The 144,179-nt window shown below is 36.5% G+C and overlaps 3 protein-coding genes across 3 annotated transcripts; 1 reads left to right on the top strand and 2 right to left on the bottom strand.

The window, feature by feature from the left end:
• Positions 1-38,533: 38,533 nt before the first annotated feature.
• Positions 38,534-58,128, bottom strand: LOC149778349 (prefoldin subunit 6-like). The gene is made up of 4 exons (XM_089939170.1): positions 58,021-58,128; positions 49,980-50,050; positions 44,776-44,900; positions 38,534-39,443 (listed from the first exon to the last, which is right to left on the bottom strand). The coding sequence occupies exons 1-4, from the start codon at positions 58,106-58,108 to the stop codon at positions 39,317-39,319; spliced, it is 411 nt and encodes a 136-aa protein (XP_089795296.1). The 5' UTR covers positions 58,109-58,128; the 3' UTR covers positions 38,534-39,316.
• A 3,274-nt stretch (positions 58,129-61,402) lies between these two features.
• On the top strand, positions 61,403-92,516 carry LOC149778348 (surfeit locus protein 1-like). Its single transcript, XM_089939169.1, has 9 exons — positions 61,403-61,490; positions 65,732-65,890; positions 68,004-68,125; positions 68,824-69,006; positions 71,946-72,018; positions 73,943-73,990; positions 75,093-75,213; positions 82,144-82,225; positions 92,335-92,516. The coding sequence occupies exons 3-9, from the start codon at positions 68,082-68,084 to the stop codon at positions 92,429-92,431; spliced, it is 648 nt and encodes a 215-aa protein (XP_089795295.1). The 5' UTR covers positions 61,403-61,490; positions 65,732-65,890; positions 68,004-68,081; the 3' UTR covers positions 92,432-92,516.
• A 1,033-nt stretch (positions 92,517-93,549) lies between these two features.
• Positions 93,550-132,386, bottom strand: LOC149778347 (uridine-cytidine kinase 2-B-like). Its single transcript, XM_089939168.1, has 7 exons — positions 132,045-132,386; positions 120,352-120,511; positions 119,051-119,147; positions 115,201-115,343; positions 108,207-108,304; positions 105,121-105,169; positions 93,550-100,071 (listed from the first exon to the last, which is right to left on the bottom strand). Exons 1-7 carry the CDS (start codon positions 132,231-132,233, stop codon positions 99,959-99,961), a joined length of 849 nt encoding a protein of 282 aa, XP_089795294.1. The 5' UTR covers positions 132,234-132,386; the 3' UTR covers positions 93,550-99,958.
• Between the last annotated feature and the right edge of the window lie 11,793 nt (positions 132,387-144,179).

Raw genomic sequence — 144,179 nt, 5'->3', positions numbered from 1 at the left:
CTGTCTTATCTAGAACTTTGACTTTCAGGTACAAGTAAATGCTATTCAGATCGATGTAATCTTCGGGCTGTCCTTTGATTTCAAACTCGATAGGAGCGGAATCGGTCAATGAGGAGACGGGGTGAAATTCCACCCACTGGGATTCTTGCATGGTCATCATGGTGAGTGGCATGGCAAACAGATCCAGTTCCGACTTGGAACAAGCGCAAGACTCTCGGTGCATCATTTTTTTTTCTCTGTGTCTCAATAATCGAAAACGTCTAAGTCTCGAACGGTTCTTCTTTTCTTTGTCTTTCTAGCTTTAGACGTGTGAAGTCTGGTGAAAGGGTGTTTTCTTCGTCGTCTCTTTCTGCCTTGTCCTTGCTGAATGCCTGACTCGGTAGCGTGCATGACATTTATAGGTGTTTCTCGTCGACCCAAAAGGTCTTTGCCCGTTTGCAGCAAGACATTTTTGCGTGCCCTCATGAAGGCTTCTTTGGGATTTTGTTTGTCGATGATGACATTTTGGAGAAATTCTTTGCCTTGCGTCAGTGCCGCATCTTTCAAGGCGTGCAATCCGCGTGTCACCATCGGTTTCAAGACTGGGGCCACCGAACGAAAGGCCGATTTTAACATATCTCCTAAACCGTGTCCTCGCTGCCGAGCAACCCCTCGGTACACTGGATACATGACTTACGAATCGTGAGAGAACCGTTTTCGAAAATGGAGTTTCACCGTGACTTTTCCTTTGGTGAATGGAATATTTTGTCCCAGATCTTCTTTTATAGCAATGTTGACCGTGTCCAAATAAGACTTACTGACGGGCAAATAGTGAGGATGTACAAATTCGCGGTGGACGTGATAAGTGTTCCCACCTTCCTGGTCACTGGTCGTGGCACTATCCACTTTGAAAGGAATGACACGCAGTAACGGCACAGAGGTGTGTCCCACCACGTTGTACTCCACCACATCGGAATACACAAAGATCAAATTCAGTCCTTGGTTCAGTTCTACAGGGAATCGAAAAAACTTGTAAAATTCCGTATTGCTGTTGATCTTCGGTTTAAAATTTGGAGCCATGTTTGTGTCTCCACCTAAAATATCAAACAAGTCATAATTAAAACTGATGGACAACGTTTGGGTATTCTGAAATTTCATCAGTAAGCGACGAGCCACTTTATGGTACTCCAGGGTGACACTTTTTTTGATTCTGTTCATGGCTTTGCCAAAGGCTAACTCGAACCTGGAAGCAATGGTGTCCACCAAATGTTGACAACTAAAATAAAACCCTGACGAAATTTTCAAGGTGTAGATATTGAAGGGTGAATTGTTGGATGGTCTTATGTCCCCTGAAAACCCGATTTCATTCATGGTTTCTTGCAATTGTTGGTTCAGGATTTCGACCTCAAAAGTGTTTTGCTTTTCAGTGATGTTTTGGATTTGTGTAGGGTGAATCATTTCTACCAAAGCCACTTCCCAATGGGCTTCGTGATCTAATGGGATGGCCTGAGGTAATTTGGCCGTGTAACAGCACAACGTGTTGTGGGAAAACACCTCCATGGAACTGTCGCTAGGTAAGGTTAAGTAAAATTGGTTTTGGTGACTCATAATTCCAGAGTTCTGTGACTGTCCGAGGGGTTACTGGAAGTCAGAGGCGTGTCTCCGCCCAAAATGGAGTTGTTGTTGTTGTTTTTGGAGTGGTGACTGACACTGGCACTGGACACAAGGTTCCCGTGGTTCCCGTTCGAGGTGAATTTCAGGGAGGGATTAGGAAGCAGGTAACCGATGCAACTGCTCAATAAAATGGTCCACAATTGTTTGTCTCCTTGTTGCAAACTCAAATTGGCAATGGCTGCCCCGATGACACAATACACCACGAAGATTTGGCAGAAAAAGACGATTTGCGTTTTAGGCACACGTTCTCCGCACCACACCCACAAAGGTTGTTTTTGTAAATCTTGCAGAGAAGAACTGGGTGAAGGAGTGGTCGACGTAGCTGCGTCTGTGTGAAAGGGCATGATGGTCACTTCTTTTTATAGTCGATGACTTGCGAAGCGTCGATCCAAGAATCAAAATTGGGTGGATATCCTTTCCAACGTACTTTGACTTCTTTGACACGTCGTTTGCCTACTTTACGGGTTCTGCGTTCGAGAATACGTTCGATGTCGTACACGTCGTCTTCTTTTTTGGTGACACGTTGTAACTCGGGCAAATAAAACGTTCCTTTGAGCACTTCTCCGTTCATGTCTTCCAATTTATAGACGGCAGGATGACGGCCATGCACTCGTCCAGTGACACGAAACAATTCGGTCGTCCAGTTAGGTAAGTAACCTTTGTCGAAAGTGCGTTTGGTTTTGCCAATGCGTACCCAATCTCCTACGGCCAACACTCCACTTTTCTTGGGGACAGCCCTCGTCGGGGACGTACCAAACAGGCGCTCAAATACCAGCACTTCGTTCTCGGGAGTCACTTCTTGCGGGGCACGTCCGATGCTTCGATGGTAAGATTGGTTGTACGCTTGCACCAGGTGCGGTAAGATGTCGATGTACTTCAGAGTGTGGTGATGCGTAAAATATTTCCACATGCGTTCTTTCAAAGTGCGTTGAAAACGTTCCACGATGCTGGCTTTGGTTTCAGGATTCTCGGTGGTAAAAAAATGAATGTCACGTTTCTTTAATTCTTTTTGGAAAGCTTGGTTCAGAAATTCGGTGCCTTTGTCCGTTTGCCATCAAAGAGGGTGACGACCGCTTTGTTTCAACACTCGTTGCAGGGCTCGCACTAACTCGCTGCTCGATTTGGAAGTCAAGGGTACGACCCAGGCAAATTTGGAAAAGACGTCGATGACACAAAACAAATATTTGTAGCTGTGATTGTAGGTGGCCAAATGAGAGACATCGGCTAAATCGGCTTGCCATTGATGATCGATGCCTTCCACTCGGGTGCGACTTCTGGAAAACTTGCGTCGAATGGGTTTGTGTAAAGTGTAGGTAGCTTGTTCTTGTAACCATCGTTGCACTTGAGGTAAACGGAGACTTTTCAGTCGAGTTTTGGCAGCACGATACAATTTTTGAACTCCTGCGTAACCTGCAGGATGCGAGGGATCGTAGTAAATGCTGGCTAACACTTTTCCATTTTTTATGTGTTAATAAGTCACCCACTCTTCGGTGATGCTACTTTGGGTGGGACAAAAGGGTGGTTTGGAAACAGATTTACGTGTCCGATGGGCTACGGGAGTAGAAGTCGAAGGTAGTGGTGGAGGTGGCAATGGAATGGCTTTGGTATTCTTTTCTTTTTTCACTTCTGGTTTCCCTTCTTTTTTTTCGCTTCTGTCGAAGGAGGAGTGGACATCATCTTTTTAACCCAAGCTCTCATTTCTTCTCGTTATGGTGTGGGGGACGGGGTCAACAAGGATGCTGCGATCTTACTTGAAATGGGAGCTGCTGACGGTGTTTGAAACACTTCTCGCATCTCTTCTTCCTCAGGTATTCGTGGGGTAGCATCTCTGATGACCCCTGGGGAAGGTAGTAGTGGTGGTGGTAGTGATGATGGTGCTGGACTTTTCATCAAGGTCTTAAAATCTTTCAGAGTGGGTAGAGCTGTTTCGTCTAAAGCTTTCTGGTGAAAGAGTTGCAGTCGTTGCAAGAGTTGACCGTACTTTTGTGATTTTTCTGTTTCGGACAAATCTTGGCGATCCATCAAGGACTGCAATTCGTGTTGTAACTGGGACATCTCGCTCAAATTGGGATTGGGAGGTAAATGCGGGGTGCGTTGTTCTTGCCAACGATGGTATTCCATCCATCGTTTGTAAGGTACTAAAGCTAGTTTTCGTCCTTCCATGGGGTTGTCAGGGGTCGATTCTGAGATCTTGGCACTTCAGAGGGCCTTTTTATCTTGCTCCCACCAGTCCTCCCAACATGGTTCCCAAGACTCCTTTCAGCAATGGACCTAACAAGAGGGGTAAAATACCTCCACGTTGGACCAACATCTTCTTTTGACGAATGGGAATTTTCTTTTGAACCATTTGGCGAAGAACGTGACGATGTTTGCCTAAGCATTGTTTCTGGTGTTTGGACAAAGGGATCGTGCCTTTCAAGACGTTCAAACAACATTCGCACACGGTATCGATGACTTCTTTGGAGACCGATTGAATGAGCTTTTTTCGTAGGGGTGGAGAAGCTTTGGACAGGACAGATAACATGTCCCCATGTTTGACTAAACGAGAAGGCAGTCCTTTCCTTTTCTTCCCTTGGGGTTGTTTAGAAGAGGGATGTTTTCTGGAGGGTGACATCTTTGAGTCTTCAGCACCAAAAACACTGATACCCCATACTTGGTCACAGGTCTTTTTTATACTGGAACGCGTCGTCACTGGTTGTCTTTACGGCGTATCAACTTCAGGACATGCATGACACGTCGTGCAGGGGTACGTAACGGACTAAATCGAGCCAGTTCTTGCTTGGACAAATCCAGTAAACTTTGTAACATGCCCGATCTCTCTTGAACTTTGATTTTGGGAGACGGTACTTTGTGATCAGCGGCCACTGCCGCTAAATTGGAGGGACCTGCCACTGGGGAAGTTCTTGGGATCATCAACGGAGATGTTCTTGGTGTGATCAACGTCTCCAAGTACTCTTCAGTTCTTGGTGTCATCAACGGAGAAGTGGATGAACGTGAGGCTGTCGGAGACGCAGTCACCGCCGTGGCAGGTCGTGGTTTGCGAGTGTAAGGCTGCGTCCTGGCCGAAGTGCCTCTCTTGCGACTAGTTTTTTTGTGGACGTTTCTTTTTCTGGGGACTTTTTCTCTGTTTCTTTTTCTGGGGGATTCTTTTCTTTTTCCGGGGTGGTGTCTGGTAAGAGGAGGGTCCCGCCACTGGAGAAGTTCTCCTTGGGGACCTGGTCTTTTTCTTCTTCTTGGAGCTTCGTTTGACTTTTTTCTTGGGGAGAAGTTTGGGGGCATTAGGATCCCATCTTAAGAGAGAGTGAATGATGACCCCTCCAAGAGTACCGCTCCCTCCAGGTTTCAAAATGATTTGTTTTTTGGTTTGAGTGTCGATGCGGGGATCGGCCAGTTGGGTCAAAGCGACTTTGTTTCGATCAAGAAAACGTTTGGTTTGATGAGGAATCTGAATGATCCCTTGTAGTAATTGACGTGCTGTCACCGTGAACCATCGTAAAACTTCTCTGAGACTAGCTTCTAAGACACGAGCTCGTGTTTGTGGATTTTTTTCTCGACTGATGCCATACAAGGCACGAATCAATTTGACGGGAAGATGCGACTGAAGGGACGTCATGTTCAAAATGTGTGTGAGACAGACGAAAAGGGTCTGAGGTTTTTATAGATTTTTTGTGAAGTGAAGTTAAGTCGAGGACGGAGACGTGTACAGGACAGGCCCTCCGTCTTGGCACCAGTGGTGAAACAAGTGGGTACGAAATCGCAAATCATCGGGGGTCGTAGGTTTCAAATCGACGAGTAAATAGGCGTGTGGAGTTTGAGTGGCATCGTCGTACGCCTGAGTCAGCCAAGGCGTTCCTAACTGTTTGGCTAAGACTTGCACTTGCGATTTATCTCGAGGGCTTTTAAACAAGACCACGTAATGCGCATTGAGACTGATGGTGCGATGGGCTTTACTTTGTTGAAACAAATTTTGGGTGATGTAAACGACACTGGCATTACGGTGATGCCCTTTGCGCGTGATACAACAGTTTAATTTCTTCTTCGTCTTCTCCTAACATGTCGTCGAAAATGACCAAATGGGTTTGACGGGAGTCAGAGACGATGCCGTCGTCTTCTTTAGGAATGCCTTCCACAAACACGATGGAATCGCCTTCACTTTCTCGCAAGAGGCTGTACACCGATTGCCACTCTTTGTAACACCACACGATCCGCTGAGGTGGTCGATCTATCAAATGATGTTTATGTTCGATCAAACGTTTGACGAATTCGGTTTTGCCTGAACCGCTAGGTCCAGCATTGAGCATGTTAAAGGGATGGCGAAGATACAAAGCCTCCCAACTGGCACGATCTAAGTGTTCGTCGATGACTTTGACAGTGGAGGAAGAGGGAGCAGAGACAGCAGAGGTAGCCATAGTGTCAGGAATGTCACTTGTGACACGAAAACAGACAAGACGAGAGGTTATATACTTTTTTCAGGACACGTTTATTGAATGTTTTAAACATGAACACGAAAGACAAAAATACATAAAAGCCAAAGGCTTAAGTACAACGATAAAAGGCACATGATAACCATCAACGTGGAATAAAAACAAGTGTCTGTACAACATGTTTTGGGTAATGTTCTGACCAGTTCTATAGGGGGTAAGGTTACACAAGTGTCCTCCCGAAAGGGTCTTTCAGGCCTGTCCACGACAGTCCTGTCATGGGTGACGTGTTTTTCTGGCACCGTCACTAACACAGGTTGAAAAGTAACTTTTTTCTTTGGACATTGAAAGGAAGGATCACAACTCTCGAGCATACTGGGCCACTTCTTGGGTCCAAGCCTCAAAATCTCATTTTTTCCAGTCACGGACATCTGTCCAGTGGGGGTGTAAGTCACAAGCTACACACACATCGTCATACACGTCTTCGGTAGCTAAAAGTTGACGAATCTTTTTTTCTCGTAGAGGTCGAGAAGTATCCAGATGAAAACGTAAGGCTTTGAGCAAAAGGAGTCTCTCGTGAACATTTAAAGGCACCACTTTCATGTTGAATGGGGTGGTAAGTACTGTTCGTAAAGAGTCCACAAAGAATCGGCTGGTAAACGAAATCCCAGAAAACAAGTCACTAAGACACACACTATGCGTCGTCCCAAATTGAATGGATACAGTTCTTGTAATAATTGATGGTAATGATCCACGGTTTGAATATGGTCATTGAGTTCCTTCCACGCAATCTGTTCAATTACATGTGACATAAGTCGTGGCATGGCAGCCTGTTTTTATATTCTCTTTTTTTCGGATGCAATACACGTACTTTCTAGCCAGAGATCTTCGTTCTCCAGTAGGGAATCTAAATCTTGCATACTGTAACCTAAACGTCAGAGTTTGTTTAGAAGTTTCCTCTTCCGCTAAGTAGATTCCACGTAAAATATGTTGGTAATCCTTTAACTTGTCTTCCTCAATGCGTTGCTCTAGGTGAATCTCGAAGTAACCAAAATTATGAACATGTCGATCATTGGCGACCTCAAAATTTTCAACAATGTCTGACCACTGAAACAATTTCTGACGAATCAGTTCTCTTATACCATTCAGGTACCAGTGGTTAAAGATCTGGTGACGTAACGGATGCAATTGTTCTTTACGTTTGACTTGTATTTTGACCAGCTTTCGGTAAATGCGTTCTCTCAACTCCACAGGCAAAGCACGAATGTTCTCTTGTAAAGTATCCATGAATAGGTCAGTCCGTACAATTCACAATCTTCTTCTAGAGCAAAAGTAATCCACATAGTAAGTAATTTCTGACCACTGCCATTCATGGTAACGTCCAAGAATCTCACTGAACTCTTTTGATGTAAACGGTCTAGAGTGATATAATAGGACGAATAGGACTTGACCCAGAGAAATCTAACACACTGGTTGACTTTTTTCACTTTCCTCTTGTGAATTTCTCGGCACAAAAGTTCTACAGAGACCCATTGAGATGTCACTCTGGCAAACCCCTGCCAAACTTCCTTGTAAATCTTCTCTTGCAGTTCTTTAGGTAATGATTCAATATCGTTTTTGAAATGAAGTTTAAATACCGGTCTCGGTGATGTCCAACATTTCACTCCTAGCCAATCTGGTTTCTTCTTCGTCAACGACATGGTAAGTTACTTCAATGTCTCGGTCACACTAAGGGTAAGTAATGACAATTCGGTGACCATCGAGCATGTTCTACGTAGGCCGAATCTTGCGGTTCCCAGTGGTGAAGTGACACACCGCAACTGAAGCACTTGACTTTATCTCCTTCGCCCAAGTAGAACAATCCGGCTCTGGCTAATTCTTCGGGGGTCGGTCCTCCCAGATACTTAGGCCATTTTCCTTTGAACGATTGAAGACGATTTTCAAAGTCGCAGTATTCCGACAAACGCACAGGAAACGAATATTCGTCTTTCACGGTTCGTTTCGATGAGGGTTGGGTGACATGGACAGGAGTTTGCTCAGGGCTGGATGACATCCGTAGGGAGGTAGACGTGAAGGTGAACATCCACCTTTAAAACGAAACCCAGTAAAATGTCCAAGAGGATGAGCGGCATCGCTTTCGCATCCCTCAGGTTTGACACGCACAGCATCACTTTCCATGATAGGGGTAGTGAGAACAAAGTTCCCATGATGCTTTACGGCATCGCTAAGGTCACATCGTACAGCATCGTTCCCATCGCAAGGCTCACAATCGCATTCCACTTCAGAAGCCCCACACTTGAAGTGTACCTGTCTGAACCTGTTTTGTGTTTCTCTGAAAGTATTCATCTTGTTCGCTTGGTCTTGGTAGTCACAATGAACTATCGATCTTGACCATAGCCCCTTTTTATACTAGTCGCAATGCAGTCTCAAGCTTGTACAGCGTTCCTTTTTTATGTTTTTTATGTCTTGTTTTGGAAGGTACCGTTTCTAAGGTACCGTCATTATTGTTCCGTAATGTCATGGGTGGAAAGGCTATAGAAAGGTAAGGGCAGTGCGGAGATCATCGAGTATGTTCCAGAATAGCTGAATCTTTATAGATACATAGATCCATTCGTAACTTCAGTCCGCAAGCGAAGCGAAACACTGTACTTCGTATCCCAATCCTGACTCAGGTCCCAAGTAGACAAATCCTGTTCTAGCTAAAACATGCGAAGAAGGTAATCCTTTCCTATCCGTAGGCCATGCTTGAAACGTGTCCAATCGACGGGCACAATCACAATAGTCAGGCAAGAAAACCGGAAAATGGTAGGGTTTGAACTTGGAGTTCTCATCGGGTTTCTCACTCGATTCTTGCTGTGGCGAAGTCATCCTTCTGGTGGGTGGCTGTCCTCTTACAACCAATGTTTTATACCAACATGTCCATACGGCAAAGTAAAGTGGTTGGGCAGTCGCACTCGCTTCTGGTACACGATTTGATAGACTTTTTCCAAGGGTCGACTGACAATGTGGTGAGTGGGTAAACGTACAATCTTGTTGGGTTGATAGGTGGTCACTTTAAAGTGTTCATCCTTTCCAGATTGCAAGGCTTCTTTCAATACCCCAAAGTTGACCACACGACTGGTACGATAATTCAGAGTCAATCCTTTCACTTTACACGTCGTGTGCACTTCTCCTTCTGGGTCCCGGTATTCGTAGCCGTAATTTTTTGGACCGCCACTGACGAAACTTAGAATCTTGTCGTCGGGATGCTCGTCTGTCCAGGCTCCTAAACGGTCTCCTTCGATGTCAGGGTGCTGTTGACTCGGGTAATGGATGTAAATGCAACTGTCCGTGTCAAAGTACAGGACACGTTCCCCTAACAGTTCTAAAGCTTCGTACAATTTTAAGCGAGCATGGGCTGTCACGTAAGCCGCAATGATGACATTTCCAAAAGGGTCGTCTTGTACAAAGTCCAGATCTTCTTCGTAATTGACCAAGATCAAATCCTCACGAACGACGTCCACGTGTTTCATGAATTTGGTTTTGTCGTGAATCATCTGGAAGTAGCGGGAAGGTTCTGTCAAATACCCCGTCTTGGGTAAAGACGGACGTTATGCCATTTTACCCCACAAGCAATTTAACATCACTTTGGCAAACGATCGCCTGCCTTCGTTATTCTCGATTTGATCTAAAGAGATGACTTCTTGTTCCCGGTATTTCTCTTTGAATGTCTTTTGGTCTTCGGGAGTGTGATACCAGGAAGGATAGCCGCTGACTTCTCGCTTCAGTTTCAAAAAGGCATCCACGTAGTCGGCGAAAATGCCTTTCTGAGTGGGGTCACCCTTGTGGTATTGTTGTGTCTTGGGAAAGTGACAAATTTCGTACACTTCTAACAGTTGGTATCCCATGTCCAGAGCTTTGAACAATTCCACGCTGACCCAAGTCCCCGTCAAGGCCCGTTCTTCGTGGGTGTGCTGAAAAGGTTGGTCTTGGTTGCACGTTTCGGCACAAGTACGGCACAAAGGAAACATCAGTTTGCCTTGGCAATGGTGAGGTAAGACGGGATGGTACAAGTCCTTGGGAGGTAAAACTTTGCACTTGATCAAGCCTTCGTATTGTCGAATGTTTTTCAGGTCGATGTGTTCCGTGAACAATTGCGGGTGCCCTGCAGGAAAGCGACAAAATTTGCATACGTAGGGATACAGCGAACACACGTCCAAGTATTTGATTTCTTCTCCTTTCTCTTCGTCGGCTTGGTACAGCAAACAGGTGGCATTGGTCCTTCCTCCGTACAAACTATCCCTTGGGTTCAGGGGGTCCATGAACTGGTAACTTTCCACGAGGCGTTTAAATTCGGGATCGGTTTTCAAACGGTGATCGTATTCGTGTTCCCACATTTCCACCACTTGGTATCCTTCCTGTTCTAACTTTAGGCGTCGCTGACAAGTGGCCTGGTACAAGTCTTCCATGGTTCGTTGTAAAAACTGATTTTTAGTGCCACGGTCAGGGTAACAGACGGGACAACCGTGAAATAAGCAACCGTTAAACTCGTACACGATCTTGGGGTTTTCTAAGTCCCAGCCATCGACCGAATGCGTTCCAATGGTCTTTTCGCCTCCTCCGTTGCGGGCATGCTGAATCCATTTGTCTTCCTTGTCGCACACGTAATGTAACCAGCGTAGGGCTTTGACCGAATATTGACGTTTGACATAGTTGGTCGTTTGAGGACTGATGACAGCCACGGTGTTTTCAGGCATGAATCGTTGCCGGTACACTAAGGAACACGCTTTGGCAATGGTGCAAGCTTCTTTCAAAGGATCGACCCCTCCGTGTTCCATGAACAGTTCTCGAAATTTTCCACAGCAACGCCGTAAAATGTCCACGTCGGAACGACAATACTTTAGCATTTCTTCCTGAAAGTCGAAAGGGTCTGAGGCGTGAGCCTGGTACCAAGCGTAGAAAGCTTCTCGTTGTTCGGTACGCATGTTGTCGGGGTCGTAATAGTGAGCCTCAGGTAAATGGGGTAGAACGGCGAGTTGATTGGCTTCCGTATTGAAAAAGTGTGGAAAGTACCCTTTAGCCATTTCTGTCATTCCAAACGTTTTAGGCATTCGACTCAAAGGCATGGCCAAAAAGCTCATCGAATCTTTAAACTGCACTTGTCCCACTTGCATGAAAATGATTTTGGCTCCGTTCAAAGTGACTTTAGGACGTTCGGTGCCTTGTTCCGTATAGTATCTCAAAAGAAACTGTCTATCGTATCCGGAGAAATTGTGAGCCATCACCGTGGCATGACGATGACAATCTCCGTAACGTTCGATGTCCTCTTGGTTCCACGTCTTGTCGATGGGGTCTAAGACCCATTGTGCAAAATCGGCTAGCGTGTTCGGTCCCCGAAAGATTTTTTTCACGCCCTCCGGGAATCTTGCTGCAGTGAGGGCAATGACTGAAGATAGATTCCTGAATGCACTTCTCGCACGCTTGATGAGCCACGCAGAAATTAGGAATGTGAATGCCGGTCTCTTGCATGCATTCGAAATCGAAAAAGATGAAATTGCCTTTCTTCTTGTGACCGTCCTTTTTCTCTGGTGGGGGTTGGTGTTTTTGCACGTAGCATTGATGTTCCAAGTCCACGATGTGGTGACAAATGTGACATTTTTTTCTTTCCTGATCATACGTGTGTCTTGGTATTATTGGTACGTATGCCTTGTCCACACGTAGGGCACAATCTCAGGAGCTGACAAGCACATTTCTTCTGTGAACCTTGCGTCTTCAGATGTTGTTGGTAACAGGCAGGGCTGACAAACGTGCGCAGACAAGCTGGACAATGCACTGGTTTTTGCCCTTCGTTCAGACAGGGTGGAGAGGCCAAACATCCTGAGCATTTCGATCCGCAATGTTTGTGTTGCTCTCGATTGTTATAGCCATAGTCACATTTCTCTCAGTAATACCCGTATCCCAGGAATGCAGTGATACTGGTAATGGTATCGAAATGGTCATCGTGATAATAGAAATGAATGTATTTTCCGTCCTTAAAGTCTTGGCCTCGAAACAACAGAGGTCCGAGCACTTCTTGAGGGTGCACTTTCAAGGTGTATCGTGGAGCTAGGGCATCTTGCAATTTTTGCATCTCAGGAATGCCTCAGGGTGTGTCTTTGGATAGGCCAGCTTGTTGTAACAGGAGTTCTGCTTCACTTCGTTGTTTGGCTCGATCCGATTGTCGAATGTTCTCCCAGGCTTTTTTCCATTCTGTCGTGTCGTTCTTGTTGGCATAGGTTCGTCCCACCACGATGGCTCGGGCTAAACACATCTGGTCTTGAGAATTGTGAATTTGGTCGGACTCTTTTTGGTGCTGCGAAGGTCGTTCACCAGTAACACCTTATTGCGTTGTCCGGTCCCTTGAAGAGGAGAGACGTGGGTCATGTCCAGTGTGGCTTTTCCATCGGTGATGTCAAACTGGTCATTAGATTATTGCACGTGTTGAATTTTGTCCATGACTTTGGAAGCAGTCAGTTCTGCGGATCTGCTAAACTCGATCCAAACAGGGGATTTCAAACCGTCGTGTTGTATGGAGAGTCTCAAGCGATCGTCTTCTTTGGGTTGACATTGTCGCTTGAGTGTGGTGAGCAAAGAATCCCACACCCCGGTGATAAACCCTTCTGCTTTCTCTAACGGTACGTCGGACTTGAAATCTTTTAACTTCACCGTGTATTTGTAAGCCGTGGTTCTAAATTTTCTAGAGGTGCGCTTTTCGGTCTCTCGAATGGAATAGTATTTTTCGGGGTTAACTAAGGGTGGTGAACTTTGTTTAGAGGGTTTGAATTCTGGTTCACTCATGTCCTCTTCAAAATCACTGGCATGAATTTGTGCCAAGACTTCAGCTCTGGTACGAGGCGATATATCACGTTTCTGCCTCTTACTTTCTTCTTCTTTCTTCTCAAATGAATTGGATCGTTTCATCTTGAGTGCAAAACGTCAAATGACTCAAGTTTAAACACCATAGACTAATTTATAGTCATGGCAGACCAGCGTATATAAAAGGGTGTGTGTCTTGTCCTTTCACTATTCATTTCACTCTCTAACCGAGCACAACGATGGAAGAGACTAGCCAAATCGAACGTTTCATCAAAGCTTTGCGAGGGATCATTAGAAAATTCTCTTCAGACCAGCCGACGGACTACTCTCCTTCCTTTCGAGATAAAAGTCAAGATACTTGCTATATCTGTCAAAAGAAAGGGCATTGGTCTTCGGAGTGTCCAGACCGTCAAAAAAGAAAAACAGGGGCTAGAAAAGACAAAAGTCAAGATACTTGTTATTATTGTCAAGAAAAAGGACATTGGTCTCCAGATTGCCCAAAAAAGAAACAAGAGGAGTCAGAAGAAGAGAGGAATTCTTCAGAGGAAGAAGAGGAGGAAGATAGCAGACAGGTGAAGAAAAAGAAACAGAAGAAAAGAAGAAGGGAAGAAAGTGAGGAGGAAGAGGAGGAGGAAAAGACTGTGACGGTGAAGAAATTCAAAAAACAGAGAGAGTAAACAAAGAAACAGAAGAAGTGAATGTACTTTTTAAAGTGCTCTGTTGTGAATTGTGAATTGGATTGTAACTATTGATAAAAGAATAAATTAATTATATAAGGTAAGTGTCTTTGAGTTCTGATTTTAAATAAGAAGCTAGACTCACGCACTCATATACACGTATTATAGGGGTAAAATGGTTTGTTTTGTTTTTTTGAATTATTGGCAATTGAAAGTTTATCTCTTTTCGAGGAATGTGGGTGGCCCTGAAAAGGGCCTTTTTTGGTGTAAGGGTGAGTTTAAGCAATCAACTTTAACTGCCTTAAGCCTTTGCCACGGCCAAGGCCTACTTCTGGACTGCGTACTGTTGATGATGATGATTTGGTTGAAATCACTAAGGGTGGTACGGTAGGCTTAGTCACAGGGTTGACGTGTTTAGCTCGGGAAGGTCGTATTCTCTTCGGTCGTAATAAAGAAGTCTGATACATTTGTTTCAGACTTCTTAACTCCGCTAAAATGTCCAACAGTACGGTGATCGTTTGATTTTCACCCTCTTGTTTCTTTGCTGCTACTTCTTCTTGTTGTTGTTTTTTTCTTACCTCTTCTTGCTGTTGCTGTAGGAGAAAAGCTTGTTCCGCTTCCTTTTGTCGTTGTATAAATTTCTCCAATTCTTCTTTCTGTCTCTGTCTAAAATTCTCCACTTGCGGTAATGAAGAAGGAGACGAAGGTTCCGGAACAAATTCTTGCGAGGTAAGAAAATCCACAAAATCCCAATTTACCTCTTCTGAAAGTAAGTCCGGGTTCCCTTGGGCAGTCTCCACTGCTGGTGCACCCCAATGGATCGTTTTCTGACTTTCCGTCATGTTGAATCACTGTCACATAGATTGACTGCACACAGGCGCTAGCGAATCTATATAGACCACGTGACGTCACAGACTGCTCTCTTCGGATTGGATGCGGGCTGACTGAATTTTGTAACGCGTGTTTGGATTGGTCAACAAACTCAATCCGTTTCAATCCTACCTCTACCTATAAATAAGTGCAGTTCACTGAATTGATTCACCTGTTCTCGGCGCCGCAAGATGTGGACCGATGTGCAATCTTTTACGCTTGTTCTTCAATGATGTTCCGGACGGACATACCCATGTATGTCCGATCCAAGTGGACAGTTGTCCACAGGACAGACACCAGTCTGTGGATACGTAGGATCTACGTAGAAAGATAAGGATGCCTCAAAAGAGTCCTGATTTACGGTCCTACAGTGAGACGCAGTCTAAGGACAAGAAGAAGACCAATGCGGTGCCCTTTATGTTAATGGATACATTAACATAAACCCAAAGGCCCTTTTCAGGGCCACTCATAGGTCTCGAAAAGAGATAGACTTTCAATTGCCTACCCTTTTTTAATTTATTTTTTTTATTTTTTAAAAAATAGAGACCCCTCCCTGTTTCAATTTTACATAGACCCTATACAGTCCCAGGGGTTTTTGTCCATGTTAAATTTACATAGACCCTATACAGACCCAGGGGTGTTAATGTTAAATTTACATAGACCCTATACAGTCCCAGGAAAGATCTGTAATGCTAATTCCTCTAGACCCTATACAGTCCCAGGGGTTTTCTCCATGTTAAATTTACATAGACCCCATATCGTCCCAGGGGGGGTCTGTAATGCTAATTCCCATAGACCCTATATCGTCCCCTTTCACTACTTCTGTATCTCAAATCACTGATTCATTTTGACACATTGATTAGATTTATGTAGCTATCAACGGAACAATGCATACAGAGAACGAAAATGCACTCTGCTGCAGGGTAAATGCTAGGTTTATCGGTAGTTGTTGAACGAATTATTTATTTCTTTTAAACATATAACACATTTTGGAAGTTAATATTTTCCTTTTCGTAGAGCGATATTTTGACTTTGGGATAGATATTACTCGATGTAAAGTAATATAAACAGTTTTATGCGGAAAATATTGTTCTTGCACACAGGGCACCAATTTGCAAAACATACCAATACAGTAACACTGCACTTTCCTCGTTGTGCAAAATTATAAACTATTGCCGAGTAAGTTGCAACATACATGCATCAACTGAAGTAACTAAGCATGCACGGACCTAAGGTACAATGTTTAAAGAATTGTCCTTGTTTTAACGTTCTATTTATAACTTCAAATGTATATTACCTTAAAATGTGATGATACAAGAGTATTTCACAACACAAATACTCGTGCAGCTCTGAGAACTGGATATGTTAATAATAATAATAGTCATCCTTGATGACGACAAGTGCCGTTTATATAGTTTCTACCTGGCTGCTATGAAATCCAATTCACTACTATAGAAGCCACCCTAACAAATCTATGGGGTACAAAAATCTGATAGAAGATATCGTAAGAATTGTTTGTGCTAAGTTTAATAAATTTTGCTCAACCTCTCTAAAGAAGCTGTTCAATCAGACTTTCTTCATGGTTGCTATGGAATCTACATACTTGCAAACATAGTCAGTCTGATCATAAATATGATGCCGGATGTCCTACAAATCAATTCTACACAGCCTAATAGAAGTGGCTCACTGAGACAAATTTGAAGAAAAAAATCTCCATATGCTGACAATCATAGATACAACATAGCTAGAGAAGCCAGCTTGGGAACACTTTTATAGAATATGGCACAAAAAGAACCGTTCCTACCCATCATGATTAAAATTGGTAGCCGTGATAATGAAACAGTAAAACAAATTTTACATCTGGCTTTTAAACAAGCTACACTTGTACTGGAGAGGCTATCCCTGACAAAATTTGATCAAACATGTCCTGGAAAGTTCCTACTAGGTTTGGTCAAAAATTTGCTTGGCGGTTTTAAGGGATTCTAAACTACCAATTTGCTGATGAAGCCACGCGATTGCTAGGGAGCCAATATTTAACATATTTTTAATAAAGCATTTCCTAACCCCAAACGATATTTGGTAAAGTATGTCTAATCATGTTTAAGGTTATCAAAACTTGCTTATTAGCTCTAGAAAAATAGCTGAATATAATTTTTCCATTATGTTACTACCGGAGCTACCACAGACAAATATTTATTTGAGGAAATAATTTTAAACGTTCCTGCCAGATTTATTTCAAGACTGGCTCAGTAATTCCATAGAACAAGTCAAAACTATGTTTTCCACCTGACTGCTCTTGACGACACACAGTTGGTAATTATGCCATCCCAGTCATGACTGATAAAACATAAATTTACCCAGCGCTTTTTCAATTAGTTTAAACAAGCTACGTTGCCGGATAACGCACTACAAACGACGCACACCGAAACAGAGACGTACATTTACCTAAAGTCTGGTGAGTTACAACCTTGTCACTTTCAAGTCAGGTCTAAACTGAAAGTAGATCAGTATTTAGTAACTGAAGTTGTAGATATTAGGTAAATGCATTTTATTGCTAGAACCGGAAAATTTATCAGAATATCGACTGGAACATTTGTATCTTAGTTTAAAAGCATAATTACATTTGAGGATGTGTGTATAGTTGTTAAACAAGTATTTAATAAACCTTGTATTGTAGCGCAGAATATCATTTACTGACATTTTAATGATCTGAAATGAAACACAGTATCAAACAAGGTTCTATTTTCAGCAGTCTAAGAAAAGTGTTAAAGGCAAAACTGAAATACCTGAAAGCAATGTACAAGGTGAATAAACTTCGGGAGGTTGAAGCTCTGAACCAGGGGTAAAAACCAACGTCTTAAACAAGAAAAATATCTTTGATGCAATTGATGTAAATTTATGTAATGATGCATGAAATAAAAAAAAAAATACAAAATGTATGATTTTTGAAGGGTTCTTCGGAGGCGACGTTTACCAAACTAGCTCTTCCAAAGACATCGGTAAATGAACAGGTATAATAAATTATTGTTCACAAATTGACATGGTAAGATAGATGCCACTCGAATGTCCATCCAAAATTTCCAATACAAATACGTTGTTGTAAAACACGCTACCGATTTGTTTAAACCAGAATGTTAAAGATTTATGATTGTAACATTATTAAAAATATTTTTTTTCTGCAAATCCAGAATTTTTGTTGCATTCTGTATGGCTAATAACAGGATGGTATACTTGTTCTGGGAGGTTGGCAGAACCACATTTTGTATGAGGGGGGATTCTATTTAGTTTTCAGTTGAAGATGACTCGTCTGAAAGAGAATACTTGAAATTTATCAAGTTAATAACGCTATAATCACACGCTGAATATAAGGATGGATGGTGACTGACTCGGCTTTAAAATGATATCTAGCAATGACGAAGTATGGACAAAATCTGAGTAAGCAACGTAGAAAAGTAAATTTTTTTCGTGAAATTAAAAATAATTTACAATGACACTAATTATTACAGGAGCTGATAGAGCTTGCATTTTGAAATAGTTTATGAACGTCTAATTCTACGTGCTGCTTTATTTACACCTGTTTCAAAAATGTAGGAAACCCACGTATGCCAAAATAAGTAAAATAACATGTTTAGCAATGAAGGAACCATCCCGTCCAGATGTATTAAAAAAAAAACAACTAATCACAATGACAGTAAGTCCAAGCAATGATGCTGCAACTATTTTTATTTCAATATTTCACTGATCGGCAATATTTCTCTAACCTCTTAACGTTTTCCAATGGGTTCTTTTGTGGAAAATTCTCAAACTGTTTTAATGTCCAACTATTTGGGCGTTTTCACTCACAACACTTTCCTACTACTCTTACGGCTTTTTAGCTTGCTCTTTGTCTCTACAGATGTTATAGCTTTACTCTTCAGTCTGTTATGCTTTTCAAGTCTATTTCATAGATTATATTATCAAATTGATTTTAGCCCTCAAGTCTTGTGTTGTAAAAAGTATTTTCAATACAGACGGAAATTTTCCACTTTGTATTCTTCTCAGAGGATCATGTATCTATTACCCATGTTGAACTGAAGGTTCAAATGTATTTATTGTTTCACCTGTTTCCTCTGGCAGATTTGCTGTTTGTATTTCTACAAGCTAAGTTTCTAACGGATATTGATACCTAGTCTCCTCAGTATCCTCAAACACCTATTTGTCACCTTGTTTTATGCAGTCAATTGTGACCAACAACACCTTTACAGTATCACAAGCAATAATGTTTGGTACAAAGATTGTTTTCATGCAGCCCATCCTTGAAATTTTAATGCTCTTTGTCTCTAAATTATCTTTCAAGTCATTTACGTCAACAACATCATTCATGTCCTTCTTGTACATGCCAATAACACTGCGCGAGAATTTCCAATTCATATGATGTTATTAACATTCCCAATGCTACGCTCTGAAAAAAATCACCTAGGCAAGATTGACTGTAGCATCGATTCGCAGGTTCAGAGACTACAATACAATCATCAAATTCAAATAAAGGATTCTCAGCTAAATAATCAAAATCATCTCCACCGCCTCCAGCGATATGGCCAGAGATAAAGATTATGCCTAAAAAGTTTATTTTTGACGTTTCTCGATTTTGTTCCTGGCTGTAGCATATTTAAAAACTAAATTATGAAGCACAAGAAGTCCGATCATCAAAAGCCTGTTTATTTTCCCGAAAACTGAATGAGAATAACAGGCCCACTCTGTATGGGCTGTTACCGAAACCACGCGTCAGAGGAGGAAGCCCGCTTCACACTATTTTCAGTGACGCAATATTTAATAGTGCGTAAGGCATTTGCCTAGTGTTTAAACCAAACTGACCTTAAAAAATAACTTCCTTTATTCGTAGCGTCTTGTTTTTGGTACCAGTTAATTAAATCTAGAAAAAATGAGATGACCAATTAAATTAAATATTTCAATGATGCCAACCCTTCCTTAAGTTATTTTCATTAGAACCCCTCTTTGACAGCTTCTAGTTATGTATTTGCTCCAACGGAAGGAAATGTTACAACCACATTTATCGAGCCGATTGCGATATAACTATATAAATATGCATCTCATGTCCACACATGGAACATCTCCTCCTTAAATGATGCTGACACGGACCCATCTTTGAGATTGGATCTCTAAGACCCACAGAGTACTCACACAAAAAAGATGGACCTCAGAGGCGTAGGAATGCATAAAAGGTGCACAGTGAACCGATTCTTTAATAAATTTTAGTCATGGATCCGCTTCAGATAAAGTGAGCTAAATACATGGAACCATAACAATACAAGTAGCATGATACAGTCCTAAGTAAACGATTGGACCCAGACAGCCCATCTTAAAATAGGTTTGACATGAATCTTCCTTCAAGCGTTTCTATCAAGGGATAAATTCGACTCAAAGAAAGAAGTACTGATGACGTTTGTGAAGTAACGTTTGAGAAAAATAAAGCTGGTTCTACTGGATATAGGCAATATACAAACGACACAATGAGGACAGAAAATATCCAAATTGTGATACGTGAACCACTACTCAAAGATTAATTTCAATCCATGCTTGGCAGTTTCTATCTAGGTAGCTGTTCCAACAGCAAGCTGAAGTTGAAGGAAAATGTGTGGAGCCGATTTTGAGATGTAGAGAGAAAATATGGACGATGAACTATAACACGTCTGGAGGGGAGGATAATATTATTATACATTTCAGCTGTAACATCCCTCCTTTAAGTAATTCGACAAGGACAGAGTTTATATACATTTAATCTGTAACGATAGTGTCGACCCCAAAGAGAAGTATGACGAATCTGGTCTAGAGGAATCAGTGGCACAAGGGGTAACGTACCAGATATGAAATGCGGGTCCAATGTGAATCGACTCGAATAACTGTTCGTACTGACTGATCCCTACTTGCAGGACTTTGATTTTAACACATCGCTGACAGTTTCTTGGTAGATGCATGCTACAACAGCAAGAAAAGTTATTTTAAAAGATAGACTAGCTGATTTCTAGGAATAGGAAGCTATGATATATGTAACAAAGCCCACAAGGAGATTACAACTAAAGTCAATATATTGACCCTACGGTGCACCCATAAAAAAGGGTTGGACACGGATCGTTCCTTGATATGTTGTACCCAGGGATATACTTGACGCCCCCCTCCTCCACCCCCCCACCCCCCCCCCCACCCCCATGAATTATTGAGTAGTTGGTCTGGAATAATCAAAGAAATAAGAGGGTCGTTACGAATAAAGGCAATATTACGCAATTAGAGTCTGGACTGATAAGGTCAAAAATTTGCAATGCGTGAACTCCTTCCCAGAGAATCGTGACAGGGCCTAGTTAGTGATCTGCCCCAAGCGTAATAAACGTTAGAACAAAATTTGTCCAACGAATTTCCAGAAATAGTTGCATGCTACATCAGTAGGAAAAGTTATTAAAAAAGAATATTTTGATATAAGACATGGTGGTATAAGACAGGCCTCAAAGGGATTGCATCTTACGTATTTGTACGACCCCAAACATACCCTCCTTAAAGAACTTTATATTGTACTATCTTCAAGAGTTTACCTCAGTGGATATATTTGACCTGTAAAAGAAGTCTTAATCCCTAGAATTCAATCCTAAAAAATGATTTTCACGTGGATGGCTCTTTGATGTTTTTGTACCTAGGGATATGTTTCACCCCCAAAATAATTATTGAGGAGTTAGTCAAAAGCAATCAGCAACATGGCAGGGCCATTGTTGATACAGGCAATATCAAACTGGGAGGGTCATTGTTGATACCGGCAATATCAAACTGGGAGGGTCATTGTTGATACAGGCAATATCAAACTGGGAGGGTCATTGTTGTTTCTGGCAATATCAAACTGGGAGGGTCATTGTTGATACCGGCAATATCAAACTGGGAGGGTCATTGTTGTTACTGGCAATATCAAACTGGGAGGGTCATTGTTGATACCGGCAATATCAAGCTGGGATAGCGCGCACCGTTTATATTGCAATTTTGTAATATTTGAACCCATATTAGAGAATTCAACCCATATTTGACATTTTGGAGTACAACCCATATTTGACATTATGGAGTTCAACCCATATTTGACATTTTGTAGCCATTGATCTGATCGAACAGAATCCAAAGTTTTAAAATAATATTCGTTCAGCCGTTTTTGATAAATAGGAACCTACATACATGGAAGGTATATCACTGGCAGTAAGGAATCACATGCATACACGGCTCCTCCTTAGATACGTTTGACATGGAACCTTCTTTCGAAGTTTGCCTCCAGGGGATTTTGTCTACCCCCTAAAGAAGTCTTGATGAATATGGTACAGAGGAAGCGACGAAATAAGGGGCAACTTAAGTGGATTGATTCTACGTACTAACTGAAAACCTATTTAGATGAATTTTGTTTCATGTCCTCTTTGCGAGCTTTTGGCTATGGATTTGTTTCGCAGTATGAAAAGTGCAAAGTAAATTCTTCGAGCCAATTTCGAGCAATGTTACTGGTGTGACAAAGCCCACAAGGATATTATCCCTTAAGTCCATATCTACAGTTCATCCTTAAAAGGACTATACCATGGCTCATTAGTTGATATTTTGTACCTAGTAATATGTTTAACTTCCAAATAAAGTAGTGCGAACTTCGTCAAGAGGAATCAGAGAAATATGAAGGCAACTATGGTTATAGGCAATAATAAACTAATTATATCTAAATTTTGCAATACGTGAAACCATACACATGGAATTTTAATTTCATCCTGTGTTTGACATTCCCTTCTTTGGGATCCGTTCCAACTGTAGCAATAGTCTAGGGAAGATTCGTTGAGCCGATTTCGAGAAATAGATGGCTAAATATGTAGGTGGTGGGGGTATACCACAGGTCATAATGATTAGATTCTACAGTATGTACATATGGGCTGTATTGTCCCTTCCTATACGATTATGACATGGGTCCTTCTTTGATGATTTATACCAAAGGCTATGTTTGATCCTCAGAAGAAACATTCACAAAAGGTGCCGAGGGGAATGAGAGAAAAAGAAAGTGAAGTACCCAGTTATTGTACTCTCTCCAGATTATTACTTGTTCTGCTGCTTATTCGTGATTCCATAAGGAAAAAACAATGTTACACATTCTCTGCTTGATCGTGATTCCATAAGGAAAAAGCAATGTTACACGTTCTCTGCTTATTCGTGATTCCATAAGGAAAAAGCAATGTTACACATTCTCGATTAAAAAATAAAACTGGTTGCTGTTTTCTTTGTTGAAAGCGGAAACCTCAGACGTGTAAGTAGTGAACATCACCCTGCTTCTGTCTTATTTGCTTTTAAATATATAACTAGGTACCTACTGCTGAGTTGGAAAATACGACGGGTCGATAATTGCTGTCATAGATAGGAGTACCTAGAACGCAATAGATAACATCAACTACGACTACGCCAACAACGCTAATTATTCAGGTTTCAAATTTAATTCACGCATACTCGCTATTCCTTATATCTTATTCCCGATTCAATAATTAAAAGGTAAACAGTTGCTTATTCATGATTTTATTGCATTGGTTTTTGTTGTTAAATTTAGGGGTAACTGGGATATAGTAGAAGTAACTATCATCGTCAGTCGCATCAAATCTACTACAACCAAAGTTACTACGACAAAACAAAGAATGTTATTCAGGGATTGAATTTAATGCTGACATACTCGTAAACTGAGAGTAGAAAACACAAGTTGATATTTCAAGATCCTACTACTTTTTGCTATTGTAAACCTTTCCAGTGAGTGACTTAACAGTAAATAATTAGTAAAACGTACGAAATTACATAATTCATCTAAATACACATGCGTAATTCCAAAACGTGAAACCAATCTTGGTGTGGCATTGCCCGATAGACAATCCTCAAAACTTGTATTGGTATGGGAGTTCATTTATCGAAATAGCTTTGTCATTGATCCCTGTACCTTGCGATAAACTGTTTAGGCGATGCCTTATGCTGTCACTGTACATGTACCTACTGATAAATGTTATTCAGCAAAGAAAAGATAACACAACATAGGATTTATTTATCGTCGGCATGATTTAAACCAACAACTGAACAAACATTCTAACGAACTTTTACCGACATGACAAAAAACAAAAAACAATACACAATATCAAATATGATTTTGAAAGACTTACAAACACAAAAATAATGCCAGTCGGATTAAAATTAGATTTGCAGTCATATAAGGAGAGCTGACAGACACCAGTAAAAGTCCATGTTTTGTGGCTTTTGGCATTCTCGGTCTGCTTATTTTTTAGCAGCCTATCAGATATAGCATTACAAATTGTGTTAGGGAGAGTTATCGCATGCGGAGATAAGTTCTGGATAACTTATGTCACTTTCAAAGCCTTAAAAGTGGTAATTTGATTATTGACCTATGACGTCAGCTGAGCATGACCTCTTCTTGGTGTCCATCAGATCTCCAAGAAGGGCTGTGAAGATCTGATTTTAACCATACTGAACAAAGTACATAGGTACAACTGCACAAAACACAACTTAAAATATAAGCCAGCCAAGTCGTTTGTAAAGGCAGAAATTAAAAGTATATTTAGCTTGTTGGTAATAAAGCAAGATAAGTTATGGTGGTCTAAGGATGCAAAAAGCTAGGTAACTTAGCATTAAACATTAAAATCGAAATTTAGATTCAAAGTAAGTGTACGAATCTAGGTCTAAAAGCATACTGAGATGCATGCTGTGCCATATTTAGAAAAGAAAGGTGCATAAGAAAATGACATTGGAATAAAACGGTAAAAAAAACATTAGTTGTCATCATTGCGGAAGAATTGGGGGGGGGGGGGGTATTAATTGCACATATAACATTTACAGTCTTTACCATTCCAGATTAAATTAATGATCTAAAGGCGTTAAAATTTGACACGTGTCTAAAATAATTAAGTAACTCACTCCGTAGAATGGCAGCTGCTTATCTAAAAGATTTGCTGTCATAGGTTGGCGTTTTATTTCTTGAGACATCTAGAGCATTTGATCATTTAAATTGTATTTACTGGCTTTTTAAACGTAACGTATCAAATCATCTGAATATCTGCGAGCAGGCTTATTCAAAACCATGGCCTAGGTCTACGCACTTTCTGGGTTGGCATTTTTGCCTTCGGGAAGAGTTGATGATAACTGCTTGTGTAATCTCTGAGCACGCTCTTGTATTTTTATTTAATTTTTGTTGTGTTCATGTCGCTGCAGAAATATCAAACTAAGGAGCAAAGTTAAAACTGAAAAGGACCAATGTCTGTAATATTGTCGGTTTGTTGAGTCTAGCTAACTTCTGACCAATACTTTTCAAGACAGATAATTGTCTTGCTCACCGGGAAAAGCCTTCAGGTAGATGCAACCGCATATATTTATGCCAGGATCAATCAACGCTGGGGGAACCCTTAATAGGGAGATTAACAGCTACGGCGGCTTGATGTTTAGCCATGGCGGCCCATATCGAGAAAGTCACACCAGGTCAGCAGGACGCCGTCCACATCACAGACAACTTTCGTAGACCCACCAAGACATTCGTGACGCTCGATAAGGTCAAGTTGTTGGTTTCCCAAGCTAAGCCGTGATCCAAGAAAATTAAATGCACGAGAATACCGGCTAGCAATTCGTGAGGTGTACGGAATTAAAACTCCAGATATCATCTATATGAAAACACTGACAACCGATGTTTCGAGTGGGCTATCCAGTCAGTCCTAAAGCCCACGGACGACCATGGGCGAGTTTAATTTTGACGGGATCGTCTTTGCAGACAAAGCCAACGCTGCAATCCAAGAGTGTTCCGCCCGCCACTCCACATTTCGAAGTACCGCCTGTTACGGAGGTGGGGATACATAAGTGTATTCTGTCGCGATCTATAATGAATAGGAAAATATTGACAACTAATGTTTAGAGTAGGCTATCCTGTTAGTCCTATACATCACGGACGTCTATGTCGGCCGACAGGGCAAACAGTCAGCACCTGGGAGAATATTAAGCTCGATGAGTTCGCCTTTCCAGTTAAATGAAAAAGGTCGGCAATTAGGAGCTACTCAATCCGCGAATCTCCGTCGGTGTTTTTGCCTGGGAGGAACACCCTCTACCAAATAAGCATTAACGAGAAAGTGGGGATATATGCTGTTGACCTGCTCCTATTGTGCAAAGTTACCACGTCTGGATCCAGTATCTGTGCCAGATGGTGCACAAATCCAACAGTACCAAGGCGAGAAGCACGTCTGCAAACGGTGTCTGCACGTTTCTGCAGGGCCGACCTGCTGAAGGGCAACGCAAAAGACTGCGCCGGCATAGGCGAGAAACCGAAGAGAACATTCATGCCGAACCAGAGCAAAAAAATAAATATGATTACCACTCCAACCATATGCGCGTCTTGTACGTTGTTTATCCAAATTTCGAGGCACTGAAAGTGCCTGTTGTAGCTCACACCTGCAGTCCAAGCAAAAGTAACACACCTATAAAAGCCGACTAGCTTCTGTTATGTAGTCGTTCTCTGTGATGGGGTCGACAAGGATCCTCTGTTGAAGTGAGGAAAATATGGGCGGTCGCCACCTTCATCCTAAGCCTTGAGATGGAGATGAGCGGGTGTTCCAGAACCCAGTTAAGCTGGTTATGGATGCGGCCACCACGATGTCTTTCAAGAAGGCAACGGACGCCACATCGGCAGTAAAACTTAAGGAAAGCACCTGTAGCCGGGCCTCTGCCATGGCCACATCGCATGCAATCTTCAGAAACGCATCAGCACCGAAAATACCAAGATGACGGTCGTGATCCACAAGCGGACTAATACTGGCACCTGATCATGGAAACCATTTGGACGGCCTCTGCATAAGCATCACAGCCATCATCATGGATAAGTAACTGACGTTTTCCCTTGACCAACTTTAGCTTGTTGACAGGCTCTGGTCCCTTAACAATTGATTTGCGAAAGAGCTGCATCTACGAGTACTATCTCAAGTACCCAGACGAGCTCTACGACGGGAATAGCGACCATCCACTGGCCTCCGAAGTCATGGCCATCCCAGAAGAGTAACTAGACGGCTATCAGTGAGGCCTTGCAGATCAGACAAATGGCAAATTTATCGGCTGTAAAAGCTCGTTCTGATTGTGCAGAAAGGAGTGATACGTTGTCCACTATCGAAACCTTCAGCTCAAAACCATCCTCAGGATTAAAATCAGCAAAAGTCCACTGGGCGCTTGAATTTGATCACAGCGAGTAACTGGTGCCGTATATTCAGTTCTACATGAGCCTACGGGCCAGGGCCAAGGACTCACTTGAGAAGGATTTCTTTAAACTCCGTCTTTGATAAAATCATGCAGAACCTCCTGAAGCGGATCCGTGAAGACCTTGTTCAGTCCGAAGAAGAGGACAAACGCAGGAGCCCGGTATCAGACCCGTGCTTCTAACCCGGAAATTATTTGACAACAACAATGTCGCGGTTCATTCTACGATGTCTTAATGGTCTGATCTACACAGGGTAGACTATCCTCGAAACCTCAAAGCTGCTCATGTATGACTTTGATTATAACCAGAAGAAGGCGCTCTACGGGGAATCGGCCAGACGCCTGTTTATCGACAACCTATTATTCCTGGAAGCTGAGGACCACCCACAGCACAAAAATGCGCAAGATTCCCCTTAAAAGATACTCTTTAATCCTCACCCCAGGCATAAGGAAAATCTCGACGAGGCCTAGCAGGCTAGCCGTTCTGCCAAAGTGAGGCTCCAATATGATGACCTTTACAAGCGCCACCCAGTCATTGCAACAGGTGCCCAGGCTAAGCGCTTACGTTCCTGATGGCTATGCATAAAACATACATCTTTCACCTGCTAGCCCTCAACCCCTCTCTATCCCGGCTCTTGCAACCATCATCAAAGCCGCATCCCTGAAAATACCTGGTTGGCGGCAAGGGCTGATGTCCTAGTTTATGGCATTTACTTCATGCGAGTGATCGAGTAGAGCCTGGCGTCAGAAACTGCATTCTTCCGTTAGCAATGCTTTTAAAATTTCAATTACGCGCCATAATAGTGCAAGAGACGATGTTGGCATCATCATGCTCGCCCAGAACATGTCAGATGCGCTGGTTAAGGCAAATGACGAGTTACCTTTTATATATCGTGACTATTAATTCCCCAAACTTGGGTACCATCTAGAAACTGACAAAAGCACGTAAAAATTAATTATATCTCTGCTTATCGAAATACTGACCAAGGTGATTAAGAGCCTCCCTACTACAACGCCTGAAAAAAAGATCACCCATATCAAAGGACACAGTATGCCTGTAGACATCTCTGGGCGCTAACAAAAAGCAAGTCCTCGGCCAGGCTATTTATCTCAGCGATCAACCAAGGCCGACTTAGCGACTTTTGCACCTTTGAGAGCGTCAGGCACTACGAGTTGTTTGCTTTACAGAAAATGCTGTGTATACATCAAGACCCATCCTAACTTTGATTGATCTCCACTATCTCCGTCAATAGTTATTTTGTGCGTCAAACATTTTCGGGGGTATAAAATATCATAGAAAGATCCATGTTAAGATCTTTTAAGCGGTGAACCGTAGGCTCCAAATATGTAATCCAATTTCGGGCCTTGTCATAACTTGTGTAAATTTGGTCCCTATTTCTGGGAATCGTCTGGGCTAATTTTTTCTGAACTTTCCTACTGTTGTAATTTGTCCCAACCTAGAAACAAATGTTTGAAATCTTGTGCTAAGTAGGGGTTCAATTGGTGCACATTTCTGATAGAAAGCGAATTTCCTCAAGACTTCTTTTGTGTATTGAAAATACTGCTAGAAATAATACCTGAATGATGGGTCCATGTCAAATTCCTTTAATAAATAGTTGTTGGGAATATTATTGAACTTGTAACAGGTTACTTATTCATAATAAGGAATAAGTAGCCAACTTGGTGTCAATCCAACAGCTTCCGTTACATTAATGGGACCCCGATCGGCAAAGTGGTCTAAGGTGCTGTCCTTTACAGATCACTCATACATATAATAGTAATAATAATGAGGACTTTGTATAGCGCCTAATCTTTAGAAGTTCTAAGCGCTTTACAACATTAGACAACATCTATAAGATAAAAAACATAAATAATGATATGATTACAAAAACAAACACTATGAAATTAGATGAGAAAAAAACAACATGCTGAGAATATTTAAGGTAGGGAACATTATTAGGTCTTTAAGTTTGTTCTTGCAGTCGAAATAAGTGAGTTTTGAAAGCACTCTTGAATGGGATCAATGTCTTTGTGTCCAAGTTCAGTGGCAATTTATTCCATGTTGCTGGGCCCTGGTATGCAAAGGAACGCTGTCCATATGACTTTGTTTTCATAGTGGGAATAATGAGTATACGACTGTCAAAAGAGGAGCGTAAGTATCTTGCTGGTGTGTACACATGGGTGAGGTCGGATAGGTATGTTGGACTAGAGTCCGTCAGTGAAACGTAGCACAGAGAACAAATTTTGTGTTTGATTCTGGATCGAATGGATAGCCAGTGTGGGGTACAGAGCAGCGGGTAGGTGTGCTCTGATCGTGCTACTCTAATTATAATCCCATCAGCTGTGTTTTGAACTTTTTGAGGTTTCTGGAGTAGATATTGAGATGAACCAGACAGAATTGAGTAACAATAGTCCAGTCTTGAAAGTACTAATGAACACACAAGTGTTTTAGTGGCATCAATTGAAAGATATTTGTGAATGAAGCTGATGCATCTCAGCTCAAGATATGCAGCCTTGCATATGTTCATGACATGCTGGTGCAATGTGAGAGTACTGTCCAGAGTAACACCTAGGTTTCGTAATGACTGTGTGAATTTAATGTTGGTGTTACTGATATTTATTGTTTGAGGTAAAGGATGTGACTGAGAAAGTCTTTGTGTTGTGATCAGAATGACCTCAGTTTTATTATCATTCATCTGCAGCTTGTTACATGTCATCCATGATTTCACATCAGAAATGCGCCTCTCTACACCTTGGATGGTAGCATTAACTTCAGTTGGGTGGCTGGATTTGTATATTTGGGTGTCATCAGCATACAATTGGTGAGACACTGGATGATGATCTATGACACTTGAGAAAGGCTGAGTGTATAGAATAAAGAGAACAGGTCCAAGAACACACCCCCTGTGGAGCACCACAACATAGATCAACTGGGCTGGAGTGTATTCCATTTGCAGACACAATTTGTGTCCTGTTGACCAGGTAGGACTTGAACCACAGTAAGGCTGTATCATGAGTGCCAAATACATGCTTGAGACAGTGAAGTAATATATCATGGTCTATTGTGTCAAATGCTGCAGACAAATCAAGGTGGGTGAGGACTGTAATCTTTCCGCTATCCAACGCAGAGAGAATGTCATTAACTACTTTTAGAAGAGTAGTTTCAGTACTGTGGCAAGGGCGATATGCAGATTGTAGATTGCTAAAAAGACTGTTTGAATTCAGATGAGAAACAAACTGGGATAGAACAACCTTTTCTAAGATTTTTTATATGAATGAGAGATTAGAAACTGGCGATAGTTCTTTAAATTGTTATGGTCTAGTGTTGGTTTCTTCAGCAGAGGCTTTACAATGGCAGTTTTGAAAAATGATGGGATTTCCCCTGATGAGAGAGAGGTATTAATAACATCAGTTAGTGAAGGCAATACTGGATCTAAGCACTCAAAGCAGCAGTGATGTTGGAATTTGATCAAGTTCACATGACTTTGGTGCACTCTTCATCAGGATTGTATGTATGAAATCCATAGAGACGGGTTCAAATGCTGCTAATCACATCTATCCGCACAAGAATACTTCTCAGTAGCTTCCCATGAGTCAATGGTTCTTTCCATGATCTTCCCAAGTTATTCCTACACCAAAAATATTGGCCGACATGTATAACCAATCATGTGCAGAAAAATGAAGTCCAAGTTCACAGAAAAAAAAAAAAATTATTATATTGATTTTACATCTTACGGAAATTAATATTTTAGCTTGGTTAGACACCCACCCACCCCACACGTTACTGACTGCACTAGGGCACAGGGAACCAAAATTTCTAAGTTTAAACAAACTCATTGTAAAGGTGATCTACTGACTCTGAGATAAGAAAGTACTTTCTGATTTTCCAGTGAGAATTAGAGATTTGATCCAAAACCTGAAGGTCTACCTAAAGACACTAATGCATGGTAATGAAGAGTAATGGAGATACAGTAATGTAAAATAAAGTAATGAAACAAGAAAGTATAAATTAAACACACTTTTGTTCCGTTTGTTGTTATTTAGCAATAGACATTGGAAGGAAAATTGATGCCACGGGTATAAAGTAATGGCACACTTCTTAAATACTATGGTAACAAATATAAAAAATAATGAATAGTCATGGAAACAAAGCAAAATTATATTACCGTCTCATTTGGAGACTTTTTTTTCATCGTTTTATTTTTCTCAGTTTGATCTAAAGTAATAAAGAGTAAATAGAGTAATGGATCCAAAATTACAGCAAGTGACAATAGACACTATGCACGAACTATTTAGATTTTATTATTTTCTTCTTACCAAGTTGTTGTAAAAAAATAAGATTGAGTCGACTAGGATATATATTGTTTGTTGGCTTTTTTAAAAAATGACCATATGTCAAATATATCTGTATTTTGTACCTGATTTTGTCCAAAATCAAGTTAATGGTGTACCTGACCAGTGACAATTACATTGTAAAAAACATAAAATAAACTTAATATTCTCTACGATTATACATTAAATATTCAGATCTATATCAACAGAAGTAAACAGATTTACTTCTGATGTAGAATATTAGTTTTTCAATTAGAAATTCCTAAACTAGTTGAAACTGAATGTTTTAGGAAGGAAACTGACCTACATCCTGGCACCATTATATTGTCTTAGCTTTTTACTTAATGATACTTTGAAAAATTACTCATTCTCGCCTTAACTTCTGAAGAAGGATCGTTTTTAGTATCGTGTTCAATTTTTAATTTGGGTGGATTTATTTATTCAAATTGTTATTCACTGGAATTACAAAGTGCTCAATTTTCTTTTATGAAAACATTAATTTGGAAATATAGTAAATTCAGTCAAGGACATTTCAGATTATATTACTGTGATACATGAAAAGACTTAGCAGATAACCACACTCCAGACCATTGGCACAATAACACATTTGAAACAGGCACATCAACACATTTAATATAGGAATTTATTTGGAATACCACTGGAATTCACTTGGATAGAACTTAAGGACTATTTGGGATTTAAATCACAATATGACAAGTCCTTTTGAAATTTTCACTTTGTATTCTAGAGAAATTAGTTGTTGAGTTTTACAGAACTTGTTGGTTATTGCTCTTTTCTGTTACACAGTTTACGACCACAGAGTTGTAACACTTTACGTACATTGTCATTATTATGGTTGTTTTATTCTCCCTGTGATTTATCTGAGCTCACAGTATGACCTTTCATTTCAATGTGCAAGCATCCATTCATGTTATTTTGTTAAAAATTGTAGACACAAAATTCGTATTTTCTTATAAAAGTTATCATTTACAGACATTTATAATAAATAAATTTAACAAATGAAGATTAACATTTAAAAACAAAAGAAAAATAAACATATTTCTTTCAAATGATACTTAGATACTTGATATACTTATCAATGTGAAATGGAAAGATTAAAAATTCAGATGATCACATGTTTAAATGTACATAAACAACATCGGGGCCCCGAGTGGCCGAGTGGTCTAAAGCGCTCTCCGTTACAGATCACTGCCATCTCACCTCTGTCTGCGTGGGTTCGAGTCTTGGATTCAGCCAATGTGGGTATGTGAGAAAGCTTGCCAGTAGCTTCTCGTGGGTCAGTGGTTCTTTCTGGGGTTTTCCCGGGTTTTTCCTCCACCATTAATACTGGCCGCCATGTATAGCCTATCGTGTGCTGAAAAATGGCATTAAACCCTACAACAACAACAACATAAACAACATCAAACATTTAATAAATTTCCCAATTTCAATTTGGGACTCTGAAATTTTTCATCTCCTGAGAACTAGATCAATGTTGACTTTGTATAGTTTTTGCTTTACCTATGTGAATCTTGGTTCCATCCTAAATGTGAAGATATATAAAGTAAAGACTCTAAGACCTTATCTTCAATTGACGAGGGATACTTCTGTCACCATTGTCGTTAATTAGGAGACAAATCTGATTACTAGATGGGTACCACATGACTTCAACTGGTATTGTATTAATTTATAATCTTTCAGTTTGTTACATTTTAATTGCTGGTTGATAATAAATGAGTATTTTTAACTGCATATTTATTCTTACACCTCAAAGTTAATTTGTTGCAACTTTTACAGAGAAACAAATTTTTCTTGTAATGAATTTTGATTTGAGAAATGTGAGACGTGCTACGTTTCTTTTTGTTTTACTAGTATAGAATGTTTTCACTCATGAATTCCAATAATAGTTCATTTACATTACATGTATCATGTGCTGTATATGCAAAATTATCACTTTTATTTTACAAATCTGCTCAAAACTTCACGTTGTGTGACCTACTAAGAACCATTACAATTTGGATTTAAAAATTAGTTTTGTACTGTTGGAGTTTCAAAGTTCCTTGTAATCATGCTTTGTCAAATAAATATGTTAAACAATGCTGAATATATTGTTACATATCAGGTGGATATTAAACATTTTTTATTTAACGGGACATTTACTGAATTTTATTTTCATTTGATCATGATATAAAAAGTATCCCCTGCAAATGAATTTTGTGGAAGAAAATTAATGCTTGAAGAATATATTCTATAAAAGCATAAATGTTTATGGCATGTGTTGGTCATCCACTCATTTCAACAGGCTGCCAAGACTGGGCTTAAAATACTAAATGCTACCTTTAAGCATGGGACTTACTTGACTGACGGGAATATGCACTCTTGTTCCTAATCAGAGTATTCAAAAACAATTATCAAGCATATAATTCCAATTCTAAGCTCCAAAAACCTGGGACACCTGAAAGAAGAGTCCTCACTCCCTAAAGTCCCTGGTGCACTTAGTGGAGTGAATGCTTTTGCAATTTACCCTAACTCATCATCATTAAATATCATCATCAAAATGTGTTTCAAAACTGGTCCAATGAAGAAGGATTTACAATATACACCCTGTTCCACACCATCATGTATTTTCCATATAGAGAATGTCACCATTCAAATAAAACAATGACGACAACAATAAAATGAATCATCCCAATTTGTTTTTTATTTTCATATTTAAGTCCATACACTAACATTCTAATATTCACCAGTCCATTAACTACTGTATATATTTTTGACATTATTGTGTTTCTTAACATTCAAAAGTAACTTAGAAAAATAAAGACATTACTCCTAATCAGATAAATAAATGTTTGCATTTGTTACCAATGGTATAATCAATGGTATAATCAACTATTTAAGTGGAGTTCCATTACTGTATCATATCAGTGCCAACATAAATCATATTAACGTTAATGGATGAACAACTGTACAAAAATTTATAATTATTTTTAAAAATCCATAATCAATACTGCATGTGCAAAATGTTGAATATTTTGGTGATGTGATGTGATTTGGATTTTTAACATAGCTTTAACAATTTTCCAGTCATATCGCCACGATGTCTGCAATGTGGCAGTTTATAGTGATGTCTAGCAATGGGGCATTATGCCGCAGACATGTAGCATGATGTCCCACCCAGTCACATTATCCCGACACCAGGCCGACCAGTCCTAACACTAACCTCTTAATGCTGAGTGCCAAGCGAAGCAGCTGTTAGTACCATTTTTGTAAGTCTTTGGTATGACTCGGCCGGGGATCGAACCCACGACCTCCCACATCCGAGGCGGATGCTCTAACCACTAGGCCACCGGAGCGGTTTGAATATTTTGGTCCATTACAATAATTTTCTTTACATATATTGCATCTACATTGCTGTCCATTACTGTGTTTAGACAGACCCAAAATTAAAGCTCTCAGCACCAAAAAGGATAAGTTTCAATTATTATCTACTTTTGTCCGACATAGTTTAAACCAATGGCTGTATATATGAAAAATAATGATGGTCCAACTACATAATTACTTGGTTTATTTAACACAGACTCCACAGCATTGAAGAAACATCAGTAGTCTGTATTTTGTTTTTGTTTACACAGTAAAACCTGTCTTGAAAGACCACTGTTATGTGAGACCACCTGTCTTGAGACCATATTCTCAATACACAAGTTTAATGATTATATAGTACTATGACCTGTTACGAGAGACCACCTGTCTTGACAGACCATAATTTTATGGCAGAAGGGGTGGTCTTTCAAGACAGGTTACACTGTAAAGCTTTTCTTGTTCTTAACCATTCAGGTAAATTTATGTACAAGGTTATTGTTGTTGTAGTGTTTAATGCCATTTTTCAGCACAAGATAGGCTATACATGGCAGCCAGTATAAATGGCAAGGAAGAACCTGTGAAAACCCCAGAAGGAACCAACGACCCACAAGAAGCTACTGGCAAGCTTTCTCACATACTCACAATTGCTGAACCCGAAACTCGAATCCATGCAGAGGTGAGATGGCAGTGATCCATAATGGCGAGCACTTTAGACCACTCGGGGCCCCTATGTATGAGGTTCTATGTAACAGTTGACACCTATCTACATGCACTGTTAAATATAAGTTTTGTACCTTTGTTTATAACTGTCCAAATCTGGAATATTAAATGTAAAGATCATCTTCAGTGACATTAATGATTTCACCTCTGATCAGTATATTTAGAAATTGAGTTCCCTAGCAAAATATATACTTATTTACTTTAAACAGTGGTTGTTTCCCAAAGTCTGACCTGACATTAGGTTTCAAAGTCTTCTTAAAACAAATCATACAGATTCAGAGAACATGTTTTTATTGACATTTCTTTTAAAGAGACCTCTGAGTCTTTGTGTCAATTCTGTTTAATTCCTATCTATTGGAACATCTTAAATATGAAATTTCTTTTTTACCTGTGATTTCCCAGTAAGTGTATTGCATTCACCATGTCATGCAGTTTTTGCATGCAAATCACACTATGTCAATTTATCGCCTTTTCTTTCGGGGGTGGGGGGTCTGCATCATGCATCTTTTTTATTTTCTTTTTTTGGAGGGTTACTGCAACATTATCTTTTGTATCTTCTCCTTTTTATGGGGGGGGTGTTAGTTCATCATACATCTTTTGTATTTTCTTCTTTCGGGAGGAGGGTTACTGCATCATGCATTTTTGTGCATAACACACATAATGCAAATTTGTCCATTTTATGTCAATCTTAAAATTATTTCTTTCTGGTTTTTATGTGCAACTTCCTCATGCATGTAGTATATACACATGGTGACCATGTTACGTACTCTTGTAATTAAGCCACACAATGCAATTTGTCACATTCTGCATACTTTTTAACTTGTTTGGACAGTTTTAAGCCTTCCTGATTGCACAGCTTATAATCATTTTAATTATATTTATTTTAGTATTGTGAAGTGCATCTGATATACTGTAAAGATGTAGTGACCATTACAGATGAGTTTGTCCTTGTATCCATCAAAGAAAAAAAAAATCACATCTGGAATGAACCAAACAGCAGACTTTTCAATATGCAATAATGCACTATAAGCATAGACCAATTATTCAAGCTGTCATGTATATTAAGATTCAAACTGGATGATAGGTTCTTGTTCACATCCACTGACATTTTGGGAATCGTTTCATAATCATTTCTAAAAGTCAAAGCAAAATTCTCTGTAATGAATTCAGAAAATTAAGACCTAAAGCTGTTAACGCTCTAATACTTGTTTACAACAATTCAAATTATATCTGCCCTAATAAAGATACTGGTGTTCCAAAATAACTAGCACTATGTGGCAGTAAAGAGCCGGATGGTGTGTTATGCTGGCAACAGTAGTTGTGCCTTCTGTCCAGTGTGTTGAGTAGTGGACTCCAACTTCTTGAAATTTTCTCCATGTATTACTTAAGAGCATACTACTGTTCCGTAATTTTTTTAGTTTTGATTTTAATTTTGAGAAAAACAAATTATAACTGAAACAAAATTGTTAATCATCTTCAAAACATTCCCAAGTCTGCTGGTTTATTAATTTTGATCGTGATGTTTAATGTACACATATCCATAATGCAGGAATCAAAAACAAAACTACCAGAGGTATTTGAAAAGTACAAAGTAATTCTATAATGTTTTTTTCTGTTCAGTAAATTTAATTCGACTAATAATGCCCTATAAGATAATGCTCTGTAACTGCATGATGTATACATTTACACATAAATGATAATGGCATAAAAATGTCAGTAAAATTCTGCTACTGTGCAAACAACATATTGTACAATTCAGCCATGTACAGACTTTCTCCAGGTCATTCTTAATATCAGTGGAAGGCACTGATATTAAGAATGACCTGGAGAAAGTCTGCAGATGCAATTCTCTGTCATATCCTGCAATTCTGAGGTGGTTTCATCATTTTAAAGTTGGTCAATAATACAATGAAAATGACCAACATGCAGGGGAAAAATAATAAAGATGCCCAATATACACTGGAAGATATTTCTATTTTCACAGGGATTTTATCATCAGCTGTTTTCTTAACAAAGTAAAAAATCAATTAAAAAACAAAAAAAATTTGCACAAGGTAAGTTTTGTTGACAGCTGATGAAAAACACTTGGGTTAAAATCACCAAACAATTCACCAAATATGAAAAGAGTGACCAGAGAAGTTTAAACGATACTATCATAGTGTAATGAAATGTGGACTTTTTCAAACCCAAAACTAGTGAAACTCTTTGTCAGAGAAAATGAGCACAGACCACAAAACACTTGATGAAGTTGGACTGTCAAGACAGTTTTATCCTGCCAGTATCTGTATCAGCAATTATTTTTTATTGAATCTATTTCTGTCTGACTAGTTACTAAATGAAAACTTTATTACCCTTTTATATTGGACCAGCTGCCAACTTGTACTGATTTATACTGGACCAGCTGCCAACTTGTACTGATTTGTATTGGACCAGCTGCCAACTTGTACTGATTTATATTGGACCAGCTGCCAACTTGTACAGATTTATACTGGACCAGCTGCCAACTTGTACTGATTTATACTGGACCAGCTGCCAACTTGTACTGACTTATACTTGACCAGCAGCCAACTTGTACTGATTTATACTGGACCAGCTGCCAACTTGTACTGATTTGTACTGGACCAGCTGCCAACTTGTACTGATTTAAACTGGACCAGCTGCCAACCTGTACTGATTTATACTGGACCAGCTGCCAACTTGTACTGATTTATACTGGACCAGCTGCCAACTTGTACTGATTTATACAGGACCAGCTGCCAACTAGTACTTCATACAGATATAAATCCATAACTGAGACTCAACAATGGCGACTATGTTGGAGGACTTGATAGCACCATTTTCAGATAGGGATAACTATGTATCATAATAAATCTTTAGTGAAAACCCCATGCTGATATGACCATTCATTCAGAAGTAGTGACAGACATATTCAAGATGGCTGCCATTACAGCAATAGCAAATGTCAGAATAGCAAGACTTTCATACTAAAGATTACAACTAGAGATTACTACTAGAGATTACAACTAGAGATTACTACTAGAGATTACAACTCCACGTCAATATGACAATTTTCAAAGGAGAGATAATGATAGCAAGATTTTTAACACTGTCACAGCATCAGACCTATTAGATGTCTCAGGGGCAAATGTTTTTATTTAGGACCTGCTAGATGAGTGTGTGTGTGTGAAGTTTCATGCCAATTCTCCCAATATTTTAGGAAAAGTCAAGATAACTATCCTAACGGATGGACAGATGTATGGACAAATGGGTGGTGGATGATAGGCCATCTCTTGAGTGGTGGTATTATAAGCAAAGGTCTTTAAAAGTATTAAAAAACTGACTTAAAACTAAAACAAAAGTACCTGGAAAAGTTGAAAGAAAGAAAACCAACAAATATTTAAAGTTCAAAGTTATGATATATTTCCTACATTTCCTAACTTGACACAATTTTCCATTCGTCTCACTTACTTGCTGTAAATCTGAAAATAAATATTCACAATAATAGTCATGATATTGCCCATAGCTAATGAAGTACTGGGGATGACTATTGAAACTTGTACCCACAAGCCTAGCAAGAATGATTAAGAGAAAAACAATCATAAAATTTAAATGTTTGCTCATTTTAACCTTTACTAAAGTCCACTTCCCTCAAAAGGGTTTCTAATTGTCTAGGCAGGTTAGCCCATGGAACCCAGGCTAGTTGGGCTACAGAACCGTTATCCAATGACTATCAGGTACAAAGGCTGACTGACATAGCAGAACAGATCATTTCAGTCTACAGACAGAACAAAAACAGTCAAAAAAATAGATAAGTATTTGAATGAAAAATATGAATTTTTTAAGCTGCTAGTACCTGGACTGTTAATGTCTACCATTTAAGTACATAGAGAAACCAGTGTAGCCTCTTCGTCAAATATGAAAAAAGAGGGTAATATTTCCTTTATTTTATATATTCTTTATCATTCACCAGCAATATTTTTGCAAATATACTTCCAATTTTGAATAACAAACAGATTACACAAATGTTAATATTTTAAAATTTACTTTGTGAAGGTAAAGGGCTATAAAATTACTGATGTGCAAGGGAAAAATAATTATCTCAAAAAGAACTTGAGGCAAACTCATTCTCTCTCCCTCATAAGCACAAACACATATATGCACAGAATAAACAGATTGTATCTATCTTGAATTGACTTTAGCTTGGGCCTGTTGTGCTTGCTGGTAATGTTTCTGAAGATTAGCTAAAGTTTCTCTGTGTTCATCTTGTTTTTTCTCCAGATTTTGTAACAAGCCATCGTGACGCTTTCTGAAAAAATAACAAATATTATCTTGAGTAACAATACAATCAGCACCAAGAAACACAAAAGTACTGTAAATGGTATATAGTAGAACCTGTCTTGAAAGACCACCCCTTCTGCCAAAAAATAATGGTCTCTCAAGCCAGGTGATCTCTCACAACAGGTCATGACATTATATAAGCAATAAATCTGTGCACGGAGATTGTGGTCTCTCAAAACAGGTGGTCTCTCAAGACAGGTTTTACTATATTATATACTAAACATATGTTAAATATTATTACATGTAAAGTATTTCTTTTATGTAAACCACTTTTTTCACTGGTTGGATACTTGCTTGTGTGAGTGTGTGTAATTGGATTTTTGACATAGCTTTAATAGTTTTCATCATATTGTTATGGTATCTAGAGTGTGGCAGTTTAGGGGCTGCCCATTTAATATAAAAGCAAGGAGGGGGGTTAACCCAAATGCATGCTGATAATCTACATAAGCATAGGAAATGGGGGTGGGTGGGGTGAAACCTCAATAATAATTTGTCTAATACATAACATGTTCAACTGGGTTCATTCAGTAGGCATTTGAATTTTAGCGGATACTAGACAAACTTTTTAAAGTTATGTAGCTTATTTCTTTGATACTGCCAGACATTCAATGTCTGTGGACTATCTGTTTTATTAAACAAGTTGATATTATTAATCCTTGATTGTTTCTGCATGGATTAAATATAGGCCATTCTATATAGTTTGGGAGGGGGGTCAAGCATACGTACGCAGGTGGGGGCTTGTAAAAAAAATATGCACGTGTTCAGGGAGGAGACAGGGGTCGAGTTTTGCCAGATTTTTGCATACATACTAAATGGATGGCCCCTTATAGTGATATCTAGCACTGGGGCATCATGCCTAAGGCATGTAACATCATGTCCCACCCAGTCACATAATCCCGACACCAGGCAGAAGTCTTAATGCTGAGACCTAGCAAGCATGTTGTTAGTACCATGTTTCATAAGTCTTTGGTATGACTCTGCCAGGGTTTCAACCCATGCTTTACCACATCCGAGGTGGATGCTCTAACAACAAAGACCAGCAATGCAGTCCTTTTTCAATTCAAAATCAATAGATTTCTTCCTTTCTTCTTTCTCTTAAATGCAAGTCATCCATAAAATTTTATCAAAAGGACAACAACAAAAAACCTGCCAGGTAAGTCATTTTCAGGAAGGAACTTTTCTTCTTTTAGTCTCGGCAGAGTGTATTCCAGAAATGGAAAAAGTTGCCTAACTGTATCAAAGAGTGGGGTTATTTAGAAGAAAGAAGAAAAAAATAGGTTGCAAATATCCACACCTGTTTCTTGTTTAATACGATTTTTAAAACAAAAATTATCATAATACTAATTTCATAAATTTATTAATTTTCAGAATCATATGTTTTGAATCAGCTGTTATCAAGTAAGATTAAAGCACAATATTCTCAGCTGTTCATCTCCTCTAAAATAACCCTGCCCACTTTTCAGGTCAAGGTTTTTTTGTAGACTTGGAAATATCAGCCAATCATCCCATAGTCTTGCTCAACAACTGCTTGATTTATGATCTAGAGTATGTAATGCTGGAAAAATGATTTTTACTGCAAAATCATAACATGTGACTACTAAAGTTACCATGCCCACTGTTCAGGACCTTGCTATTTTAGTAGATAAGTAGATAATAAAACTATGCAAAAATATGACTTAACGACTGGTTCAGAGTATACAATGCTGAATACATGAATATTTAAGTAAATTATGTTTCTCAATCACATTAAGATTAGGACACTAACCTGTTTCCTCCAAAATCCAGCCCTACTGAAACAATGAAATCATCTTTTCACGTCTTTATCAAACAAAGGGCAATAACAATTGCTCATTACCTTTCATTGCCACTGCCAAATATCACTAGTTTTTTTCAGACTAAGCAATATGTGAACACGGATGTGTGCATGGTGGGGTATCTGGGAGGATTAAGTATTCTCAGGGAAACAATATACTTAAAATTTTCTTTCTCCTTCAAATATCCTTAATTATATTACATTTAGGTAATAGGAGCAGGGCATGCTGAGCATTTGACCTCTATTTCAGGTATCCTTCTTGGAAAATATGGCTGGATTCATAAAGAGAACAATAACCCTTTCTCCTAATTGATAAGCAACACAGCCAATGGTCACATGATTGTTACATCTGTTCAGTTAAGAAGATAGTATCAAAATCTTCTTATCTCAAAATATTTCACTTGTGAATCCAGCAAAGCTAATAGGCTATTAAATTGGGTCTAGTAGCCATCTGGGCCACTGACACAGAGTTTGTCTCTGCGATACTAAATCTCTGAGAGAAAAAAACCTAGAGAAGGGAGGCTCTGCCTCTGAGCCAAATACTTCTACTCTCTTGGATCAAAACATTGCATTTGAATGTGAGGCTAGCCAAGATCGTCTAATGTCATGGGCTGAAATCTTCATGAAATGACTGATCTTGTGACATTTCAGATTACACCAAGTGTATAACCCACTTCAGCCATGAAGACGGCGCTTGATGGGTGGTATCCTGCTTTCCAGCTTTCACTGGAAGAAAGAGTAGTTGGCATGTGCAACGGCTTGCCTCCATGTGTTTCAAATAGTGTTTGAGAGCACAAACATGGCCTTGCATGGCTGCTGCTCTGGATTAGTCTATGGAGAAGAGTTTGTGTCAATTATTTGATTGCGGATCGATGGTAATCTACTGTTCGATACAAATCCTGGACCACAAAGTCATCTGATCTGAACTGAAGATAGTTTGGATCAAATACAAAGGCATGTAATTAGCTTATGATGCATGCTAATACTAAGGCTATCAGGAAACATGTCTTGAATGATAATAGATTCAGTGATATGCAAGCAAAATGCTTGAACATATTTGAATTGAGCCAATTAGAACACAGGGCAGACTCCATTTGAGAAACAGAGTGATTCTGTTTGCTCCAAATTAAAACTGGCTAACAAATCCTAAAGGTTTTTATCATAACCGATATCATATTTGCCATGTTTCAAATTATCAAAAAGATTATTGACCAACAGCCGTTGATATTAACTGTAGCAATCCTTTCCTCCTTAAAAAATCCAGAGAAAAAACCCAATGAGTTGGGCAAATGAAGCACTAAAAGGGACAATGCTATTAATTTGGCACCATTCCTTGAACACCTTCATAAGCCTCCAGAATGGAGGGCCTTTTTGCTCATGAGATTCTCAAAACAACAGAAGGTTTGTACTGTCTGTTCCACACGGCAGTCTGTACAAGAGCCATGTATGAAGAATAAGACATTACAGGCAGGGGTGGAAGACTTGTGACCATGGTTGCTTGAGAACATTCAGTTAAAAATGGGAATCTTACAGTATATATCTATGGCTAGATTAAATAAATCTACGACCCAGAACTTGTATCATCTGAGAGAATAAATCAGAATTTTTTTCAAAATCTGACCCATAATTTCTGGATTATTTTCAGTACCAAAACCTTGGGAAGATAGGCAATGGTCCATAACCCTTCTCCACTTACTGACAATCAATCCATTGTGTCTGATATGGGAGACGAAGGTGGGCAACTTATGGTTCGACCTTGTAGAGAACAGGTTTATCGCTGGTGGTCACTGAGCGATCAGTGTCATCAGTAATGGGTGCATAACATGAGAGCTGAGTGGAACCTGCCATAATGAATAATCTGAGAAGTTGCAAAACTTTTCGTGCCAAAATACAAGTCTTGTTGGAAACAGTCTCAGCCAGTTCTGCAATCTGGATTAAGTAACTGCATGGAAGCCATACCAGACTGAGGTTTGTGAGAAATTCCATGCCTAGGTTGACAAAACACTGGATGGATGAAGGTTAGATTTGTCTAAGTTTACAAGAAAGCCAAGTTGATATAAAAGTGAAAATAGATAGCTATTGCAATGAAGTCAAATTTACCATGCTTCTGGAGAATGCCATCCAAATATGCTGCAATCATTATAGATGAAGTCAATCAAACAGGCTGACACGATCCATAACCTTGGTAAAACCCCAAGGTCAAATGGTAGAATTATTTACTGATAAACCATGTCATGGTAAGCAAACCAAAGGAATTCCCATGATGCAGAGGGACATGAAAATATGCATCTGTCAGATCACGATCGTCTTTCCTTATGGAGAGAACTGGATTGATCTTGAAGTCTCCATCTTGAATTTTGGTGGTAGAATGTACTGATAAGGGGACTCGGGTCAATAATCAGTACCCTTGCAATGAAGAAAAGCCTTGAATAAAACCCAAAAGGGTGCATGGAGAAAAAGGTGGGGCTGGAAACATTAAATCTGAAGCCCTTCCGAAATGACTTGAATCACCCAATCTTCCTGATGGAAATGGTGCTCGAGCGAGAGCTAAAATTTTGGAGACAGCTACCCACCAGTAGGCTGGATATATGAGGTGGGGTTAATGGGAAGGTTTTTTGCCTAGTCTGATTTGACTGTTGTCTTCTAGTATTCCTCCCAGTAGTTTACCAAAATCTGTACTAAAAGTCTGACACACAACAGATGACAAGCCATCACATAAATCACTTCTGGTCTATAACCAGTAATGCTAAAAACAGTGGCAGAAATAGTGTTGTTTCATTAACTGAGAGAAAGAAAGTCAATATATTCTGTGCTTGTTTGTTATGCTACAATATGGCCTGTAGGAAACAATTTTCCTATCAGCTATTCATACACTTATAAAACATGGTAGTCATTGATTAGTCCTTTGTTATTATTATTCTTTTTCACAGGGAGGAAAAAAAAAAACACTCTTCAATTTTCGGGGATACATGTACCAACATTTAAATATACGTTAATTTCTTTCAGACGTCTCAAAAATAAGAAATTCTGTAAACACCTACCACCACAAGAATTTTAAATAAAATCCGATGAGAAAACTATATCCGCATAAACTGCATCTTTCTGTGTATATATATTCATGTCAGCATGTATGGTGTAATGTTTTACAGTGATAGGAGTGGCTCAATGCAAACAGCATAAGAATATTGGCATGTATCGTTGAGGGGTCAGATTTCAAATCACAATTTAGTTTGCTGGTGTTTATTGGAAGAAGAGGAGTAGGCATTATTAATAGTTTTCCCTTCTTTTCAACAAAATCGAGTGCTTGTGGTGGATGTCTGATGATTGCATAGCTTCCTAGCCATCACAGCTTATTTTCAAATATAAGATACCAAACAATATATAAGATACCAAACAATAACAACTTGAAGTGGGGAGAGAATATTTTTTGCAGGACTGGAATGTTACGGACTGACTGACTGAATGAATAAATGAAGGAATAGCTTACAATTCTCCATTAATATAATCAATTCTCTTCTGGACATTTTGTTTTGCTTCATCCAAGTCCTGTTTCACAAGAACAGGCCCAATCATCTTGTACACGTTAGCCGCAGCCTCCAGGCGATCCAACTCCTGAAAAATGAAGCAATTTGTCAGACTCATGTTAAAGCTGAGAGTAGGTGCATAAAATATAGAAGGGCTCAAAGTTCCATTTAAGTCTTCACACCTTTGGGGTACAGCTGGTAAAATTTAGTTCAGGGGGGTTGAAAGTTTACCAATGAACAGAAAATCATAAAATACATTAATTCATATCATATCAATAACTTTTCCTAAAGAATACATGAAAATCTTATTTAGTGATATTTTGGTTTCACTTTAATTTTCAGGTATCTTCTTTCCATTTATAATCTTTTATGATAACATGGCCCTTCCTTCTAAAGATGCTGGAGAACATGTGTCTGTATATGATTAACAAAAGCAGATACATAGCTTTTGTTGTAACTGCAGACCACACACAATCTGAACCTAACAACCCCAATCATCATTCTACAGATCACCATATCCAATCATGAAATGCAAAAATAATCCATCCAAGAATATATCCTTATTTGAATATCACTATAAATCCAAGTTTCTATGTTCAAGAATACTACTTTTGAGCACCTTGTATTTCCTGAGAAAAGTAGTTTTAAATTAATAATTTCACCCAAATCAAACAAGAACACAATTTGATTCTGATCATATGTTATCACATGAATGACTAATTTCCCAGTAAACAAGATTTATGTATAAGATAAAATGAGAAGAAGAAAAAACCAGAATGAGGGTCAAAACTTTATTGTTCTAGAAGAATCCAGTGAAAATTAAAAGATCTCTTACCAAAACCAAGACAAAGCATGTGACAATCATCATGTAGACCAGGTCTAGCTATGTTAGAATATTAAAAAAAACAAACTAACAATGCCAATTAAAAACACAGTATACCAGAACCTTGCATGTGTAGCGGACAGGACAGGACAATCTAACCCATATGACATGGGGCAAGACTCAGTCAGGGACAAGACTCGCCAAGTCCCTAGTTCAAATTTAACTCTGACAAGAAAGAATTGCCCATCCTGCTGATACAGATGAATGTGGAGCAAAACATTGAACAGAGAAAGAACATTCAATGAAAACAAAACACAACAATCCCTCACTATACAACTGCTCATGGAAGCTGTACACGTGGACCAACTATTAAAGAATGAAATGGAATCAATTAGCATACCTGCCTTATAAAAAGGACTGCCTTATACTAATGTACCTTATACAGGGTTCATACAGATCAGTACAGTTAAAATTCAGTCACTTTTTAATGATGAGTTTTTAGTTTTCAAGGACAACTTTGTGTATCAAAGTATCTCCAGTTACTAATTCATACCAGAAACAAAAAGCAATAAAGAATTAACAAAATAAAATTCAAAATACGAAAGGTAAATGATACAAATGTCATTTTAACTGGACTCAAATATTAAAAACTGCTCTTCAGCTGATTTACTTGCTTCTTCACTTCCAGTGCTTTAAGTTGTCCTTTATCTTTTTCATTCTTCATTTACTCTTCTGCTTCTTTTTGTCCACTGATTGGAAAAAGGCTGCTGACATCCATAATAGTTTAACCCTTCTAAAATAAATTGCTCTTTCACACAAAACCTGCTGCCAAAACTACACCAACATTGTCAGTCGCTAAATTTGTCTTAGAACCCACAAAGTATAAACATACTTTAATGATGCAGACAGTAGCAATGACATGATTAAATAATGTTTGCACTGACCCTGTGAACCATGACACAAGGCAGGCTCATCCCTGATCCATTTTCATTAGTTCCATGTGCTTCTTTCCTTCTGTGTGGCTACTTAAGTCAGCAGTGCCAACTACTGCAATATCAATGTTTTTTTCGAGACAAAGCTCTGTGTTTTGAGCTTGCACATTTTCTCAGCCACTTAATGAAGCCTTTGTCTTGCATCCAACAATCACTTAACATGAAATTCCAGGCATTTAGTGACTATGTGATTTGGATTTTTAATACAGTTTAAGACAATTTTTAGTCACATCACTACAATGTCTGCGGTGTGGTAGGTTATAATGTTTAGCACTAGATCATACCACAGATATGTAGCACCAGGTTGCCCAGTCCTAACACTAACAACTTAATGCAGAGCGCCAAGCAAGGCAGCTGCTAGTACCATCTTTGGTATAACTTGGCCTGGGCTCAAACCTGCTACATCCTTAATTTCAGACCTCCAGAGCTGTCGGTGTTTAGTAATAATTGGTCATAAAAATGACTGTTCCTAATGAACCATCCATGCTTTGTGAAAAACAGTGTGAGGTGAAAGGGTGTGCATGCATTATGGACATCATGTAAAAGAGATGCTATGCACAGTATATGATTACTTTCAATGTATTCTGATAATGGGAAATATTAGCTAATTTACTATTATGTTGTTTACAAAATAAAGGTCACTGGTCATGTAGATTATGAACTTGATTTTGGACAAAGGTCAATTACAAAATACAGATATATAGAGCATAATCATTGGGAAAAGCAACAAATAAACCAAATTAAAAATACATAACAACAGGAGTACCTAGATTACACATTACATTATTGTAATTACAAAAGGGTGCAAATAATTAATCAACTACCACTAGCAGAGATCTCGGAAACGCTTAATTACATGTATTTGGATGCCAATTTTTGATCTGGGACGCAGAAAATCACTGAGGCGGGAGTCCTCCATACGCATGTAATAGGTGTGCAGCAAAATTTAAAGACTTGCCAGTCCTGCTTTAGCCACCTGCTTTGTGGGAAAATGTGTTGATCAATTAGCTGTGCTGATATTTACAATGAAAGAATTCAGTGACTGAAAGACCCCTTGATGTACATACATGTTGCCATTATAAGAGCACATCAAGGGGCCCAGAGTGGCCGAGTGGTCAATAGCGCTCACTGTTCCGGATCACTGCCCTCTCACCTCTGTCTTTGTGGGTTCAAGTCCAAGGCTTGGCTAGCATGGGTATGTGGGAAGGCCTGCAAGTAGCTTCTCGTGGGTCGGTGGTTCTTCCCTGGGTTTTCCTGGGTTCTTCCTCCACCAGTTATACTGGCCGCCACATATAGCCTATCTTGTGCTGAAAAATGGCGTTAAACCCTAGAGCAACAACAACATAAGAGTACATCAAAAAGAACATGATGCAATAGCTGGGTGGCAAGTTCAAAGGTTTTGACTGGCAGCTGGATGGGAAAATGTACTTATATTTACAGTGATTGAATTCAGAGTCAGAAAGACCCAGAGATGTACATGCAGTCATTTATAAAAGTACATCAAATAAACAACTTTAGCTTTCGTTATTGTGTTCATTTCCGAATGTATCGGAATAAGTAGTGCACATGACCTCAGAATCAAAACATGTTGAGACTTAGACAAAATGCCATTAGTAAATTTGGATAAGTATTTTGGGGTTAAACAGCAAACTTACGAAGATTGTAACGAGATTCAGAATAGTGCTAAAGCTGCTAGAACTGATGGTTCGGATAGGACAGTAGCTAAATGTAAGAAAGTGTGTTATGCCTAGCTAAGCATTTGGAATAAGTCCTTGCTTGGATTGACAAAATTCAGTATCACTCTGATGGACAAACATGAGCTATTTAAGAGGTACATTGACTGACCATACTTTTTTTAAATGCCCCTCGCCTTAGCCCGGTTAGTTCTAATGTTGTAGTGAAATGTATTCATCAAGACATCAGTAGTTAGGCCTAGTTTTGATATCAATTATGTTGACAAACAAACTCTTGCCCATTCACAAGCATTATGTTTTTATAGCTGATTGACCATTAACCCTTTTCCGAGTAAGGTAGCAACTATCATTTTCCTGCATGATATCCTTTGATGATAAAACATACAAACATGTGTTTTAAGATCAGAATCGGTGATCTGGATATATATTAACTGCCTCTTGTACACTGTTTCATCATAAAATTAGTTTGAAACTGTAAGTGAATGAGTATGCCTAACAGGAAATAATGGCAGACTTCACTAAGTCTGGGATGTACCTGTTTATTAGAATGTCTGTTTTCGTAAATCATCTGACAAATATTTTCAGAAAAATATACAAATCATTGAAAGCAAAGCCAAGGTATTATTTTATTAAAGATTTAACTTTAAAATGCAAATTATGTAGGTCAGAAACGTATGGGACAATGCTATATTGTGGAATTCACGAGATGCACTTTAAGGTCTAAACTGTTTTCCGACTTGACACGTATTTGAGAAAATACGGGAAAAAAACAGCAAATCAGATACTATTTAACCACTACCTAAAATTACTACAAGAATGTAGACAAATAAATAAACCATAAATTTGCAATCAAGTCAATGGACTGTTGTAATGAAGCTATATTAAAGTGAGTGATTACATTATGAAAACCTCTCCATCTAAATACAGATGCACTCACGTCTGTGTTGATTCTGTAGGAAAGGGACTGCAACTATTGATGGTGGGACTACTATTTTTACCAAAATGAGAGTCCTGGACTCCTAGTTTTAAAATCCTAGCAAGACCTCTGACTAGATCCAGCAATTTAATTTGAGAGGGGGGGTCAAAACTTTGCCAAAGAGTGACCAATCCAAAAGATTTACATATAGTCATATAGTTCAAATTAACCAGCTAAACATGTAACTGTAAAAGTTCAGGTTACTTATCTGAGATATTAGTGACCAATGAATGTTTGTATAAACGTTATGGTTTGGTGGCATCTGTGCATTGTGCACTCATGCACACTAAACTGGGGCATTTTAAACTAGTTTGGAAATGCTTTCAACTTTGTCATTTTCTGGCAAAGTTTTTGAACCCATAAAAGAATTAAGTTGCTTGCTTAATGCCAGCTGATTATATACTTTCACCTATTTGTAAATTTGTAGTTATAATATAATATATGGAAATATGTGAAAATGACTTAAATGCTTATTTTATATATAATCATAAATCTGTTTTCCACCCAGTCCTCAATGTATGAGTCTCTCCATCCAAAATTTGTACGCTTCAAATATGCTGCATATGAATATGTTAGTCATACATTTAGGGACTAACCATTTATTTTGGAATGGGAAGGGTTGGCCTGGGATTTTCTTTTGAGCAAGAATGTTAGTTTCCCAGTAATGTGGGTTTTAACTTACTTCCTTTACTAGTGTGTTCTCATTCAGCTGGGCATCCAACTGTTGACGACCATTTATGTACTTCTGATAGTCTGAAACACAAAGACTCAATTCAATTCAAAATGTCGGTACAAAGTAAGAAGCCTATTTAATCCATTCGAAACATATATTCAGCTCAAATTATCATATTTTCTTTAAACATCAAAATGTCGATAACAGACAATTCCTAGAATCAGTATTCCAGATCCTGGATCAGTAAATGAACCCAAATTAGTTTCTAAGCTACAAACATTCACAATCAGTACCATACATACAGTGTGACCCTGCTATAGCATGTTCTGCTATAACCCAAATTCAGATACAACATGGTTGTGGCTTGGCCCCCAAAATTTCATATAGATGTATTTTTCTTGAATATGACCAAATATTTTTTCCTCTTATAAGTAAAAAAAAGGAAATATTTTACTATCATTTTTGGGAAGAAATCACATGAATTTTAATATAAGACAATTGCGGCCTGGCTCCTGAAATTTCATATACATGTATTTTTCTCACCCAAAGAAAATTCTTAAAAGCACAGAATCTACTATGTAAAATAAATTCAGGATTACCCTGGGCTTCATTCAGCCCCAATCCTGCCTGTAGGTGTGATGAGGCTGTACCCTATTTTCAAGCTCTGCAGCATCAAGGTCATTTAAGATATACCAAGTGAGTGGTATTACAAAAAAGCAGACAGCTCAACAATGATAACAAATAATCTGGAAGTTCTGGTTGCACTACAAAATACAGAGGGAAAAACCTAATTTTTTGGACCCGTTTTCTGTCCATCCAAAATTTGCTCATTGTTGGAATGCGATTGTGTCCGGATTTTAGACCTTTTGGCCTCAGACCGGTCTGAACTGCACACAGGTGAACCTATGCAAAAACTAGGATTAGGTAGGCATTTGGAATAAAGAGTGGTCTCCATATGAAAATGATCGGTCCATTAGGAAATGAAGAAAAAAGCGGGGAGAAAAAATCCAACTTTTACTCTTCTGCTCCTGTGCAAGCAAAATAACCAATGGAAAACAATGTTTCTAATACAACTAGGCATTAGTCTCATGGAAAATCTGTTCAAAGCCAATTATTATGATGCATTCAGAAATAGCCCCCAAAATGTCTTTCTACTCGCATTTCAAGCGAAAACGACAAAAACCTCAAGGGCCAAATGAGTTAGTGTCGCAAATTGCTATTATTTTCTCTTACTGGTGACAAAATATACCCTCCTGTAGTTTTTTGGGTGACAATATTGTTGGTTGTTTAATGTATAATCTTGGGTTTGAAGTGGAGAAATTCAAAGCCACCACAAAACAAAGCCACAAACTTGAATATAAAGTGCACTGAAATCTATCTTTATGTAAACAAACCCTTTGATCATATTGACAAACCAATCTTAACAGTGCATTGTTATATCATCAATGGCATCATAAGGTGCTGGGGTCCAGGGATTTACATTGGCCAATAGCTCACACTTATATTATGTAAATCATTAAACATTTTTGAAGTAAATAAAATTAGTGTAAAGCATATTCCTCAAATGAGTTTGTTTATTACCATAAATAATACTAAATTCCATTTTACAAAGCTATTTCCATGTCATTTCCTTGTTAATATGTACATTGTTATCAAGGTCACGTGTGTCCTGTGTGTCAGATTAACCTGAATCTCTAAGAAAATGCTTGCAGATGAACAATTAATATCAACATGCACCTGAATGATTTGATTAAATCTGGAAGCTAATGACATTTTTTATCTCAAAATTGAAAAATGCAAAACAAATATGCCTCCAAAACATAAATTTCAAGATGATCCAAGTCAGAAGAATTTGAATTTTCTCCTTCCCAATTAGCAAGTATATGAAACATTAACACTTTTGCTTACAATAAATCTTTGACATGTTCTTAGTGTGTCTAACAGACCCACTCCTGTTGTTTTTCTGAAAAAGATTTATGGTGGTGCATGAAGATATTAAGAAACCTTTAATAATTAGTATTTTTTAAAATTACACAGGAAAAAATGTCACGACATTACATGTTCAAGTTCAAAAATTAGACTCTATAGTCAATGTGTTATTTTTGAAAATTGAAAAAATTCATAATTGTTACAATTGTTACTTTGGAATTATTTAGATTTAAAACTATTACAAAAGGCTTCCCAATAATGGTTACTTAATTTTAGGAAACACTGATTGTACCCCACCCCCAATATTCTCTAAAAACCCATGTACTTGTAACCTTACTGAACAGTGATCATAATCCACTTAATCTGACATCTGGTCTGAGTACTGTATGCTGTGATACACTCAAATAGCCATGCTACTGGACTAGCCAACTGACCTACCTCTAAATGCAGGATCAAAAATGGCTACAATTGACAAAGCAACAGCTATTACTTTTTTATTTTTGAATGTACCCAGAATAAATAAGTTTAATGAAACTTCAGAAAAACTAATTACCTCTGAAACACCAATCGTTCTGTATAAAAGTAAGCAAATGAAACAACAATTTCATTCTAAATCAATGTTCAACAATTATTTGATGTTGCAGCAGCAGTAAGAAATAGACCTCTAACGTTGACCTTTAGCATTGACTTCAATAACACATACACCCTTCATCAAAGCAAGCCGACTACAATTTTCAATAAAAACAAAGCAACTTTCATGAAAGGAAGTCAGCAACAAACGTGAATAAAAGCAATAAAATTTGATGGATTGTTGCGTATTCCAAAGTGACTGGAATGCATTTATTGTGGCATGGAAGTTTCCGTTTTGCAGGAACAAATTTGATGCTTATGATTGCTATCAACAGTGGCATAAAACAAAAATTAAAAGTTCCAAGCTTTTGATACCATAGACATGTGACCATCAAGTTAACTGAAGCTTAGGCATCTTGCAAAGATGTTCAACTTTTCAATTTGTTCACATTTTCATTTCCCTATGAATAGCCTCATCCCCTGGGTAGCATTGGCAAGATGAGAGCTGTCTCCATCAGACCAAAATCTAGACCAATTTAAGTACATGTACAAGTAGCATGTAAACAACCATAGGCACAAGCTACTGTAGGCAATATTATCTTAGTGAATTGTTATGGGGAACCTTTTTGTTGACTTATCAAACAGAGACTACAGTTTTTATATATGTGTTATCTGTTTGAATGGGATGTGACTGATACATGAATTTTATAATGTGATCTTTACTCAAATTCATGGATTTTTCATGTAAATGTACTGTACTTAATGGACTGTACTAAACAAATGTAAGTTCTCAATATACAAGTGTATTTTGAACTAGTTATGTCTTCACTTAATCAAAAGCATGTATTTTTGCACCCGCTTTTATTTTCCCCCAGCTACTTTTTGTGTATATGCATCATTTTGTTCATCTAACTTCACAGATTATAACACAGTTTAGTGCATAACACGGTATGAACCTAAACTACTGTGTTATAGCAGAGGTCACACCGTACATTAATTTTTTGTACTTTGAAAAAAAACATAATTATTTCTTCAAGGAAAAACAAATATACAAATTTTTGGGAGCCATACCACATTAGTGTTATATCTGAATTCATGCTGTAATGAAGCATGCTTTACCAGGGGTTTCACCTTGCACAATCTTTGATGTTTCCAACTTTCATTATTTGATTGGACAATGCTATCCTGATACCCAAATTGTTTATTATCAGTGTTTTAGGCCAATACACCAGGCTTTTTCCATGTGCATAAATAATGGTTGGATAATAATTGCCCTAATTTACATTACACCACTCCCCAAAGCCTTAATCCAGCTTTGGGCCTCTAACATTTATGAAATAAAATTTTAAAGACCTTCTTAGTAAATTATCTGCACATTTTACCAGCCAAAATCTGGAGTCTTCTATATATATATTAGTTAAAGTAGAAGATAAGAAAAATATCATAATCCATGCTCTATTCTTTCAAGCATTTTCGCATCATCTTTTTGGATACTCTCCAGGTGAATACATCATTCCTTTACAATATTAAAATATTAATTATGTTACATTAACTAAGTTTTCTGTACATTATCCAGCACATGGCAATATATATGGACTGACATTGGATAATTTCATGAATAGCGGGAATATTTTATGTCATAACTTGTACAAAGGAAACCATTTCGCTTTTCATGGCTCAGAGAAAACTTTGATGAAAACTCAAAAAAACATGTGGCTCATGGAGGGTTTCATGTGGGAGATGCTTTATTTATTTATCTAAATACAGAATATGCCAAGAATATTTTGGTACTTGTCTTCATTTTGTGGGAATAGAGTTGTATTATAACATACCCTCCATATCATCTCTAACCAGAAATATGAGTCAGTTCTCTCCCTTGAACACCAGTCAGAGGTGGCAACAACTGAGTCTGATGCTTTATCAATAAAGTACAACGAAATCAGTAACAACACAAAATCACCTTATATGTATAATAAATATACATATATTTATAGTACATCAAGGTGATTTTTCGTAAGGTACTTCGGTAGCATCTATATACTTAATGAATATTAATATCATTGCTACCGCTACCCGTAACCAGCAGTTTGTTTTTATTATTACTGCTACAAAACAGTATAAAACCTGCTTGATACCTTTGGATATGATATTAATGTAGTAGTAAAAAAGATTAATACAAATTCATACTTGCATCTTCACAGATGAGATGTGTTTGTTTTCTGTTTGAAAAATAAGATCCACCACCCTGTAATAACTGAAAAGAAACTTTCGAAGTTTTTAAGGTTACTCACAGCTCAGGCTGTTGTAGTATCCATATCCAATGCATAAACATCTTCATTTGTCTGTGATAATATCGTTATTTTACAATGGTTAAAAAATAAGTTAACATTGTTATGACAACAAATGCCAGCACAATCCAACTATGCAATAAAGTAACTGCAAATAAATAAATAAATACCACCATGTCAGCCAATTATGCACGTCAGTTAATTCTAAGCAACGTTACGTCATTTCTGTAAACACTGGATCACGTGTTATTTTGGTTCAAAAATCCATTTTGTATCAAGAAAGAATGATCATACTTTAATTAAGAAAAGTGATATTGATCAAGTGTACAAAAATATCCCACATTTAGACTCAAAATGTACATGAAAATGTGATTTCTAAATGGCAATATGTAGACCCACTCCATGACCTTCTTGCACCTGTAACCCAGGAAATCTGATTTTCTATGCATCTTTTAGAATCATACAAGTAAATACATTATATAAAAGATGGAAATGTGTACCATAAAACAATACTGCATTTTAATCCAAGTTTCCAATTTTGCAAGAAGTTATCACACACATACAAATTCATCTGCTACCCAACGTGTCAACTTGCTGCTAGAACATAAATGCTCAAGAAATTCCCCGGCATGTTGTCTGTTTCTAAATTCTGTAGTAATTTTCCCCCATCAACAATACGTCGTAAACACACTGCATCCTATTCATTGTTGTTTTTCTTCCGCATAATAGCTTATTTTTTTTTAAATGTTGAACTTTGCTAACTTTTTTTACAAGATTGATTTAGTTTTCTTAACCCTTTACCTCATAAAGCATAGTGACAAAGTGCAGCGCGCTATAAATAGAACACCTGTTACCTAGTCGACAGCATACACATAGGCCTGCCTGTGATCTGTTAAGCAATGTAGTGTATGTTACATTTAACAGCAGTTTTAACCATTTTACATTTTTGGTACACATCTATTATATGTGGAATAATTTAAGAGTAAAGTCCGATTGTCATAGCTGTGTAATTATTTTTCAGGGAAGAATTTTTTATGTGCTTTAAAATCGAGAGAGAACTCGTCCACCGTCATGTCAGTGAGGCCGCGTGACCAACCGTTGCTGCCATTTCCCAAACTCGAAATTTACATGTTTTTCGTCTGTGTCTACATCACTAAGTCATCTGAATTTGATAATCTTTCATAGTTGTGATTCTAATTGTGAAAACTTCGTACGTACTGAATGAAATCCTGCCTGTGAACTGTTAAGCAATGTAGTGTATGTTACGTTTAACAGCAATTTTAACCATTTTACATTTTTGGTACACATCTATTATATGTGGAAAAATTAAAGAGTAAAGTTTGATTGTTATAGCTGTGTAATTATTTTTGACAGAAGAATTTTTTATGTGCTTTAAAATCGAGAGAGAACTCGTTCACTGTCTTGTCAGTGAGGCCGCATGACGTAGTTGCCATTTCCAAATACTCGAAATTTACAAGGTCTTCATCTGTGTCTACATCACTAAGTCACTGAATTTGATAATTTATAAAAACTAATTGCTGCCTACATCATTATCAGATCCTTTACCTAAGTTATTGAATCTTTCATGGTTGTGATTCTAATTGTGAAAACTTCGTACGTACTGAATGAAATTTGCGACCGTAATTTTGGAGAGTGGAGTTTACGACCCAGTTACTTTAAATAGCATATATCGACCAGTGCATAAATAGCGACCACATGATCTGACGTAATTGTCATTTGCAGAAATGAATGTAGTATCTAATAGGGGGGTTTTCCCTGAAGGTGGCGCTGTGAGAACCAGCTCAAAATGGCTGATGTTTACAGCAGGCGCCAAAAGACACTTCCATGCGAATGGAGTAGAGGCATGAAATGGCGCTTCCATGCAAATGGAGTAGAGGCATCCAAAGACTTTGCATGAGGTAAAAGGTTAATATCTCTTGCCATTTATTTGCATTTTTACCTTGAATTCTATAAAACAAACTGCCATAATTACTCGACTAAAATGCTGAAAGAAACAGTCGAGAGTAATGTATTTCATTTCTATAGCCCGATTAATAAACATTACATCTTTTCAAAGCTGTACGCAGAATAGGCCGACATATCGCGAGTCAGCAAAACACGGGGGTGGTATTACCTGTATCCAAAATTAATAATATTTTGAACAGAATATTTTGATGACAATTGCCTCTTTTCAAATGGTAAGCAATGCTATATTTTATTTTTGTCGATTGGTCGAATTCGGTATGCATTTTGCTTCAATAATGGAGACGGAAACCTTAGGTGTGCAGAAATGCCCGACAGCAGTGTAAATAAATAAAAAAGTATATACAGTACTGTATTTAACTTTTCATAGGAAATATTAGAGAAAAATATTTTATGTTGTTGTTGTTGTGGGGTTTAATGCCATATTTCAGCACACGATATGCTATACATGGCAGCCAGTATTAATGGTGGAGGAAGAACCTGGAAAAACCCCAGAAAGAACCACCAACCCACGAGAAGTTACTGGCAAGCTTTCTCACATACCCACATTGGCTGAATCCGAGACTCGAACCACCGCAGGCAGCGGTGAGATGGCAGTGATCCGTAACGGAGAGCGCTTTAGACCACTCAGGCACTTGGGGCCCCATATTTTATGTAAACAGTCCTTTGTGTTTTTCACTTTCACGTGAGTAAGACATGAAGAAAAACAAGCATTACACATAATTTGGCTTTTGGATTGGGCATACACTGAGAATTTTAAATTCTAAGTAATTAAAGCTGCAAATTCTGGATTGGCCAAGGCACATTTCCCCAAAATATCCTTTTATATACCACATACATTTGTAAATTATGCCTCAATAAGTCTGGTTATATTCTCTAGTGACTGTTTCATTAACTAACCACAGAAAACCTTCCATTACTGGATTTGTTTTCAATATATATATATACACTGTACATAAAATGCTCTCTTTTTGGAGAATTCTTTTTTCTTGCAGGCAATAAAACAAGTTGTTTGCACTTGCTATGAGCAGAAACCATGAAAAGAAGTTACAATTTATTTGCTAATTTGTTATTTCTGATCTTTGACTTTCTCAAAAATAACATATTTATTAACCCGAGATGAAATTTTACATTTGGACTGTTATCCCTATGCTACGTCGAAAATAGGTTATTGTGTCAATTATCAACATGTTCCGAGTTCTTAACCTATTTATTTTAAACATAAAGTTAGTCTCAATGAACAACAATAATAAAAAAAATCGTGGTAATCATATTATAACCTTTTTGTGTTTTCTGGTACAGTTCTAATTCGTGCTGAAGGCGTTTTTGGAGATTTTCTTTCTGCTGCATGGACTGAATGGACGACATTTTTGATGCATTTATAGCTTGGCTCTATTTCATTGGTTAATTTGGGGAAATGCATCCAATTAAAAATGGTTTGACATACGAGACACATTGAAAAGCTGTTATCGTATTTGATTATAGGTTCAGAACCTCTAGGGTGTAAAGAAACCTTTTTTAAGTAACACTGTTTACAATTTATTTAAATTTAATCAAAATTTATATGGAAATCACCTTTAAAACATTATTTCTTTAATGGTTGCAATTTTATTAAAATGTTTCAGAGTTCGCAGTAGATCGTAAGAGCATACAAATGTACATAGTGAAATGTATATATCCCTCAACAGTACATACACACATTTAGAAAAAGGCAAACCTTTATAGAGATCAGTACTTCGTATCCTTTTAGATTTTTAACACTATCTTTTCTTTTATAAATACAGTATGTTCATACTTCACTCATTTAATGTGGTTAACAGTATTACATCATTCCGGATCTGGTGGCAGACCTTGAAAATAAACCAATGGAGTGCGCCTAACTTTGTGTAAACCAGAAGTTGCAAGAAGAAAATTTCATAATGTCGTTGTCCTCGTGCAGATCTGCGCTGTATCAACATCTATTAACTGTACATACAAATAATTAAGTATATTGTATGCATTGATATCAGAAATGATACTGTAGACTCGCACATTGTGCCACCGATTGGGGTTAGAATGTAGCTTCGTTCAGTGTGGCACCGAGATGATGCGATGGCGATGCTTACTTGACATTTTCAGCAACGTCACTAGTCGGAGTTAATGCCTGAAAATAGTCAGAGGAAAAGTCAATATCTACTGTTTAGAACTCGTGCATAAAGATTAAGGAAATATATGTGTTATCCAATCTCCATGCATGGTGAAATTATGCCAGCTGATCTAACATCTCTCTATAGTCTGACAATACATCCCCGTTTGTTTGTACCCACCCCCCTACCGATTTCAAAAACGAGAACGTTTAATGTGATAAAAAGTGCACAGAACTAAGTCAATTGATTCACTGATTTATAATTTCTAACTTGACTGTGACCAGAATGGCACTAATGCTGGCATCCCCTGCACCATTTCATGCTTAACGGACTTTCCATACTAACACGGCGCCATATTACGTACACTATAGGGACTTATAGACAATTCGGCCCAACTCGAAAGACAATTCGGCCCAACTTTGTGATAGTTGTATAAAGATATTTTTCTTCAAACAGCAAGTAAATACTATGTAAGATGTGTGTGTGTGTGTGTGTGAGAGAGAGAGAGAACACAAACTAACATATATTGCGCTTTCTAATTAAAATACTTAACTACATTTATTTTTTATATGCTAAAAAATTATATGCATCTGTACAACGACATTCTCAATTTAAATTAAATAGTCTGGTCAAATTAACTATAATTGATTTATCAAATAATAATACTTAGCAGATAATATTCTACAGAATACTTTTACATTTTTCTAAGAGTAGCGACACCGTACATGAGATATTATACTAATATATTTGATTTTAGGCTTCAGATTGTAACACTGCTTCATATATGAATGCCATATTTTTATGACCGAAAGGGAACCAAGAAAGCTGAGTGAAAACGATTACAGATTTTATGAACAGTCTTTTGTTTATGTATCTGATACATACGTTATATTTTTGGAGTGACTAAAAAGCCATACACATTGTAAACTTTTGTGCTTATATTTTGAATCGGAAACTGTTATGATTAGAATGGTATTAATTTAACAACTTAAAATGTTTTTGATGTTTTGAATATTCATTATTATCAGTTTAAATGAAATTTAAAATACGAGTCTTTTTCGTAATTCATAATAGCAGAACACAATAATGTTCTGAATTAAATTGATGTGGAATTATCCCAAAATACCTAATTATGCAATTTTCAACCATTTTCCCAGTATCATTAATAAAATTCTCAAGCAAAATACATACGTTACAAGAGATCTTCTCGTATTTGAACGTATTTGTTATGATTTACAAATAATGTAAATCATAACAAATACGTTCAAATACAAGAAGGTGCCTAACTAAATCGACCTTCTTCCACAGGAGATATGATGCATCTCATTATTGTCTACGTAACTCCCAAAGCATTACGTCCATCTCTACTATACTTCTTTTTATCAGACGTCCTTTCTCCACAGTAACATTTGTATTTGGTACGGTTTTCCTAAAGATATCAGAAAGCTCCTAACCATTATAACTTCAGAAAACATTTATCTAGTTCACTAAATGTTTCAAATTTTATTCTCAACCTATTCTATTTTACAAACTAATTAAAATGAGAATGAATAATTAAGTTACCTAATGCAAGGATTTTGAACTATACGGCAAAAACACATTATATAAGAATTGTCAAAATATATGTTAAAAATAAATACTTGTTAAAACTATTGTCAGTTGTATTATAAAATTGGGCCGAATTGTCTTTCGAGTTGGGCCGAATTGTCTTTTAAGTTGGGCCAAATTGTCTTATTTTCGGTCCAAGTTGGGCCGAATTGTCTTGGGCCGAATTGTCCAATAGCCCACTATAGGCTAGTTTATTTCCATCAGACAACATAATGATGTAGTTCATCCTGTTCGGCAGTGCTGAATAATTGCATAAATTGCATAACTTTGAGAGTTTGGAATTACATCCCTCTGCATACATAAACAGAGAAATTAAACCGTTTGTTAAATCCACATGAAAAGTGTAGTTGTCATTTTCCTTTGCTTGATTCGACATTGTAAATATCGGAAGCAGACAACTTATGTATGTACATATGTAGTCGTGATACACCCCTTTGCTGAAAATAGACTTGTCCAGAAACTGGAAATGGATCCGTGCATGTCCGTCTATTGCACTGAAAACTTCCGTTAAGCATGAAATGCGCATAAGATGACGGTGTTAGGACCACTCTACTCAGAGTCAGGTTAGAAACTATAAATCAATAAATGAATTGACTAAGTTCCTTACACTTTTTATAACATTAAAGGTTTCCATTATTTAAATCGGTAGGGAGGTACGAACAAACAGGTTTGTATTATCAGACTATAGTCCTACATGTAAGACCTCGACGCTGATATATATGTTGTGGGTGTCAAGGTCTTACAGCCTAATTAACGGCACTGTGTAGCTTGTTTTGATGTCGACTAACATCACAACAAAAGTCAAATTTTCAGAAATACTTAACACAACTGGCAACTAAAATAACGATGCTTTTCTACAAAGTAAAGTCGTAATGTTTTAGTCAGACTTTACTTATACTGATGTCTTTTCTCTAATAAATTCAGATTCTGACAAAAGAAATGGACCTGTTTTAAGGTTCGTGGGCCTACATTTCAGTTGGCTGGAAAGCGATGAAAGCCGGGAATGCCAAAATCAGGTTAAGTTGAAATATTATTCTTTAAAGAAACAAAGATATATTATGCATATTGGAACTGTAAGCAACGTTTTGTTTTGTTCAGCATGAACCTACTTGAACTTATTTCAGCATACCTCAACTACCGTCACATTCAACAAATTCGAATGTATGTCAACGGAACATGAAAATGCGTCCATTTGCTAGTGTCAGATTTTGATTCCACCAGGATAAAAACAGCACAGTAAGTATATTAATTACATATCAATTTGTGGAAGAGTGTTGATATGGGCTGCCAGGTGTGTGAGATATTCCTGAAACTTTGACTACTCATTCCGATGTCAACCAACATCAGAACACGCTATAAAAGCCCTTTATTTGGATAGTAAGACATAGCACTAAAAAATAATGTACTATGTCTTACATTGTAGGACTAACATCTCTGTAGATAAAAGAACATTTTACACAATCTAAGCCAACCCTAGTCCTACAGGGAGCAACTGATCACCATGGGAACAGGCTGATTCGGACATAGGCCAATAAATCAGCCCCACCTATAATGATATGGCTGGCAGTTTAGGGGCTAATATCTCCTATTCATTAAAACCTGCAAAAATTGTTAGATATTCTTGTCTGCATACACCGGTGCATATTTTACACACTGTCGGTACTTCTCAAAGCTGGTGAACTACTGGCTGCTGAAGGGTTCTATTGGCAATATGTACCTACTATTTCCAAATCAAATCCTATGTTTAGCAACTTGTAAATTCATGTGGAATAACATGACCCTCTATCCCTGTGGCTTTTTTTTTAGTTTTTGGCTAAATACTGGTGTCTAAACTGTATGCAGATATGTTCCAGAAAGATTTACATGCAACAAAATTGCAAATTTAAAAAAACCGGCAACATCAGACCCACATATAATCAATCAGTATCAGCACAGATTTGGGTGGGTGTGGTTATCTTATTTGGACCAGGATTATTCAACCAAATATCAATCTGATTCATAGCAGGCAAAATATAATTAAGTTTTGTCCAGGATTTAATGTGACATTGACATGTTGCAAATATTATATTTCTCATTATTTCCCAGGTTCTTTGAGCATTCAGATATGCATTTATGACACAAAACCCCAATTGTATGCGTGCTAATGGGGTTATACATAATGAAATGAAATAACATAAGATTGTTTATCTTGCAATGGCAGTTTACTGAAATATTTTTGAGGCAATTCATTTGCCTTTGGGCAAAATGTAAATAGTTTATTTTATCGAGAAATAATAAAATTACTAACACTGACAAAAATCATGAAATCAAGGCTTATAAAGTAAATTTATGTTGTCAATACATATTGGTCTGAGGATGTTAATGCTTCTGTTTTATTTATTTAGAATTAATATTTGTCCTCTACATTGTACTATATACTGTTAGTGCTGAATTACACATATACACTAAAAAAATTAAACTAGCATCCTATCTATTTAAAATTTTAATTAAATACAATATTATATATCAGTTCTGATAATCTCGTGGACCTGGTGATACTTAAAATGTAGAAAATGATAATGTAACAAAAACTGGTGTTGTTTCTGTTGAGAGATGAAGTACAAAAAGACCATGATTTTCATTAGTTTATAATGTATTATTTAAATGTTTTAGTTTTGAAAGTGGATAATTTACAAGAGCAAAGATATAAAAAAATAGCCCCAGTGCTAGACATCACTATAAACTGTCACACTGCAGACATGTGGTGATATGACTGAAAAGATGTTAAAGCTACATTAAGAATCCAAATCACACACACACACACACACACACACACACTTAGAATTATTTCAGTCTCATTAGACCACATGGCCACACATGATCACTCAATGAAATTCTAAACCATATTTACTTCATTTAGAAAATGGGGATTATTAATATTTGTTCTCATTATTTTCTAATGTTAATAGTGATTAATAAGTGGAAATTCATCACTTATCTAGAAGCAATAACCTACTGTTGAAACTATGTCACTTCCACAAACTATTTAAAAGTGTTGTTAAGGCTAAATAGTACCATCTGAGTTATGATTTTAAACATAAATTCTACAAGTCTTATGAAGCTCAGGTTCAGCAAAATATTAGATCTGGGATAAATTGTAAATGGTGCAAAATTTTCATTGCTGACCTTTTGTTTTAATTGGAGTCCCTTTGTTCCGACTATTACCACCTTACTAGCATTCTATCTGGATGCAGATTAGAAAGTAGCAATGTTCAACCATGTTTTCAACCTGTTATTTACTATTTCATTGTGTTGTTGTTGTATGGCTTAATGCCATTTTTCAGCACAAGATAGGCTATAAATGGTGGAGGAAGAACCTGGAAAGAAACATTGTGTTGTCTATTTATATATCCACAAGCAAACATTATGTCACTTGCATAATAATTATATCTTTGTGATCTGGTTGTTTTGTTTTTACAGTTGTCTTTATGGCTTTGTGTCATAAACTAAAATTGGTGCCAAAGGAATTGGCTATATGGATGCATACATGTATATGTACGGACGGGGGGGGGGGGTTGCTATTGTGTGGGAATCTCATGAATAGTTAATTAAGTTATAATCCATGGGCTAATTCGCTGTGGTTGGGGATAAATCTCATTGTCAATGTTAGTTGAAAGAATAAATTTGTCTTATATTTATATGTTATTAAATCATGAAAATTTCACTTTTTTCTAAGCTATGAACCAAGGGCAGTATCTATGTTGAAGGAACTGACCTAGAATTAATGTCATTTGCATATTTAACTTTGTCTTTTTATGCCCAGTAAGTGTATACATCTATGTTTCTGGCTGTAGAGTGTGAAATTCAATAGTTTCTATGTTATATTCCTGGGGTAGGGAAAGAGCCTGGGATTACGTGTCTGACATATCTATCACATGCCACTTGTCAGATGTCTGAGACCTAGAACTCTGGTGTTATTTGAAATTTATGTAAAATTATCCCAAATCCCTTTGCCTCACCTCCAGGGGCATGATCCAAATTCCAAGTCTCAGCACAGTCTGTACATGTAGAACTATCATTGACCTATGTTTACTTGTAAAGTTTTCATGTTATTAGATGAGTTAAGTAGATTATTTGTGTAAGATATACATATGTAGAGATGGCTGGACTGTATACCCAGATAACATCCTGCTGCTTTCAAAGAAGCACATTGAAAATAATATTTCATTTTTTTTACAAGGTTCTCTGGGGTTTTTCTTCTTCACTTTTTCTTTCTGGGTTCAAAATAGCAAAATCTGGTATTGTCTCTCCAAAGGATGCCTGAGATATGTGGTCTTAGATAAAGCTATGAGAGGGGCTTTAAAGTTATTTGAAACGAAGTTCTGGTATTTTATGAAGACCTAAGTCTCAAGCTTCCCTTGTACAGTCTCATGTTCAATCCTGCAGTGCATTGCATGCAGGAATACATTGTCACCTGTCCAAGACTGGTGGTGCCCTCTGGTATAATGTGATGCAATTCATGCAGGACTTGTTCAAGACTGGTGGTGCCCTCAGGTATAATGTGATGCAGTGCATGCAGGAATACCATGTTACCTGTCCAAGACTGGTGGTGCCCTTTGGTATAATGTGATGCAATGCATGCAGGAATACATTGTCACTTGGCCAAGACTGGTGGTGCCCTCTGGTATAATGTGATGATGTGCATGCAGGCCTAAGTCCAAGATTGGTGGAGCCTTCTGTGATAATGTGTTACATTACATGCACGAATACACTGTCACCAATACTGGTGGTCTTCTGTGATAATTATTTGGTTTCCCATAAGACCTCTTCAGCATAGGAAGGGTTGACAGTACTGTTTCTTTTAGGAATTATCAGGAAAAGTTGTACACGCCAAATAAAATAGAACTTATGTAAATGCATTTGGTCATAATGAGTGCTTTTTAAACTTCAACTTGTACATAGCATTTTGAAATAGAAAATTAGTTCTACTGATCTTACTGGTTTGTCCTCTGAAAGTTAGGCCTTGTAGTTGTTATTATTAATCATTATTATAAAACTTATTTTGATAGCCCACTGTTTCTGCCAACAAAAAGTAGTTCTCAAGTCTGGTGGTCTTTCAGTAGAGTTGTAACACTAAATATAAATTATATTGTGGCATTAAGAATCTAGTTTAAATTGACAAGTGGTCGTCCGAAACAGTTGTCTCTCAAGACTGGTTGTATTAGTATATTTATGTGTAATTTGTTTAATTTAATGTTGGTTTTGAAAACTTTTTTAGAGGACCAAGAAATTAAGCACCTTGCTGAGCTTGTTCAGAAAGGGTCAGACAGATGCTGGCAACAAAACATTTCAATCAACAGAAGGCAGCCACACACTACAGACTCCACGGCTGAAGCCAGTTTTTCGTCGAAAGTCAGAAACTGCATATATTCTTTTGGTAAGCCATGTCACTGTTTCAAATTAAAAAAGTCAATATTTTTTTTAAACCAAGAATGACTTAGTTTATTGACTGTTTAGTATTTAATGCAATATCAATACATGGTAGGTTATGCTGTGCTGAGACAATTTGAGTAAAGTGCCCTACCCAGATATAGTTCTTGGCATCCAATTCAGCTTGGTCTGCAACCACACCATTTTGGTCACAAATCTAGCAAGCTAATCACTCAGCAATTCCTGCTTTTGAAGAAAACTTTAGCAGTAAAGTTAGTGCTGTGTTTTCAGGTTAAACCTCTGCACCAAACAAATGGCTCACTTTTTTGTGGCACAAGAAAGTTTCCTCTGTTGCGCCCATATTGTGCATAAAAAATACCCCAAATACTAATAATAAAAGATGAACCCAATGGAACGAACCAAGTGCATTCCAAGCTTACTGAAAAGAGTGTACCCATTTCATTGGTCAACAGAAATGTTTTACTGATATAGCATGGGAACAAACTGAGAGCACATGATCAGTGGTCATTGACAGAAAATGTGAGGAAGAAAAGATGAAGGCCTCTGCAAAAACACTGCTGTGTTTATTTCCAAGATATCAAACAGAGAAAATAATATACATTTAAAGTGCCTGAAATCAAGTCTAGAGGCATATGGTCACTTTAGCGTGAAAAGTTTATAATCCCATTAAGGATGGTTTGCAATAGGAAATAAAAATATGAATTAGTTTTGAAGGACAATTTGTAGTGACTACCTGCAGCAAACAGCATAGACACTGACCTGTTTGTTGCATGATGTGCTGGCACATCATGGTCTCTTGTTTGTTTTCTAGATTACTTCTAAGAAACTCTTTAGATCATGTAGTAGATCTGGGTCTGCCCAGTTTTCGGTTGGATTCAACTTATAAGTGAGTTATATATGGTACATTGGAAATTTTAGGGACAACCTAGAAGTTGCAAGAATTTATTGGTTTTATCAAACTCTGGTCTTTAAACAATAAATGTGTATATTCATGGTGTAGTTACGAATTTGACTCCTTGAGAAGCAATTTTCATTTTGAAGTAAATATTTTTAAGTTTATGTGGCATGTTCAGATTCTGAAAACTTGTTCAAAGTTGTCTGAACTGCAGTGTTACACATTAAGTTAGTTCAGGGGACATTTGCCCTTTAAAATGTTCCCAGTAACCTTCAAAATTTGACACATTACCAATATCCTAATCATTATTGGAAGTTCAAGGTAAACAAATTCTCCTCCTTATGGCTCAACCCAGGTAAATTGTTTTGGCAGCCTAAATGTTTGCACGCAGCTGATCTTTTCTAAGATGGATGATTGTTGAATTCAAGCAAATTTCTATTTTTTAAAAATAGTGACAAAAATCAAATATGATGCATACGAATCATGCATACAATAAACCAGTTGTTTACTTAAGTAAATTCATATCCTGCTGTATGTTTAGAAAATTCTTCAAATTCTATGCTTTTGGGGGAGGGGGGCCTCCAAATCTCCTGTTCTATAATAGACCCAGATTAGGTTGCCAGTTTGGTGGAGGAAACAAGAACACAAAGAAAACTGGTTAATTTGGACCAGCAACCACTGACCATGGGTATGTGTGTTAAGTGTGGATTAAAACCATGTATTACCAATGTGTAAACCATGTGTGTTTTACCACCCCCTTACCAAATCCCCCTTTTCACTTAACCTCTTTCTCAAACTGAGATTTTATAATAGTTGTTTTGCTTGAGTAGTAAAAATTAAATTCTGACTGAATATTCAGCAGATATTAAGAATTATAATGAGGCCACTTTATTGACAGAGAGTTTTATCTCTGATAAAACTTTATGGATATCTGCGAATTTGAGGAACTCATCAAATGTTCTTTACAAAAATGATTCTGAGGTGATTGTGTACAGTTTTAAGAATAGCAATCTGTTTTCATCATTTCCTCTATCAGTGCCTATGACAAAAATGTCAATATTGTAAGATCTATCAATTGTAAGATAAAGCAAACTTTCAGTTTGAGGAGACATTCTGAGAAATGTAGTGAAAGTGAGGCCAGGCTCCTACCAATTAGATGCCAAAGGTTCCATCAGTTATACGTGTATACTACTAAACATTTCAGGTTATACCGATTACATCTGCAGCTCTTGGTGTCTGGCAGATATACCGATGGGTATGGAAGCAAGGTCTTATCAAAGAAATGGAAGATAAAATGAAAAGGGAACCAATCCCATTACCGTCCAGGTGAGATCTTGTGTTTCTGGAAGTTTTCTGGATTTATGGATTTCTATATCCAGTGTGTACTGTATATGTTAGCAACTTTGAGTCAAGTTTTAGAAACTCAAAGTTATTGTAAAAGTTTGAAGACTGACAAGAAAATACATACAAATCCAAAAAGTGAGACTTCAGAATGTATATCACCTGTGGAACTAATGACATACTTAGGTCTTGTTTCATTCACTATTGATATTAGTTGAATTCCAGTAACAGGTAGCTATCGGATGCATGGTATGAAATAATCTTTACATACTAATTTTTATGAAGATACTGGATGCAAATACAGTAAACATTAGTAATATTAAAACTGTTTCCAATTATATTATTTGTATTGCTTATGAAACTAAATTAATTGTTATGAAAATACTAGATGTAAATATAGTTAAACATTAGTAATATCAAAATTGTTACCAATTATACTATTTGTGTTGCTTATGAAACTTAATTAATTTTTATGAAAATACTAGATGCAAACACAGTAAGCATTAATAATATTAAAATTGTAGTTCCAAGTATATTATTTGTATTGCTTATAAAACTAATCGAAGATTAATTTGCTAAATATTTGTTTACTGCTTTTGTTGATGTTGGATTGGCTTTGATGTGTAATGGCTGTAATGCATTTTTGTTGCTCCTAGTTTATTTACTGTACAATCGTTTTACAGTGTAGAAGAAATAAATAATATGGAATACGTGAGTGTGGGAGTTCGAGGTACATTTGACCACCTGAAGGAAATGTATGTAGTACCTAGGTCAAATGTTCATCCACCCAACACATCAAATCCACTAGAAATGAATAGACAGACAGGGGCTTATGTTGTTACTCCATTCAAGCTATCAGACAGAAAGTAAGTATCTTTGTGTTTAACAACCATAGATTTTTTAATTAAATAAGAACTTTAAAAAAAAAATGTTTACTGTTATGCAAATGATGGACCCCAAGGAAACAACTAATATCTTGTATCGCTAGCCAGTGGCTTGTTCCCATTCAAGTGCTGTCAGCACAAGAGATTCCAGAGATGCAACAATGGTGCATGACTGTTTCCCTATGCAGGCAATTAGTATAGGCTCAGTAGGCATAGACAACTTCACCATCTTGCATTACAGACATTTCTGATCACTACTGACTTTAATCTTAACCAATTCCAAGAATTGGTTTAAAGTATTTGAAAAAGTCAAAATCACTAATGAAGTTGTGTTCAGGGGCTCAGGTACTCCCCCCAGATTGACTATAACCCTTGTACATACACCTTTAATACAATTTCCCTTTGATTGGGCACTCAGATAATTGAACATTAAGATTGACAGGTACCTGGTAGATTTTTCCTAAATTTTCACAAATCTAGTCAGGAAGACAAGATAACCTGCGAAGCTAAACAGCTTCTACTTGATTGTCTTTGGTACATTATCTTCAGTTTTAAAAAAGTGATTTTGGTTATAGCAAAGTTATAGGAAAAAGCTTTCCTTGTAGTTCACCGGCAGTGCTGAAGTAGTAGCTATTGATATTGGCTGGGTATTTAGTCTGTGTAGCTCTATTTTCTTCAAATATTTTGACCAGTTGTTACAGCTGACCGACATGCAAAGTTGCTGTATGACAGATCCAATTATTACACACACTTATGACATAGGATGGTGAGATTGATGTAGTAGGTTTAATATAAGTTGGGTCAGTTTAAATGTACTAGACTAGACATAGTAAAATATAGATATGTCCTACAGAAAAAAAGCATAGGAAATATATTTAATAGGTGTTTTAAAAAAAACATTGCTATGGAACAAACTTAGACGTACTAGTACATGTGATAATGCACACATCCATTGGTGGCTTTCCCATCACAACTTTAGACCGCTCTGGTGGTCTAGTGGTTAGAGCATCCGTCTCGGATGCAGCAGGTCCCGGTTCGAACCCCGGCCAAGTCATACCAAAGACTTACAATAAATTATACTAACAGCTGCCTCACTTGGTGCTCAGCATTAAGAGGTTAGTGTTAGGACTGGTTAGCTTGTTGTCAGGATAATGTGACTGGGTGAGACATCATGTTACATGTCTGCGGCATGATGCCTCAGTGCTATATATCACTATAAACTGTCACACTGCAGACATCATTGCGATATGACTGAAAAATTGTTAAAGCTACGTTAAAAATCTAAATCACATACACACCCATCACAACTTCAGCACTAATGTGACTGGTTTTAGTCAATATCATACATTTATATAGCAGTGATCTAGATAAAGGGCTAATCACATAAATTGGCATGTGACAATATTGGGGGGGTACGTGTCTAATACTCTTACTAAATATACATTAGACCGTGTCATTTCTTAATAGCAGTAACCCGCTGCTAAATGTACCTTGTACATTTTTGGTTGCAATGGATGCTAGCCAGTCAAATGCTGGGATTTACATTTAGAAAGACTGTTACATGCTTGGAAAATTATACTCCCATTTGTTAAGCATTAGAGGTTGAATGTAATGGATAAAACACCAGTTACAGTCTTCTTTTTTATGCCAAGCTGCTGTGTTTTTGAGCTGAAATTGGTGACTATAATGAGGCTAATTATTGATAAGATAGTCAATAAATGTATTGTAAGTTCTAAAAACCAAATGGCCCATATTTAGCAGAAAGGTACTTAGCTACTTGGCTGTATGTAGTTATTCTTAGCCACTTGGCTGTATGTAGTTATTCTTAGCCACTTGGCTGTATGTAGTTATTCTTAGCCACTTGGCTGTATGTAGTTATTCTTAGCCACTTGGCTGTATGTAGTTATTCTTAGCCACTTGGCTGTATGTAGTTATTCTTAGCTACTTAGTGGGGCCCCGAGTGGCCGAGTGGTCTGCAGTGCTCTCCGTTACGGATCACTGCCATCTCACCTCTGTCTGCATGGGTTCGAGTCTAAGATTCGGCCAATGTGGATATGTGAGAAAGCTTGCCAGTAGCTTCTCGTGGGTCGGTGGTTCTTCCCAGGTTTTCCTGGGTTCTTCCTCCGCCATTAATACTGGCTACCATGCATAGCCTATTGTGTGCTGAAAAATGGTGATAAAACCCACAACAACAACATTAGCTACTTAGCTATACATAATTAATGTTAGTTATCAGTTTTCTTTGGTCTTAGCAGAGGTCATAATGTCATTAACAATATTAAGATTCATGTTTAAGTTATTTTACTAAAATCCATGCACATCCAAAACTGCATAGCTTAAAGATTACACTATATTTCTTGATATTTTTTAGATAATTCGTGAGTAGAATCAGAATCAGAACATGTTTATCATATTTATTAAATAATAAAGCCTTATCCAGTGATAAATCCATCCTCACTTTTAAAACAGTTTTGATGGATATTTATTAGATAATAAACCCAAACTTTTTAACAAATTTATCAGACTGCTATCATGATTGCCTTATCATGGGAGAAATCTGTATTCTGGTGTTAACACAATTGTGGGTTCAAAGATGGAAGTTATATATCTGAGATTTAAAACAATCAATGAACCCAAAATTAACTGTAATCATTCCAAGTTAATTAAATTTATTTATCATTCAGATTGGGTCATGATGGATTGTGTTATAAAATAGACCATACTTTGAGCTATTTTCACATTATTTGCTTCTTTATTATATTTGGCTCTATTAAATATTTTTCATATTCTCATATAAATATTGCTACATACATAAAGATGCAGGACAGTATATTTATCAGTTAAATTTTCTTCAGAAATTTCTGCAAAGAGGGCAGGTATTAAAAAGTGGTTAGATAAAACATGAGACACCCTTCTTTCAGTTGGACAATTCTGGTAAACAGAGGCTGGGTGCCACCCTCTAGGAGAAATCCTGTAACCAGACTTAAGGGACAAGTAAGTTGAATCAAAAGCTGTGTTTCATTTGAGAACTTGGGGTTGAACTGACTTCATTTAATGTATACAGGTGTGTGCACATGCAAAATGTACCCAGTTTAGACTTTTTTGTGCACCCAAAATTTTCTCAAGGTTTGCACTGTGTGACTGTAGGAAAATTATAGACAAGGAAGAGATGTGAAAATTGTAGATTTGAACTGTTGTTATTGATTTAGGTTGTAACACTGCCAATGTGTGCTTCACACAATAAGCATATAAGTGACAGTGATCATTTGACTGGTTTTCAGGTAATATTCAAGAATGGCTCCATGCATCATATTTACATGTGTAAAATATGCACAAAAGACCAGTCTTTGACATTAAACATGTTTGCTAATTTAACCCTAACATAACTGACAGCTGATGATCCTTAGTTAGTGAACAGTTTTACTTTAAAGTTACCTTTGGATTTGTTTGTTTGGTGTTTTTTTTTTTACTTTTAACTTTCCAGGTTTTAAAATGTGGGCATTGTGAAACAACATCCTATGTTGTTGACTTCAGAAAATGACCTTGTACAAACTTCTCAATATTTCCTCACATAAATTCACTTCTAATACAAAATCATAAAATGGCTTCTTCTCAAACAATATTTGGCCCGTTTAGATCAAAATTTGGCACAGGGCATTCCGCCATTTATACATTTTAATTTGGAAATGCTGTCAAAAGTGGTTATTATGTTTATCCTCACTTTTTAAAACAATATAGGGATGCTGCAATATTCTCTATCTGTCCATCCATTCATCCGTCCATACATTCACCTGTATATCCATCCAGTGGGATTTAATGAAACTTTGTTATATCACCCCTGTTGTATCTATTTGCAAATGGGTGTGTCATCCATATCTCCCACCCTGGGGTCTGAGGTAGGAGGTCAAGGGGCAAATGGACACAAATTAAAATTACACCTGCATCTCTTAATAGTTTCTAGGCCAGCTTCATAATATGAAGTCATAGCTGGAAGACTTGTCATATAAGTGATGGATTTTGCATTATGGCATGTGGCTAAATTGTTTGGATGAGGTCAGTACAGTGAGGCAGGTATGCAGTAAAAGAATGACAGTCCATTACAACTACTCTGATTTAAAAATTTAACAACTTTGCCACAACATTTAAAACATTTTCTTAACTAACTAGACAAAATTTCAGAAAAAGCATCCCATCATAGATGTCAGCACAATTGTTGGGCTAACTACACCAAAATTCATATAGTTTATCCATATATAAATATCTCAACCATTTGTTGGATTAACTAAACCAAATTTCAAGGGATAATCCAGGCACTGATGTCCCCCAACCCTAGTTAGGATTTTGACCTGTTCAGGCTAGCAGTTTAATCTTGGGCCAACTTGTTCTCTTGATTTCTAGGCTTGGTAGGATATATTCAGTTTTCCCATAGTTTATTATGCACTATTCCAAGCAAATCTGGAAAAAATAATGTGTATTGCAGCATCCTTTTTGTGAAAAGGACAGGTGTCATAGAATTCACATTCTGTCTGTTCCATCATACATCAGTTAGTTTGTAAATCACAGCTTCTCATCCAGACTGTAATTTTATGCTATTCGAGTTAAGTTGGTAGCACCCACTGTGTTTACTTGTCATTGCTAGAGAGTGTGTTGTATATCTAATTTGGGGTCCTTTCTTGAAGGTCAAGGTCAAAGATCATGTTTTCAGAAAAGGCCTTTTAACACCTCAGCTGTAGAAGAAATAACTTGGCATGCTATAGGCATCTCTACTGGAAGATATGTCAGGTATCACAGTTTTAGTTATATCTTCAAGGTTACGGTCACATATCAAGCACTAACACCTTTGTGCTTCTCAGCATGCTAGACAGGGAATAATAAATTTACCAAATTTACTTAATCATTGTTTACTTATTCATTTCAGGTGAAAGGAGAAGTTGAACTTGTTGGTGTGATCAGGAAGAATGAAAAGGTATGACACCATTTGCGTGATATGTGTACAGTAAATAGTATTGGTACTTTAGGTACAGCTGTACCGACGTCTTTTTAGTTATTAGAGTTTTCAAGTAGCATAACCCCTAAGAATTACATATAGTTTAAAGATAAGGTGATTATTAAATTTCAGGCATTTATCTTAATCCTCACATTAAACAAGTAAATTTAATTTTAAGATGTTCCATATTACAATTAAAAAATATAAGTTCTGTTTAGTTTTTATCCAGACTATATAAACAACATTGATTTAAAATGTACTTGTCAGATATTATACAAGTATGCTAGAATGTTGCATACAATATAGTTCTCAATGTAAAAATTATTTCAGCAATAAAACTAGTCAGTTACACTTTCTATAGTGAGAAATGACACCAGATTTGATCAGCTGAGGTACAGTATTGTATTTCTGAACCAAAAATATTTTGTATTTATGAAAACAGTCATAGAAGTGTTCTTTTCTGGCATGTGGGTTTCAGTTTTCAAAGTGATTCTGTTACTCAGTGTTATAGTATTCAAAGTTATTCTGGTACTCAGGGTTATAGTATTTTAATTGATTCAGGTGCTCTTTGTTCATTCTGGGATACAGAATAGCAAAATTCATACTAATTTCTCATTACACCAAAAAATTATAAGAAGGGGCAAAAATTTTACAAAATATTTTCATACCCAGCCATCATTTCTTCATAGAATCAGTAATATATTTAGAACATTTCCCTCTTGTTTCAAATGAAAAGTGATCCCCCCTCCAAACATTTTATTTTTACAATAGATCCTGAGCCCATCCATATTCTGTGGAGTGGGGTAAATACAGTATAACCCATGGATATATGCATGACAAATTTTGTTCCATTTTGTATTTCATAAATGGCCAGGACATTTAACTGAGATTCCAGACTTGTATAACCATGCAATCTAGACTTTTCAATGAGATTATTTGCTGATTTCCTCTATTGTGATGGGGAAAAAAAGTATATTTTAATTTGGTGTTTTAATCAAGATAAGTCTAAGAGTGCATTGTCTTTGCAGTTTTTGTAATCATCCTCAGTAAAAAAACTAAAAGTTCTGTTCTTTATTTCTAGAGAGCTCTCTTTTTTTCTGAAGTAAGGGACAAGAGTTTTCCAGATTCATATAGATATCGGGACATTGATACATTGGCCGCCTCAGCAGGAACAGAACTTGTCTTTATTGATGCAGATTTTGGTGAGTGCTATGGTGCATTTAGTTGCTGCAGTGCTTATGCGTTCTATTCGTTTCAGCTGTTCGTTTATAACTAAAAGACTGAATGTACTCAGATCATTTATATCTAAAAGACTGGATGTACTCAGATCATTTATATCTAAAATACTGGATGTACTCAGATCAGTTCAATAATAGCTAATTTGATTTTCAGATTGCTGCCATATCTAAAACAGTTCTTGGAGCCACATCATACATGCCAAGCATTATGCTTTTTGAGTAGTCATTACAGTTTTTTCACCAAATTACATCTCATGCTTGACTATATGGATTACGCTTTTTTCATACATATAAAATGTTTTTTTGTCATTTTTATTATCATCTCTTTAATTCCACTCATATAAATTGAAGAGAATGTTTTTAAAAAAGTGACTGCTGCATAACAATAGCGTAAAAAGACTTTCCTTATTTGCTATATATAGCAACTGTATATGACCCATTTTTAAGAAAACAGTTGGGTTTCTTGATATGTGAACTTTGCCTCACAGATTCATTTTATTGATAAGGTAGTTAATTAGTGAACCAGTCTTTACTTTTAAAGAAAATGGTGCCAGATGTTAAGTGAAAAGCTTTACTGTATGAGTTGTGAATGTTATCTGACGGAAAATGTTAGAGCAGATGGATCTTTTCAAACTTCAAAACTTGTCAGATCTGAGAAAAGGACAAATTAACACCGCTTTACAAACCTTAAAATAAGAATATGATTCTAATGTATTACAAAACTCTGAGCACTTGGCTATGATCATTACAGTATTCCAGATCACGATCATTCAGCAAAAGTTAAACATGTACACTAGTTAAAGTGAGTGTTGAACATAAATAATTTTTCATTTTATTTTGTTTTATTCTGTTTCTCCCAGCTGCATTAATTTACCAGGTTAGTCGTAACAATATATCTTATTCATACCTGCTGTAAATAGTAATTCTGGCATGTAATATATTGATTACACTTTTTACGCCTAAATTACACTTTTTTTGCCATTTATAATAGCAATAATTATGCTTATGCCTCTCAGTGGGCATTCATTTATGCCTCATTGGCTGAATGGTTCGCATGCCAGACTTGAAACCAAAAGGGACTGGGTTTGACTCCTTCCATCAGACCAAACTGGGTCGGCAATGAGGTTGTGTACATGGGGAAGGCACTTTAATTGTCCTGGAACTAAATAACCTAAAAGCAAAACAAAACAGTTGTTTCCACTTTTGATGTATGGCTTTTCCACTAAGAAAAACATTTTCCATATTTATTCCATTTTTAGATGGAAATGGCACATTGTGGTTTACATTTTTCCATGATGTGCCAGTGTTTGATACAGAGTACAATATTTGGGGCAAATTTTTATTATGCACCCTCCCTCTTTATATCCAGAGAAGCTTGTTAACATTTTTACATATATGTGGATGACAATGTTAGATTTTAAGGTAGTAGCAACAAATTTCATGATTTTACACATTTGTAATTGTGCGCCTTAAGGTGGAGTATATTATGCTATGATATTTCCCCATCCACATCTGCCTGTTACCAATTTGATCTCTGCATAATAATTCGAGTTGTCGAACTTCTACAGTTACCAAACTTTTTGGAAGGCCTGCACTTTTGGGGTAAGGAAGAAGCATTGATTTAGGGGTAAGAAGGTCAAAGGTGAAGTACTCTGTGACTGAAAGAAGAAAAATATTTGATGCACAATAACATTGTTGATCTGCATCATACTTTGTGGACGACTTTTACTTGTGTTAAGATAAATGGCAATTAGGTTGGGAGTCAAAATACTGAAAGAAGAGAAGCGGTTTCTGTGCACAGATTTAAGTTACACAGAGGACTATTAAAGATGGGTCAGGTATATAATGTGCTGTTCATGGTACTTGTCTTAACTTTATGGACTTTTTTAAGGAATGCCAGGCCATTGTCTGATGCTACAGCTCATCATAACTATGATCACGCATGCTTAATATGAAAGTGCATTGTGTTGAATGGACTACAGCCTTCTCATTTGCCAACTGAAAATAAGTTATAAATGGGTGCAGTACATCATTTTCCTTTGGCCAATGAGAGGACAGCATTCTACTCAGTGAGTTGCACCTGCATATTAAGTGGGTGCCATGTTGAACAGTAGCATGGGAAAATGGTCTGACATACCGTAAAGGTATGATAGTAAGCCAAGCTTTGGAGAGGCATACCAAGTCGAATGCCTGAGTTAAAAATCTCTACCAAATTTATTACACTATGAGAAATCTGGCTTGAAATATTAGTGTTGATAGTTAAATAGGTGGCATGAGAAAGGAGAGGTGTCCTCCCTTGTATTATTATATAGTACATATATGACAAGTAAATTGTAAGCAATGATATGAGTACACATATGACAAGTAAATTGTAAGCAATGCTGTGAGCCCCAATGATGATGAATAATTGTGCAGAATAGTCACATGACTTAATCTTCAAACTGTAATCATTATTCTGTGTCTGAACCGCTATTGATGACTTGGATCTGAACTTGGAAACAATTTTCATTTTAATAGGCACTCAGTAACCCATTTTATTACCTGGGTTAATATCAACAGGCAGGTACCCATTAGCAGCTTTACTTATGACAGAATTTGTCTTTCTATAAGGGGATTACACATTTGTCAGCAATTATAACATATAAAGTATGAAAAGCTTAACTAATTGTTTTAAAAATTTAATAAATTTAAAATTTACAGAAATGCCATCAAGTTCTAGAATTAATCTGTTAATGTGATAATTGTTTACAAATTGTTTAATTGCTTAATTGTTTAAAAATTAAGAATAATTATCATTTGTGGTTGTCAGTACATCTGGCTGTAATTATCCCTGTTATCCCACTCACTGCATTTGAATGTATCTTGACGATGTTTATTTGAATCTTTCTGACATCAAATTTCTCAGTAATGATCAATCCCTCTTTTCATTTAGTCAAATTGCTTTCACTGTCCATTCTAACCTGAGAATGCCTGATGACATTTTGCACTTTTTGCAACCACTTACTCCATCATTAGCAATTCATAGTTATCACATGAGTTTCACAATTTTTACAAAGGAAGTGAGTCTGTCATGTGGTAAACTTTTTTTTCTTTCAGTCTAGTATGTTTAAATACAATTTTTAATCTACAAGAAGTCATTTTGTCATCTTGATAATTATCAGTGATAATAACAGTAATTATCAAAGTGACAAAATATATCATCTTAGGAACACAAAGCTGTGAATACATATGGGTTACTTACTTCATTGTATAGACAAAATTTACTTTTTTGGCATGTTGGAAAAAATGTTGTGTTGAATTTAGAAATAAACAAATATTAGTGATAGTCATGTCTGTAAACAGCCTTTATGTGCCTGCTCACAAGATGCAAATTTGACAGTTTTTGCACTTATATTTTGACCATGTTGGAGGTGGACATCCTTGAAGGGTAATTTTGAACATAAACTTGTCGGTGACATGGAACTTTGACCATGTAAAGCGGATAACCACTGGTCAAGGGAACTGTTCAAGAGTTGGACCACTATATCATAAAACACTTCATCCATTGGTAAATCCTCTTCCACTCCCCTCACTTTAAAAAAATTATGTGAAGTGGGCCACTCACCTTTTCCAGTGCCTGTTAAGACAGGTTTTAGAGTATTGTGATAGATTATATGAAAACAATACTGGCAAACACTGTTGTTAGCATATAGCATGCTGAATAAGTTACTTTAGTTTTATTAATGTCATTGTTTAACAAGAATTAGTTTAAAGTTCTATTTAATATTACCCTTTCCAATAAAGCTTCATGGATCCTATTTCAATTGCACTCAGCTTCATGGACTCCTAGTTCATCTACACTCAAGTTTCATGCATCATGGTTTGCCAACACATAGCTTCATGGACTCTATTTCAGTTACACTCAGTTTCATGGACCCTATTTCAGTTGCACTCAGCTTCATGAACCCTATTTCAGTTGCACTCAGCTTCATGGACCCTATTTCAGTTACACTCAGCTTCATGGATCCTATTTCAGTTGCACTCAGCTTCATGGACTACACTCACGTTTCATGCATCCTGGTTTGCCAACGCTCAGCTTCATGGACCCTATTTCAGTTACACTCAGTTTCATGGACCCTATTTCAATTGCACTCGGCTTCATGGACCCTATTTCAACTGCACTCAGCTTCATGGACCCTATTTCAATTGCACTCAGCTTCATGGACCCTATTCAGCTTCATGGACCCTATTTCAGTTATGCTTAGTTTCATGGACCCTATTTCAACTGCACTCAGCTTCGTGGACCCTATTTCAGTTACACTCAGTTTCATGGACCCTATTTCAATTGCACTCAGCTTCATGGACCCTATTTCAGTTACACTCAGCTTCATGGACCCTATTTCAATTGCACTCAGCTTCGTGGACCCTATTTCAGTTGCACTCAGCTTCATGGACCCTTTTCAATGCACTTAGCTTCACGGACCCTATTTCAGTTACACTGAGCTTTATGGACCCTATTTCAGTTACACTCAGTTTCATGGACCCTATTTCAATTGCACTCAGCTTCATGGACCCTATTTCAATTGCATTCAGCTTCATGGACCCTATTTCAACTGCACTCAGCTTCATGGACCCTATTTCAATTGCATTCAGCTTCATGGACCCTATTTCAGTTACACTCAGTTCCATGGACCCTATTTCAATTGCACTCAGCTTCATGGACCCTATTTCAGTTACACTCAGCTTCATGGACCCTATTTCAGTTACGCTCAGTTTCATGGAGCATATTTCAATTGCACTCAGCTTCATGGACCCTTTTCAATGCACTCAGCTTCACGGACCCTATTTCAGTTACACTCAGTTTCATGGACCCTTTTTCAATTACAATCAGCTCCATGGACCCTATTTCAGTTACACTCAGCTTCATGGACCCTATTTCAGTTATGCTTAGTTTCATGGACCCTATTTCAATTGCACTCAGCTTCATGGACCCTATTTCAATTGCACTCAGCTTCATGGACCTATTTCAATTGCACTCAGCTTCACAGACCCTATTTTAGTTACACTCAGCTTCACAGACCCTATTTTAGTTACACTCAATTTCATGGACCCTATTTCAATTGCACTCAGCTTCATGGACCCTATTTCAATTATACTCAGCTTCATGGACTCCTAGTTTACCTACACTCAAGTTTCATCTACCCTATTTGACCTGCGCTCATAAACTGACTTTTTTGTGGAGGCATCTCAAAGAGAATATCTTGGGCATCCCAAAACTTGATGACTTTGACCAAATTTTAATGTTTGAATGACTTTTTCTTTCACAGTTTATTACTTAAACATTAATATTTTGGAACCACTTCATTTACTCATGAAAAATAATATGTAGATACAACTCGAGGACAGTAACCAAACCAATCTATAAAATTAGGTCAGTGCAACCTAACTTTTTTACAAGTGACCTTTTGTTTTCATTTTTGGCGCTTATTTGTTACACACTAAATATTTTGATTCCTGTTTCACCTACATTCCTGAAAACTAATATGTGGATGCATCTAAAGGAGACTGACCAACCATACCAAAATTAGCTCACTGTGGTCTAATTTTAACTTCTGAGTGATATTAGTTTTTTAAGCTGTCCAGTTGTTATACCTGCAATACATTGGACCTGTTTTACCTACATTTCTGAAAATTGGTGTATGGATGCAGCTCAGAAAGAATAACTTGACCATTCTAAAAGTGGTCACTGTGACCTAATTTTAGGCTTTGGTGACTTCGTTTTGAAGTATTTGTTTATTACATCCAGACTAATCAGAGTTTGTATCTATTCGGTGCTGATGTAAGTTATCATGTTGATATATTATCATGACTAACATGTTGCAATAATATTTCCAACCACTACACTGGTACATTATCACAACTTAAACATTGCTATAGTTTTTCCAACTCCTACACTGTTACATTATCACAGCTGATACATGTTTCCAACTCCTCCACTGATACATTATCACCATTAATACATTGCAATAGTATTTCCAACTCCTACACTGATACATTATCACAACTGATGCATGTTCCCAACTCCTACACTGATACATTATCACAACTAATACATTGCAATAGTATTTCCAACTCCTACACTGATACATTACAGTAATATTTCCAACTCCTACAATGATACATTATCACAACTAATACATTGCAATAGTATTTCCAGCTCCTACACTGATATATTATCACAACTGATACATATTTCCAACTCCTACACTGATACATTATCACAACTAATACATTGCAATAGTATTTCCAACTCCTACACTGATATATTATCACAACTGATACATATTTCCAACTCCTACACTGATACATTATCACAACTAATACATTGCAATAGTATTTCCAACTCCTACACTGATACATTATCACAACTAATATATTGCAATAGTATTTCCAACTCCTACACTGATACATTATCACAACTAATACATTGCAATAGTATTTCCAACTCCTACACTGATATATTATCACAACTAATACATTGCAATATTGTTTCCAACTCCTACACTGATACATTATCACAACTAATACATTACAATAATATTTCCAACCCCTACACAGACTCACTACCATTGTTTATTGGGTTTAAATCCTGTCCAAATAGATATTGGTGGTCTGTTATGGTTTATCTCTACATAAGGCACTTAGTTCCGATTGCATAAGTCCTCCAAATCAGTCATTGTATTGTCAGCTATTCCAGATATATCCCTGTTCACAAGTAAACACCTTGTTTATAACTTCTACGGTTCAGTGATGGTATGTGAAATTACTGGGTATGTCCAGCCACTTTCTAGCACACTATATATTTTAAGTGATATTATAACTTGTTATTAACTTGTTGTTATTTTCTGATTCCAGCAAGTACTGTTGAAGGAGGACCAATAGGTGGGCAGACCAGGATGCATTTCCGAGATCAACATTTAAGTTATGCAACGACATGGTAAGTTCCCTTTCATATATATTTTTAGCCCACCTTGACAACAGGATGACCATAGTCTGTTGCCTATAGTAAAAAATTGTGACTTTCAGTTTATTTTTTTAAAATACTAGACTGATTTCAACCAGATTTGACATCAACATATGGGCATGAAGGTTTGTACAAATGATGCGCATTGACTATTGTGGGTTGGTGGTAAAGCTGAGTTCTTCTTCCACCAGTTATTAGGCCACCATGTACAGCCTATTGTGTGCTGAAAAATGGATTAAACCCACAGCAACCTAGATCTTCCATATCTCATTCTCACAGACTACACTTGACCTAGAATATCTATGTCTCATTCTCACAGACTACACTTGACCTAGAATATCTATGTCTCATTCTCACAGACTACACTTGACCAAAAATATCTATGTCTCATTCTCACAGACTACACTTGACCTAGAATATCTATGTCTCATTCTCACAGACTACACTTGACCTAGAATATCTATGTCTCATTCTCACAGACTACACTTGACCAAGAATATCTATGTCTCATTCTCACAGACTACACTTGACCTAGAATATCTATGTCTCATTCTCACAGACTACACTTGACCTAGAATATCTATGTCTCATTCTCACAGACTACACTTGACCTAGAATATCTATGTCTCATTCTCACAGACTACACTTGACCTAGACTGCCCGTATCTCATTCTTGGTGATATTATTTGACCTGGTTTTAGATTTAAAACCAGTGAATGGGAGATGTCGTATTAAACAAAACACACAAAACAACAGAATTAAAACTTTGTCACATGAAATCTGAGCAGAAAAAAGTAATCCACATATGACATGATAAAAATTTAAGGAGCATATGTACAAAATGATTTACTGTATATACTCGCATATAAGCCCGTTCATGTATAAGCCGACCCCCCCAAACTGAACAGGTATAAACACTAAAAAGTGCATGACCCATGTATAAGCCAGCCCACAACTGCGCGACATCTCAAGATGCACGAGGTAAGTTCTAAATGTGTTTATTTAGGCAAACTTTTCTTTAACAAAAATTACATGTATATTTAAATAATTTATTTAATTTTCTATTTTCTTATTGTTTCTCCGTAAGTTAGATTGGTGCATGATCTGATTGAACGGTGACAAGAATTTAGCAATCACGAGTTGCTGTAACACTACCTATCCCTTTTGACTTGATTAAATTTTGTTTATGCATTATTTCATTGGACATTTTATATCAGTGCACCAGTAATTACTTTTTTCCTTTGCTTTGAAATTGTAAATACCCAACTCTTTAAAATGTAATCCCAGTATGACAACACAACGAACATCAATACGGTTCGATTCAACACTTGCAATTAGGCTACTCTACATATTTATATAATGGCACCACCGCATGTACATTGTAGATTTGATTGCACGCTGATTTAAGCACATCCCATGGAGTTGAATCATGGGCATTATTGAGCTAAACTTTATGATATTTCCAAAATACAATAATGAAGTTTCAGAAATAATGCTTCAAAAATTATGCTAATACTGCAAAAGATGAATTGTAGTTTGCTTTGATGTATGCAACCTTACACCATACCTGTCAACTTTCACGACAGGAGGGCGAAAAAAAAACTCCTGATTTTGGGAGTCACTCCACGCCTACCTCTCGATTTCATATCTTCCAATTTTTGCAGAGAACTCCCGATTATTACATTATGTCTTCGATTTTCATTTCTTCTAAACAAGAAAAGTCCTACATGTTCTGTTGTATCACCTGTGAATTATTGTTGTGACAAAATAATTACTAGAAAGAATTTGCTTCTTCACTAAATAGAATATTAAGTATAAACAGTATCCACGTGAATAATTTTTTGTAATAATTCTACAACAATAAAAAAAATATAAAAAAATAAACTAGAACAAAAAATAAACCGCAACATATATAAAATCATCCATAATTAATTTCAGTCCCATGAGTGATCACTACGAATGCTGTAACTTGATATGCTAAAGCGCCATTCCCATGAAAGAAACTTACACGAGTGAACACCTGGCATTTTTATACCATATACAGTAGTCCCCCTCTTGAACGGCCCCCCCCTAACCAGCGGCCATCCGCTCCTTACGGCCAGAATCCGTTGGCACCAACGAGTTTGTATTCAAAAGTACCCCTCGCGAAAGACGACCCGGCTAACGCGACCAGCAGCCAGCACATTATTGCAATAATATAAAATTTACCCCTTACAAGCGGCCGCATTTTATTTGAATATGTATCCAGAACCAGTATTTTATTCATAACATGTGTTAAGTAATCCGATTTCTGTTTCCCCAATGTCAGGTTTTCATTACAGAAAGAAGTGTTGAGTAAAGTACATTTACCACTAAGGTTAATATTATATCATTTATGCCTCACGAGAAGCCAAATTTATTCCATAAAAACCGAGAAAGACTCAACCTTTAATCCATACAAAAGGGTACGTACATGTAATCCAATTAGCCTTACTGCTGTGTTATCATAAGATGTCTGGTTTAGGCACTGATAATTGTTAAAATTACAATTATTGAACAGTAGTAACAGCTGAAAAGTGGCAGTATCGATGTACAATACCTAAGTCAGCAGGAAAATGGTTTGGTAGCCTTTATGGCTTCCCTTAGTAAGATGTTGAGCTTGTTCACTTTGATAATCAGTGGCTATTACTACTGACAATAATTGTCAAAATTACGAATCCTAACAGCCGCAAGGTCAAATCTGCCTGATGTTAATGGTACATATTGAAGCCGTTTTGGCTTCTCTCACTTAGTGTAAAGAAATGTATAAAAACAATAGGGTACCAGACTGCGACTAATGAATCACGTGACAAGATCACTTCCTTTAAAAACACACGGCAATTTGTTTAGATGTATACAAAATTGTTTTATCAGTATTGTAGTTGGCAGCATGAATAACTTACTACAAAAAGATCAACATGTCACTGAGGAAAATAAAAATTCTCAGTTTAGAGGAGAACGTGAAAGTAATTCAACTGATGGGGGGGGGGTGTCGTCGAGGATCCTTGCAGAAAACTAATGTCGGGAAGACTCAGATAAACAATATCGTGAAAGATAATGAAACAATTCTGCAGAAGTGGGAAGGTGAAATGGACGGAGAAAGGAAGATTGTTTGAGCCAGGAGACATTTGTATCCTGATTTGAATGACAAGAAAAAGCAACAATTTTGTCAGTTGAATTGGGATATGACGACTTTACTGCAAGTAACGGATGGTTGCACAGATTTCAAGTGCGACACAATATCAAGTATTCTGTCCTTAGTGGAGAATCAACTGATGTTAATAATGAAGTTGTCGAAGATTGGAACAAAAGACTAAACGATATATGCAGGGGATATGACAGCAAGGATATTTTTAATGTGATGAGACTGGTTTGTTTTTTAGACTTACCAACAAAGTGACAGATGATGTGAACTGTAACATAATTATAAAGACAGTTTTAAAAACTATATCAATGGTTATTCATAGCATTCTTTTGAAAATGATGACACAGTTTGTTTTACATTTATTTCACATCATGCATGTGATTTTTTAATTAAAATATTAAATATTTAAAATTAAATGTACTTGTGACTTTCTTCATATCTATTTACTATTCGCATTTGTCATCCCCTTCTAGAAAGGCCACCCACATTATAAGGCCACTTCCCCGCTGCATTAGGGGTGGCCTTATAAGAGGGGGACTACTGTATACCAATGTTAATTACACTGGTTAAATTAAAAGAAGGAATGAAAATATATACCACGCAGCAAATGTGTCATCAAAAAACTAATTCGAAATATGTTTTATAATAAACAATACTAAATGCTTTATGAGCTGATAATAAGGAAATAAGGTCGGATATACAAAGAGGGGAAAATAGTTGCCGCATGTAAGGTACCATGAGGCTGGCTATTTTGGTACCTTTCGTTCAACAAAATTGGGAATCCTTTATTTGCCAATCAATTGCTGGTGCTTGCGTAACACACAATAGTGTAGAACATGGTTTCTTTGAATTTTGATGGAGGGCCAGTCGTTTCCACAACATAGTTGCATCGATAAGGATTAACTTTTAATTAGTCACGCTAGCTTTCTTGCTTGTTTATTTAAGACTAATCTTTAGCTATTGTGCAGTTTGACCACAGCTGACCAGAATATGAAAATAGGGCACGTCCTGGGCGAAAATATGGCACGTCACAGGGAGAAATGGGGAGTCTTTTTACGAATTTCACATATATTGGACCAGGAAGATCAATCAATATTTAGTGAAAACAAGGCTTTAAAAATGCCACAAGAAACCTCCCAATTTTAGGTCTTGATCTCTTTTTTTTATTCAGTCTCTATACTTGGCTTTTGAAAAGTTCATAGATATGCCTTACACCCCATTTTACCAAATTACGGTAACCGTGCTAATATTATGGAATAAAAGGCAATTACACATCAATGTATTGGTATAGTTGCCGGTCAAAATTCCCTCTTAACACAAGCCATTTTCAGGGTTTTAATGATTAACAGGCCAGTATTACTGTCGCAAAATGAAAGACAAATTCACCGACTATCAACATGGGAGACGCCGAAACATCAAGCTTTCCATCATGTGGAAAGTTATGATGTTTGTTCAGCCAAAACACAAAACTAAAATTGATTGATGTTGATCTTAGTTGATCTATGAGAATTTTAGCCTTTATTATTACCACTCTTCCTGAACATGTAAATTATGATGGTTATGTGCCTTGTACAATCAAACGTACATACCTTTTCTAAAATATTACCTCAGTTTTTAGGATCGCTTATATCATTAAAAATGAGTCGTGAGCATGTGATTCAACGTAAATGAAACAGCTATTAAGGACTAGCTGAAATGTCATCAGGAAGAATGCAATTTGGTCGAAACAATGAATAAAGCAAAATCTGCATCTAATATGTTTGGGAATAAATAAGGATTTAAGTGATGCTATGCAAGCTTTGCACTGTGTAAGTACTGTACATTATAGTTCAGCATGGTCTCCCGTGTAAACTCAACCGTCCTGCGAATTATGAAGTCTGTATTTACCTTTATTTAATTTTGTGTTAGAGAAATCAGAAAATATGCACTTGCAAAATAATAACAAAATCAATCATAGTACTTTATAACAGTTTTATAAACATCGGGTTACCGAAAAGTTATTTTTTATATGCCTGTGTCTTAGGACACGGAAAAAAACACTGTTTCATGTCACAGCATTTACAGCCATTACGGTAGTCACCCAAAATATCTAAAAACTGTCAAGTTTAGACATTGGCCCACAAATAAGCCGACCCCCTTACTTCCAGGCCTTTAAATTTTCCTAAATTATTTGGCTTATACGCGAGTATATACAGTATTTATCCCTCTGGATTTTTAACATCAATTAATGCTTCAAGTTTTTGTACATAACACTTTGAGCTTTAAAAATCAACAGACTCTCATATTGTATTTCAGAACACTTTGTACCAACTGAGACTAAGAATGTTTTGCACACCAGTAGATCACTAAGTGCTGGGTTACAGAACCTGGATCTGAATTCAGTTTTACTTTTGTTAACAATGCTAAACAATCTCTCAGATTCAGCATTAGAATGGTAAAGAACCAATATTCCTTTCATAACCTGACAAAGAAGAGGAATTTTATATCTTACAGTTGTTGGGTCTTTTAGCTGGGTAATAAGATGGAAAAAATCAACTGTCCCCATGAAGTACATTGTCAAGTTGAGTGCCAACTTGATACTTCAAGAATTCTTCTAATTTATCAGCAGCATGGTGCATCATCTGACAGAGACAACCTGATATGTACAATGATTTTTCAAAATATAGAATGCAACTCATTTATGAATTCCAGTCATCACTGATGCAGTATGACCTGAAAACCCCATACAGTTCTCCAGTTTATGTTTATTCAAAGCATTATCAAGCAAATAAAAAAAAAATGTTTTCTCCAGTGGAATCCACTGTTAATTCTGGTAATGAAAGAAGAGCACTCTGACTTTGCCATTTTCGTTGTCAAAGTCTCTTACACAGACTGGGTACAACTTTTTTGTCATAATCACTGGGTCAGTGTCTATTACAATACTAAACAGCCCAATTTTCATGGCTTCTGCAGTTTTAAGTGAAGTATCTTCTGCTAAGCACCTAATAATATTAGATGATGTTGTTCTTGCACATGCATATTTTCTACAATTTTGAAATCGGGAAACATCCGTTTGAACAAAGGACCAATGTAGTCTTCTACTACTAGGGGTAGTCCGTGTTCTATTAAGAACTCAGTAGATAACACCTGTGCATTTATAAAATTCATGTCCACAATTTAGTTCTGCTGTAAAAAATCAAGTTACCTTAGTATTGGAGTTAGTAAAATGAGCTAATTCAAGGTTTCTTTGTTTTACCACCTTGACCAATACAAAATCCTTTCCATACAGGCATGAAGCTGCCCTAGAATGGAACGCTGTATTGTGTAATACATGAATTAACTCTGAATCAGTGTTTCGTCTTTTCCTAATCCATTAGTGAAATTATTTGAAAAATATGTTTGCTCTAACACGCCCATTGACTAGAATAAATCTGACTTGACTTTTAGTGCCAAATACCTAGACTGGTTCTGTATCAGATATGAATTAGAATAAAGAATCTGTGAGCAAAAATTAAAAGTTAGAAAACCAGTCTGTTCTCTCCTAAGCCATACAGCTGCTATAAATAGAAACCAAGGTCAAAAGTTTAAGTAGAAACCAGCATGTTTCATGCAAATAGGACATCTGCTATAAATAGAACATAATACTGTTAGGAAAGTGCATGCAAGTCTACAGACAAGCGTACTCTTATGTTGTGGTTATGTAGAAGCCGTCTATACCGTATGAAAGATTAATGGGATGTTAGTATAAATGAAAAAACAAATCATTAATTTTGGGGGGAGTGGTATATACCAAAAATGCATAATCCAAACACATTTACGTGTAAGGCACAATTTAATGAAAAAAGTGTAATGATTACACCAAAAGCATAATGGTTGGCATGTGTGTATGTGTGTGTGTGTGTATATATATATATATATATATATATATATATATATATATATATATATATATATATATATATATATATATATATATATATACACACACACTGTGACCACGCTATAGTGTGCTCCGTTATCATGGTCATGGCATGGCTCCCAAAATTTCATATATATGTATTTTTCTTGTGCACAAAAATAATTCTTAAACAGTATGAAGAAAACGTAAAAAGTTGCATATCATTTTGAGGAAGAGATCGCGTATGAATAATACAAGATAATCGTGGCTTGGCTCCTGAAATTTTATATGTATTTTTCTCGTACGCGAAAAAGTATTTTTCTCATACATGAAAAAGTGTTATTTTTTTCTTCTTGAAAGTAAGAATAAGAAAAAAAACACATAAAAAGTTTATTCTGGGATTGCATAGGTCTTCGCCATTGTTGCAAACTTGGATTGTTTTTCCTTATTTGGCTGCAAAACATACCATGTGGGTTTTTTTATTTGTTGGCATCATTGTTGGCCGTTTAAACTTTTATATACATCCATTCGTCTGGAATGCAGAAATTCAAAGGCCCCATGAAAGGAAGCTGCAAACTGGATATAAAATGCTCTGAAATTTATCTATTGTTACACAAACAAATTCTTTGTCCATACTGACAAACCATCTAAACAGTGCATTGTTATATCATAATCCACTTATCCTGACATCTAGCATGAAATATCCGATTTTTTGTTCTTGACATTTCTGGTAATGGAGATCAACCGGGCGAGGCATTGTCTCATAATCTATCTTTCATCGGATTTTCGGCCGCTCACTAGTAATTAATATATTTACAAAGACTGACATTTGTATGTGGATGGTAAGTAAAATTCCTCTTCGTTTCAGTCAGAATTAAATTCTTCAGAATGCTCACGTTTTCTGTAGTAATCCCTGTCATTAGAACACCTGCATCTCTATCGTCCGTTGACCCTTTGTTAATTTTCAGACGCATGAGTGGAAGGCAGCATCACACTGCTACCACAAATGTAAAAAAAGAAAGAAATTTTTTATACAAAAAAATATACATCTTATTTATTGGTTTATTCAGTAGGCATGGAGGGACAGTAACTAGAATAGTCTAAACAACGGCCAATTCCTTTTTAAAAATGTACCCAGATAAAATAGTTTGCTGAAATTTCAAAGGAAACAGATACCTTTGAAGCACCGACTGTTATGAAAACATGCTCAGCAAATGGAAAAAATACCAGTCTCAATCATGCGATACAATTATTTGATGTTGCCACCACAATAAGAAATGGGCATTCGTTTGGTTCTCCAAAGCTGTCCTTTTGCGGTGACTTCAATAGTGCATGCACCCTTCATCAAAGAAAGCCAACTACAATCTTTCAATAACAGCAAAGAACTTTCTTCGAAGGAAGTCAGTACCAAACTTAAATAAAAGTGATAGAATCTGATGGATTTTTGCATTTTCCAACGTGACTGGAACACGTTAACTGTGCTGTGAAAGTTTCCTTTTTGTAGGGAAAATGTTTATGCCAACGCAAACTAACTTTTACCGACTTGGAACGTACTTTAAAGTAAATGGGCTTCGTCATTCGTTACGTGATTGTGCTATTTTTTTCCACTGAATTCAGACCAATATGACCTGTTACAAAATTAATGAATATTTTAAAGCTGTGTGTGCATATTTTCGATGGAATCACTTGTATTGTGGATTCAATGTATATGATGAGGTCTGCAGGTGAGTACACGGTGTTGATACTCTATTCATGCTATACATTAGACATTTATATATAAACAGGATTCACATATATGTACCAATTCATGATTCTCTAAATAAAGTAAACTATTATATTATGGCTTCTCTGTTTTCACTACAGGTTTATTTCTCATTTAATATGCATCAATTCAAGATCGTAACTGTGCCGACGAAGCACGTATTTTACCGGCCGCATTTATTACCTACACACACACACACTTTTTTTTTTTGTGGTGGGGGGGTACATTTTCTTCAGCTAACTGACTTGGTTGCATATAACACAGTTCGGTATATAACGCGGTCGGGTTTTTTGGCTCCCGACTAACATGTTATAGTGGGGTCACACTATATATATATATATATATATATATATATATATATATATATATATATATATATATATATATATATATATACAGGAATGGATGAATAGTTGGACTAAGTTAATTCTGTAAACTGTCAACCCCAAAAGAGTTCATATTGTCAGAAAAAAAGTTTTGCCATAGTGGCCCTCAGTGACAGTCATCAAAGGACATCACTGCCACTTTTTAAAAAAAACACACCTCATCTTATATTTATGAGTGGTAATTGTTGAAGAGTGGTGGCTGAGGAAAGGCAAGTCACTTTCTCTAGATGAATATCATTTTAAGCAGGTTCATTATCATGTACCATATAGGATGTGTGACCGCTCTAGTGGCATAGTTGTTAGAACATCCACCTCATGTGGGGGAGGTCACGGGTTCAAACCCTGGCCGAGTCATACCAAAGACTTATAAAAATAGTACTTACAGCTGCCTTGCTAGGCACTCAGCATTAAGAGAGGTTAATGTTAGGACTGGTCAGCCTGGTGTAAGGATAATGAGACTGGGTGGGACATCATGCTACATGTCTGCCATACGATGCCCCAGTGCTAGACATCACCATAAACTGCCACACTGCAGACATCATAGTGATATGACTGGATTTTTTTAAAGCTATGTTAAAAATCCAAATTATATACACACACACGATATAGCATGTGTAAAATCGAAATAGGATGAGTAAATGATGGCTTGCCTTATAGGCAGTTCACTTGTATAAACACAATACAATGTGGTCTTCCATTTAGTGAGGCTGCTTTTGTGAAGTCACTAAAAGTGGTCTCCCTTTTTGTGCAGGTCATGTTTATAACACTATTAAGTAAGAAGTATTATATTACTAAATAAAGCCTCACTTATTTGCAGATTTCTTTGATCTCTAAATTGGCACCAATAAAGTTTACATTGTGCAGTTTTTTAAATCTGTATTCTTTATTTTATAGGTTTGCACTAGCTGGGGTTACATGGATCTTGTGGAACAAAAGATACAGACGACCACCTAGATCTGATCTCAGCAACATGTTTTTAACAAGGAAATGATGTCACTGGTCATGTACATTTTTGCAATGTGTAACAATATTTTCATATAAATAGTAATTAGCAAATAAACTGTTCTTGATTTTTATTCTTCTAATGTTGTACTTTTATTGCTAGGAGAAGGGAATATGTTTCATATTTGTTACAAAATTATGGGGATGGGCTGTAATCACAATTACTTTTGGCAAGAGGGGAAGTATGTAATGTTTCTGGACTGTATTGTAAAAAAAAAATTTTATCGGGTAAATTTTTAAAAATTTCTCCGCCCCCCCCCCCACCTCCTCCATTCCATATCAGTTTTTTAATATTCTAAGCAGCAATTCGAGATGATAGTCAATTTTGGAGCAAAAGGATGGGTAGGAGAATGTCTATACTGTAAAATAGTTCATAATGACAAACTGACAACAGGTAAGGAACCCTGGTGCTCACCTTCACAAATCACTCACATCTCACCTGTCTGTATGGGTTCTGGTCTCAGCTTGACCATTGTGGGTACGTGAGAAAGCTTGCCAGTAGCTTTTTGTTCTGGTTGGTGGTTCTTCCTGAATTCTTTCTCCACCATAAATATACTGGCAGCTATATATAGCCCACCATGTTCTGAAAAATGACATTAAACCCCTTAATGGCCTTCATATATATTGATTCCTAAGAAAAACACTTATCAGAGAAGCAGTACACCAGTGTACTTTATTGGTAAGGTCACCTTATACTGAGGATCAATATCAAAGCTAAATTTGTCTTGACCTTACCTGTGTGATGTGAGGGACTACACTATACCTAGATGGCTTATAGTGAGAAAACGTACATAAGCAAATAAGTTCAACTACTGATTAATTGATCGAAGCGAGTTTTGTCAATCATTCATGAGCAGATGAATATTCATATATAATTACTTCTTGTGATATTTTGTGTATTGGGTCCATGGATCAAATATTAGCCAAGCAGGTGGATGTTATAAGCTGACAAATAATTTAGTATAACGGGGTTTGACAAGACAATGTTACCAAAGAGTGCAGATTGCTAGCATAAACTGGTTGCCAGACCTAGTCTAAGTAAATTGCACAGGATGCACATAAGAACAAGACTTTAATTTACATGCAAAATCAAGACATAAATCAACATTATTGGTTTGTGCTACAGTTTATTAAAATGTAGACAAATGTTTTGGTATTGTTTTTTTTTGTGGCATGTACGATAAATGAAATTTCTATTATATCAAGGCATACAACTGAGTTACTTGGAATTTGTCAAAACTGACATCTTTTTAATTGTACATCAAAGTAAAGTGCTCATTATAAAAATTGATAAAATCCTACCTTCTATGCAGTTTTCAAGCAGCATTTAACCAGAAATGTAAAAATTGCAAGATACAGAAATTTTTTCTCACCCTAACACAGCATGTTCTCACCATTCCATTACATACTCCTTGTAGCAGTGGGAATATAATCAGTGATAAACAAATATTAAAAAAATGCCCATGTTAAAATTTGAAATCAATACCACTGCAATAAAAATTTCTTGCTCTCATACATCAAATTTCAAACTAGCTGAATTACTGTGACAACAGTATAAAAAAGACATTAAACATAATATGGTTTTTATAATAAAAGTAAAATACAACAATCTTTTAATTTCTACAATTCAAGCAAAATAAAAAGCTTTTTACATTGTTCAAGATAAATGCAATTTGCCTGTTTGCAATGTACATATTTATTATCTGTTTAACACAGTCACTAATCATATTTTCACAAGTACAATCTATATAAAAAAGGTATGTGTATGTCATTTAACATGACTGCTAAACATTTACTTCAAATGATTCTTACAATGAAGCAAAGACACTTTTATTAATACAACACACTAAGAACAAACTTTTATCGATTTTTGAAGCATCAAGTGTTGATAATTATCATAAATTGTTTCTTCCCATTGTCTTCCCTTCTACAATTTTAAAGCAAAAAATATAATCAGCAAACCAGTCTAGAAAGAATATGAAAAATTACACAGGAACACTCATAATGAGAAAATAGTCCTTGAAAATAAAACTTGACCAAAATAAAATTTTTAACAATTTCAGTAATATGTTCTTTATAAATATGTCCCGATTTAAAACCTTTTTAAAACTTAAAAGCATGGTCAATAGAAACAAACACTTGTGACTGAAATGGTCAAATCCTTGAGACTAAATGATTACTGATGTCCTCAAAAGTGCGAGTCTTTGTGAAAAAGTGATATTTTGAGTTAATCATAAAAAGAACAAGATAAATATTTGTAGGAGCATCGGCTCCGGACTATTACATTAAAATGTGTCTTGTACCCATGGAAGGCACTTTAAAAAATAATATATGCCAGGGTGGTCCGATTACTCCAAAGAGTTCATATGAAAATGATGCAAAATTCTAAATATCATCGATGGGTGATTGCTCCACATTAAATGAGCTATCACTGGGTTCCAGATATATTTTGTTTGAACAGCCCTCAAGCTACAGCTTCTCATAAGGTAGTAAATTCTCCAAATAAACAACATTTTATCTCAAACAATAAGTTGAGAATATTAAAAATGAGCTTGGACTACTCAATTCTTGACCTATAAAAATGATGCAGAGAATCAGAAAAATTAAATCTTGTGATTTCTTGCATGATGATTATATACAATATGGGTATTACAATATGAATCAATTTTCATATTTACATATCAGAATTCCCAAAGCTCAAAAAGCTCTTGCCATCAATTTCTTATGAAAAATTTACATAACAGCCTGACATTTGTGAAATCCAATATACAAAAAATGTATTCACCTGGCTACATAAAAAATGCATATTTTGTTCTAGATTTCCCCATTAGTTTCAATAATTATTCTTCCATGCCTCTCTATTTTTAATGAAAATAATTTGTTCTTTCAAAAAACTATACAATCGATTTAAACCCTGCAACAGTATTTTATTCCACTGTAATGCTTTTTAAACAATTATTAATTGACAACAAGCTGACTTACTATGTCAAAAGTACATAGCACTCAATTGACATGCCAAATCTGATGGCTAAAGCTTTATTTCAAACAAGTCATGGTGGATAAAAGTTAGTTGTTGATATTATCTTTTTCCCCTTTTAATTGGGGCCTAGACTACATATTTTGTTGTAAAGCTATAAAAAGGAATGAAAAGCTGATGGTGTATGTGAAGTAAGTTCTGTAGTACAGACAGAAGTAACTGTTAAACTACAGGGTTCTGAGAAGTTCAGGAAATAAGCTTTTCACACCTTTGATTTGTGCTTTGTGTCTACAGTGTAAACTGTCAGGAAAAAACAATTACCAAGCAATTGCATGAAATAATTATGGGCACCTCATGGCCATTGTCCAATACAGGGATGCCTACTGTTCAATTTCGCTGGAACTGTTCCAAAATTGCTGTCCGAATTGTGATGTTCCGACAGAGTTGTTCCAGAAATTTCAAAAATATAGATACCAGTTGTTTTATTATTATTGTAAAGAAGGTATCCCCAAGACAAGCAATTCCAACTCTGTATTCCACCAATCAACGAACAATATTGGACAGAGGGCATTTAATTTTACTTAGGTAAATCTGAACTATCGATTTTTCAAGAAAATCCAGTAACTGCAATTAATTTAAAAAACAATATGCTATGTTGTCAGTTAATTTAAACCAGATGACAGAATCACTTCTTTTATATTTTGTATAGCTAATGACACTTACATCTGAAATTTCAGTTCAGTTAGGTGTAATCTGTATTTCATCTTTGGATCTTGGTGATTATCAACTAGAGACCATAATTTTTGGTTCCTTACTGTTCACTGGATTTGTTTTAAAAAATAAAGCAAATGTTAACAACACAAGAAGTACATCACAAGAGATTATGGTTTCTCCCAGCACTTCCTGATCTAGTGTCTGAAGATGAATATCTGAATAATGACAACAAAATGCATAGTGATAATACACATACTGCAAAGAATCGCTACTAACAAAGATTCAAAAGGGAGTATTCTGCAATTTGGCCATTTTTCGCAAAATTCTAGGAAAGGAAAGTCTTTCACATTTTGTGATATGTATTCAGTTGGCATGTCAATATCACATGGTGGCCGAGATGACTGCAGAAGGCACAAGGAATCACAAAGGCACACAAACCTAGCAAATAAAAGATTCTTCACAATCTTTAAAAAACTTCTCAATATCGTTCTCCTACATGGATATGGCTGTTGTCAAAGCGGAGACAATTTTAGTAAAGATTTTGGCAGACAATAACTTGTCCATGAGTGCAGCAGATCAATCGACATCTGACTTTATGGAAATGTTTTTTGACTCGAACATGGCCATGAGGTTTCAATGCAGAAGATCAAAGTCTACTGCAATTGTTAAAAAGATGGCAGTACTATGTAAAGAAACTTTATACCAGTGTTTTCCTTTACGCACATTTGTGCGTCAGGGACGCACGCTGGAGAAAACTGACGCATACATTTTGTTGCCATACGTTTTTTTGACGCGAAGGATTTTCATGTGATCAGGATTTATTTAATACCCAATGCATTGGACGATGTATGGCATCATATATACTTTGAGCATAGGCATTGACTGGTTCCCCGCTTTGTTTGTTCCTTGCTTTGCGTGCCTCTATTCGTATAGCAGAGTGCAACGCAGGGAACATTCGAAACAATGAACCAGACTAGCATAGGCAATGTTATGACGGAGTAGCGTCCCCTAATCTCGCGAGTTCTCACGCGATTTCCATCAAGCTCAGCAAGCCGTCATCTAGATGTTTAATCTCAATGCTTGTTGCACTAGAAAGGTGATCTCCAGATTAAAATGCCATGCACTAAAAATCATTAGCGAAAAATGTGAAAGAAGCAGAAAACAAAAGAGTAACTGTGGATCTAACTTTAATGAAAAATGGAGAAAATAATGCCCTTAACTGGAATACGGTATTCATACATTAGGATTACCGGTGTGACTTATGATCGCGTGATTGCGAAGACTGCAAAAGTGAATAATCCTTTCTTGACAGGGTTTTAGAATTTTAAAAAATCTGCCCTCGTTCACCACAAGATATATGGAGAACACATTATAACCCAAGACATTCTTTCACAACAAAGAAATCAGTAAACTTGCAGAGACAAATGCGTTATTTGAAGTACAAAGTCAGCGGGTCATTGCAGATTTTGTTGGTTTTTAACTTTGATGCAATAAAAGATAGATCTTAAAGTTCAAGTGTAACTTATTAGAAAGAAGATGAATCATTATCCTCCTTGATATTTGGATAAATATGTTCAAGGACAAAGTACAATGAAACCAATGATAGTACATATTTTATGAAAGGCAGTAAATTAACTGCCATTTGGTTAAAAAGATTTATTTGGCTTTTTGTATTGGCTTGTATGTACTGTGTTGGGCTATAATATTGCTTCATATTGATTATAAGGGGACTGTTAAAAGTACAACATTAAATGAAAAATGAACTAATAAAATTATTCTTTAAATGGACAATGCATTTGTTTGTTAATTGTGCATGTTGATTTATTTGTATGTTTAGAGAAAAAGAGTATGTTGTGCAAGTTTGAATATCCTATTTCAAGCTGAAAAAGTACAAGTCATATGAAAATTTGTCAGTACATTTTTGACCCCCACATTTTTTATTTGACCCCCAGTTCTGACACCAAGGGTTATTTTTTACCCTCAAGTTTACACCCCTGGGGGATACACTGCTTTATACAATAGGACGAAATCAACACCATTGCTTTCAAATGCTGACAGAAGCGTAAACTAAATCAAGAAACGGTTCATACAATAAAAATAACCTGCAGTGATGCTACAGCCATGCACTCAAGAAATAGACTTCAACACAAACATTGGTAAGTTTGTAGATTAAATATTGTCTTCTTTTGTGTTTAAAAAAGTAATATGCATGTACCCGTAGAATGTTCCTGAAAGTTACTGAATGCTCCTGAAAAGTTAACCAAATGTACCCGTTTTAATATTTTTGTGGTAAGCAGCTCTGCAGATGTGACAAGTTACCAAAATGCCATGAGCTCATTTGTTGGTCATGTCCAGCAAAGAAAGAAAGAAAAAAATATTTTAGGATCATACATACATACATACAATAGAACTTCAGAACTAAATGTGGACTGAACTAGGAGACTTTACCCATATTTATAGAAAGATGCTGTTGTTGATACTATTGGATGTTGTGGACAACACTGAATTATAATGGGACAAGCTTGTGATCTCCATGTATTTCAGGTGAGACTGCAATATCCAACAGTATAAACACTAATTTGTTTATTATATACCTCCATTAATCCAAAAAATGTATTTAAATTGGTTTTCATAAAATTAAAGTGAATATATCTAAAGAAATCTTGTTATATTTGTATGACTCAATCACTCATGAATACATACTATGACATGACCTGATTTCACTTACAGTTACATCATGATAAACTGATGGTGACATGTTACATACTACCAATTTTACTTGGTAGCATGTGTGCTTAGCAGCACCAATAAAGTGCTTGACAATGCCCAATATGTGGAAAATTTACTGGATCATTCAAATCACTATACTTGCACAAGAAATCATGAATTTACTAGGTATATAATAATTATAGTTTGCCCCAACAGAACACTTTTTGTGGCCATATTAAAACTGTATCAGAGTTCTATGACATTGATCCTAATAGGAAATTTCAGAATGGTTCACAAGTCAATATTATACACATGTGCACTTAATTCATTATTTATAAAGTATCAATTGTGTTAACTTTTGTGGTTGCTACAAATACATATTTAATGACACAAAGAAAAATTATCTTTCTATGGAATCAATAAGACTCAATACTAGAGACTAGCCTAGGCTTCCATAAGAGGGAGGAATCACACCTCTTTCCGATGATATGAGAAAAGTGATAACAGAGTGGAGCTGGGCCTTCTCTGACCACTAGGGCACTTAAAACTAATTCTCGTACACTGGATGATAAACAAATGCTTCCTGTTATACGCCATAAATATAAATGTAAATTTCCTCTGGCCATCTACTCTTTAGACTGTGAAAATTCACCATGATATCTCTAAAGTTACTGGGTAAGAGCTGTTCCATTTAAACATATATGGTACCCAGGAATGGCAGGTTTAAAAAAAAATATGCCAGGATATTTTGAATTCACAGAGTTTATATTAAAATGATAAGAAAGTTCCAAATTGCATCTGTGGGTGACTACCTCGCTTTAAAAGTGCCTTCCCTGGGTCTCATGTATGTTTTAATTGAACAGCCTTAAGCTATGTTTGTGGAAGAACAGGCTAAATTACCTGATAAAAGTGTCATTTTTTGCTAAGTTTCCCCCTATGATGGTCCAAGGTTCCCTACTCCATGAATTTAAGCACTGACAAAAATTCCTATTTTTGCCAACCACACTAATTTATACCCACAAAATTAGCTGAGATGATGGAACAGCTGAGTTTAAAATATTGTGCACACATGATTACGATGACTCAGGCTAGAATTCTTTTGATGTAAACCAAACACTAATGAGGTCGTCCCAAGCCATAAGAACCAGAACCCTCTGAGAAATGACGCGTTCTTTTACCAGATGGTCTCAACAGTTCTTGTATGTGTTGAACGATCAAGTCTATGGCAACTGAAAATAATTAAAAAAATTACGTATTTTTGGAAATCTATAAAAAAAAACTGTTGGTTAGTAGGTTACTATATTCGCATAAATTTTAGTTAAGTTATAAGTAACAAACTAATAAAATTCACAGCTTTAACTTACTCTAAGGCCCTTCCATATAACACATTTCATATTACAAGGTGAGAATGGTTGTGAATCCCATTTCATTAAGTTCTAGTAAATTATATGTATCACGTACTTCATTTATAAGGCAGTCTCACTAAAAGGCCCATCATTATAACACGATTCCTGTTACTGGGTGAGTATAGATCCCATTTCTGTGAGTGGAATTTCTTTTGGGGATCTTAATGGCACTTTCAATGCATTATATGCTTTATCATACAAAGAAAATGGGAGCTAAGTGCCTTTTCCAAAGACAGCCAACCTAGAACCAGTGACACCAGGATTACAAATACAAAACTTTACAAACTAAGCAACCATGGCTTCCCAAAAAGGGTAATAAATTCGTGTGGCATGTGGTTCATCACAAGACTTATCTAAGTATTTATAAAACACAGCATATGGTGATATTTCCCTGTGGTTCTGAAAAATATGTACATCATTTTCATCACAACAATTAAAAAAACTACAAAAGCAAAATGACCAGAATCAAAAGTTAACAAAATGGAAATTTCCCTTCCTACATAAATTTGATTTCACTTACTGTTCTCTCTTGGATTTCTAGCCATATATGAACAAGTCGGGATATATATTAAATCTTGGAATGTTCAATGATGAGTCTGCAAACGTTTTCAATTTTATTTTCAATTATGTTCTGTACTATATTACAAAAGCTCATTGTCTGTATTTTCTATTCTTACCCAAGCTTAAATAAAAACACAAAGCATAGTAAGTAAAGACTGAATGCTCCAAAGATTAAACAAAAAATATTTTAGGTATGTACAGTACAAACATATAATCTATGTGTAACTGGGAAACCCACAAATGAAACGTGACTCCTTTCTTTATTAGGAATTATTTTGATGCAGCAATTAATTAGGGAAGATTTTTGTTGCTAAACATTATGATAATGTATTATTCAAGTTTTTCTGAGTTATTAATTGTCTGACATTACAACCCAAGATATAACATTGGCTGTAATGATTCAAAGGTAAGCAAAATAGTAAGAGAAAGAAAATAATGCATCTGAATTTTTTGCCAAGAGTTAAGTAGCTTGGCCAAAAAGTAAATGAATTATGATGAACTGAAGAAGAAAAAAAATTGAACAACTTTGTCCATAGACAGAAACATACAGATGCATTGATAATCCAAAGACCAGATGGTCCTCTAAATATAAAAAAATGAGTGGTATGTCCGGGACTCCCAGAATGAAATTATAAGAGTTAAACTTTAAATTTCATGAATAAACAAGAGATCCAATTGGATATGAAATTACTCACCTAAAGTCATCAATCTCAAAGCCAATTTTAAATTAAATATAGCTGCCATAGTGGATAATTTGACAACTGAATCACTGAAGAATATTGGTATTTATGTACAAGTAAATGTAGTAGCATTAAATAGCACATCTACATAATGGCAGTTAAATGTTGCCAACAAAATACAGCACATCTAGACAACAGTGGTTATGTGTTACCAACAAAATACAGCACATTTAAACAACAACAGTTATATACTACCAAAAAATACAGCACATCTATACAATAGCAGTTATGTGATGCCAAAAATACAACACATCTATACAACAGTTGTTATATGTTGCCAACAAAATACAACACATCTATACAATAGCAGTTATGTGATGCCAAAAAAAATACAGCACATCTATACAACAATGGTTATGTGTTGCCAACAAAATACAGCACATCTATACAATAGCGGTTATGTGTTACCAACAAAATACAGCACATCTACACAACAGCAGTTAAATGTTGCCAACAAAATACAGCACATCTAAACAACAGTGGCTATGTGTTGCCAACAAAATACAGCACTTCTAAACAACAGCAGTTATATGTTGCCAACAAAATACAGCACAGCTATAAAATAGTATCTATGTGTTGCCAACAAAATACAGCACATCTATACAATAGTAGTTATGTGATGCCAAGAAAATACAGCACATCTAAACAAGTGTTTATGTCTTGCCAACAAACTACAGCACACCTATACAATAGCAGTTATGTGATGCCAAGAAAATACAGCACATATAAACAAGTGTTTATGTCTTGCCAACAAAATACAGCACATCTATACAACAGCAGCTATGTGATGCAAACAAAACACAGCACATCTACATAACAGTGATTATGGGTTGCCAACAAAATACAGCACATCTGTACAGTAGTGGTTATGTGATGTCAACAAAATACAGCATATCTATACAGTAGTGGTTATGTGATGTCAACAAAATGCAGCATATCTATACAGTAGTGGTTATGTGATGTCAACAAAATACAGCACATCTATACAGTAGTGGTTATGTGATGTCAACAAAATACAGCACATCTACATAAGTGATTATGGGTTGCCAACAAAATACAGCACATCTATACAGTAGTGGTTATGTGATGTCAACAAAAGAATTAAATTCCATAAATATGAAAATGAATAACTGCATAAAACTCCAAGGCAAATAAACTTTTCCAAATATAAAAATGGTGTGCAAAAGATGGCTTCAATGCTTGGCCATTAAAATGAAGGAATGGTCTGATCTTGAACTGCTGAAAATTCTTTTTGGACAATATAGTTTCAGTCCCTTCAAGCAGTCATATATGATTAACCAGTATTATTTGTAAAAATTTGAAAGGAATCGTGCCAAGATGCTGTCAGCCAAATTTGGTCAAACTTATATAGTGATTTTTTAAAAAAAAGTTATTTAAATGAGTTTTTTTAAAATGTTTTTAGCAATGGTATCAATGGCACAAAACTGAAAAGACCTTTGTGCTATCAATCTGGTTTAGAGGGTTTGGGAAGAAGTTAAAAAAGCAATTGTTGAGAAAGAACAGATGCACCTAGTGATGAATACCCATTAACCAGTATTTGTAGGTCTGCCTGGTGTGTGATGCCTAAATCCAATGACTGGTGACTGGTAATCCATGACTGGTGACAGATGCCTGGTCACCAACATTTGTTGCTTTGGTCATAACGTGATGGAGACCTACTTGAGGAATCCTCTCCAGGAAACTCAATTCATCTGATGATCTAGACAGTTACGCCCTTCCATGAGACTTAGGCACAGATCTAACCAGGCTAGTCAGAGATGTTCACGCTTTCCTTCACCAGAAAAGGTTGTGTTTATGGGTGCTGATGAACTCCTTACACCAGGAAGTGATAGTGATCCATTCCAGGATTAAAGGGTGTTTAATAGATAAGAAAAGGACACAGCTCCTTTCTTTCTTTCTACCACTATAGAAGTAGCAGCCTTCTATCTAAGTCCACACTTCATCTGAACAACGAGACACAGAAATGAGATCTATCCATATAGTGAACTTGGCACATGCCAAGTAGGTATTTTCCAAACACAAAAATGGAATGCAACCGATCTTCCAGACTGTCCGAATCTGCCTTGTACAGTCAAAAACTGTGATCATTAGGGCCAGAAAGCAATGTTTTAGCTACTATTATTGTAGGAAAGAAGGATGATCTATGGAATATCATATTAACCAGTGGTACAAGATGACAAGGTTTGCAGTGATATGAAGACCAACAAAACAAAGAAATTCCAGGGAAAAGATTCTGCTCCATGGAGAGTTAGAAGGTTCATATGAAGAGAAGGGTTTGTAGGATTATTTTCCCTCTGGCATGTCTTTGAAGGGCCCTTCCCATTTTTCCAATCCATGTTTGGAAGAAAAAGGCTGCATTCTGGTTCATTGGAAAGACAAAGTTTGCATCTTTAATGACCTTTTTCCCCAACCTCTTCTGTCTCCATGTGGAGTAAATGAATGAACAGAGATTAAACCTGGTAATGGCACTGTAATGGTCTTTTAACAATGCATCCATGTATTTCATGTGTTGGATATTAACAGATGCAGCTATGGCACTTGAGAGAGTTGAGCTACCTTAATGAGTACACAGACCATGCATGAGACTGACTCACAGGCATGTCTGACAGCGGGTTTTGTGATGGAGTGGTTTAGGATATGTTCTGATTGCTGAAATATAGCCATCAAGACCAAATTAAGCTTTGAGTCCTATCACAGCAACATTTCAAGCCAGTCACTGTGTTGACAAAAGCATTCTGATCTGGCAATATATGTCTTGAGAACGGGGATTTCAGTGTAAAGTACCACTTTTTTGTAGAAAGTTGAGTCAAAATGTCATGGAGTCATTGCAAAAAGAAAGGCCTGTTGATGCTCATCAGATCAAGGAAGAAAGATGGTGCCAATGAGCATGTCTTCAAACTAAAAAGAAATGTATCATAGAAGCCTCCAGCAAAGGTAGCAATGACTGAGCTGGTGAAGCATGTTTGCAAGGACTGTGAAAAAATCCATCCATTTTATCTCTAATCCATTGGAAAACAATGATCAACAGACTTCACATTTGGCATGTAGATGCCCCTTAAGCACGTTTGCTGCTTAACAAATCAAAAGACATGGTGAATGTCTTTTCTATCTTACAGGTGATGAATTTGAGATATTATGATCAAGTAATATACCTGTAGAAGAAATAACCAGCTGTATGGTGAGAGCTCCCTCTGTAAAAAGCCCCTCAGCAATCCACTGCTCATATTATAACATGGTTTTGTCTACTTTAATTATGTTAATAAAATTCTGTTTTTGCATGAAAACCAAATATGTGAAAGTGCATCAGTGTTGGATATTAACAGATGCAGCTATGGCACTTGAGAGAGTTGAACTACCTTATCGAGTACACAGACCATGCATGAGACTGACTCCCATATTTTAGTTTTTATCAAATATAAAGATATACCATCAATATAACACTCCTGCACATCAAATGAGACTCTGCTTTGGCCACCATGAACAGTGGTACTAAGGGAGAGCACTGTAATTAATATTGTTATGTCTGTATTCCTCTCAGGTAAATAATTACCTGTATTATCTGATCCTCTTGGTATAATCACATCTGCATATTTCTTTGTCTGAAAAGAGAACATTAAGAATGAATAAATTAAAAAAATTAAAAAGAATGTCCAAAAGTCAAGACTGTACACAGAGTGGTGACTAATGTTAAATAAATCATCTACCCATATCTGTTTTGTTCTCGGCGTGCAGACAAATGCAGCATTTCCTCATCACATAATGGTTCATTGGTGCCAAAGAAATATAAAGCATGTTTTAATTGATGCCAGATTGTAATGAGTTACAATATATATGGGACCATATAAAAACTGATTCTAATCAGCCAAGAATCAATTATATTAACTGATTCTAATTAGCCAAGAACCAATTATAATAACTGATTTTAATAAGCCAAGAACCAATTATAATAATTGATTTTAATCAGCTAAGAACCAATTATAATAACTAATTCTAATCAGGCAAGAACTGATTATGCAAATACATATATTAGAAGAGCAATATTAAGGGCTTTACAGTAAAAGATCAGTGTACATACAACCACCACATCATACACTAAAGCCAAAATGATCAAAGAATTTCACAATTAGCATATAACAGCATGAGATTTCACTATTGTACACAAAAGACAATGCAGTCTTGATATAAGCCTGACTGGACATGGAATTAAGTCACAATATTTCATTTTCCATTTATGTGCTTGACATTGGAGTTGGACACCTCAAAACAGTACAAAACACAGGAATATAGTCATGATGCATGCCTCTCCAGTGGTTCAAAATTAACAGCCCTAACACAACATCAAGTAACAATGTTACATTTTTCCTTGATGTCCCTGACCTAAGAGCCAGACATCCAAATGTACTACAAAAAAGAAGTCTAGTTGTAATGTATTTATCTACAGTGGATGAAACTTAACAGCCTTGACACACTCAAGATTCCATCAGTAAATTTTCCAGGTGGTTACTTATGACATTTGAGCTGAGGTACATTCCTGACTATAGTACATGTATACTTCAAACTATCTAGTTATACACATCTGGCTGAAATTTCACAGAAAAATCGTTGGTCATTCAAAGATTTTTGACAAAATAATAACAATATATACAAGTATAGCTGTATGGATGATGTATGTCCCATATAATGCCTTCTTAAAGCAAGAAAATAAGAATATACAGCTCTGCTTTATTATCATATGATTTCTGGACATAATGAGATAATGCTATACACCAAATGACCAAAATAATAAAAACGGTAGCATCTTCAACATCCATCAGCTTAATAATTTACATCAAAATTATTGTATTTAATTTGGGCACTGCCAAAACATGTTTTCACAATCTGTATATCTGTAATTAACTACTAGTGTTCATTCAGTTTCAAATATTATACTCCAAATGGCATTAGCACACACCAATGTCTCCAATAAGCCACTAATGTAATTGATCAGTGTTGGCTAATGCATATAGTAACTTTATACAGGACAACCTAAACTGCCTGAAGCACACTCCATGTGATCAGCAACTTAGCCCTGTAGAAACACTTTGTTGAGCATCCAGGTACACTGACCATATTTGTTGCTAATCCTTCTTGTGATGTGCTGGCATCTATTCATCAACAGAACATAAAAATACCAGGGGTTTTATCACTATTTTTATTTAAATTCTTTAAGTTTTAAAATCCAGTAGATCTGAACAATAAAATGGTATGTGCAATAAGACGGCCTTTAAAATGGTATTATGACCTACTGGCAGCAGAGTCACATGACTAAATGCACAATACCATTAAGTGACAGAATATATTTATGTTACATAAACTGAAATTACTGCTATATATTTGACACTCAATTCCAAACCCACCCACCCTATACAAAAACAAACATGCATTCATCCAGTTTTTTTATCATTCAAGCCATCTGGCGATTAAGTATATACATGTGACACAATGGGTAGTTATGGACCTAACTACCATATAAAGGTTCAGTATATATGTGTAATACTTTTGGCAACTATTGACCCCAACAGTGGTTCTATAGATACATACAGAAGTTGGCAGCTACCAAACCCAACTACCATCATATCAAGTGGGACAGCTATACAGTTGAAATTATCAAAACAAAGGTTTCAACAGTAAAAAATATTTTAAAACAGTAAATAGAATGTACCTGACTTCAACAACAGAATGCATTTTATCACATGGCTATATAAATATGTATGTTATCACATGGCTATATAAATATGTATATTATCACATGGCTATATCAATATGATTATTTCTGAACCCACTTTACATTAATATTAATAAAAGTGTAATTAAATCACAAAAGATAGATTAAAAAGTCTATTTTCTAAGCCCACAGACTATCTTTGTGCCTTTCTGTACAATCTATAAAAACTGATACTTAAATTATAACATCTTTGATCAATGCAATAAATAATTCATGTTTTGCTAATCTTGCTACAAAAAAGAGATGTTTCCATTTCTTTAATAAAATTCATACAAATTCAATATTTCTAAAAGAAATTCTATCATTACAAGATTATGAAAATAAAAAATACAGACTGATTTTAGGACTGTTCCATTTAAATATACACGGTACAAAGGGAATGCAGTATTTTAAAAATATATCTCAGGGTACTTTGCACAGAGTTTGTATTAAAATGATAAGAAATTTCTAAATTGCATCTATGGGTGAGTATCCCACATTAATAGTGCTTTCCCTGGGTCCCATTTATGTTCTACTGTTCTACTGGAACAGCCCTTTACCATAATTGCTGAAAACAATTAGAATTTTTCCATTACATGACAATTATCAAGCATTACTTGGATAGACCCTGTTTTCAGCAATGGATAGATCTGATAAATTATCAGATTTCTGAATGAGATCATGAAAATAAATTCAGTCAAAAGGTATTATCCCATATACTAAACATTTCCTAGATCTGCAATAAAATGCCAAAATTTAAGATGAGTCTTTTTGGATGAAATTACTTTGACAAAAATGCTGTGTTTGATAATCATTCGCTATTAATGCAGCTAAAACAGTAACAATATCAACAACAATAATGATAATAGATACAATTTTAAATAACTACTTACTGGTAAGCAGAATTCTTCAAAAGCTGGTTTCACAAAATTTGTGTACTGATTCAAAATTTGCTCAAGATCACGTCCCCTTTCTTGAGTATCTCGTAAAACTGAAACAAAATTTGTCTTTCCAATGAATAAAGGCAAGGTAAGAATGTTTTAATGGCAATTCTATTTTGTGCGATGGTGTTTATATATTTACAAGCACAGATTAGTCTGTTTCACAAAAGCTGAGTGCTCTCTTTAGTTATTCTAATCTTAAGGTTTGAAACACTAAAATTTCTGCGATGGAGTTACCACATTAATATAATTACTACATCTGTATGGAAAATAAGAATGAGCTTTGTTTTTAAAAGTGAAAATTTAAAACATCAGAAGTGCAGTACTGAACAGAAGAAAATAAGTGAGTTCATATTTTCCCGTTCAAATGTACATAATTTTTCCAAATCTATTGTATATTATTTTTTTTATAACTCTGAGCTATTCTAATAAAAAAATCATCTCCTTACAAAATGTATAGAGAAAAAAGTGGTATTTATCTTTGCCACTGATGCCTTTTTCTCTGACCTGCAAGAGTTATCACTAATAAATTTCTTTACAACATCATATTCTGACATCAAAGATGCAATAGAGGATTATTTAAAATTGCAACATAAAAGATAGTATGAATTGATTTATATATCTGAATTATTTATTTATTCAATACTGAAAGAGAAATATAATTCAAGCAAACTAGTACAATTTCTGTTAATTGGGGGAGGGGAGGGAATACTCTACCATATGCATATAACACAACTGAATATTCAAATATGCATTGCCACAAGCTGTTGTGCAGTATGGACATGTACTACACAGTTCCCATGATAACAACAGTTTATTAAGAATATGTTTAGCTTAAAATGGTGAAACAATGGGACTGAAAGCCTACCAACCCTATAAGAAACAATCAGCCTACCAACCCTATAGGAAACAATCAGCCTACCAACCCTATAGGAAATAAGCAGCCTACCAACCCTATAGGAAACAAGCAGCCTACCAACCCTATAGGAAATAAGCAGTCTACCAACCCTATAAGAAATAAGCAGTCTACCAACCCCATTGGAAACAATCAGCCTACCAACCCTATAGGAAACAATCAAACTACCGACCATATAGGAAACAAATAGACCACCAGCCTTAATGGAAACAATCAGGCTACCAACCCTATAGGAAGCAATCAGCCTGCCAACCCTGTAGGAAACAATCAGCCTACCAATCCTATAGGAAACAATCAGCCTACCAACCCTATAGGAAACAATCAACCTACCAACCCTATAGGAAACAATCAGCCTACCAACCCTATAGGAAACAACCAGCCTACCAACCATATAGGAAACAATCAGCCTACCAACCCTATAGGAAGCAATCAGCCTGCCAACCCTATTGGAAATAAGCAGCCTACCAACCCTTTAGGAAATAAGCAGCCTACCAACCCTATAGGAAATAAGCAGCCTACCAACCCTATAGGAAACTATTAGCCTACCAACCATATAGGAAATAAGCAGTCTACCAACCATATAAAAAATAAGCAGCCTACCAACCCTATAGGAAGCAATCAGCCTACCAACCTTATAGGAAACAACCAGCCTACCAACCCTATAGGAAGCAATCAGCCTACCAACCATACAGGAAACAATCAGCCTACCAACCCTATAGGAAACAATCAGCCTACCAACCCTATAGGAAACAATCAGCCTACCAACCTTATAGGAAACAACCAGCCTACCAACCCTATAGGAAGCAATCAGCCTACCAACCATACAGGAAACAATCAGCCTACCAACCCTATAGGAAACAATCAGCCTACCAACCCTATAGGAAACAATCAGCCTACCAACCTTATAGGAAACAATCAGCCTACCAAACCCATAGGAAACAATCAGCCTACCAACTCTATAGAAAACAATCAGCCTAGCAACCCTATCAGAAACAATCAGCCTACCAACCCTATAGGAAACAATCAGCCTAACAACCCTATCGGAAACAATCAGCCTACCAACCCTATAGGAAACAAGCTGTCTAAGCAGTCTAATGCTCTGTTATCATATGATGATGAATTGATAATATCCTAATTCTCTACTACAACAAACATGATAAATTAATTCATTTCTATGGGAATCAATTTATTGCAGTTTTGCAATAAAAATAAAAATACATTTGTGGACTGAAAAAGAGCCCTGTTGTTTCTATAAAAGGATCATATTTTCACTGCATGTGTAAATTCATGATCTGTAGTAACCATGCAAATTCATCCAATTCGGTTTTAGTTTGGCATTTTACGATGCAGCAAAATAAGTTGGTTATTCAGCACCAAAGCTAAAGTCCCTTACTCAGGGTTGTTGTTGTTGTTGTTGTGGGGTTTAACGCCATTTTTCAGCACACGATAGGCTATACATGGCGGCCAGTATTAATGGTGGAGGAAGAACCCGGAAAACCCCGGAAAGAACCACCGACCCACTCCCTTACTCAGGGATACACCACAGTTGCTGACCCAGGCTGATCACAATGTTTGGTGCATGCCGAACCACATTCAACATGCAAATGCTACATTTTCTGTGTTTTTGACCTCGAATTATGACATGTCTGTGTTTAATATATCCAACAAGTGCAATTAAAAAAAAAATCTTTGGAATTAATTTGATATTGTTTTTAACTGTTACATAACCTACATGATGAAAAAATCAATAATGAAACTGGATATACTGCCTGAACATTTGCATAGAAACAATCAGCCTACAACCCTATAGGAGGGGACCCAAGTGGCCGAGTGGTCTAAAGCACTCTCCGTCACTGCCATCTCACCTCCGTCTGCGTGGGTTCGAGTCTTGGATTCAGCCAATGTGGGTATGTGAGAAAGCTTGCCAGTAGCTTCTCGTGGGTCGGTGGTTCTTTCCTGGATTTTCCCGGGTTCTTCCTCCACCACTAATACTGGCCGCCATGTGTAGCCTATCGTGTGCTGAAAAATGGCGTTAAACCCCACAACAACAACAACAACAACAACCCTACCGGAAACAATCAGCCTACAACCCTACAGGAAACAATCAGCCTACCAACCCTACAGGAAACAATCAGCCTACCAACCCTACAGGAAACAACCAGCCAACAACCCTACAGGAAACAATCAGCCTACAACCCTACAGGAAACAATCAGCCTACAACCCTATAGGAAACAATCAGCCTACAACCCTACAGGAAACAATCAGCCTACCAACCCTACAGGAAACAATCAGCCTATCAACCCTATAGGAAACAATCAGCCTACAACCCAACAGGAAACAATCAGCCCACAACCCTACAGGAAACAATCAGCCTACAACCCAACAGGAAACAATCAGCCTAACAACCCTACAGGAAACAATCAGCCTACCAACCCTACAGGAAACAATCAGCCTAACAACCCTACAGGAAACAATCAGCCTACAACCCTATAATAAACAATCAGCCAACAACCCTACAGGAAACAATCAGCCTACAACCCTACAGGAAACAATCAGCCTACAACCCAACAGGAAACAATCAGCCTACAACCCTACAGGAAACAATCAGCCTACAACCCTACAGGAAACAATCAGCCTACCAACCCTACAGGAAACAATCAGCCTACCAACCCTACATGAAACAATCAGCCTACCAACCCTATAGGAAACAATCAGCCTACAACCCTATAATAAACAATCAGCCAACAACCCTACAGGAAACAATCAGCCTACAACCCTACAGGAAACAATCAGCCTAAAACCCTATAGGAAACAATCAGCCTACAACCCTACAGGAAACAATCAGCCTACAACCCTACAGGAAACAATCAGCCTGCAACCCTACAGGAAAAAATCAGCCAACAACCCTACAGGAAACAATCAGCCTACAACCCTATAGGAAACAATCAGCCTACAAACCTACAGGAAACAATCAGCCTACAACCCTACAGGAAACAATCAGCCTACAACCCTACAGGAAACAATCAGCCTACAACCCTACAGGAAACAATCAGCCTACAATCCTACAGGAAACAATCAACCTACAACCCTACAGGAAACAATCAGCCTACAACCCTACAGGAAACAGTCAGCCTACAACCCTATAGGAAACAATCAGCCTACAACCCTACAGGAAACAATCAGCCTACAACCCTACAGGAAATAAGCAGATCAAAGACTTACAGAAAATGTAGCATTTGCATGTTGTTTTTATTTACAATGACAAACTATGCAGTCGCCTGAAAACTTGAAACAGTTTTTCTTTTAAAATAAAATGTTACTAATTAAAGTTTGGAGATATTTAACAGACATGTTCCATATTTCAGCCAGGATGTGCCTTTGTGTGATGTGTGTAAAATATACACCATGTCCCAAACAAATATATTTTCAATTGCTAAAAGTGGCACAAGGCACATTTTTGAACTTGACTTTGACACATCTGCACCAACAAATCATTAAATACACAAATTTCTCAATGCTTGTTGAAATGAACATTAACAAATTCCATCAAGTGTTCTTTTCCTATTGCAACTATGCTCAGCCTGTCTCCCCGTTCTCTTATATATATATTCAGACTGGGAATCAGCCATGGCTTAGAACTCTAATAACCTGGATGGAAAAATGAAATAAAGTTTTCAAATAACATACTAGGGTAAGGTTCACCTCAGTTTTATTAACATCTGCTATAAAAGAAAAATTTGGAGTCTGCAATTTTCATAGGTCACATGCTAACAGCCACATGATGCAACCTTGGCAAAATGTCATATTTTAAGGGTAGCAAAGTTTTACTAAAAGCAGACATTTAATGGTTGATATTAGATTTCATTTCCCCAGTATCATGCTCAAGCCATGACAACAATGACCATAGAGATGATAACTGTATTAAACAAGACAGAGAAATCCACCCATGTCAAGCGAAAAAAGATTAACTGAAACTGAAACTTCCAATAAAGACTTGACTTACAAGATGGCAGAAACAATGAAGAAAACTTCATGGAAGTGTTCTAAGTAGGCTGGAAATATGATTCACATGAAAATAAATTATACTGCAACAAAAATAATTCATTGATGACTGGATGTCAAAACTTTAGGACAGTGTGATCCAACTATAGGCCAGCAAGCCAAATGTGGCCAACTGGTCATTTTTTGTGGCCCATGATCATATAAAAAGTCAGTTCTATAATTATAGTTTAATTACTGTAATCAGTATTAAATATGGCCAACATACTTCACATTTTTGGTCCTCTGGGCCCACGCTATTGAAGATGTTGGACCATTCTGCACTGGGACCTAAACTTAACTAACCATAAAAAGTGCAGGAACCATCAGCAAGATATTGGAGCTGATGCTCTGAGCAGCAAATTTTGTCATTACAACAAACAATGCAGTCACTAGGAAGACAAACAATGATAGGAGTCGTGTGTTGTGTATGTTAGCTAAGGAAGGAATAGCAAGCATGGATTTTTTTACTGATTTTTGTCATTTATAGGGCAGAGAAGCTTTAGGAATTTAGAACAAGGTAAAAATGAGACATACATGTCTTGACAGAGTGCTGGGGAAATTCAAGAGGCCATTTGCAAATGTAATATTATCAAGTATCAATCAACAGCTTCTGAGGTGATCATTGTTAGCCATTTCAACAGATGAAAGCACTGATATTTAAGTTAAAGAGAAGCTAGTTGTGAATGCCTGTGTGATCGATGAAGACCCTTGTGGTCAGAAAACCTTTCTCTTGGGAAATATACCGATTGTGGAGCCTCCTATAACTGCACAAGACATATCTGATAAACTGAAAGCCTACAAAGAATCAATGGGTCTCAATGCTGAAACTATATTCATTTATATGCCATCAAGCTTCTGTTATGGTCAGTAGAATAAATGAAGAATCAAAGAAGTCAACTCTTTTTCAATTAATGTTCATCATTTTGCACTGTTCACATAAAAAGTAACTGATGATGTTAACATATATGTGTGTGTGATTTGGATTTTTAACGCAGCTTTAACAATTTTTCAATCATATCACTACGATGTCTGCAATGTGGCAGTTTATAGTTGATATCTAGCACTGAGGCATCATGCCGCAGACATGTAGCATGATGTCCTACCCAGTCACATTATCCTGACACCAGGCCAACCAGTCCTAACACTAACCTCTTAGTGCTAAGCACCTAGAGAAGCAGCCAAAAATACACTTTGAGAAGTCTTTGGTATGACTCGGCCAGGGTTAGAACCCGCATCCTCCTGCATTTGAGGCGGATGCTCTAACCACTAGGCCACTGGAGCAGTCTGTTATCGTACATTGGAAAGACTTTCCAGGAGACATGAACTGATAAAGTCTACTATTTAAAGAGACCCCATGACAGAACACCACAATTAAGAGCATATCTGACACTTTTAGAACAAGAAGACATTAAACTATGGATGTCAATGAGATTTATTTATTTGCTTTTTATGAGGTATTTCATGCTGTTGTCATAGAAACTTCTTGCACCCTTTCAGCACCTAAAAAAACCAATTAAGAAGGAAAAGATAATTCTAACAAGTCTTTCAAAGGGACTGACACTTTACTGGCCAAATTTATTTTCCAGGAATTCAAGCCAATACCATTGGCACCATTTTCATTTAGGTTCAACAATAAATCATAAGAAGTATTCTGGTGAAAACCCCATGTTGGTGTGACTTTCCATTTAGAAAGATCAACAGTGACAGCTATATCAGATATCAGACTGGTACTATTTTCATTTAGCACCAACTGGCAAGCATAAAAGTCTTTGGTGAAATCACAAAGTTGATATGACCAGACATCTAAACAAAGTAGGAACAACAACATTTGTATTTTCACTTCAAACCAATGTCTCTACGTGTATTTAATTTGTATTGTGTGCTTGACTTTTGTCAACAATAATGATTGCAATGGATCTCTCCTTCCTTAGAATAACTAAACTAAAATATCAACTTGTTTGCATGCTACAGAGTTCATTTTGCCATACCTCTGCGTGATAAACGAGTATCTGCATCCGTGTCAACAAAAAGCTTCATGTGAAACATGTCTCGAAGCTCCTGGAAATAGAACACTAGGATTCCCTCAAATAGAACCACATCGGGTGCATATATCACTTCCTTCTCATTTTTTCTGCAGTGAAAAAAAATAACAGGAGTATAAACACATGGACATAAATTAGTTCCTACTCAAATGATTATTCCTAACATTTTGGTTATCTTCTCAGAAGGAATATCCACAATCTAGCATATGCCGGCCATGGTAAGTGGTTAGAGTGATGAACTCACAAGGAAGAGGTTATTTTATTTTAATCCTACCAAGATTCGCCTAGGTGGTGGCTGTAGCCCTTTACTCTCATTCTTGCTACACTACACTCATTAATGCTACACTACACTCATTAATGCTACACTACACTCATTCTTGCTACACTACACTCATTAATGCTACACTACACTCATTCTTGCTACACTACACTCATTATTGCTACACTACACTCATTAATGCTACACTACACTCATTCTTGCTACACTACACTCATTATTGCTACACTGTATGATGTGCAGTTAAATAGCAAAACAAACAAGCTTCTACTAATTGACCGATTCCAACCTTCATCATCATACACATAGTCTTTACATTACAAAATTGTATCATGAAAAAAAATTAACTTTTGGCAAAAACCAGGTCACTTGATAAATCTACTAAAATGCAATGCATGTTAATCCTTGGTGATTTCCTGAACCTTATGTATGAAACCATGGAAAAATAAGAGTGCAATCTGGAAGCAGGATTTGATTTTCCCTCTACTACCAAGGCTGGATAAATATTTTGTGCAGAATTAAATTGCTGGGTACCAATAAACATATTAAAATTGGATATAATACTTTGTAACTGAATTTGAAGACTAAATTTCCATGCAATCTGCAAGACACAGAAATAAGGATCATGGATGACCATACACTTCTGTTAGTAAATACATGATGGGAACAGTGTTTCAACTTCAAAGGCATTACATGTCTTTGAACAAAGCTGACATGTCAATAATGGGTTGACACTTTCTATATCTGGTCATGGTGTGTTCATTTTTAAACCCTAGGTACAAAATGCAAGCAGCTGAATTAGCTACCTCCTCATCAAATACATAAGAAAAATTGTACTTCACGATAAACAGTCAAAAGGAAAGCTTAAAGAAATCTTTGTATAAAACCCTTTTCAACCAGAAGTTATGTGTATGTGCATGTGATTTTGTTTTTAAAACAGCTTTCAGAACAATTTTTCAGTCATATCGCTACGATGTCTGCAGTGTGTCAGGTTACAGTGATGCCTATCACTGGGGCATCATGCCTCAGACATGTAGCATCATCTTCCACTAAGTCACATTATCCTGACACCAGTCCGACTAGTCCTAACACTAACCTCTTAGTCCTGAGCATCAATCGAGGCAGCTGTTAGTACCATTTTTATAAGTCTTTGGTATGACTTGGCCGGAGTTCGAACCAGCAACCTCCTGCATCCGAGGCAGACACTCTAACCACTTAGGCCATGAAGCGGTCCAGAAGTTATGAATAATGAATTTATACAATGAACTGTTTGAATAGGAAATGATGTTATTTGCTGAAAATAATATTAATAGTTTTCAAAAAAAGGATGATAATGGTATTTAGTGCATGGCATTTGTTCAAGAACCAAGCTTGAAAGATGAACCTGCATTCAGAGTTTGCATGATATAAAGGACAATTTGGACTTTTCTGCCAGAACACAAGATTTGACTAAATAATTTATGTACTAAGTAAATGATCATGTAGGCATAAATATCATGCACTATTCACAGTGTGAAAATGTTTGCCAGAGAAATCTTAGAAAGATTTTGGAAACTCTTTGACTCTTAAGTCCCCACATGCTCTGACAAGCTTTACTCAACAAGTCATGTCTGACCTCTGTACAATTATTCTGCCTCCCCTTCAACTCTTCAATTTGACCTTAAAAGTCCAAAACAAACTGGCCACAAATCAGCCAAACTATTTCATGTTTTTTAATTGGATGGTTATCCATTATCAAGAGCCCCAAGTGGGTCTGAAATTGCTTACTTGACTGACATCCATCTTACATCCAAAAGCACTTAGTAGTTGACCGAGAAATCTGAGCCACTATCAAGTTACATGTTGAAACTTCTCCAGTGCTGTTTATTCCAAATGTAAGGAAAACAAATGTTTTAAGGGTTCTCTTGTTTCTGCATTTTTATCCATATATTATTACACATTAGTATAATTATTCCAATACTAAAAGTCCCCTATGCCAGGATGTTTGGTGTTATTCTTAGTCAAACTATCATCAACATTTTTTTAAAAAGATAAAGTTGTGCAACTATTTGTCTAATTTTAGTAACAGCAGCCATGTTTTATGGTAGAATAGCATGTTTCGTATAAATCTTAAACATGTTCAAAAACTAGGACACATTACCAAATTTGGTTAAATTCTGTTAAGCAGTTCCATTTTTTTTTCAGTAACAGTGGTTAAGTGATTCTATTATTTTCTTAATTTTAGCAACAGCAGCCATTTTTAAAGACAGATTGGCATCATTTGTAAAAGCCTAAAAGGTTTTCATGCCAGGCAGCTTTAAAACGAGTTAAATAAATTACAATCTTTAGTTTTGTAGAAGAAATTGTTTTAAGGTTTCACTATTTTTTAGCAACAGTGACCATATTTTGATGGTAGATTGGAATCATTTGTAAAAAAAAAATTAAAGGCCATCATGCCAGGATGCTTTCCTTTCAAACTCTATTCAGTGGTTTTGAAAAAAAATGTTAAAGATTTTATCTGTTTATAATAGCAGAAGCCATATTTCATGGCAGATCATCATGTGTATATTTTGAAAGGTCTTCATGTCAGGATGCTTTATTTCAAATGTTAATGAAAAGTCTTTTAAGGCTTTTTTATGTTTAGCAACAGTGGCCATATTTGAGAGCAGAATGTTACAAATCTGAAAGGTCTTCATGAAAGGATATTTTTTGTCAAGTTAGGTCAATTTCTATTATTTTATTTTGAATCAGAAGTCATCTATTTTACTTTTAGAAACAATGGCCATACTTGAAGGTGAATCAGCATCATCTGTAAAATATTAAAATGTCTTCACGCTAGGATATTTTTTGACAAATTTGATCAAATTTGTTCTCTGGTTTATGACAAGAATTTATTTCTCATTTTAGTAAGAGTTGTCATATTTGACTGCAGATTACAATAATTATTTAGGGCCAAGTAAGCTAAAATTAAAAACAAAAAAGATCATAGTGATTGACAGAGTACTTGTAAATATGCATAAAAGTATTTGGAATGTTACAGGAAAAATGTTGAAATTACTGTTAAGAAACTGAACATTATATTAAAATACAGTACAATATACATAGGTGACACAAGCATCTAAAGAACCACCTGAACCGTACATAGCACATGCACACAAAACAATGTTAGGTAATTCCACAGTACATGCACACAAAACAATGTTAGGTAATTCCACAGGACATGCACACAAAACAATGTTAGGTAATTCCACAGCACATGCACACAAAACAATGTTAGGTAATTCCACAGTACATGCACACAAAACAATGTTAGGTAATTCCACAGTACATGCACACAAAACAATGTTAGGTAATTCCACAGTACATGCACACAAACCAATGTTAGGTCAACACAAAGTTTGACATTCACCTTGCATAAAAAGAACAAAATGATGGGTGTGAACAGTAGATTGGTAAGCAGGCCACTGTAGTTTGTCATGCACTGACTGATTGACAGTCAATGAAATTAAGAAAAATTCCCATGATCTTTGTAACTTTTACCTGGAATTTGTTATATAATCATAGCACGGGACCTCTGCTCTCTTTCCATGGACAATGTCCTGCATTGTCTTCATCATTAGATCACAATCAAAGGAATCTAAACAAAAATTAAAGTTTTTGCGTGAATTTAGCAAGGTGAAAATTCCAGATGAAAAAATTGTTACCTATATCTGCTATCAAGCTGGTGTATACTAGGATAAGTCTAAGTCATTTTACAAGTATACAATCCTGAATACAAACAAAACTTTGAACCTCTCAACACAAAACAATATGAATATGATCAACACACATATCTCTCATCAAAAACTGATTGCAGTATCAAATACTAGTTTACAATGTTGCTATTTTTTTCAAAAATGCATATAACCAGATGTCCGTGAGTAGTGATCTGAGTTGATAATATTTTAAAATGCTTGAGCGAATCGGGGCAATTAACAATTTCACTGGTCTTTCAGACATGTAAGATTTTTTTATCATTTATTTTACCTGTCATATTTATATTAGTTTATACCTATCATATTTGTATAGCTTGCTTTGACTGTATTAACTTTTATCATAAATATAAAATTATATACTTGTATAGAGGTGATGGTTAATTTACTCCATCAATGCAAATCTGAGGTTATTGCATAAATCAAAATTGGCATCAATCAAAAGTAATGTAAATGCATGTATGTGTGCTGTATGCAAGTCACAACACATAGCACCAAAAAGGATGTAAAAACAAGCACAGCAGTGCAAATTTAATACTGTTTCTTCATTACATTGTTAAAATAATAGCAAACAAATCGAACTGGTATAAATCAAGCATCTCCTGAAATTAACTAAACAAATGGCAATTAGCCAGATCAGGAAGTGCACTCACATTTACTACTTTTCTACTGTGACTTAAAGCAGAGGCACAATTCAACATAGATGTTGAAATTATATAATTATTTTATAACCAGACACCTTACAACAACAACTGATAATAATAACAACTGAATGTCTTCGAAAATGGAGATTACTTTTCAATTCAAACACAAACATAACTAACGAGAAGGCAATATCAAAATCTATTACTGATGGACATTTTTTTTTACTGATCCAAAGGATTAGTATTATTATGGAATTAGCTGCTCTTTAAATAAATTTGCTGTCTAGTGAATTAGAATTCATTTCAACCCCTGATGTATGCACCAGAGTACAACATACTTTGAACCTGTAAAAGTTGAGGTAGGTAAGGCATCACAACAGAGAGACAAACAAACATGACAATATCTGTTTTTCTTTTTTTAAGTTTTCCTCTTTAGTTCAAATACCTGGGTGATCAAAGTTGTATTGTCCTTTTGCTGCCTGCTCCTTTTCTTCTGCATTGAGTTCCTTGTAGAAGGAATCCTGACTGATGATGGCCACTTTTCTTTCCTTGTGATCCACATCATCCTCTCCCAGCTGTTCCATTATCTTCTTACAAACTGAGGACTGCATGACAGGAAAGAGATTAATCATGCTTATATTGTAGGTCTGACATATTCATACATATATCAACAAGAGTTATTAAAAACAACTATGTTCAGGGCACATGAATGCCAAGCTGATGCAACCTAATTTTAAAGAGATGATCTTACACTCATAAAGAAGCAACCTTTCACAAAGATTACTTCCCTTGGTAGAAGAATATCACTGCCATGATGCTGTATATTAGGTGGTACAATATCACCAAACAACACCATATACTTGATCACAATAAAACTCATATTGTATGTTTTGTGATCTGTGAATTCCTTTGATGTAGAATGTGGATATACTACATGAAATATCAGATGAAACACTACAGAATTCATTACTTTCAACCAGCCAAGATCAACTACCAACTGTCCAAAGATCTTTTTATAATGCCATGGATATTTTTGTTCTTGTCAATTAAATCTGAAAGTATTTCCTGGGTAAAGCTTGATGGGTTATTTTCTTTATAAGCAAGAAATATATAATATTAATTTAAAGATATTTGAGACTAATGGTACTGAATATATGGAATGTCATAAAATAATGTATTAGTTTAGTGATGTCTAGTACTGGAGCATCAAAACACAGACATGTAGCATCATGTCCCACCCAGTCACATTATCCTCATATACCAGACCAACCAGTTATCACACTAACCTCTTAATGCTGAGCACCAAGCATGACAGCTGCTAGTACTATTTTGTAAGTGTGTGTCTTATGACTCGGCCGGGGTTCGATCCAATGACCTCCCACATCCGCTCTTACCAATTATTGGCCACCAGAGTACATTTTGAGAACTAACTAAAAGAGGTTTTTTTCCTCTTTGACAAAAGAGGCCCTTTTTGACTGTAGATCAGCATCACTGAATAAATTTGAAAGACCATTATATCAGGATTGTTCCTGTCAAATTGGGTCACATTTTGTTGTATAGTAGCTTCTGAAAATATGTCAATGTTAGATTTCACTATTTTTAGCAACAGTGGCCATATCTGATGGAAGATAGCATCATCTGAACAAAAAAACTTACAGCCATCTATGCCAGGATACTTCCTATCAAATATCAACCAATTTTTTTAAAGAGGTTTTCTATTTTTAAAAAACGTCATTTCAAGGTTTTTCTGTTTTGTAATGGTGCCCATATTTCAAGTGAGATTGGCATCTCCTGGGCAAATTTATAAGACCTAAAGCCAGAATTCTAACTGTCAAATTTGGTGAAGCACTGTGGAGGAATTTTTAGAAGTTATTAAAGGTTTATCTTTTGTAATAACAGTGGCTATGTTTGATCATCATCATCATGCCATGATGCTTTGTCAAATCCAATCAAATTCAGCTCAGCATTTTGTCAACAACAATTATGAACAGACAATGCCAAAAAAAACCTGACAGCTTTATGGCCAATTGATCTAAAATCCTGCAGAGCTAGAAAAGTAGCTTTCTGTGATCTTATCAGCCACTAATGTGATGATTGCCCTTAATGTAAATACAATACACCCATCTAATGTCATGACTATATACATATATTAAAAAGTAAGTAAATTAAACACAACACAAACAAAATGGCTGGTTAGATCACCATATCCTACTTTTGAAAATGATGAACAGCACCCTCCAAAAGGAATACACCCATCATGTTTCATGACTGTAACATAAAGCTATTTCAGAGAAAAAACTAAGCTAAATGCAAAATCTTAACATAATCCTTCAAGTATCTTAACATAATCCTTCACATTGATCTAATGATTTCCTTGGTTGTTAGTACCCTCCATGGTGAATACACCCATTAGTTTCATGACTACATAAAACAATTTCAAAGAAACTGAGACAATGCAAAACCTTGATGTAACCACTGAAGTACAAAATGTAAGTCATTGTTAAGGCTGCAATATTTACACCTGTAAACAGCCAAGTCAAGTTTCCTGTGGCTGCAAACATTTACAAAATTGAAAAATGTGATGAGTAATTTTCCACTCCAATTAAATGACATATTTCTACATATCTGTTTAAGTGGACTTTATAAAAAGGGTTTGTTCTTCTTAATTCTTTTCTAAAAGTATGCATGATTTTCACAATGAATGTGGCATTGTCAGGAAAAAGGCAAAGTTAGCAAGAATGAGTATATTACACTGCATTACACATCTGGTTTATTGACTGATAATGCTGATGATGCTCAGAGATAAAATTTAAACTACTTATGTTTTTTAAATATATGTTTGTTAAAACATTGGAGTAGTAATATTTTATTGTGAAGAAACACCTTTTCCAGTTTGTAAACCACTGTTCAATTTTGCAGTGAAAGCGCTCCATGCAAATATCATCACAGTAAGTCCAACAGCATTATCAATTCTTCCTTTGGTACATATTTAGGTAAGAAACAATATCCCAGTAATTTATTACCTAAATTTTCAGACATATTCAACATAAATATATCTTACATGCTAAATCCTGTCATAATAGAAGGTAAAAGACACAACAAATGAAGCTCTCCAAGCACCTTATGGTAGTTGTGTTTGCATGTGTGATTTGGCTTTTAATGTAGCTTTAACAATTTTTCAGTCATATCGCAACGATGTCTGCAATGTGGCAGTTTATAGTGATGTCTGTCACTGGGGCATCATGCCGCAGACAAGTAGCATCACATCCCACCCAGACACATTATCCTGACACCAGGCCGACCAGTTCCCACGCTAATTGCTTAATACTGAGTGCCTAGCAAGGCAGCTGAAAGTATCATTTTTATAAGTCTTTGGCATGACTCTGTTCAAACCCACAACCTCCTGCATCTGTGGTGGATGCTCTAACCACTAGGCCACTTGAGCGGTCTAAAAACGATAAGCGTGCAGACAAAGTAAACTTTTAAAAATTGTATGTATTTATTATTTAGTAAAAATAATTTCTATCCTTTCATGTCTTGGCCCTGTTTTATTACTTATCTCAGTATTGACTGTTATTAAATATTTATATCAAGTTAATATCAGCAGTAAATGTTCGATGTCCACTTTTCCTGGCATAATTTAGTACCTGTAAAAAGTCCATGGGATGAACAATTTTCATCTGAAGTTTATTGATGACATTTAAGGTGCCAAGCATTCGGGACTGAATTGATCTGATTAAGATCATGTATTAGCACAACTAATGGCTTACAACAAGTACATGCTGATTGTAGCTACTACTCTTGAACATTCTACATAATGGTTAGCACCCATGGATGCAATGATATGACCATTTAATTTGGGGAGGGCAGACATCATAAATATATTGGTATATCAAATTGTGATGCACCCATGGCGTAATAATACACATATACGAAAATTCTTGCAACTGTGTGCTGTCATTACTAGGCCTAAAGATCAATGATGAATTTCCACTCATTAATTATTAGTGAAATATGAAAATAATAAAAAGTATTAATAATCCCCATTTTCTAAATGAATTTAATAATCAAAATCCTTTCTTCTTTCCTTTCCCCCCATCACTCTCATTCATAAGGGATGAAATACGCAGAAATCTGGAGTTTGAGATAAAAAGAATTCATGCTAGATGAAAAACTTGAAACTGAACTTACACCAAGTAACATACAAGAATATGGTTTATCTTTTCTTTTTGGGGGGGCACCAGACAGATGCCCCCCCCCCCCATTTCCAAAAAAAAAGTGAAAAGTGTTTTATGTGTAAGTGTATCCCCCAGGCATGTTGCTTGTTTTATTTTTATAAAAAGAATTTTCAATCAAAAATTTAATTATTTTAAATTTTTGATGGGGTATTTATATTTCCGAGTGTTATCTATAGGGGTGTTCATCCGAGCCAAGTTTCTTTCACCTAGCTCGAATTCGCTCCCCTAGTTTGTGTTTGTGACCTTTGCTAGAGGTCTCCTTAGTCTCGTGTTTGCTATATGTGTATTGCTATGTGTGTGAATGCTATATTAGTTTCCATGTTGAGACAGCACATCAGTAAAATTTCCCCCGTTTGCCTTAGTACTAGTTTTTATTTTATTTTTTATTATACTTTATTCATCATTTTTGAAAGGGCAACTGAGCGGTGTACTATTTTCAATAGAAAAAAAGCCTATTGTTTTATGTGCATGTTTATATGTGTCGCTCATCGCATAATTTTGAAATGAGGCGGGCTGTGCTTGAGTGAGGGTCCATACTTTATTTATTTGTCGTATTTCACCCGACTCGCGTTTTGGCCCCCTCTGTTATTTTTTGTGGCCAAATTCCAATTTATATTAGTAAACTATACAGTACGGGAGCTGTATAGTTGAGAGAGCAAGAGTTAGAAAGAAGTAGAGGTGTTGTGTTTGTTTTTGTGTTTTGCATGTACATTCCATATGGGGTGTTTTTCTTAGGCTCTTTTAAGGGCCTTTCCACTTCGCGTGGCGCCATGTGATATAGCCCCATTACGTCATTACCTCTTACTTTCCCCATACAGATACCCTGTCCTTTTGTATATTTAAAGGTAAGGAGAATATTCCCTAAGGATTGTTTGATATTTATATATAAACACATGCAAACTAATAAGTGTTTAATGATATATTAGCCACCTCCAAGGAGATCAGGGTGGGAACGAGGTCTTAGCCCGCATTTATGTTAGAGCTCGTAATGAGCGCTATACCAAGGCCCCTTTCTTATCCCTACTTCCTGTTTGGTATTTAGTAAATAAACACATGCAAATTTATTAGTGTTTAATGGCATATTACATTTATATGTTTGTTTGTTTGTTTGTTGTTGTTATTTTTGGGGGGGGGGGGGGGTAAATCTATTTTATATTTAATTTTTGAGAGATATCAAGTGATTTTTACTGACTTTAATTAGTCCATAATTTTTTAATTTTAAACAATTATATCGGTTATGATGGCCTATGTTAGTTATTTTGTAATTGTTATTACCTGGCCACAGGCCATCATTGTTTTTGTAATGTAATCTGTTATCTTAATTATTGTTTTTTTGTCGAAATTCCCATCCAAATATAGAATGTTTCCTTTGATATCTCTCTTTTTTACATATCTCCATAATCAGTTTAATCCGGTCTTCCTTCCTTCTTTCACATTGTGTGATGGCATGATATTTGGTGAAGTTGGATGTTTTACACATGGGACATTTGATTATTGTGCGAATCATCCTTCTTCTCAAGGCAGTCTCGCCTGTTAGCCATGCATTATGCAAATATTTAAATATGAGACTTTGTATTTTAACTGATCCGATGTTGTCCCAGTGCCTCCACACTCTATCCCAATCTATATGGATATTTTCCTCCTCTACTTTTGTTTCTTTTATTTTTTGCTTCATATTCCCTAATCCAGTCACATGTCTTAGGTATGTCCTTTTCCCAGAGTTCCATTTTGTCCCTAAACTTGCATAAAAGTTCTTTTGTTTGTCTGAAACGTCTAGGTACTTCTAACTTTTTGCATAACTTGTTATTTTTATAAACATCTTGCCTGTTCCTTAAGGTGAAGCCATACCAATATACATGGACTTTTTGGTATTGTCGGTAGTCTTTTGAATCTTATAATATTTGTATATTTTTTTTTAATGGGGCATGGTAAGGCTAAGCCCCCTTTTGTTCTGGCTCTATATAATGTTGATTTTTGGATGTAATGTGTCTTGAAGTTCCATATATAGTTTATAATTTCCTTATCTATCTTATCTAAATTTTTATTTTTTAAATCTGCGGCGTTTATTATATAGTTCATGTGCGTTTTTGTTACTTGTGCAAGCTCCATTATGCATAACGGCGTTAGTGCCCAGATTTCGATATTCTCTTTGATTTTTTTTGTATATATTTTTGAAGTTTTCTCTTTCTTCGTTTTTCCCAAAGAAGATTCCTAAAGCTTTAACAGTTACCTTGATCAAGTGTGGTGGTAAACCGGGGTGGTTTCCCCTCCAATTCCCTATTTAGTATTTCTGTTTTATGATGATTTATTTGCGACCCTGATGCTTTTCCAAATGATTTGTGATGTGATGTGATTTTGATTTTTAACGTAGCTTTAACAATTTTTCAGTCATATCACTACGATGTCTGCAATGCGGCAGTTTATAGTGATGTCTAGCACTTGGGCACCATGCCGCAGACATGTAGCATGATGTCCCACCCAGTCACATTATCCTGACACCAGGCCGACCAGTCCTAACACTAACCTCTTAATGCTGAGCGCCAAGCGAGGCAGCTGTTAGTACCATTTTTGTAAGTCTTTGGTATGACTCGGCCAGGGATCGAACACACGACCTCCCACATCCGAGGCGGACACTCTAACCACTAGGCCATCGGAGCAGTACTCCAAATGATTTGTATTCCCTTTGCAGGTGTTTAAAGGAATTTTTGGTCTTTTATGAAGTTAGTACAGTCATCGGCATGTTGGAGCATTTTGAAATCCTCTTTCAGATTGGGGATTTTTATACCTTCGATATTTATGTTATTCCGTATTTTGATACTTAGTATTTCAATTGCTATTACGTATAGTAGCACAGATAGTGGGCAGCCTTGCCACACTGATCTTTGAATATCAAATTTATCCGTGACAGCGCCGTTTACCTGTACTCTAGCTGTTATTTTATTTTACAGGATTTTAGTCCACTTTTGGAAGTTAAATCCAAATCCAAATTTCTCTAACACCTTTTGGGTATAGTTATTTTCCAATCTGTCGAAAGCTTTCTATTGGTCAAAAAGTACCATAGCACCTTGTTGACCTGTTTCATTTACATAATCAATTATCGTTCTTATATTTAAGATATTATTTTGCACATTTCGTCCCTTCCCCCCACACAACTGGTTTACATTTATGATTTCATTTATACATAATTTAACTCTATTTGCTAAAATTTTGCTTAAAATCTTGTAATCTATATTTAGGAGGGAGATGGGCCTCCAATGTTTTAGGTTTTCCCTATCCCCTTTCCCTTTGTATATAATTGTTATTAACCCTTCTCTCATTGTTTCCGTCATCATGTCATTTTTTAAAAGAATGTTATTATATAAATTTTCCAGAATTGGCGCTCACTCACTTTGGAATTTTTTTTATAGAATTTCACTGTGAGTCCATCTCTCCCTAGGGATGTGTACACTTTCCTCAGGATTTATCTACAGTGTTTATGTAATCAATGATACAAAGTTGCAACAGGCTGTCAACTATATACAGTAAATTTCTTAGTTAATGGTTAAGAGGCACACATACTCTAATGTATTTAATGATTTGTTGCTGCTGTTTCTTAAACCTATTATAATCTTCTCAACAGTGATTATTATTAATTAAATATTAAAATGTCCAAAGGCCACCACCATCCACTCTCTGGACTATCATAGCATGATGCGTGTGAAAATCCATGAAAAGACAAGTGTAGAGGACTTTTGCTCGTGTCATATGATGATAGTAAAAATTAAGCCAAACCAACCAAAGGAAGAGACAAACAGACAGACAGACAATTTGATGGTTGGTAGTAATGTTAATTAAATGAACAAAGGACTGATGATACCAGAAGATATAATCTTTTGGCAGATTAATATTTAGATAACTACATACAGTAAAAGAAGACAGGAAAAGAAGTCATATGTAAATAAGCAAATAAGTCATTTTATAGAATGTATTTCAGGAAAGTTTCAGAATTCTCTTCACTATTTTCAGTATAGACCAAAAATGGTATGTTTGAGAGCCATCAGATTTCAGGTATACGTACAATATGAATGTCAGTCAAGGGACTGGGTTGACAGGAAAAAGACCAATATGACAGGCCCCATTACATGGCATCATGTTTGCCATGTGCATTTTACCCAGTGCCAAATGTACATGAAAAATTAACACTCACTGCATCTTGCTTAGTCTTCATGCAACAAGATAATTACAATGCAAGAGATCAATACTATACCAATGATGTGATCTATTGTGTGTAAAATGCAAAAAAATTGCAGATATTAGCTCATATAAATGCATTTTCTGTAAAACAGACAATCAGTTTTTTTAAAAAGCTAATAATCAATAATGTTTCACTTATTATGTACAATCCGTGATATTTGGCTATACCACACCCACCCACTATGCTAAGCCTATGCGTATTAGTTATGTGCAAGCAAGAAGGGGATAACTCTAATATGCCTTTGAAAACTAACATTAGGCCCAGAGATAGAAACAGGTTTCTTTTTGCACCATACACTAGAGTGATAATGTCTTGCATGGAATTATTGGGGTTTTTTTTATGTTAAGTAGAAAACCTAAATCTTGCGTATCTCGCATTATTTTAATTTTACTGCGTGTTTTAAGGTGAACAAGGGCACTACAAAGTATTTAGATTGCATTTCATCCTCTTATTCAGCCAAATATGCTCTCCACACATACAAATGTAGAAAGAGCAATGATTTTACTATTTGAGATTTTTTTTTAAATTTTAGCTGATGTGTTTTGCGTGAAATAGAGTTTTTAATTAAGTGGGTCAGACATGTAATCCAAACCGGAATATGCACTGCCAGCATGATGAAAGTAGGAAGGGTACTTAGTGACATCATTCTCAAGGTGTGAAAATGTTACAATGCAAAGTTATATAAACCTTTTGACTAAAATCAGCACACCATCTGGCAGATTCATAACTTTTCAAACACTAGATACGCAATTTTAATAGGACTGATCACCAGCTTACAAATTCAGAGGTCTTGCAAGGATTTTAAAACTATGAGTCCTGGACTCCCATTCTGGTAAAAACAGGAGTCCCACCATCAAAAGTTGCAGTCCCTTCTTTCCTATAGAATCAACACAGATGTGAGTGCATCTATTTTTAGATGGAGAGGTTTTTGTAATGTAATCACTCACTATAATATAGCTTCATTACAAAAGTCCATTGACAGGATTGCAAATTTATGGTTTATTTATTTGTATACGCACTTGTAGTAATTTTATGCAAATAAATAGTATCTGATTTGCTGTTTTTTCCCTTATTTTCGCAAGTATGTGTCAAGTCAGAAAACAGCTTAGACCTTAAAGCGCATCTCGCAAGTTCCACAACATAGCATTGTCCCATACGTTTCTGACCTACATAATTTGCATTATAAAGGTAAATCTTTAATAAAATAATACCTAGGCTTTGGTTTCAATGATTTGTATATTTTTTCTGAATACATCTGCCAGACTTAGCAAAGTCCGCCATTATTTCCCGTTAGGCCTACTGGTTCACTTACAGTTTCAAACTAATTTTATGACAAAATAGTGTATAAGAGGCAGTCAATAAATATCCAGATCACCGAATTTGATCTTAAAACACAAGTTTGTATGTTTTATCATCAAAGGATATCGTGCAGGAAATTGATAGTTGCTACCTTACTTGGAAGGGCTAATGGTCAATTAGCTATCAAAACATAATGCTTGTGAATGGGCAAGAGTTTGTTTGTCAATGTAATTGATATAAAAACTAGGCCTAGCTACTGATGCCTTGATGAATACATTTCGCTAAAACACAAACTAACCGGGCTAAGGCGAGGGGCATTAAAAAAAAAAATGGTGTGGTCAGTCAATGTACCTCTTAAATAATCACAGGGCAAAGTCGTTTTCGCTTTCCTAACAGAAGAAGGCGAAGTTTACATTTTTAGGCAACTTGTCACCCACTTATGAATGGCATTTTGTCTAAATCTCAACATGTCTTGATTCTGAGGTCACGTGCACTGCTTATTCAGCTACACAATAACGAAAGCTAAAGTTTTTTATTTGATGTACTTTTATAAATGACCACATGTACATCTCTGGGTCTTTCTGCCTCTGAATTCAATCACTGTAAATATCAGTACATTTTCCCACCTGGCCACCAGTCAAAGCCTTTGAACTTGCTGCCCAGCTATTGCATCATGTTCTTGTTTAAGTACTCTTATAAAATGGCAACATGAATGTACATCAAGGGGTCTTTCCGTCACTGAATTCTGTCATTGTAAATATCAGCACAGCTAAATGAGCAACACATTTTCCCACAAAGCAGGTGGTTGATGCAGGACTAGCAAGTCTTTCAATTCTGCCGCACACCTATTACATGCGTACAGAGGACTCCCGCCTCAGTGATTTTCTGCGTCCCTGATCAAAAATTGGCATCCAAATATGAGATCTCTGAAACTGGACTGCTACTTTGGTGATTTTCAGCTCCAACCAACATTGTTATAAATATGACTTAACCCTTCATCATCTTGCTTAAATGTCATTAAATATAGTCTCTATTTTTAATTTGTTACTCAGTGTTTAGGAACATATATCGGTGAAACTGAAACAATGCATAGTATTGCGTATTTTGCATTTTTGATTCACCCAGAGTGTCCTAATATTCTGGAGTAAAGCAAAGCAATGTAAATCCTAATGCACAGTCATCAGCCATTTTCTCCAATCACCATACATAGAAAAAACACATGAATATATGTTTTAAATATCTTTTTTTATTTACTTGTATAAATTAATTAATACCTTAACATTTATTTAGTTTAGGGTATTATAAAAAATGTTTCCATTTCTTACATATTTGCATAATTCCGATTGTTGAAGAAAATACTGCTGATTTCCAGAAGTTGAAAATTTTAATGGCCTGTTATTTGTAGATTTCAATTTTTGAATAGCTCCTGGTGTAATATCTTAGGGTTTATGAGAGAGAAAAAATATAAATATTTAATAATGAGAACATGATAAATGCAAAGAAGTTAAAGTTACTGCCTGAAAATGCATGTTTCAAAATACCTTGCACATAGCACTTCATATTATCACATGAGTTTTATCAATAAAGTACCACGAAATCTCTGACAACAGGAAATCACCTCATCGGTACTATAAATTAACACAAGAAGTGCAAGTGTGACCCCAGCCTCTGCTTGATTCGACTTGTCATGCATCTTTTGTTTCTTCAGAATCACCAAAAGACTGAAAAGCTACACATATATCCATTCAAAGTACAGTAACATACCAATGCATAACTCTCAGATGACCATCGCATAAATCTAATCTGGTGAATTAACTTTTATTTTCACCATTACTGTCACAAAGGGCTATGTCGAGCGGTAGCATGGGAAAATGATTTGACATTCCTTAAAAGTATGATATTAGGTCAGGATACACAGTCAAATGCCTGAGCTAAATATCGGTACCAAATTTATTAAGCCATGCAAAGCATAGCTTGAAATATCAGCGTTTATTCTTAAATAGGTCGCGCGAGCAAGGAGACAATTGTCCTCCCTTGTAGTTATTATACAGTACATGTATGACAGGTCAATTGTAAGCAACGATACGAGCCCCTGTGGTATTATTCAATACACAGTAGCTCTTATTTGCAATACATATTTTACAGAGACAAGTGCTTATAGTTAAAATAGCATGAACGGCATCAATATATTCTGAAAGATTATGACGTGTAAGGAATGCACTGAACAAATCTGCAGAAAATACAGGGTTACCACAAATATCTAACTGCGCTCATTATTTATTATGCACGACACTATCGAAATCAGGTGACAACCAGGCCACGTTTCACACACTGTTGAAATTGTATGCAATGTAAAATATTTTTCACCTTTCCCGATGCAGTTCCACCTGCTACCCCTATGACAAACGGTCTGGGAATTCTGGAGCCATTCATCCTTGGCGAAACGTGAGGATTCGTTGCCATTCTTTTAAACAAGGTAATTCTGTTTGCCGGAAAATCACACTTCCGGAACAGTGCCCGTCCAGATCTGAACACAAATCTGGTGAAAGACTGCATGCAGTGGCTATTTTGTAAGTTAAACACAAGAATCTAAGAAATATGAAGAGATGTATGCAACTTATAAATAGGTACAGCTAATGATGCAATTGCGGCCAAACCTCCAGACGGAAATACATACTTTTACGGTAATATAAGGGCATCTGCTAATTCATACATCTACTTCCGATGGCCGGACCAAAATGTACTGGAACGCAGATAATGACCGGAACGGACGATAAAAGTCAGTTTAATTCATCTTTTAAATCTGTTAATTCATTGCAATTGACTGCACACCTTTACTGTCCTCTGTTTAATCCTATTTCTTATTCGCGCACATTTACAAAATGACAACCTTTTGCTCATTGTTTTCATTATTTTTAATTGCTCATTTTAAGAAAACATGTTCGACTTTAATTGTGTACATATTTCATAATTAAACGGTCAAGTTTTGATATAAAACCACTCTGAATTATATATATTATCACATGCACATACACACAGCAAAGACGGGTCCATATCCATGACTTACTTGTTCGAGTGAATGTAAAACTGATGTTTTCCAATGTCCGAATTACAAACAGTCGGTTTGCGGTGATTGTATTCCGGTGAATGCAAAAGACTTCACATCATGGTTTTACAGTTATTTTGGAGTTTCTTTACAGAAATCGTTCTTTCAGTTTCTTTACAGGAATTGTTCTTTTATTGTTGATGTATACGATGTTCAAGGAACGTTAAAAAATACTACAAATCTGTGTTCTCTCTGCGAATATATGGCTAGCTAAATGGGATACTTACTGTTTGCCATTACTATTCTTCAAGTAACTATTTTAATCGAATTGATATATCTGTATATGATGACAATATATCATCAAGAAAAGGGGTCTGTAGATTATAAGAGCAAACCAAACGAAAATTAACACTCCCCCCCCCCTTCATTACATTATACAGACAAACGGAAATTTACATTCGGCCACCATATTTGTGGGATTCTGGGGCCAATTTGAAATCATTTTGTTAGCATGGGTGCCACCCACCCCACACCCTCATTTCAGATCTAAGCATGTCTTGGCTTACACTAGTAAAATTTTCTGTCCAATGCATGTCTGGCCCCACTCCCCGAAAATAATTTTGCGGGCGCCCCTCACTTTTATAGTTTTCCTTTAATTAATCATGTATGTAGTGTGAGAGAGTGAGAAGCATTAGTAATGTTTGCTTCTCAATAGAATTTGCTACGCATGTTCATGTTAGCAATTTGAATTTCAAACATATTGTTGTCAAGAAATGCAAATATTCATTTATCAGTCTCGGTGACAAATTTTACAAATTGCCACACGCAGCAAAGACGGTTTTACAAATTTGTCAACTCTAGCACTGGCATGGCCTTCTTTTACTAAATGTGCATAGTGAAAATATTCCTGTTCAAATCAGCGTTCCTTTTTCCTACATTGTCAAATAAGGGCAGAAATTGTGTGTACCAGATGTCAAATTATTTTCTCTTCACAAATGTTACAAATCTGCCAGCCTATAATGACTTGGCCTTGGCTTACCTAATAAAACATTTCGTAAACTTCTTATTCCAGATCAATCTTTTGCTATCCGATTACTCTTTGCTGCGTCTCATACCGCAGATATTACGCAGTCTGAGTTAAATAAACGTATGTTGTAGGTTAGCAACCGAAGCTTACCTAAAGTGCGAAAATTAAACTGATGGTAGTACAATCAAACAAAAATGGTAATTTATGTTGAATTCTAAGGCGTAATGATTTTGTGCATATTGTAGTAGTAGTAGTGGTATTAGTAGTAGTAGCAGTAATAAATATAGTCGTCGTTATTATTATTATTATTATTATTATCAGCAGTAGCAAATGTTCCCCTCGTAATATTTATCTTCCACGTCACGTTGGACCATGACATTCATTTTAATTTTGCAACATGATTATTTCTTACGTAATTAAATGAAATTTTTGGTTAACTCCTTTACGCAATAAGAAGCATTATCGACTGAGAAACCAAAAAAAAAAAACCGATGCAAACAATGGACGGAAGAAGTTTATGATGTTCTCCTAGTCACCATGCTCTCTCTCTCTCTCTCTCTCTCTCTCTCTCTCTGATTCGAAATACGGTAATAGTAAGTATGGGGGTCATGAACCGCTCAACCAGTTTCAACCAGCTTGATCCTTTTTTAAGCGAGACAATAATTGTTCAGTTTAAAATCTGTTATCCTATAAGAGAAACTTTCTGGAATACTTATATATTTGTTTAAAACAAATATCCATTAAACTTCGTTGATCATAGTTCACATTGGTCTTGTCTTCGTCATTTTCGAAATTAAGAATTAAACCCTATACAAGAATATTTCTGTTGATATGATCTAAGAAAGACAACTGTTACTCTCTATTCTGTAGTGGTCTTGAAGGAGTTACCTTCGTGTGTGTTGATTAAACACGTGACTTGTGTTTTCGTCTACGAGCTATTCTTTTGAAGATATCACCACTTATGATGATACAAGCATGCTATCAACATGGTGGCAGCGGTGAACGCATATCCTGATAACGTCTGCAACGTTGATTTTCGCTGGATAAACGCACAGAGTTGAAGAAACTCCGAAAATTTGACCAAGCCAGGTCGCGAAAATAGATCACATTTAATTGAACATTCGTCCCGATTTGATTCGTTCGACATGGCGGACTCGTTAAAGCCACCTGGGACTTTAGATATTACTGAAGGAAACATAAGTGAAAACTTCAAGAGATGGAAGCGACAGATAGAAATATATTTGACCGCTAGTGGTTCCCAAAACAAAGACAAGACAGTTCGAACCAGCATCATTTTACACTGTGCAGGACCGAAGGTAATTGACATTTATGACCAGTTTGTATGGGCAAATCAAGATGACAAAAACGATCCAGACAAAGTTCTGCAACAGATTGAAGCCTACTGTAATCCACGGAGGAATGAAGTTCTTGAAACCCACAGGTTCTGGTGTGTGAAATATGATGACTTTACATCGTTCGAACATTTCCTTACCGAAGTTAGGAGAAGAGCAGAGTCGTGCAATTTCAAAGAAAAAGACAGAATGATAAGAGATAAAATTGTACTCAGCACAAGTGGTAAGCTCCAAGAATTGTTGTTGAGAGAAGAAAAACTTGAACTTGACAAGTATCTTCAAACTTGCCGAGCATTTGAACAGTCAAATAGACATGTGCAAGAAATCAGACAAGACAAAGTACATGATTCGGTGAACAAAGTTGATAACGCGAAACCACGATCACAAGCAGGTGTATCTGGTACTGGATTGGTAAGACCGAAACTTAAGTGCGATTTCTGTGGACTGTTTCATGAACGAAGCAAAGAAAAATGTCCAGCCTGGGGAAAGAGATGTAACAACTGTGGTGTAAAGAACCATTTCAAATCATGCTGCAAGAAAGTGCAAACAGTTGACCAAAATGACAAGCCCGAAGAAGCTACAGAAGAAGAATTCTGGCTTAACTACATTGACAATTCGATCAATTCAAAGGCAAAAGCCAAAATGATTGTAAATGACTGTGATGTAACATTTCACATTGACACTGGGGCCCAGGTAAATACAATCCAACAGAGATTTGTCCGAAAATCTCAGAGAATACAGAAAGTGTCACATCTCAGAATGTGGAACAAGTCAACAGCGAAATCCTTAGGGGAGGCAACTCTGACAGTGACAAACCCAGTGAACAATGAAACTTATAACGTAACTTTTGTAATTGTGCCAAATGAGCTAGATTGCTTGCTAGGTTTGAAAGCGGTTCAAGAACTGAAACTGGTCACAATTAACACCGATAATTTTATCGGAAGCGTCAAACGCCACCTCGGAGATCTTGGTGAAGTGAACCTCAGACTCACAGATGATGCAAAACCCAGGGCATTGCCAGCTCGCAACATACCGCTGGCAGTGAGAACTGAGGTGAAAGAACAAATTGACCTACTGACAGAACGCGGCATTTTAATACCAGTTACAGAACCAACTGAATGGGTTAGCCAGATGGCAATTACAAAGAAGAGCAATGGATCGTGGAGGATATGTTTAGATCCTCAACCGCTGAACAAAGTGTTAGTGAGAGAACGATATAGACTTCCAACTTTTGATGACGTAGTTCCAGGATTACATAATGCCAAAGTATTCACGAAACTCGATGTGCAAGAAGCATATTGGCATATTAGACTTGATGAAAAATCCAGTCTACTTACTACTATGATAACACCGTTTGGAAGATACAGATGGGCTCGACTACCGTTCGGACTGAATGTATCCAGTGAAATATTTCAGCGGAAACTGAATGAAGCTCTTAGCGACCTTGAAGGCATATTTACAATTGCGGATGATATTATCATCGTTGGTTGTGGTGATAATGAAATAGCAGCTCAGAAAGACAATGATGAAAAGCTGGCAAAGCTTTACAAACGCTGTGAAGAGAGGCACATTGTTTTGAATGAAGGAAAGAAGGATATGGGCCCTGAAATCACTTTCCATGGACACAGAATCACGCCACAAGGTATCAAGCCAGATAACGATAAAATCAAAGCTGTTCTTGAAATGAATGCTCCGACGGACGTTACTGAAATCAAACGATTTTGTGGATTGGTACAGTATATGGCTAAATTTGTGCCAAATCTGTCTGAGACTCTTGAACCATTGAGAAACCTGACTAGAAAGAACACACCGTGGAAATGGACAAAACAATGTACGGAAGCTTTTGAAAGAGTGAAACAACTGTTAAAGCAAACAGATGTGTTAGCAATCTACGATCCAAATAAGGACTTGGTACTACAAGTTGATAGTAGTAAAGATGGCCTAGGAGCTGCTCTGCTGCAAGATGGACACCCACTTGAGTTTGCATCAAGATCTTTGAAACCAGCTGAAAGGAACTGGGCACAAATAGAAAAAGAAGCGCTTGCAGTATTGTATGGGCTAGAGAGGTTCGATCAGTACACATATGGTCGCCCAGTGATTGTTGAAAACGACCATAAACCTCTGGAAACCATCCTGAAGAAACCACTCAGTCAAGCACCAAAGCGGCTACAAGACATTCTAATGAAGATGTTTAGATACAATGTTACGTTTCGGTACGTCAAAGGATCTGAATTAATCATTGCGGACACACTAAGTCGTGCTTATAGTTTGTCAGATGACACTGAACTGACTAGGCTGAAAGTATGTGAGGTCGAAATGTTTGATAAAATTCCGGATGCGCGAATTACAGAAATCAGGAGAGAAACTGCCAAAGACACAACTTGTCAGTTGTTGATTGACCGTATTATAGAAGGATGGCCCAAAAACAAAAATGACCTAAAGCCTGAAGTGAGACCTTATTTCTCTATCAGAGACACACTGAGCTTTTATGACGGTATAATACTGAAAGGGGAAGCTGTTTTAATTCCAAAAGCTTGGAGAGGACAAATTAAAGAACGTTTACATAGTGCCCACCTTGGCTTTGACAGTATGGTTAGGAGAGCACGAGGAACCGTTTTCTGGCTGGGAATGAATCAAGAAATAAGACAATTAGCAGACAATTGTGAACACTGCATGGAGAAAAAGCCAAAACTCCAGAAAGAGCCCCTGCGGCAACATGATGACGGCAACTACCCATGGGAGAAAATTGGGTTAGACTTGTTTGAAATACAGGGTAGAAACTATTTGTTGGCGATTGATTATTACTCAAATTTTATAGACGTTGATTTACTCACCACAACATCATCAAGTCAAGTCATTATCAAACTCAAGAAGCAGTTTGCGCAATTTGGAATACCTAGAATAATCATCAGCGATGGTGGACCACAATTTACGTCTGACGAATTCAGTCAGTTCACGAAACAGTGGGGCATTCAACATCACGTGACTTCTCCTCATCACCCAAAGTCAAATGGCAAAGCCGAAGCCGGTGTGAAGATTATAAAAGGCATGATGGTTAAATGCCTGAACTCTAGGACTGATCAGTACGAAGCACTGCTAGAACTAAGGAATACTCCAAGACAGGACACTGGTCTGAGTCCGGCCCAAATGATGTTTGGGAGAGAAACAAGATCAATGCTACCTTTGGCTCAAAAGAAGTCGCCCAGAAACAAGAAGCGAGATGCTAGGAAGGACTGTATCAAGAAAAGTTATGACCGCAGTGCTAGAATTAAACTAAAACTTGAAAACAGTCAGCCTGTATATTTCCGACACAAACCAGATAAACCCTGGAGAAAAGGTGTTATTACAGAATCAAACGACCGAAACTGTATTGTAACTTCAACGGATGGTGTTCAATACAAGAGAAATAGTGAACACATAAGACCGACATCAATCCCAGTACAAATCCGCGATAAATCACCGGAAAGAACAACTGTACAGGAGCAAACGGCTGACACGCATGTAAAGGAACCTGATCAGAGGCGTCCCGTACCAGAGTCGACATGCCTGGAATCAGCGACTACACCAGTTATAAGACCCAGGCGCGAAGTGAAGACGCCAACCTATCTCAAAGACTATGTGAGGTTTTGAGTCAGTTTTATGCAGTTGTGAGGGACATAATAATCCCCTGTAGTGATCTAGAAATGTTTTCAAGTGTTACAGTTATTGTTAGCTAAATTAGTTGAATTTATTTGCATTGCATTTTGATGACTGCATAGTATAAAATCCTGTCTTCTTTAAATCATTTTCAGTTAAAGTCTAGTCAATAATTTTTATCTAAGTCAAAAAATCCAAAGCCAGTACTTTTTGTAACTGTAAATTTTATAACCTGTTAACTTGTTCATAAATTGATGTTTTGTTTAGATCTCAATTAGTTTCGTTAGAGAAAAAGGGATGTTGATATGATCTAAGAAAGACAACTGTTACTCTCTATTCTGTAGTGGTCTTGAAGGAGTTACCTTCGTGTGTGTTTATTAAACACGTGACTTGTGTTTTCGTCTACGAGCTATTCTTTTGAAGATATCACCACTTATGATGATACAAGCATGCTATCAACAATTTCTTGACCAAATGTTCAATGATCATAGTTTACATTGTTTCTGTCTTTGACAGCATTTAATTTGATTTTTGTTTACAAATGATGCAGTAATACTGAATTCAACGGTTTTCAGGAGTGTTTTGAATATTACACGAGTTTAACATTTTTTGAATTGGGATTTATTTTAAAAAAAAAAAAAACACAAACGGCGAAAATCTGTGCAACTAGTTTCGCATTTATGCTTATTCAGGCACGAAAAGTTTTGAAAGAAAACGGATGACGTCATCAGGTATTTTTTTCAAAACATTTCGTGTCTGAAGAAGCGTAAATGCGGAACTAGTTGCACAGAATTTTCGGCGTTTGTGTTGTTTTTTTTAATCCCAATTCTGAATTTTTCAAAAACATAATGGCATCAAATTATGATCCGCTGAGAGTAATGACGTCTTTGAAATATCAAACACTAAAACTATCTGAAAAACGAATGAAAAGCAGCCTTCACAGCAGTTTCTTGAACAAATTTGTTGAGGAGGGGATCGTTCCATCAGCTTTACGACTGAAACTGAACATCTACATAGGAAGCGGAAATAAAGAATTCCAAAATTCTATCGACAGTCTGTTACATAAAGTCTCGCTAAACATATGCGAGCGATTAGCAGAACAACAGAAACTATCACTAAACGTAGGAAAACAGATGGACAATATTATGGATGAACTGGCGAAGAAACTAGATAGGCAAAGCCTTTTCAGTTTCGATCAAGAAGTATATGAGAAAACAGAATCAACACAAAATAAAATACTTCTGAAGCAGGATAAAAAAAAATAAACAGTTTACGAAAGAGTAAAGAAGAAAAACGTCAACAAGTTGAAAAAAAATTGGAGAACAGCATATAATCCATAAATAACTGAAAAGCAGCAGCAGAAAAGCATCAAATCATCACAACAACAGAGTAATGAACAGCAAGAAAGGAAGTATTCAAAACACAGAGAAACTACAGCAAAGTAATACACATATAGCACCTCCCAAAACATCAGTAAACCAAAGACTCAATATAAATAGAAATTTTTATAAATTCGAACAAGATTGAACATGATGAACAACAGCGAAAAAAATTGACTCTCCAGGGCACAACAAAGAAGACATACGCAGAAGCCGTAAAACGGGGGAAATCAGAAACAGTGACCATGAGAAAGACACTGACAAACCTGGCAAAGATTTTACAAGGGCTAATAGAGACAACATCACAAGACAAAATAAACGGAGGTTCCGCAGATTCAAAAGTAGAAGAGAGTGGGGGGGGGGGGGGAACAGAGCGCAGACTACACATTAAGAACGGTAAAGAAACAGTGTTAAACCTCTCACGTAGAAGATTGACTGATAATTACTATATACTATTAGGCAAAGGGATAAAACTTTGTCCCAAACCAAAAATGTCACAATAAAAATAAATTAGCTGAAGAAATTTTTATTTATTCTAAACGCATAAAATTAAAAGAATTTTTTATGATAAAGCATACAACAATTCAGAGAGTAAATCGATTTTTTTTTCATTCTAAAAAATGGGTTATTTTAACACAATTAAATCATCTTTTACACCACCTAGTGGACGTGATTCATATTTAGATTTTTATATTGACGAGATCACAAAAGAGATATTAACTGATAATCATCAAAAGCAATATCATAGTAATATTTCTAAGGACGAAATTAAGCCTTTATATAATCTAATGAATGACGACAGTATAGTGATTAAAAAGGCTGATACATCAAACGCTATCATTATTATGAATCAAGAAGATTATGTTAAAGACGCTGAACGTCAATTAAATGATGAAAAATACTACAAACATATTAACGAAGACCCGTCAATAGAAATCAAATAAAAAATTTCAACATGCATTAATGAGATCGCGAAAAATAATAATTCCATATATGAGGAATTTAATAATTTCCCTCTTAACATACGCACACCTCAATTATACATCTTACCAAAAACTCGGAAAAATCCTGACCATAACTGATCTTTAAATTTTCCAGGACGACCCATTATATCAGGTTTTAATTCATATACGGAAAACCTACAACCTTTAATGAAATCACTTCCTTTGTACATTAAATATACAACTGATTTCATTAAAATGTTGAAGTCTATTCCACAACTATCTGATAACTCAATCCTGGTGTAATTAGATGTAACATCACTATATACCAACATTCCGCCTGCAGATGGTATTGAAGCGTGTAAATATTTTCTTCATAACAATCCTAATAATGGCACACTATCAGCAGCAGAGGGGGGATCAGACCACTTAAGGGAATGGTCACCTTGTGTTTGGATCAAAAAAAATAATGACCCTTCATAGAGGTCAATACCACGTCTACGATTATTGTTTGTCCCAAACAGAATTGTAGACGAACCCCCTCTGCTGCTCAATAATCCTGGGAATCTTCATCTGAATCTTGGGAATCTTCATCTGAATCCTGGGAATTTATTCTATGTTTCAAGTAATATTCAAGTTCTGATGGTGGTTTTTCTATTTTTGGATTTATGTTTTTTCTTTTTCTGTAATATATCATTAAACTTCTGTATCGATCTCCACCGCAATTTTTGCAAATCTGATATAATCCTCTAACGCCGTTGTTACATCCAACACATCTTCGTGGACTAGCGTGAGGGTTTTTCTTTATAAGATAATTATGTTTTTTGCAATATTCTCCACGACATTTTTTATCACATTTATTAGTGGTTCCTTGACGCAGCCACGCACAATTGTTCATTATATTAATGATATCTTTTTAATTCAGTTTAATTTTATCATCACCCCCTGTTATCCAAATATTTTATCAAGTCCAATACGATATCTTGTTCTAGGATCGTGTAAATTTATTGTTATAAACCCATGCGGAGTAGCTTGCGCTTGTGAAAAGAAATTTCTGAATTTAATTATATCCATGTCACCGCTGCACCAGGTTTGATGAATATTTCGCAACGTATGTGTGTCTACGCCATTAAACACAACTAAAATATTACAGTTATCTCTGATCACTTTTGGTATCTGTGTGTATCGTTGAGTAACATAAATAACGTCAGTATTTTTATGTCTACCTCGAGAAAAAATCCTGGCTGGGTTTGATTGTTTGTCCAGCATCACATCGTCGTATACAACTAAATTATTAATAAGTCCGTCTATGGAATCAACTGATCGTGCTTCATCAATATCGGTTATAAACTCGATAACGTCGTTAGCGTTTTCATTAAAATCCTTAAGTACATTATAACATCGCTGATCATCAACTGACGGGGCTACCAAATATAATTTATCCCATTTTAACCATCTCATTATAAGATTAAGTAACAACTGTGTCTTTCCACTTCCAGATGGTCCTATTATTATCATTCTGATGGAATTTGGTAACGCAGGATGGTGCTTGACAGGTTCTTGTTTTCTTGTCGCTGAGAAATCAATTATATCCATGTTGTATAAAATATCTATGAATTTATATTGCTTGTGCTGTAAAGTTAAAACTCCAACTACTGATTTAGCTACGGTTATAACAAAAAATAAAAAAATAGCATACGGTGGAATATGTTCTATATGCGGTAGAAAGAAATTTTCGTTTTTACCTAATAGGCGCGGTGGTGATATTGCTAATTTGATGTCAAAGTTTCCAGGTGCTCCATGGGCTAAATACAGCGGAGAAAAACATCTACCAGGATATAATTATTGCGGTCCTGGTACTCGACTCGATATCGGGCTTGATAATCAGGATCAACCAAAACCAGGCGAGGAACCAGTAAACGCTATTGATCGTGCTTGTCATGTTCATGATGTAGCTTATAAAAGTCAAAATCTACAAGATAGACATATTGCAGATGTGAAATTAATTCATGCATTAAATTCCATAAAAAATAAAAATATTAGAGAATCATTAGCTAATTGGTTAGTAAGATCCGCGATGAAAGGTAAATTAGCGCTAGGGGCTGGTAATATATAAATGGAATCGATTTATTATTCGCCAGTTGGATACTGGAAGGGTAAAGCAGCAATTAGTAAACTCGCTGATGCAGCAGCGGTTAAACATTCTACTGCTAAAGCGTGGTTGTCCAGGCAGGCAATATGGCAAATTTATCTACCACGTCCTAAGCAAATTCGATTTGCTCATTTTAGTGTCAGTGTTCCTAATGAGGTTCATCAAGCTGATATTCTGTTTTTACCACATGATACTGTACGTAGAAAAACGTACAAATACGCGCTAACTGTTGTTGATGTTGCAAGTAGATATAAAGATGCAGAACCGTTAACGACTAAAACAGCAACTGAGGTAGCCGACGCGTTTAAACGAATTTATCAACGAGGTGGTGGATCACAAGGTGGTCTACGATGGCCACAGCTGCTACAGGTTGATCCTGGCAAGGAATTTCTTGGTCCAGTATCATCGTTGATGAAACAACATAATACCAAAATACGACGAGGACATACTGCAATTCATCGTGATCAGGCAATTGTTGAGCGATTTAATCGAACACTTGCTGAGCGGTTATTTGGATATCAGTACGCGAGGGAATTTATTCAGGATAAAAGATCTCGTGAATGGGTGGCAAGATTACCAAACGTGATAGCTGCATTAAATAATGAGATCACGCGAACAACCAACATGAAACCCACTAGCGCAATTACGAAAAAAAATATACCAACACAACGAAAAGATGTTGAAAAACAGAAAATATTGGGTGATATGAGCCTGGTGAACTTGAAGGCGGTAAAGCGAGAGCGACTGATCCTATTTGGAGTGTTACCACACACAAAATATCCACCGTGACAAGATCCTCAGGTAGACCTGCAATCTACAGATTAGATTCAGCTGCTCCTCAACGTGGATTTACACGTGAACAACTACAAATAATCCCCACGGATACACAACTACCACCGCGATCACTTGACTAGCACTAGCGCCTCTACGTCGATTACATTCAAGACAGGTCAACATTATATTTTCTCG

Source organism: Sinohyriopsis cumingii, chromosome 17 (assembly GCF_028554795.1).
Source record: "Sinohyriopsis cumingii isolate HCF-2022 chromosome 17, ASM2855479v2, whole genome shotgun sequence".
Taxonomy (NCBI): Eukaryota; Metazoa; Mollusca; class Bivalvia; order Unionida; family Unionidae; genus Sinohyriopsis; species Sinohyriopsis cumingii.
Note: the sequence above shows the minus strand (reverse complement) of the source record. Positions and strands in the feature narration are given on the sequence as shown.

Coding starts and splice junctions, on each gene's coding strand:
- LOC149778349 (XM_089939170.1), bottom strand. CDS start 58,108: ATGTCGTCCATTCAGTCCATGCAGCAGAAAGAAAATCTCCAAAAACGC. Junction 50,051..58,020: donor GTACCAGAAAACACAAAAAG/GTTATAATATGA, acceptor TTTGTGTTTCAG/ACTATCAGAAGTACATAAAT. Junction 44,901..49,979: donor AGAACACACTAGTAAAGGAA/GTAAGTTAAAAC, acceptor TTCATTTTTCAG/GAGTTGGATCGCCTGGAGGC.
- LOC149778348 (XM_089939169.1), top strand. CDS start 68,082: ATGGAAGATAAAATGAAAAGGGAACCAATCCCATTACCGTCCAG. Junction 72,019..73,942: donor TAACCAGACTTAAGGGACAA/GTAAGTTGAATC, acceptor TATTCATTTCAG/GTGAAAGGAGAAGTTGAACT. Junction 75,214..82,143: donor CTTTATTGATGCAGATTTTG/GTGAGTGCTATG, acceptor TTCTGATTCCAG/CAAGTACTGTTGAAGGAGGA.
- LOC149778347 (XM_089939168.1), bottom strand. CDS start 132,233: ATGCAGTCTTTCACCAGATTTGTGTTCAGATCTGGACGGGCACTGTTC. Junction 119,148..120,351: donor ATACAACTTTGATCACCCAG/GTATTTGAACTA, acceptor ATTTTTGTTTAG/ATTCCTTTGATTGTGATCTA. Junction 105,170..108,206: donor TTGAAGAATTCTGCTTACCA/GTAAGTAGTTAT, acceptor TTCTCTTTTCAG/ACAAAGAAATATGCAGATGT.